The 101778-nt window shown below is 37.7% G+C and overlaps 2 protein-coding genes across 3 annotated transcripts; both read right to left on the bottom strand.

Annotated features, from left to right (window-relative positions):
• Positions 1-211: 211 nt before the first annotated feature.
• On the bottom strand, positions 212-45516 carry LOC105057593 (protein transport protein SEC31 homolog B). 2 transcript variants are annotated; one of them, XM_010940242.4, is made up of 23 exons: positions 45027-45516; positions 44663-44717; positions 44454-44576; positions 41826-41922; positions 41698-41734; positions 41475-41580; positions 41075-41132; positions 39203-39300; positions 38977-39096; positions 37072-37117; positions 32975-33096; positions 32774-32901; positions 32164-32686; positions 31906-31998; positions 28391-28576; positions 28095-28305; positions 20576-20691; positions 20262-20462; positions 3186-3311; positions 2806-3091; positions 1277-1515; positions 526-660; positions 212-424 (listed from the first exon to the last, which is right to left on the bottom strand). In XM_010940242.4, the coding sequence occupies exons 1-22, from the start codon at positions 45341-45343 to the stop codon at positions 568-570; spliced, it is 3381 nt and encodes a 1126-aa protein (XP_010938544.1). In that variant the 5' UTR covers positions 45344-45516; the 3' UTR covers positions 212-424; positions 526-567. The 2 variants fall into 2 exon arrangements, with proteins under 2 accessions (XP_010938544.1, XP_073104917.1); XM_073248816.1 differs by having other exon boundaries at positions 20262-20444.
• A 13273-nt stretch (positions 45517-58789) lies between these two features.
• On the bottom strand, positions 58790-75624 carry LOC105057728 (kinesin-like protein KIN-14A). Its single transcript, XM_019854691.3, has 20 exons — positions 75464-75624; positions 74830-74987; positions 74584-74724; positions 74248-74500; positions 73226-73326; positions 73081-73134; positions 71037-71114; positions 68568-68642; positions 64234-64315; positions 63611-63706; positions 63368-63538; positions 63185-63291; positions 62902-63077; positions 62652-62816; positions 62313-62563; positions 62042-62205; positions 60911-61237; positions 60436-60830; positions 60114-60292; positions 58790-59285 (listed from the first exon to the last, which is right to left on the bottom strand). Exons 1-20 carry the CDS (start codon positions 75525-75527, stop codon positions 59212-59214), a joined length of 3111 nt encoding a protein of 1036 aa, XP_019710250.1. The 5' UTR covers positions 75528-75624; the 3' UTR covers positions 58790-59211.
• Positions 75625-101778: the final 26154 nt, after the last annotated feature.

Raw genomic sequence — 101778 nt, 5'->3', positions numbered from 1 at the left:
CCACAGAGCTGCAATGCAAATGAAACCAACTAAACATCATATACTACAGTAAAATTTTGAAGGAATTTTGCAGGAATAATTTCACCAAGGTACACTGCCATGTGAGACTTGATCATATACTTCCAAGACAAAGTTTAAATGACCTTGCTGCATTATCTTTCTAAATATACATATATCTGGGGGTAGAAAATAGATGAGATCTAAAATTCCCTTCTTTTTTTTTTTTTTTTTTTTTTTTGTCTTTGTCAGCTAAAAAAACAGCAGCTTAGGTGTCAATACTTTGGACCACAAAGCAAAAACCAAAATCAGAAACAAAATGAACAAACTATCATCTTACAACAAAAATTGCAAACAATCTCAGCAGCCCAAGAGGTTGATTCACCGAAAATTGCTAGTCTTTTATGGCAAGGGACCTTCAATGCTCCTGGTAAGGTGCATAGATGAGGACATGTTATTAAAGATCGATACATGCCACCAAAACTAAAAAAATATTGACTGAAAAAAAAAGGGGCACGTAATGTGTACATGGACTGGCTCGGGCCAAAGAATGCCACCCCAAGGTACACCTTACACTCTCACGGTCTGCCTTGTTTTTATCATTCGCTTCAGTGCTGCAAGCCAGAAGTTGCACTCATCCCAGTCACTTGTTGTTAGGAGAACCTGCCACATTTAATATTAGTTGAATGAAGCATCCAGGAAAGATAATGAACTAAAGGACTAGCAAGCCTAACGGCATAAACAGTAAAAACAGGTTATCCAAAGGTAATCTAACTTCAAAGAGCACGGTGATTTTTAGAAACTTCTTTTAAAAAAATTCCAAAGACAAATAAAAATCAAACATGCGACAAGATCTGGACCGAACTTCCAGACATAAGAAAACAAAAAAGGGAGAGGGTTTAGGTAGCTCGTCTTGTTATAAGATGGGATTTCTATATTCTTGACCAGGGAAGCCAGATACACGGTCCACAAAATAGTTCTGAAAAGTCATAAAGACTATAAACGCCATTTGCAGGTGACCATATAATTAGGAGTCAAATAAATATCACTATTATTTTTCAGCAGAAACTATTATATAATCATCTGAGGCAGTCACACAGTGACAAAAGCTCTCATAGCTGCAGAACAGCGCATGCAACAAATGTCAAATAATGACATAAAGGTGTATAACTACTATAACTATTCTTAAGATTTTTTTTGGTAATTTTATGTTCTAAAAAAAAAAATCTGATTTTGTGATTAATGTCACAGTAATAACTCCGGTAACTAATCAGTGTACCTGGATGTGCAATGCACCAGCATAGTCCCCACCATCCAAAGCTTGGCAGAGTTGACCAAGTTTAGATGCAGCATTTGGAGATATGTCCCCACTATTAAGCTTGGAAAACAAAGCTCCAATTTTCCTCGAGTTGTCCTCAATTTCTCGCTTTTTAGATGGATTTGCACGAGATCCTCCAAGAGCTTCTGATGTCTCATGGTAGAGTTTGGTCAATGTTGTGATAACAGGCCTCAGCTCAGCTGTAAGTGGAAGCAAATGCACGTTAGCACAGCATATACAAGTCTATACGTACTGAGATGCATCATAGAGTTAGAACTGATGGCAGATACCTACGAACGTATACTGATACAATTCCCCACAATTAATTACCTTACCCTGGAGAAACAGAAATGTCCAAAAGCATGGGTAAAACAAAGAGCAACAATGAAGAGGATAAAAAAGGTGGACCAATATTATCGCGTACAACAATTTGATACAGGTTTCAATAAATGTTCATTTGTTTCTATTCAGAATTATTACATGCTTCTATGCTGCTCAATGATAATCGGCTCGGAATGTGAACAATATAAAATCAATTACTAAAGCATTGGAAAAAAAAAATCTAAGGCTGGTTTCTTCTCACATTCAAATTTGTAGTATACAAAGATCAAAACTGAGGGTCACAAACCCTAATAGTCAGCAGAAACTATCCATACCTATAGACAAATTGAAATATTCAGAAGAAAATCCAAATGTTGTTGAATCACTTTAAGAGAGATGGACAAGTACTACTTCTTGTGGTTAATGAAATAATTTGAATTTAAAGAAATCATTTATTAGAATGCATATATATACATATGTATGGACAGAAATATGCATGTTTGTTTATGCATGATGAATTGCGAATTATTAGTTCCATGAATTTGAGACATTGTGAGCAGACTAGAAACACAGTTTCTTTATCCTTGGTATGATACTTAAACATTGAATGTAAACATATCAAAATAAACGCATTTCCGATTGCAAAGAATCATTGATCATGATCTATATATAACTCATAAAAAGCATTTCAAAAGAATTAAATGTTTCAGATTTTCAAGTGGCTGAAATGATCAGATTGCTGAAACTGGGGTGCACCATCTCGGGTGGTTCAGGCACCCAGGGCAAAAACATGTTTCCCAAGACTGCTGTTTCACCCAAAACGCCAATGTTTCAGGTAAAACAGCTTAAATGCTTTCTTCTTTACCAGTTTCAGCTAAAGTGCTCTGATTTGCAGCTGGCCAAAATATAGATTCAAATGAACTTCAAACTTAGGTTCAAATTTTTGGCACATGAAGGTGCTCCATATTTTCTCACACTGTTTCTTTGATAAGCATGCCAAACTCAATTTCTGGTCAGGATATAGCTTGATGAGTCACAAATGGCTCCAAGGGTAACTTGACTATAAAATAAAATAATATCAACATCATTTTTTTAAGCCATGTTTTAACAGGTCTGGCAACATAGGTACAAGAAGGTGAAGTTAGGTAAGCCAGATATGTTGAAATTACCAGGCACATTTGAAGTATCCACTGTTTGCACTGTAGGAGGAGGAGCTGGAGGGGCAGCAATTGGCTGCACTTGTGATGAGTGGGCTGGACTAGAAGGTTGTGCAGGGCTGACACTAGAACTCCGAACAAAACTAGGATTGGTAACTGGAATAAAACCCCTAGGTGCAGGGGTAGGTGCCACAGCTGCCGGAAATTTGTGACCAGTGACAGATAAAGGTTGAGATGCATCAACACCATGAGAAGTGGGTAAAGGTGATCCATATTGATATGGAGGATTAGCAACTCCCTGTCGCAAACATGAAAAGAAACAAAAGCATTAATTAGTTAGAAAAAGTAAATATCTTTCGTGGTAAAGTTCCAATAATATACAGTGTACAGACCGGGTACAACTGAGAACCCAAGCTGGGCTGCTGGTATTGATCCACGTTTCTAAGGGCGGGCGGGGTTGCAGGAACAAAGGACCTCACTGCAGGCTGTGATGCAGCGGGAGGTGGGGCAAAATTTGGCTGTTATCGCACAAAATTGTTAGGGGCAAATAGACTGGTATAATAGATAGATTATTATGACTACAATAGCAGAGTACTTAAATAACGGTAAACAAAACATTTAACAATTCTTACGCAAAACTAAAACATTTTAAAATTATCCAAGTGAAAATCAACATTTCATTAGCAAGAATTATTATAGTTGCAAGTTTGGAAAGCTCCTAAATGGTACATACTGAATTAGGATTCATTTCATTTGTTGAGAACTTTTCTACTGCTGCTCTTAATTCAACGAGGTCCATCATCATATTTAATTAGGGACAGATCCTTGTTTCCAAAAGGTACATAATGAATTAGGATTCATTTTGTTTGTTGAGAACCTTTCTACTGCTGCTCTTAATTCAATGAGGTCCTATCATCATATTTAATTAGGGACCAAACCTTGGAAGGTATAGACATTTGGATTTTAAGAATCATCAAATCTTTAAAAGGAAAGGACCATTCACATATCATCAAATCGACCTCTTTCTCATTCTGTAAAGATTCTAGCAAGATTCTAACAGAGACAGATACGTACGTACTACGTACATACATACAGACAAAAAGAAATAGCTACTTTGAGAAGACTTGAAGAGTGTGGTCAAATTAAGTGACGGTTCAGGATGTCAGATCAGGGCCCAGGTTTACCATTGGCATGTAATTAATACAACAAACAACACTAGCTCCATAAGAGACTCACAAGACGTATCAGGTCTGAACAAGACCTATCATCAGTCGATTAAATCTAGCGGCATAAAGCTGTTTTAATGCAACTTTAGAATAAGATGGAGGAAATTGTACTAACTGGTATTAGGGCTGGAAATGGGCTCGAGCCGGCCCGAAGCCCATTGGGCCGGCCCGACTTCAGGCCGGGCTTCGGACTAGGCCCGAAATAGTTCAGGCCAGGTTTGGGTTGAATTATAGAGCCCATTTATCATTCGGGCCAAGCTCGGGTATGTCCTTGGCCCGGCCCGGGCCCGGCCCGAGACCGGCCCGAAATTCAGCCCATCAATTTGGCCCGAACCAGCCCGAATTTCAGCCCGCCGCCCAGCCCGAATAGGATTATAGTCTGATTTATAGCCCTAAGCCTGCAGCCCTGGCCTTTCGTCTTTCCCATGCCGTGCGATGCCCTAGCCCCTGGCTGTGGAGTGGATCATGGTTGTTGTCTGTCCGCCGGCCGTCGCCCTCTTCGTCTTCTCCCATCGCCGACGAGGGTATCTTCTCTTCACCCATCGACCATCGGTGCTCTTCTTTCCACAGGTCCGCCTCCGTCGTGCCCGTTCTCCCCCGGATCGCCGCTCTCTCGGGCCTCGACTGTCGCTCCCAAGTCCCCCGTCTCCCTCCGACCGCTGCCCCCAAGCCCTCGTCTCCCTCCGACCGCTGCTTTCTCGAGCCCCGACTGTCGCTCCCAAGCCCGTCTCCCTCCGACCGCCGCTCCCAAGCCGCACTGCCCAGTGTCCCTCGACCGCCTCGACCTCTCTCAGAGAGTCCGACAAGCTCTTCGACGGTGTCGGCGAGGCCTGCGGCCAGTCTCGCCGCCCACGCCAGTCTCGACCGCAGTCGCTGCCGTCTGGCTCCTCACTGCCCATGCCCACGCCCTTGAGACGGGCGTCATCTTCACCGAAATCGATGGCACCACCCAGGCCAAGCTCGAGCTCCAAGAGCCAGGAGGTCGTCGTCATCGTCGGAGACCTAACGGGCATCGTCGTCGTCGTGGCTAGCCACCAAAATGGATGAGGGCTTATAGGGCTTTAGATTTTTTTTTTGAATTTTTTAACAGAAAATCGAGATGTATGTGATGTTGGCGGTGGGCTGGCCCGATCTGTTCGGGCCGAGCTCGGGCTCAGGCTCGGGCCTGGGTCTTTTAAAAATTTTCGAACCTAAGCCCGCCCCGAAACCCGATAAAAAATTTTGGGCTGGGGTCTAGCCCGATCCGACCCGGCCCACTTCCAGCCCCAACTGGTATGGAAATAGCAAATTTAAACTAGAAACTCAAAGTAGCAAGAAGGATATGTATATCAGGAATAGAGGGAAAAATAGTTTCAGCATCATATTTAAGGATTTTTTAGCACTCTGCAGGTCCAGCTGCAGGGTGGGCAAGCCCCATTCCATGGCCAATGTGGCTACAAGGCAAACCCACAGCCCCAACTACTCCATGCCCTCCAACTTCTCCACATCCCTCATGCCACCTAACCAACTGCTCTCCACCCCTCTCCTCAAATGTCCTTCGCCTCTACCCCCTCCAGCATCTTGCCCCGCCCCTGCTAGCACTAAGCTACCGCTCCTCTTCTTTTGCCCCTCCACTTGCTGATGTCGGACCACCACTCCCCCTCCTTTTCCCCTATCCTCCACCTCTACCCCCTTGCACACCCTACCTCACCTCACAAGATTATCGATTCCCCTCCCCTATACACCCTCAACCACCACACCCCACCCCCAATGTTGGTTCCACCCATAGCTCTCCGCCAACCTTGGCTAGTATTGGACCCCTATCTTCTCTTTGTAGGTACCCCCTCCACCTCTCCTTACCCCTCTCCTCTTCCGCCTTCCCCCTTTGTGAGACCTTGGTCTAGGCCCAGCCAGCCCACCTTGCTGGCCTGCCTGTTAAGATAGTAGTTTCATCAGACAGAAACAAGAGAAATAAATCCCCTATTTCATGCAATCAAAACCCCCAGCCACCCCATCGCCCACATCTCTCTCTCTCTCTCTCCCTCCCACGCTGTCTCTTACCCCACGTTTTCTCTCTTCCTCTCATCCTCTTTTTTCCCTTCTTCCTTTCTTCTCCTCTCCCTGTGCTCGTCATCATCACCATCACCTCTTCCTCCTCAACTTAGGTAAGCCCTAAATCTAATTTCTTTTCCTAATCTTTGCTGTAAATTTCTGTTTAAAAGAGGGATTCAACCCTCCTCGATATTGTGCTGCCTATTAAGCCCTAAATCTAATTTCTTTTCCTAATCCTTGCTATAAATTTCTGTTTAAAAGAGAGATTCAACCCTCCTTGATATTGTGCTGCCCAACAAAGAATGGTATGGCCATCTCTTCTTCTCTCTCTCTCTTTTGTCTCTCTTGACAGCAGCCTAGCCCTCTACTTCTTCCCCTCATGGGCAAAACATGACTCTCCCTATCTCTCTTGAATTAAGCCCAACTGTGCATCTTGTGCTATGATTGATCTTAATCAAAGATTAATCTTGACTTTATTCACTTCCCTAGTTTTCTAACTTAAGTTAGATTTATCTATGGGTGGGCAACATCTTGAGGTCGAAGAAGATTGGCGTGGAGTCTCTTTCGGGCTTACTAATCAAGGTAAAGTCTAATCCATTAATTTCTTAAGCTAATTGTGGATTATTATGATAGAGATAGAATAATAGATTTGATCTTAGAAATCAAAAAAATTAGGTCATAATTATATAAGTTAGAAAAGAGAGCGAATTCCGAATTTTTTAGCACCAAATTTTTTGGATATGTGGCGGTTCAAGTTGGCACATTGGGTGAATTTTGCTAGCTGTTAGAGGTAAGGATCTCTAATCACAACCACTTGCATGAATTATGAATGTTTGATATCATATGCTAGAAATTATGGCCTTGCATACTTTTTAATACTCAATTGTTAATTGTTGAGATTTGAACCATTATTTTCTCAACAGATATATTTATTAAAGAATTGTTATCTTTTCATATTTGTGTGCTTAGAAAATCCTTACTGAACTGTTAGCTCATATTATTTCTATTTATTTTCGGAGCCACAGAACACAAAGCTAGATCGGATTGAGTTGGACCTTTTTGATGAGAGATAGTAGCAGTTAAGTTTTGTAACTGATATTGGATGTATCTAAACTGTGTATTTTTGGATAACTTTAATTTTCAATAAAGAATATAATATATGGTTTGCCTTAGCTATTTATCTCTCAGAATTAACTGTTTTGATTCAAATTTACCAAGCCTTGCATGTATTCTATAATTACACTCTAGGCAAGGTTTTAAATCCCATGGGATAAGCCTGTCTCGATTTTTTCATAAAACGAGACGCATCACTGTCCCATCCTGTCCTGATATTTGGTACAGAGGATGTCCCAAGATGTCCCAATGAAAATGCTGGGACGCTAGCGGGACAACCATGTCCCGACACGAGATGGGACCCCATCTTGATGTCCTGCGGGACGTCCCGCTGGAACTTAAATCCTTGACTCTAGGCGATATGCGGCTATGTCACATGGCCAACCCAAGTGTAGGGTTTGGGTCGTGCATTCTTTTTGATTACTAATAACTAGGATTGGTTATGACTCTGAATGCAAATATTGGTTAGTGTAGGATAAGATAGTTCGTGGCAATGGATGAGGATGTGTGAGGAGGCCGACACAATTTGCTGATGGCTCCGATGCTTGGAAGTTTGCTGAATAGCAAACTAGCATTCCTTCTACATTGGTAAGTGATGCTCACCAACATGGGGATATCAACAACCCTGCTAGTAGCTCCAGGGGGCAAGGACACAAGGAGGATATGGGATTGCCCTCGGAGAGGAAGTTCACTCCTAATTAATCCAAACACTTTTAGGAGTGGTGCAAGAGCAAACTGATGCACAAACTTATATTAAAAAGATGATGGAATAGCAAAATTAGCTGATGCAACAATTCATGCAACAGGAGCACCGCCGTAGCTACAGCATCAACAACAGTCTTCTCCCCAGCAACAAAGAATTGTTAGAGTTCAGCAAGAGCATCCTATTGGCTCGGAGGAATTTAAGAAATTTGCCCCCGCCATCCTTTCAGGGTATCTCTGATCCTTTAGGGGTTGAAAGTTGGTTGGATAAGATATAGCAAATTTTTGATGTGTTAAAGTGTTCTGATGAGAAACTCTATTACACTTCTTTCATATTACATGGAGAAGCTTGTAGTTGGTAGAAGATAAGAAGGAAACGATTGGATACATATGTTGCACATATCACTTGAGAAGTTTTTAAAGGGATCTTCTATGAAACGTACCTTCCCCATAGCATTTTGTATCAAAAGTATGAGTTTTGCCAACTGACAGTTGCTTAGTATACAACCATATTTGAGAAGCTAGCCAATTATGCTTCGGAATTAGTAGAAAAGAAAAAAGATCGGACTCGAAAGTTTGAGATTGACTTAGAACCCAAGTCAAATAGCAAAGTATCTAACTGTGAGCTCTCTACATATGAGAAGTGCTCAACAAAGCACTAGTAGTAGATAAAGGACTTAATAATACCCAAGCAGAAAGAAAGAATACTGAGAAAGAGGACTAGACCGATGGTCCTCAAGGTCAAAGTAGCAGAATTGTGGAGTCACAAGGGACAAGAGGCCAGTCACTATAGTTTAAAGAGATAGAAGGCAGCCCTCAGATGTTCTCCGAAGCCATAGGTGTGAAGGACCTCACTTTATAAGGGATTGTATAGGGTTTGCAGGGGTATATTACAATTATGGCCAATTAGGCCATAAAGCAAATGTATGTCCTAAGAGGAAAGAGCTAATCAAGCTTCTCAATCAAGACTACAGCAAAGAGGACGGCAACAAAGGCTGAGAATCCAAGAAAGAGTTTATGCATCCACTCAACAGGATGCCGATGCTTCTAATTCTGTGGTGACAAGTATTTACTAATATTATCTTCTCTTTTACCATATTTGATAAGTAGATCTCATAAAGCAACTCATTTAGCGCTATAGCTAAAAGCGAGAATGTGCGATAGTATGATCAGGATATCATCTAATTATGCCATGTTCTGTTTGACCCTGGTGCTACATATTCTTTTATATCTGCTAATTTCATTAGGTCGGATAGTGAAAATCTACCTGTGCCACTTGAGCCTGATCTAGGAGTCTCTACTCCGAGTGATGACATTATTGTGGTGGATTCTGTTTGCAAATCTTGCACCCTTAGAATTGTAGACAAAGAAATGGTGGTTAACTTGCTAGTGTTGGAGATGAGGGATTTTGATATAATCCTTAGCATAGATTGGTTAGCAACATATCATGCTACTATAGACCGCTTTGAAAAAATAGTGAACTTTCATATTCCAAACTAGTAGGAATTTAGCTTTGCAGGTAATGGATCATAACCTCCATTAAAGTTAGTCCCCACTCTACAAGCTAGGAAGCTTTTAAGGGATGTCGCCCCAAGCCTCACACCTGGGTTGGCCACATGACACGGCCACATATCCCCTAAAGTGTAATTCTAGAGTATATGCAAGGTCTGATAAATCTGAACCAAAGCATTTAATTTTGAGAGATAAAACAGCTAAAACAAATCACATATTACATTCTTTACTGGATATTTAAGTTATCCAAAAACGGTTTAGATACATCCAATATCAGTTACAAAACTTAACTACTACTATCTCACACTAAAGAGTTCCAACTCAGTCCGATCTAGCTAGGTTCTGCGGCTTTGAAAAAAAATGAAAACACAATATGAGCTAACAGTTTAATAAGAATTTTCGAAACACAAACATAAGTATGAAAAGATAACAATTCTTTAATAAATATATCCATTAAGAAAATAATGGTTCAAATCTCAACAATTAACAATTGAGTATTCATATGCCCATCTCAATAATGAAACCAGGATATTCATCAAATTTCAAAACATAGCAATTCAAATGTATACAATACTCCATCAACAACAACTCTAAAAATACTCAATTATATATAACCAAATCAGAAATTCCATTCAACTAGGATTTCATTTTTAATTGCTATTATATTTGTTAACACCAGTACCAAGCTATTATTCTCATTTATTATTTCATTATAATATGTCTAATATGAATCGGATCCAAATTTTTAGCATTTAGATGATTCATAGTTATGCTTCTGTCCGTGATTGGCCGTACTCAAATGCCATATTTTTGCCCATGACGAAGCCATATTGATAAAAGTATCACATTCCTACTTGTGGCGAAGCCATACTAATAAAAGTACTATGTTTCTGCCTGTAACGAGGCCATACTGATGTCGTGACTAGTCCAAATGCCCCGATTTAAATCATTATAAATCATTGCTTTCATTTAATTATTATTATTATTTTATAAATGATTTATATATGCTATATTTATGCAATTGGCATAATTTAGGATCATAAAGAATCAAAGCTTGCAATACATGCAAGTATGCAATGCCATAATTTCTAGTATGTGATACCAAATATTTATGATCAATGCAGATGGTTGTGATTTGAGATCCTAACCTCTAACAGCTAGCAAAATTCACCCAATATACCAACTTGAACCGTCACACATCTAAAACATCCGATTAATCCTAAATCAACATTCGATGCTAAGAAGTTCAGAAATCACACTCTTTTCTAACTTGTATAACTATGACCTGATTTCTTTGATTTCTAAGATCCAATCTATCTTTCTACCCCTATCATAATAATCCACAATTAGCTTAAAAAATTAATGGACTAGACTTTACCTCAATTAGTATGCCCGAAAGAGACTCCATGCCGATCTTCTTCGACCTCAAGATGCTACCCACCAATAAATAAATCTAACTTAAAGTTAGAATACTAGAAAAGTGAATAAAGTCAAGATTAATCTTTGATTAAGATTAATCATCAGCACAAGACCATTATTTGGCTTAATTCAAGAGATATAGAGATAGAGAGAGTCATATTTTGCCCATGTGGGGAAGTAGAGGGTTAGATTGCTGTCAAGAGAGACAAAGGAGAGAAAAGAGTTGTTCTTCTAGAGAAACAAGAGTTGACCATGCCATCCTTTGTTGGGCAGCACAACATCAAGAAAGGTTGAATCCCTCTTTTAAATAGAAATTTACAAGAAGGATTTGGAAAAAAAATTAGATTTAGGCCTTAATGGGCAGCACAAGGAGGCTTGAATCCCTATTTTAAATAGACATTTACAGCAAGGATTAGGAAAAGAAATTAGATTTAGGGCTTAATGGATAGCACAACATCAAGGAGGATTGAATCCCTCTTTTCAATAGAAATTTACAGCAAAGATTAGGAAAAGAAATTAGATTTAGGGCTTATCCAAGTTGAGGAAGAGAAGATGGTGATCACGACGAGCACAAGAAGAAAAATCAGAAGAAAAGAAGAGAAAGAAGTAGAAGAAGAGAGGAAAAGAAAAAATGTCAGGCAAGAGAGCGTGGGAGGGAGACACACACACACATACGCGCGCACACAGAGAGAGAGAGATGTGGGTGACGGGGGAAGGAAACAATGCAATGTGGTGGTTGGGGGTTTTGATTGCATGAAACACGGGAATTTATTTTCCCTGTTTTGGTCCTTATTTGATGAAACCACCACCTTAACAAGAGGCCAGCAAGGTAGGTCAAGGTTTCACAAGGGATGTGAAGAATTTCTAGCTGCAATAAGAGATACTCGGCAAAAAAAATAGAAGTTAGGACATTGTAGTTGAAAGGGAATTTCTTGATATCTTTCCTGAGGAACTTCTAGAGTTACCTCTAGAGCGGGAAATTGAGTTGTCCATTGATTTGGTTCCGAAAACTGGTCAGACTCCTTATAGAATGGCTCCCACTGAATTGAAAGGGTTGAAGGAACAATTGCAAGAGTTATTGAATAAGAGCTTCATCCGGCCCAGTGTATCTTCTTGGGGTGCTCCCATACTATTCGTTAAGAAAAAGGATGGAAGCTTCCAGCTTTGCATTGATTACTGAGAGCTGAATAAGATAACAATAAGAAACAAATATCCCTTGCCAAGAATCGATAATTTGTTTGATGAGTTACAAGGAGCACAAGTCTTTTCAAAAATTGACCTTTGTTCTGGCTATCACCAACTAAAGATTAAGACTGGTGATGTGTCTAAGATAGTCTTCAGAACAAGATATGGACATTATGAATTTTTAGTCATGTCCTTTGGATTGACTAATGCACTTGCAGCCTTCATGGATCTCATGAATAGAATGTTCAAACCCTATTTAGATCAATTTGTGGTGGTATTCATTGATGATATGTTGATCTATTCAAAGAGACCACGAGAGCATGAGGAACATTTACGGACAGTGTTGCAAACTCTTAGAGAAAAGAAGCTTTATGCAAAGCTCCAAAAGTGTAGATTTTGGCTCGATAGTGTCGCCTTCCTTGAAAATGTGATATCCAAAAATAGTATTTCGTTTGACCCAAAGAAAATAGAAGCAGTGGTTGAGTAGACTCGCCCCACTAATGTATTTGAAGTACTTAGTTTCTTGGGATTAGCTAGCCATTAATGCACATTTGTCGAAGGATTCTCTCGCATTGCGATGCCTCTGCCTCGTCTGACTCAAAAACGAGTGAAATTTGAATGTACATAGTGTGAGTAGAGCTTTAAGAAATCAAAAAGAAGCGATTGGTAACAACTCCAGAACTGACCACTCCATCTGGAATGTGAGGTTTCACCATTTTTAGTGACACCACTAGAAGCGGCTTAGACTGTGTCTTGATGTAGAATGGGAAGATAATAGCTTATGTCTCCAGAAAGCTGAAATCCTATGAGTAGAATTATCCTATCTATGATCTATGATTTAGAACTAGCAAGTATAGTTTTTGTCCTAAAAATATAGAGATATTATTTATATGGAGAACCTTGTAAAATCTATACAAATCATAAGAATTTAAAGTACATATTCACCTAAAAAGAATCGAATCTAAGGCAAAGAAGATGGTTAGAATTGCTAAAAGATTATGACCTCACTATCAAGTATCATCCAGAAAAAACATATGTGATAGGAAATCATCAGCCAGATTGACAGCCTCAATTGCTTCACAAAAGACTATCTTGGTAGATTTGGAATGATTGAGTATAGAAATAGGCCTGTATGATGCCAACTCTCAAATCATTAATGTCATAGTACAACCTACTTTAATTGAAAGAATTAAAGCATCTCAGGGCGAAAGATCAGAACTCCAGAAGATCAGGATGTTGATAGAATCTAGAGCTCAAGTAGAGTTTCAAGTTCATAAAGATGGCTCCTTGAGGTTTCATAATAGACTCTGTCCTTAAGAGTTCAAAATTGAAGAAAGATTTTAGACGCCCATAGCTCTACATATACCAAGCATCCTGGAGGCACCAAAAGATACCGGGATCTACAAGAAAATTTAGAATGGCATGAAGAAGGACATTGCATAGCATGTAGCTCAGTGTTTAATACGTTAGCAAGGAAAGGCTGAACATCAGACCTGCAGGACCTTTGCAATCTCTTTCTATTCCTCAACGAAAATGTGACAATATAACCATGGATTTTGTGACGGTTCTATTCAAAACCCATAAATGTAACAATGCTATACGGATGATCATTAATCGAATGACGAAGTCAGCTCACTTGTCCTTCAGAGTTGGGATGTTATTGGAGAAGCTAGCAAATTTGTATATTAAGCAAATTATGAGATTGCAGAGAATTCTAGTTTCTATAATATCAGATAAAGATACTATATTTGTGTCTCAGTTTTAGAGAAGTCTACATAAAGCCATGGGCACAAATTGAACTTTCGTACAGTCTTTCATCCGCAAACTCAAAGATTCAGGTCCCTACGGGACGTCCCGTGGGATATGGGGATGGGGTACCATCCCATGTTGGGACAACTATCCTGCCAGCATCCCAGCATTCCGATCGAGACGCCTTGGAATATCCTCTATCCCAAGTATCGGGACAGGGTGGGACGGTGACCGTCCCGTTTCATGAAAAAACTAAGACAGCCCATCCCACGGGATTTAAAATCTTGCACAAACTGATGGCCAACTTGAAAGAACCATTCAAATTCTTGAGGATATGTTAAGAGCTTGTGTCCTGAATCCAGGAGGTGCTTGGGATAGTCACTTGCTTCTAGTAGAATTTGCTTATAATAATAGCTATCAGGCTAGTAACCAAATGTCTCTTCTCAATAGTGGAGTGTAAGAGGGACCAGGGGGCCACTGGCCCCTCAAAAAATTTTAAAATACTCATTATCTATATATTTATATATATGATGGCCCTCCCAATATTTTAGTCTTACACACATTACAAGTCCATCAGTTTGAAAAAAAGCCATATAATTAATTTGTATATTAATTTTTTATTAAAATAATAATTTTTTTAAAAATAAAATAATTGTTTATTTATTCTTTAATCCTTTACTTATTCTTTAACCTTCAATATGGAAGAAATTATTGAGATTTTTATGCAATCAAAATCATTTTGCAGATGGCATAAGGTAATATTTTTTACTTATCTTTGTTTATATATAAAATTAAATATTTATTGATATTTTTGTAATATTTTTGGATATATATATATCTTTATTTTATTATTTATTATAAAATATTTTATTTAAAAATTATTAATAAATTATTACTTTACCCTCCCGACATTTGATGCCAGGCTCTGCCACTACTTCTCAAAGCATTATATGGCTAGAAGTGTAGATCTCCTATTTTGTTGGGATGGTCAAAGATGCTATTGGACTTTGAACTAGTGCAGCGAACTATAAAAAAAGTTCAACTAATCAGAAAAGGCTGCGAACAGCTCAAGATAGACAAAAGAGTTATGTAGATCAAGGATTCATGTCCCAGCAGGACATCTCGTAGGACATAGAGACGGGGTACCATCGCATGTGTTAGGATATGACCGTCCTGCTAGCATCTCACCATTCCAATCGGAACGTCTCGGGATATTGTTTGTCCCAAGTGTCGGGATGGGACGGCGACGTATCCCATTTTCTGAAAAAATCTGGACAGCCCCATCCCACGGGATTTAAAACCTTGATGTAGATAACAAAAGACGAGTTAGAGTTTCAAGTTGACAACCATATCTTCTTAAAAGTATCTCCTACCAAAGATCTGATGCAATTTGATATCTATGGCAAACTCAGTCCGAAATATGTGGGTCCTTTCAAAATTTTGGATAGAGTCGGGGAAGTGGCATAAGAGTAGCATTACCACCTATTCTTTTTGGTGCACATAACATATTTCATGTACCAATGCTGAGAAAGTAAGTACCAGATCCTAGCCATGTGATGGAGTATGAACCATTATGATTACATAAGGATTTGACATATAAAAATTATCCAATTCAAATTGTAGATAGGAGAAAACAAGTTCTGAGACATCGCACTATTTCTTACGTCAAGATCCAATGGAGTAATCACACAGAAAGAAAAATGACACGGAAGCTCAAAAGCGAGATGAAAGAAAGATATCCTCAACTTTTCAAAACTTAGGTATATATATTTCGAGGACGAAATTTATTTAAGGGGAGAGGATGTGAGACCCCGACCCAAGCCCAATCGGCCCACTTTACTGGCCTGTCTGTTAAGGTGGTGGTTTCATCAAATAAGGACCATAACAAGAGAAATAAATCCTTGTTTCATGCAATCAAAACCCCCCACCACCCCATTGCACTCTTTCTTTCCCCCCGCACCCATATCTCTCTCTCTCTTCCTTTCATGCTCTCTCTTGCCCACATTTTCTCTTCCTCTCTTCTTCCTTTCCTTCTTTTCCTTTGATTTTTCTTCTCATCTTCCTCAACTTAGGTAAGCCCGAAATCTAATTTCTTTTTCTAAGCCTTGCTATAAATTTCTGTTTAAAAGAGGGATTCAACCCTCCTTGATGTTGTGCTATCCATTAAGCCCTAAATCTAATTTCTTTTCATAATCGTTGATGTGAATTTCTGTTTAAAAGAGAGATTTAACCCTCCTTAATGTTGTGCTACCCAGCAAAAGATGGCATGGCCATCTCTTGTTTCTCTAAAACAACAAATCTTTTCTCTCTCCTTTGTCTCTCTTGACAACCACCTAACCCTCTACTTCCCCACATGGGCAAAATATAGCTCTCCCTATCTCTATATCCCTTGAATTAAGCCAAATTATGCATCTTGTGCTGATGATTAATCTTAATCAAAGATTAATCTTGACTTTATTCACTTTTCTAGTTTTTTAACTTAAGTTAGATTTATCTATAGGTGGGCAGCATTATGAGGTTGATGAAGATTGGTGTAGAATCTCTTCTGGGCTTACTAATTGAGGTAAAGTCAATCCATCAATTTCTTAAGCTAATTATGGATTATTATGATATGGATAGAATGATAGATTAGATTTTAGAAATTAAGAAAATTAGGTCATAGTTATGTAAGTTAGAAAAGAGAGTGATTTCTGAATTTTTTAGCACCAAATGTTGATTTAGAGTTAATCAGATGTTTTGAGTGCGAGGCAGTTCAAATAGACATATTGGATCAATTTTGCTAGTTGTTAGAGATAAGGATCTCTAATCACAACCAGATGCATTGATTATGAATGTTTGGTATTATATGCTAGAAATTATGGTATTGCACACTTGCATGTATTGCTAGCTTTGATTCTTTATGATCTTAAATTATACCAATTGAATAAATATAGCACATATAAATAATTTATAAAATAATAATAATGAAATGAAATGAATGATTTATAATGATTTAAAATCGGAGCATCTGGACTAGTCACGACATCAGTATGACCTTGCCACGAGCAAGAATACGGTACTTTTATCAGTTGGACCTCGCTACTGATAGAAATATGCTACTTTTGTTAGTATGACCTCGCCATGATAGGAACATGATATTGGAGTATGGCCAGTCATAGACAAGAGCGTCATCATGAACACTCTAAATGCTGAAAATTCGAATCCAATCCATATTAGACATATTATAATAAAATAATAAATAAGAATAATAGCTTGGTACTGGTGTTAACAGACATAATAGCAGTTAAAAATGAAATCCTAGTTGAATGGAATTTCTAATCTGCTTATATATGATGAGCATATCAGAGCTGCTGTTGATAGAGTATTGTACACATTTGAATTGTTATACTTTGAAGTTTGATGAACATCTCGGAATCATTATTGAGATAGGCATACAAATACTCCATTGCTAATTGTTGAGATTTGAGTCATTGTTTTCTCAATAAATATATTTATTAAAGAATTGTTATCTTTTCATACTTGTGTGTATGCTTAGAAAATCTTTATCGAGCTGTTAGCTTATATTGTTATTTCCATTTCTTTTCAGAGCCGCAAAACACCTAGCTAGATCCAACTGAGTTGAAACTTTTTGACGAGAGGAAGTAGCAGTTAAGTTGGTACTTAATATCGGATATATTTGAACTATGTATTTTTGGATAACTTTAATTTCTAGTATAGAATGTAATATGTGGTTTGTCTTAGCTGTTAATCTCTTAGAATTAAATATTTTGATTCAGATTTATCGGACCTTGCATATACTCTAAAATTACACTCTAGGATATATGCGGCTGTGTTATGTGGCCAACCCAGGTGTGGGGTCTGAGGCATGACACCCTATCTCTCCTTCTCTTTGCTGTCTCCCCATCATCATTTCCTATTTCTCCTCCAAAGAGGTGAGATCCAACCTTCTGCGCATCACTTGTGTGCAACTCAAGTTGCACATAGCTTGAGCTGCAGCGGGATCTCACCTACAAGGCTCCGAACTAGTTCGTAATAATATTGCATAACGGTCTCCATTAGGAATACCTTGCGATACTGGTACTGGCCCAATACTCGATACAAAGAGCATATGGAGTATCGGTATGTACAAAATGTATCAACACTATACCAATATGGTATTAGTACATGGTCCGATCCCAAGATTGTGAATCTTGCTCCAAACATCCTCTCAATTGTATTTTAGGATTTATTTTTAAGTAAAATTTGGATAGCGGAACAAGTCTTAGGATTGTTTCTTTTTAGTCAAGGATCCAAAATTCCAAATATTTATATAAGTAAATATTTTTTTTTGGTTGCAATCGAATTTAAGGTTGGTTAAATGTTCATTTTTAGCTCGAACTATGCGATGAAAATCTTAAGATTATAATAACTAAGTTTGATATCTTTAGAACTACAACATATTGTTTTCCACGAGTTTTGGTCCTCATTAAATAGGATTTCACATAGATCTACAAATGTTAGTATTCTAAGTGATTAACAATTCTAATCCCATGGGATGAAGCCTTCCCAGGTTTTCTATAGAATGAGATATGCCACCATCTTGCCTTATCCCGACAATCGGGATGGGGGCCAAACCGAACAAGATGTTGGGACACAATGATGGATGGTGCCACATCATGACACCTCGTTGGACACCCCCCCCCCAAGAACTTGAATCCTTGTGAATAACTGAGACAGAAATCCAGTGGAATAGGATATTTTTCCTCCCTCTCTTTTTTTTTATTTATTCTTATTTCTCCTCCCTGTTCAACTAATCTCATCAGCTATTTTCCTTTTTTATTAACATTACTAGCATGTTAACCCACGCAACACACAAAGGCCCTTTTTTTCTGCTTCGAACCTTCTCGAGCCCACGCCCACCTCCTCCCCACTCTCCTTGTTGCCACCTCCCATTGGTCTCCGCCGTCGCCTTCCTCTCCATCATCACCGGCGCCGGCCTTCCTCCTCCAATCTCCCTTAGGTTGTTTCCTTCCCACAGATCTTTGAAAAAGAAAGACGCTGATCCCCTCCTGCTCTCCTCGCCGGCACCTCCCCCCAGTCTTCGCTGTCGCCTTCCTATCATCACCGACATCGGCCTTCGAAGGCAGCACGTCACCCATCCCTCCTCTTCCTCCTTCCCCTCCCACTTTTCTCAATAAACGTATCTGCGAATGCTGGCATTCGCAAAGTTGACCCATTGCTTCCCATGTCTTCTCAACTTCTCTCCTTCCCCAGCCTCCCCGCCCATCCTCCACCCTACATTTCTCTCTCAAGTTTCTTGAAGCTCTTTGTAAACCCTAGCTCTATCCAAAATCCTCTTCCCATGATCCTCCAATCCATTTCAACCCCTCTCGATTTCCAGTACCCTTCCTCCCCATCAAGAACTCGCCCCTTCTCCACCTGAGCGTTCAGCTTCGCCGACAGCGACCGACACTTCAGATGCATTCTGTGCTCAAGGACCTCTTCCCACAACCTCGTCGCTGCCTTCCTCCCTCCCCCCACTTCCCTCGACCTCCTCGCACCGCCCTTTACCTCGCCTCCCGCAACCGCCGTAGAGGTGGAGGCAGGGTCACCGATGCCGTTGTTGGGGATTGGATGTTATTCACGAGCCTGACACCGTTCAACCAGTGCGTTCTCCTACAGTGCCGCACGCTGGACAAAGTTTTTTTTTTTTGCCACGTGGCTCCCTTCCACTTATTCCAAAGCCCAATGTGTCAAACAGAGGCTTCTCCATTGGGATGCCTCCATTTATATATATACACACACACAAACACACACACACATATATATATATACATGTATATATACACACGTACATATATACAGATACATGTATATATACACACATACATGTATATATACAGATACATGTATATATACACACATACATGTATATATACAGATACATGTATATATACACACATACATGTATATATACAGATACATACATACATACATACATATATATATATATTACATTGTAAATCAGATCTGAGCCAAACTGATATGATCTCTACAAGCAGCCCATATCATCTCTCTAATAATTTAATAAGATGCTCATAAACCCTAGCTTAATTCTCAAACCAACGGATCCTTTAAATCCTTCTATTGTACTCTCTTGTATTTGATTACCTTAGAGACAGTCTTTAATACATTATTCACAATATTTTTATTTAAAATTGGTCAGAGAGCATTTAGTTTCGCTATTGCTTCTCAACTCAAAATCCTAACTCCCAAAAACAAAACCTATAGCAAGTTGTCACTTTCTTTATGATGGAAACTGAAATCTGTCCTTTTTCAGTTCTCAGCAGCAAGCAAAGCAAGTCCTTATAAACTCTACAATTTTCATACATTCTTCACCAAAATACGGGTTATGAAACCCTTCCCTTAGGATCCTGTCTCAATTAGTTAATATGCACAGTAAACCAATTATAAAAGCAACAAAGGAAACTTCCATCTTTACAATTCATCCAAAAAAAAAGGGGGAACTTCAATTAAAATAAATTAAATTACCTGTGGAACCTGGGGTGTCTGCGATGGAATAAACATCTGGGTTGGCTGCGCTGGCTGAAATGATACAGGATTGCTGGACTCCTGGAACTCTGTTTTGTATTGCACAGGTTGATATCCTCCATAAGAGCCAGGTGATGGTTGATAGCCTTCACCATATGGACTGGCAGGAACTCTCTGTGGCGGCTGAGAATGTGATTTATCCTAATTTAGAATACAAGAAAGACACCACAGTGTGTAAAAGATGAAATGAAACTGTACTTTCACTTGATGAAATATTAATTAGAAATAATAAAAAAATCTACGAAAAAGAAAACCTGATAATATTGTTGAGAGTAGTCAGCAACATTAAAGCCAGACTGTTCTGCTCCATACACAGATCCAGCATGTGGTACACTGGCTTCATAAGGTGAACTTTTCGGTGCTTCTCTCTCTGCAAAAAAAAAGCATCAACATCAACATACTTCACCATGTCTACTTATCATAACTCGGAAAAAAACAGTGCAAGCTTCTTTCGATTTTATCATCTTTCATCATGTTTTATTGCATGGGAAAATGAACATGCGCACATTGCATGGAAAATCACCAACTTCCTAATTATTCTCACATGAGAATGATCCATAGTTATACACAGACGGCATGTATCTCAAGCAAATGAAAAGTAGAGCTAAAGGGATGGTAAAAGTGTTCCAAGAATTCATACTGGATACGTGGCAAATGTTTTGAAAAACACCAATGCACACTACTATCAGAGAAATTGGACCCCAACAGAGACAGCTATATTATTTTTGAAATGATGAAAACAGATGAACCATAGAAATTAATCACATTTACAAAATATTAAAAAACAGAAAGAAAATATTTTGATTAGAGAATGAATTGGCGTCACACTAAACACGATGATCCTTTGCACCTAACACAAGATTATAAGATTGTATATAAGAATGCAAGAATGTCAGTTTCCTTAAATTTTTAACAACTATAATTTGGAAGAATTTCTGCAGCCCCACCCAACTTCACAAGTCCCCTTCACTATCCACTCTGCCAACAAAATTTTCCTTTGCAAAGGCCCGTCACAAAGGCATCTGGCCTTTCATTCCCATTGAGATCACATGCCTTCCATTCAAATTGAGATTATTTGCATCAAGATATTAAATCCTGTGGGATGGGACAGTTCCGATTTTTTCATGGAACAGGATGCGCTACCGTCCTACCCCATCTCGATACTTGGGACAAAGAATGTCCCAAGACGTCCCAATCGAGATGCTAGTAGAATGGCCCTATCCCGATACATAGGATGGTACACCATCCCGATGTCTCACGGGATGTCCTGTTGGGACCTAAATCCTCGATTTGCATGATTAAATGATCTATCAATGGGGTTAATGCCAACAAAATTTTCAGTCGCTGCATCACAAAAGCATGTGGATTAAATGATCTATTAATGGGGTTATTTGCATACTTAAGTGATCTAATGTGTCGTTATATCATTAAAAAGCAGCATCCTAGTGCACGAGGCTCCCACCACTGCTGGGGCTAGGGAGGATCAGACACATTTAGCCTTATCCTTGTATGTGTGGAGGCTGTTTTCATGTTTCAAACCCATGACACCCAAGTTACAACGGACCAACATTACCCTTGCCCCAAGGCCTACCCTTTGTATTGTTGTATCATTATATTGTAGTTTTTGATTTTGTCACCCAAAAATATTTTCATTTACTTGGTTTGACATGGTCCACTAACATTAGCTTGTAAATATGGTCAAAACAATAGGTGACAATGCTGCCATGGAATGCCCGACACGCTACACTTGGTTTGTGCCTTGTAAGCTTCAGCAATAAAAATGGAGCACATCCCAAAAACTAAAAATAATCAAGGATTTAAACATCCATATAATATTTAATTATTTTTTATAACTGGAAATAAAATTCTAAATGTGGTAGAATAAGCATCTCCTAACATCTTAGAAAAAAGACAAATATGATGTTTTTTCATTATTTTTTATGCATAATTGCATGAATAAGGCGGCAATATATTAGTTATTCTGAGTATGATATTCAAACCTACAAATTATAATAGACCAATAGTTCGAAGAATATCATCCTAGGTGGAAGTTATGCAAGACAAATTCATAAGTCGATCAGATCAACTAACATATTCTTTAAAACCTAGATCCTTTATAGATATACCAATTGAAGGTAGGGAGTTGAGACTTGAGAGCAACTCATATTTATTTATTTTTCCCTACCAGCTGAAGCTAGATCCCACAATCATTAAATAATGCTGCAACTCTGTAACACCAAGCTAAAATGCAATTGTGTGCAGGGTTTCCGTGTGTATTTCTAGGTTTGTTACAACCTCAGAAAAAAAGACACTAGCTTTTGGTATCAAGAATCCTTGTCCAAATCTAGAACTTAATAAACATGCATGGGCTTTACCTGAATCACAAGAAATCTATGTAGACTTGAAATTAGCTTGCTACAGACACAAACTTAAAAAATAATAGGAGTAAGGTCTTGAATCATATACAATCCAAAAGCAGCTATATTTACCCCATGTGACATATCAATAACTTCCCTAGATATAACCATTAGCATGAACAAATGGCTCTTTTCTTTCTTCTACCAAACACTCAAATCATAAGAACTGCCATATAGATATTAAAAATGACTCTCAGTCCATTAAAAGTTTAAAAATAATCACAAATGCACAAACAAATATGCTGTTAAATGCTAACTTTTAATTGGTTCCAATCATTTCCACTCAATTGCTCAATTGTTGTGTTTTAAATGCGTCTACATTTTCTGGAATATCCAGCAACGGATCAATTAGACATCCTAAACCTATAAAGATGGCTTCTACAAAATTCTTGCGAAGTTATGGTGATTCCTTTTTGCCAACTTTAGAGAGGAAAAAGGTTTATCAAGACCAAGTGGATTTGTAGGCAGTATAGCTTATATCGTTACTGTTTGGGCTAGCCTGCCTAAAGACTGCACTTGATGGACACAAAATTCAGACAGCTTGGAAAAAATTTCTGACTTGTCTTTAGGTTAACTTATTTAAATACTTTTTATCGTGAAAAAGAGTTCCTCAATATTCTTTAAATATCAAACTGCAGAAAGTGACACAAGAGGGAAAACATTAAATAGACTGAATAGTAATAGAATACAATATTTTAGCAAGGACGACAAATAAAATAGACATTAAAAATGCAAAAACAGCAAGTAAATTTTTATGAGAACATGCAGCATGGCGACCGTCACCCTCATAAGTCAAAAATTTATTATTTTACAGAAATAAACATAGGTTCCTTATTTCCACTTGCTGTTTGGTCAGTAGGATACCAACTCAACCAAATGCTGCCAGGTTTAGTTTCCTGTGGAGTTGCACAAAATGAGGAAAATGCTTATCAAAGCTTCCTATAAGAGATATACACTAATTTTTGAACCGGAAAGACATTATGATATTCATATAACAGATTGAAGCCCTAGTTGGCCACCCTACCCAAATCAAGAAACTCATAGGCTTAGATAAAATGTCATAACCTTACTTTAACTCTGAATTGCATTGCCTAGATGAAAACTTCATTTTCCATTGATGTGAAAATGAACAATGCAGGGACTCAAGTAGGAGAAAGGGAGAGAGATTTCCTTTTTTCCTTCTCCTTTTTGTTGTGGTTTGTGTGTCTTGGGAAACGGGGAAAAGGGGAGGAAGTGAATGTACAAAAGGGTAGGAACCTTGTACAAAAGGGTAGGAACCTTGTATATCCACGGATCTAAGCTATTTTCCAACAGTATCATAATGAACCAAAGATACGCACCTAAAATGGCTCTCACCTTATGACTTCATTTTGTTCTGTTCCGTCCAAACTACATAAAACAGCCATGCTATACATGCAAAGTCCATAAGTCCATATACTTTAACAATATTTAGAGGCCTATATTGATAGCCAATTATTTGGGGAAAAAAAACTCTTCCGCCTTCTTTTTGACTGAAAAGGGGGGAAAGGGGGATTTTGTTCCTAATACTAGGCCTCATCCCTACTTATATGTTGGCTTTAAATATGCTTTGTCACCAATCATTTCATCCATGCCACAGCCAATTTCACTGCAAGCTTTTCCAAATCCTCACAACTTCCAACAATTTTGCTTGAGGTCTTCCCTTCGCTTCCCTGAAAAAGTTTGCCACATTCAATCTACATAAAATAGGTGCATAAATGCAAAATCCATACACTCCAAATAATGCATGGGTGTGTTGAAAGCCAATAATTTGAAAAATAAAAATAAAACGAAACTCTTTTGAGCCTTCTGACTGAAAAGGAATGGAACCTAGGGATGATGCTATTAATATAATTACCCAATCTTTATCGTGAGGCCTTATCACAACATTTAGTGCTGGATTTAAAGATGATTTTTACCGATCAATCCAGCATCACAGCCAATTTCATTGCAAACTTTCGCAAATCTTTGAAACTTCCAACAACATCACTTGAGGTCTTCCGTTCCCTTTTCTGACTCAGTGACACAAATCAATGAAAAGACAAAGTGAAGGGCCACTGCTTTGGGGGCCCTCCTCAAATATCAACGGCACATGCTGCTACTATATCAATCAGTTATCCCCCACTATGCCTTAAATTAGTATAACCCTTCTACTTCCTCTGGTTATCCATTTCAATTTTACCACACATTCATCTGATAAATATACAAAACAAAAGACCCATGCTTATTCAATAATTCTTTTCAAAAAGTAGAGGAAAAAAAGAACAAAATCCATTTGTAGTAACATTTAAACTATGAGCCACATGGATGAAAGGTCATTCCCAGGTTACCACAATTCTTGTTGCACTTGTTACATGAGCATGGAGTTTTTCTATTGCCTAACATTATACCATATGCAGGCCTTGTTGTCTTATGAGATCTAATGCTCAATACAAATCTCTCTTTCTCTAATACAGTCACTCTTTGCCTTGTCCTTTCTAGCTAGGCCAAATATTCATATCAGCAAGCTTGAGTTCACATCACACTCATCTTATGTTCTCGGTATTTCTTTCTCAACCAAGATTACAAGGCATTATAAATATTTACGCTTACATTGTTGTATGGGTTAAGTAAGATTTGAAGCAATTACCAATTAGATGTGTCCCGAGACAAGCCACATAGGATGCCAGGACGATGGTGGGACAATCCCTTCCTAACACATAGAATCATGCCCCATCTTGGCATCCTGCGAGACGTCCCACCAAGACATGAGTCCTTGGCAAACACAAAACCTTTGTAGAAGATTGCTACTAAAATAATAATTCAAGTATTCTTATTTTATCTTAATAAATGTATCTTTCTCCACAAATGATAAAGTGATCTTTCTAAGGACAAGTATGTCGGGGCAGTAACCAGCATCATAAGTAGTTGCAGCAAGTGGCAACATTATTGAGCAAAGAAGACGGAACCAGAATCGGGACATGTCTCGGCTGGTCAGTGGTACAAGCCGATACGGGTCCGGACCGGACCTGCGCAAACCAACATAGAGGACAAGGGAAACGAGGAGAGAGAGAGAGAGAGGAGGGGGGAGAAATAAAAGGAGGAAGGGGGAGCTGCCGGAGAGGCCGCCGGAGGGCCGCCGTGGCTGTCGAATGGCACAATGGATGCCTACGGCAGTGCGGGCATAAAATAAGGGCGATCGCCCCTGTTTCACAGGATTTTTTTAAAAATCCCTATGGCTGTGGCTGTGGCTTCGCCCGCGCATTTTCCGCCACCTGGTCGACACGGCGGCCATCCGACGCCCTCAGACAGCCTCTCTGCCAGCTGCACATCCCTTCGGTATCGTTGCTCTCCCTCTCTCTCTTTTTCTCTTGTTTAAACATCCTATCTAGTGACATCGAGCCATGGAGGCCTCCGCAACCCTCCAGTGGCCTCGATAGGCCACCGCCGGCCTCCGACGATGTCCCATCTTCCCCTTCCCTCCTCTCTCTCTCCCCCCTTCCTCTCTTTCCCTCTCCTTCATTTGGTGTTTCGTTTTATCCATCTGAACCATTCCAGTTTGCCACCGGTACAGCTAGAAACATCCTGAACCATTCCGTTCGGGATAGTCCGGCAAACAATATCTAAATATTGAGTTTATAGTCATGATGAGCTTAAACCAATGGTAAGCACATATCCATATTTCTTTGCATAATGAAAAAGAAATAACATGGTGTATGCCATTTTCAAATGACATATGATGATTAATGACTTAAGGACAAAGTTAAATGCCAAACTAGGAACATGGGAGGAAAGCCTTGGTAGATGGGGGCACATACAGTATGATTATTTTCATATTCTTTGATTCATTATACAAAAGAACAAATAGATGCAAAAAGGACAAATATAATATCATAGATTTTAATGAATGGAGTGGTTTTTCCAGATATTATGTGACTAGGTGACACTTTGGCAACTAAAGGAACAGGTCTGCAAACACCATGATAATTTAAGGAACACTTACAAAAAAAAGAATAAGAGCATAGAACAAGATAAAAACCATATGTTTGAAAAAAATCAGACAAAAAAGAATACAAAGAAAACAAGATTAACATGATAAAATGAAAACGCAAAGATGGACAGATGAAAGTGCAAAAGATGAATATGTGGTAAAACTAGGAAGCATAGAGCAGGGAAAGAATATAGGAATCAGATTAAGAACAAAGTAATCAGGAACCAATTAAAATGGTATGACTTATCAGAATGTACAATGAATAAATATGGAGGCCATAGTAAGGACAGGTGTACAGATCTATTTAGACCAAGGGAAGAAGTAAGGCTGGGAGTGGAGTCATGCTAATAATTGGAAATTCTAAAATAATACAACATGTAGCCCCTGATAGGAAGATTAGTGGAGAAGGGCTCATAATATACCCACCAGAAATAGTAGGGACAAAAAATAATGGTCATATTTTTGATTAAATTCATAAATTCATCACACTGACAATAGGAATGCCTCCACAAATTCTAACACAACTTGCTCAAAAGTTTTATATGATTATATTACTTTTAATTTATACAGCAAAAAAAACCAATGGTAAATTATAAGAATATCCTCCTAGGAACATCAAAATAATGCACATCAACCATGCCCAAAGACCCCCAAGTTATGTCTTAATATTCTTTATACATTAAATACTCCCACTAGCTTTGCATTTTATCCAAATTCTGTAGGTTGGAAGCATGTCAAAAGGATAATATTCAGTATAACATATTGGTTGGTCAGAGCATCTTAACTAAAGCAAATATTAGTTAAGATACAATTACTACAATGACTAGATAAATTGTGAGGCAACCAGTCTTATGGAGCACTTAGCTAACAGTTAGAGTAGATGCTGATGTATAAAAGAATTTCCCTATTGCCATTATATCTCAATGGAAAGAAAAAAGCATATGAAAGAACACACATAAAACAAAAAGATAGATGAGTAAATTACTGAACTAGCAAAGTCATTTTTCCAAGGACAAACACCAATGTCGTCCAGTGGCTATTGTATTGCAGCTGCCACAATGGTCACAGCATTTTGCTTGCCAAATCACATACCTAGATGCATGCAAGAGGATGAGACAAATCATGCATTCCACAAACTTTGGGTATCTATATTGCTCCATTGGACCAGTGAAAGGATACCATAGGTCCCATACACCATTATCCACAAAATAGTGCAACCATAATTATCCATAAATTTTCATCAGATGGATATAGGGATTTTGTGGAAAGTTCAGTTTGTTCAATACAGAAAACTCTAGTCAATTAAACCTACAAAATAAGCATATAAATCATACACTAGACAAAAGTATCTAATTTATGTTTTACTACCTTCAGCTGAAAGAGCAATTCGATCCCGCAAGATAGCAAGTTCATGAGAAGATTCCTCTGATCCCAACAATTTCAGATACTCCATTGCGGTTGTAAGAAGCCCTTGACTGGCAAGTAATTCAGCATAGTTCTCCACAAGCTTAGACAAGGATGCACTGAATCGCTTCTGCCCACTTGCAAGTGCAAGGACTATAATCTTTTCCATAAGATCCTATTTAAAGCAAAAAAAATTATTAATTTGCTGGTTATGTCATGATCATTAGATGACACTTCAGCTATGATGATAGAAAAATCACCTGAAGAAGGTCAACATAAGCCCTCCCTTCACATTCAGACTTGAGGCTGCGTGACCAAATTTCCACAGTTTTGTCAATATTTCCAGCACAAATGTAACATAGGGTTGCTGCAAGCGTATTGCCAACAGTCATAAGTCTTGAAGCAAGAGTGTCACACAGGACAGTCCATTCCTCCTTCTGTGCAAACTGTTGCATAATCAAGACATAGAACAATTCATCATCAAAAGTAAATTGAACACACACACACACCCAAAAAAAAAAAAAAATGATTCACGTTTAATGAGCAACAAGTCTAAATTAGCCAGGCATCCAGTCTTGATGTAAATTTCACCACAATTATAAGCATAACCCAATAAGTTGATTTTATGTAAACGTGATCTACCATTCGGTGTTGTCAGAGTCTATGAGGTCCATCTAGATGCATAGGCCAGCCCCTCTAACACCATCCAGGAAGATGAAAAGGAAAACCTCCTAGTAATGAATCTATGGCTTATTTGTCATATAGGTGCATGGCCACTTAAAAACTACCTTGAGCACAGGCGGCCACTTCCCTGTAAGACAAAAATATGCCAAACAATTTTACCTTAGCCCCATAGAATCCACCAAATGGTAGGAAAAAAGGAAGCCACTTGATATCTGCAGCTAATAGTCCCAAAAACCAGGTAAATCATTTATCATTTCATTCTTATTTCTGAATATTCCTCTTCTTCCACTTACGCTTCATCTTTCTGATTTGATTTTGTTCAACTCTTTTAAACTCTTTCTTATTTGTTTCTTTGTCATTTATTTCACATAAAGGCCAGAAAGACCCAAGTATTTCCTTTTCCTTTCTATTTTCCCTTCCCCTCTTTCCTGTCTTTTCATCTCTTACTCACAGCCCCTCCTCCTCTCCTCTTCATTACTTACTTTTATTAATTATTTTATAAGCAATCACACTGCAGTCCCAAAACATTTTTCTTTCTTTTTTGTATATTGCCTTGCTCTGCTTCTGGTACCTAACTGAAGGCTTCTACCCTTATCTGCCACAACTTTCATGGCTCGATTCTTTTTCTTCTTAGATTTCACATTCTTTCACTGCTCCAATTAGAAAAGGTGAATCAAAAACACAATGCAAACTGACATGTTATTAAAATATTCTAGTTATGATTATCTGGTAGAAAGAGAATGGCATCATGTTCTACACACGTCTGAGACACATGAACCGAAATATAAGTAACCTGCAAACACTTCCCAACCATGGATCAAAACAGACAGTACATATACTGTGAAAACTAGATAAATACAATCGCTCATTTTTATTGATTTAGGCATCTGAAGTGGCCTAGATCTTAAAAAAAGTGCAGTACGTATAATATACATATATCTAGAATGCGAAGGCAGTACAGGAGGAGTTCACACATATTACTGAGACAACTAGGACACTTTCTTGCCTTTTCGAAGACTAATATAAGAGAAAGAAACTTGAGCTAGAAACAAGATGAGACAAGCCAATCTAATGGAACTCAGGTTTTGCTTTTTATATGGAACCAGGATTTAAGCTTGGGATGAGATCAAGCCAAGCTTAACTACAAATATTTAAACTTGGTAAAATTCCTAATATTATGATCGTGTGAACCTCAAGCTTTGATGCATTTTTATGAGCCCAAAGTATTCAGGCTGGGCTCAGTTATGAGTTGAGCTTTAAAAGATGCTCAAGCTTGGCTTGTTTCTTACTCGAATGAGCTCAGGCAAGCCCATCATTATCAATCCAAGCTGGTACTCTTCATGAATAGATTGGTTCATCTGCAACCTAAAACAAGCAATGACCAGCTGAACTTAACTTTCTATGCATTAACAAGCCTTGAGCAATATCAACTAAAGATACTGGTAAACAGAGATGCATATCAGAGAGGAAAAATAAGTTGTCTCCATAAGACGGGCCTTTTGAAACTACGAAATTAGTTTGATGCAAGGTTTTAAAATCTAGTAGCTGCCAGCTTGTGCCAGCAAGTGGCATGTGAGAGCCCATCTTGGCACATGTTTGGTTCTATATTGGTTGTGTGCTGGGAAGATCTTGGGCACTAATACAAAGCAACATCACCTTTTTAGATGAGATCCCAAGTTGTTACAAATAGTATCAAAGCAACATTAGCACATGGCCTATGTGGACAAGGGTATACAATAGCATGAGCCTTTTTGTGGTTAACCATGCGTCGATCATGGTGTTTGTGATTGGATTTGGATCCTTAGCCTAGCGAGGATGCCGGAGCTTTTCTCCTTTTCTTTTTTTTTTTTGCCTTTTGGAGGGGTGGGGGGAACCAAGTGAGAGTCCGCACTAGCATGTATTTAGTCCCGCATCAATCATGCTAAGGAGATCTTGAGTACTTGTATAGAACCAAGAAATTTGCGTAATACATTTTAGCTAGCATTTTAGGGTGAGGTCCTGAGTACCCCATGTATCATGGCCTGTGCCTATTTAGTATGGGTCAATGTAGCTGTGTACCAAGCCAAGAATTCCTCGTTCTCCTTTTACTTAGACGCATGCGGCCATGGGCTAGTTAAATCATTGGCATTATCATGATTCATGATTTGCACCGAGCTGATTTTGTTCAATCTATCATAGAATAAGTTATGAATATACAATGAGGGGTCATATTTTCCTAAACTTTAAAGCAAGCATCACAAAATATTCCTAAACTTTAGAAGCCAGATATGTAAAGGATCCACAAAAGGCGAAAGCTAAGCTATACTTCAAAACAAGATTTACTATCTCAGTATCGGATCCTATATTGGTATCATCCTATTACAGTGTTGGTGCACGATATGGACTGGTACGACAATGTCAGTACAATTCCGCATACTGGTATAGTATGGTACGCTCTGTACTAGGCAGTCCGGGATGGTATGGTAAACACTGCTTCGAAAGTCCGACCGTTGGTAAGATAAAAAATCATTATCCTCAAGTAGAGATTGATTTTCTAATTTGTGTAAGAGCGAAAGCCAAGCCACCATGGAAGACTAGAAATATAAAAAGAATGGCAGAAAATCGATAAAATGTTTTTAGATTACCAGATTAACATGCATCATTGGTAGTGAAGAATGCACCTTTAAACTAGTTGGATGACTTAGTTGCCAAGATTGGGAGGGGGTGGGGAAGCAGGTGCAGGTACAAAGAAGTAGATATTTTTAAGAAATACATTTAGTAAAGAAGTGATTAGGAAGCGGGTGTTTGTTCAAGATTCTGGATGATTCCAAAGCAGGTGCCTCATCCTAGTAGAAGATTCCAGCTACTAAGAGTTGGAAAATACATGCAGAACCACTAGATATTACCATCTATAGATTAAACAAGGTTGATGGTCTTAGAGGCCTTAGATCTCTCATCAGTAAAGGCTATACTCTAAATTTCCATTTCGCTGAATGAAGCCGTTCTATACAAATTCTCTATTCCTACTCACATCAAAAGGTATATCACCAAGAATTCCAGAAGGTTGTGTTAGTTTATTTCATAACATCAAATGAAAAATCAGAAAACTTACTGTGCAAAGAAGAGCAAGGGTTTCCTTCCATGAATCAAGTGGTCTGGTATTAACAAGGCCCATGAGATCATTACTCACCATTGCCAAGACAACCTGAGGAGTCAATAAAATCAATATCAGGATGTATGAGACGCTACTGTATCCAAACAAATTAAATCTTTGAAATGCAGCCCATAAGCATCCATTCTAATGCTAGACAGAAACTTTAACTGGATTCAAGACAACATCAGGATGACAAGGAAACACAAACAGGCAAACCTTTAAATAAGGTGAGAGGCTATTCTTAAGATACTGATCACGGGTGCTTTCCCACAATGACGGACCCCCAACATGTGCAATAACCAGTGCATCTGCCATCCTATTTGCTCCAATGCACTGTAAAACTGCTCCCTTATAGTCTCCAACAACCAAGGCACGTTGAATACTATCATCAGTTGATGGATCAGTAGTCTCCACATGTTCTTGCGGTTCTTTCTGCATTTGCTTTCCATTAGGCAAATTGCTGTCTTCAGAGATTGAGCTATCAATGGAAGGTTGAAGATTATTAAAGAAGTCTTCTCCATCATCGGTAGGGAATACACTGCCTTCTCCACCTTCATCCAATGCACCCTTATCAAAACCAAGTGCATTTGTTAATATTTTTCCAAGATCATCAGGTGCATTTTCGCTTCTATCATCTGGTACATTGAAACCAAGATGAGCAAGTAACTTTGTCCTAGCTGTTCCCTCTTCCTCAAACATAACTTTCAAGAAGCCCCAAGTTTCCTTGTCATCTTCAGATCTGTTGAAAAAAAATAAATAAAAATCAAGTGATGAATGAAAGTCTAATATGTCTCCAGAAGTGTATTACTTTACAGATATCACATACACAGAATCCTCTGATTTCTTATCGCATAAAGCTCGCAGTGAAGTTTTTTCCCCATTTTGAATTGCAGCTTCGAATTCAGTTGAGCGGCTCACCAAACTATGCTCAGTAACCAAATTATGCACGTAAACCTGAAAGAAAAGGTAGATTATAACGTACAAGATGGAGGAACAGAGAAATGAAATAGCAAAAGCATTGCACTACCTCAGAACCACTACATGGAGTTCCTGGTGCTGAAGCACTTGGTTGAAATGAAACAAGTTTGCCTCCAAAACCAAAAGATACACCTGTTGGACGTTTCAACCACTTTGGAGCTCTCAAGCGTACTGAAGAAACAAGAGAGAGTTGTGAAACCAAGAAGAGGATTCATCCAATAAAATAGCAAAATCATCGTTGCCACATGAAGATATTGAAACAGCGGAACAAGCAACCCACATATGCACCCATGCTGTTAAGTTGTCATGGAAATGGGAAAAGAACTCAATTTCGTAGGTAAAAAAGAAGATGGAATGATAAGTACTTTGAGATTATTACAGACATGGAGAATAAGCCAGAAAATGAGTTGAGCTTTTTTTTTTTTTCAGTTAAAAAGTTCTTCGGTTGCACCTCAAACTTTCAAGGCTACATATCTAGTGGGTTTTGAGTCCTAATACGCACAGAATTATTGTCTAAAGTTGCACTTAAGAATTGGATTGGTTTGGGGAACGTTACAGTCATTGCAATTGTGGTTTAAAATGTCTTTCTACCTAAAATTTCATGGAAGTAGGAAATTTTAATTTTGGAAATTATTTGAGGTTTTAAGTCATTGCAATTGTGTTTTAAAATGTCTTTCTAATTAAGATTCTGTTGAAGTACAAAATTTTTAATTTTGGAAATTATTCAGTTATCTTGTGCTTGGAAACAAAAAAATTCTACAATGGAGTTCAAGTTATTTAGGAGTTTATGGACTTGAAGATTATCTGTCCTAAATTCACATTCTCTATGAATAATGGAAATGATTGATGTTCCACTGCACCACCAAGTGTGGCACCATCAATATATATTACCTTTGCACATCCCTACTTATCTATGAGTGAAACTCAAGCTCCGTGGGCACCAGCACCAGACGTCCAACTCTTGTTACAGGTAATTTGGGAATCCCTTTTGGTATTAGAAACGTTCTTCTGGAGTCCAGGTGTCTATAGACAGGTGTTGGTGTCCACAAGGACTGATGAAGTATGCATGATTTATGGGCTATTTAGAAAGAATTGGCTCACTTTGCTGAGGTTTTCTTTAATTTTTTCTGCCTTTTCTCTCAACTTATTGCCCTCCATATGCAACCTCTAACATTCTCTTTAAACTGTCCAACTGCCTCTTTTTCTGTTACTGTGCGTTAGTAATAAAGAGATTATGGGATCAATATAGATCTGAAAAATGTCCAGTATGCCTTCTTCTATTTTGGTCCTAAAACTTTATAAAAAACAGAGGATGAAGCAAAGTTGATCGGTTTCTGTGAAGGGGATACCGCCTATGAAGGGAAGAGCACTTTATCAGGCCAGTCGATTACTGACCTGCTCTAGACCCAAATAGTACCAGGAAAGTATTAGGTCAGGATTTTCAAAAAAGAATGCAATCCAGAACAAAGCCTTACATCTAAAATATGTCAGCCTTCATACCCAGGTCAGGAGGTCCAACCCATGGGGCTACTTAATCAAGTTAAGTCAAGCTTATCTATGTCAGGACTGGGTTGAGTCACTGGATGACCTGAACCATTTGCACGCTTCTACAAAGCATAACATAGAGAAAGCCAAATACTTGGACAAGGGCATTTATCAAAATAAATCCAAAAATATGTTAAAGAAAAAAGGCACACATCATAAACCTCAAGCCTCACAAGTGCATTGGAAGCTAGACATTGCTGTTGAAATCTTAGGATTATGATCCAGATCCAAACGGCCCTAAACAATCAAGATCTAATCCTTGGATCGAGATTAATTAGGATCATAAGATCTATAATCCATAATATGAATTATACTGTACCTTGGATCACAAGATCTAACTTGATTATACTATTTACTTATTAAATCATGCTTAAATCCATTCTCTATAATGTATTTACAATATGGAATTTAAATTATTTAATCTAATCTCTCAAGTAGTAAAGTTAGTGAGATTATCATTGGAGTTCACAGAGCTAAGAGTAAGAGGATTTTTACAACCATTCTTTAACAGTCTCATTCTTGCATTTTTTTTTTAACATTCTACCTAAGAGGATAATTGAATTCATACATATTATTAATCATCTTCAATACCCAAATACAATGTTTGCTTCATTAGACATGCTATAAATGGGCTTCCATTGATAGAAACTTGCCTTTTTAAATATGGGCTTTTAATTGTACATTCATCTACTTTATAGTTGACTCACATTTCAATTATTAAATTTCTTTTATATTTGAAAAAAATTTGGAAAAAATGGAAAAAACTTATGATCTGCAACCTAGTCCATGATCCAATCCAATCTAAACCCCCATATGATTTATCACTCTCCTAATCTTAACAACATTGAAGGATTTGGAGCTCAATATGTTTGTGTAAAACCATCTCGTGAAAAATTTAAGAGTTGCAAATTTAAATATTTTTTGAAGTATCAACTGTTTTTAAAATGCATTATCCTTATTAATGGAGTTAAATTGGTGTCAACATAATAGTAGAACCACGGAATAATATTCTTAGAAATGATTCTTATCAAAATTTAAAGCTTCATGACATATTGTTATTATTGCCCGATCAATTATGGGCCATCTCACAAAGTAATTGTCTTGTCGTGTACCTGGGCGTGCCAATCACAAGCACAAGGATGGAGCAGCGTGAGGATTTCCCAAAGTCATGCAAACAAAAGTCTAAGAGCTAATGGTAAGGCAAAGACTTCCCTTGATTTTCTGAAGAAGACAAGAAGGTTACAGAGTTCCTGAGATTTTGTCCAATAGCAGAAGGATTAAAGAAGATCTGGAGCTGTTGCAGGAAGTTCTATAGCCCTCATCAACATTGTGTAAATATAAATAGTGCATAATAGAGTAAATATATCTTAAAGTTTGCATATGGATGACTGATGCTTAACACAATATTAGATCCCTTCAGGAGGTAAGCAAGAGGTAATAAAAGGGGTGAGGCCCTCATTTGTCATTTCCAAGCATCTAAGTCCAAAGAAGCACAATTGCCTTGGAAGCTTTACACTCCCGTACCTAGCAAAAAGAAATTTGCTCTAGGCTTATGAAAGGGAAAAATCCACTTGTGCGTAAGGGAGCCAATATATGTGTAACATATGTGTCAACATAGGGAAATAAACAAATTAGTGACATAGGGCTGTCATTTACAAACAAGGATGTTACTACAGCTTCAATACATAGCAATACACAGAGAACAAAATAACGATCCACCTTGACCGGGTCTGTTTAGATTCACAACATAGAGAAGTTTCATATCAACCGAAGAAAAAGACAGCAAAGTTTAGAATGCATGCCAAAACAATTGAATTAAGTGTTTCTAAATTCTAATTGACTATGAGAACTAGGCCAAACATAATTCTTAGTAAATAATAAAATTGAGCAAAATAAACAACAGAATCAAGAACTTTAGCACTTCGAAAGGTTTATGATGCTAACTTGAGAAAAATTGATTCATCAAGTTTATAAACAGGGGAAGCAAAACTTCACTGAAATGTTGCTATGTTTTAATCGCAATACTTTAATAATTAATAAAATACCATAGATAATAAGTGCACTCACGCTAAAAATACTAGAAGTCTATAGGTTTGGTTCTCCTTCAATGAATTGTGCATTAAAATACACAAGACACAGTTGTTGCTATAGCAAATAGAGTTGGGCAGAAAAATACATTAACAGAAAGTAAAAAATGTGAGTCTACAAAAAATTTCTAAGGCAGAAAAGTTGAAAACAGGTGACTTTCATCAAAAAATAAACAACCCAGAAACTGCTGAGAAACAGAGAGAACAGCTGACAAGCTAAATTATAATGGTATCACACTAATTTTTCCCATTTACTTATGTTGACATGAGTTTCCCTTTTGCTCCCTTTCATGTCATCCATTTAATTTTCTGTTCCAGGAAACCACATCGAGTCTTTTTCTGGATATCATTTCCTAGGAAACTCTACATTGTGTGGGAAACATGTTCCAGTTAACTATGGGCAACATGCACGTGTAGAGCAATCATCTGAAATCTATTATCTATAGAAAGCTATCCAGAATGTTGGAAGATGCATTAGCAATGAATTACAATACGAATGGAGAAAATTATCTACCTGGAGCACCAAATTCACCCTCACCGGCACCATACCTACCACAAGCCTGCATTAAGCACAAAAAATTTAGAACTCCAATAATAACCTAAATTGAAAGAGAATCCAATACAAGCAAGGAGTATAACTCATAATTCAATTTATTAAAAAAAAAAACACTTTATAGTGCACAAATCAGTATCTCCTCGTGATCAAACACATGACATCACATTTCCATTTTCATATATGAACTAGATTCTAGGTGAAAAATAAATGTAGGCTTTAAAGTGAAATCTGATTGCACAACCTTACCAAGCTGCCCTTTGGAAAACAAGGAATCTATGTCAGTAGATTTTCCTACAAAGACAACTTAAAAGCATAATGGGATATGTAGACAGAGAACTAAAGATGATATCTGGGCTAAACAGGATCACTACTCTAATCATGTGTTTGGTTGGTGTCATGAGAGGATGGATAGATGGGATAGGATGGATGGATGGCCTCCATCCACCATTTAGTTCAAAAAGTTACAATGAAGATGGATAAAAAAGAGAGGATTGTCCATCCACCCTAGCCCACCAATTTGCATACTCCCAAATTGGAAGGATGAAGGAAGGATGGATGGATGGAGAATTGAAGGATAGACTTTTACATGGACAAAATTATCCCTCATTAATTTTTTTTAATAAAACTATAATACTTCTTCACTTTTTTATTCATATTATTTATATATATATTTATATACACTATTAATGACATACTATTAAATTTTATTAGTCATTATTTTAATTTTAGTATATAATTTCTATAATTATAATTAAATAATTAGATTATCTTTTATTTCTCTATTTATATTTACTATTTATAATTAACTATTTGTATAATATTAAATAACTATTTAAACTAAATTATAAATTAATTAGTTATTTATATAATTAATTCATTAATAATTAATTTATAAAATCAAGTATTAAATTAAATATTTATATAACTTTTTATATAATTATAGATTATAAAGATTATAAGTTTATACATTGTCTACTTCTTTAGTATAAATAAGTATTATAAATTGATAATCATAATATTTTTGTCAAAAGATAGTTTAGTGAAAATGTTATATAAATATCATCCATCCTTCCTCTCATTCCTCCTATACTAGATAGAGGAGGGAATCATTTCCACCCATTTTTCCATATTTCACCAAACATGTGAGAGGATAGATAGATTGTTTGGTGAGAGGAAGGATAGAAAATCTATCCATCATTTTCTTCTCCATCCATCCTTCCTTTAATCCATCCTTCGTACCAAACAGAGGATAAATTTTGATTTTCTATCCATCATTTCCTTCTCCATCCATCCTTCCTTTAATCCATCCTTCATACCAAACAGAGGATAAATTCTGAAAAGGTTGAGCCAATGGAACAACTGAATATGATAAAGTTATTTAAGTATCTAAGGATCCCATGCAGCATGCTTACTGAAAACATGACAGATTACCTGCAAGTTTAATTTACCATTATTCAGTTATCTGTTAGAAACTTAGAATTGTTCCATAACAAGCATCCTTTGGCATTCCACAAAACAAAAGGACTCTCTCTTGCATCACTCAGATTACATTTTATTCTGAGGAAGCAGAATAATCTCTTTCAAAATCCTGATAAATTGTTCGGAAAACATATTCATGAAAAATGGCATCAGCTATAATGCTAACAACAAAAAGCCCTATATGCAGGGCTCCCAATTCATTCGTCATATATCACTCTGTCATCTAAGTTATTCTCTACTCTTGTACATAAAGCTATCCCCAAAGATGACTGCACCAAATGCTAGAAAAATAAAATAATTCTAATTAGTGTTAGGACTATACATGCTTGAGAATTGTAACTTTGAGCAGATTAAAAATTATTATGAGGTATAATATGTTTTTACCTCAATATTATATATTCCAATTTTTACATCAAATGAAGATGCTGATATGACCCCTGGAATTTTTGGGTACCAGTGAATATCAAAATTCCAATTCGTGCTAGCTGGTAATTCACATACTATCTGCAAGACATAAAAATGTAAGTCATAGGTGACTCATGCAGTAACTTAAGTGTTCCCAATAGTGTCTATTTATAGAAGCACTTGAGACATTAAATTGCTTCCATACCTCCCCAGTAACCGTATCCCAGCAAATAGTTCTATTATCTTTGGCACAAGTAAGCAAAAATGAGCTGTCATATGGACACCATGACATGGCGATCACACCTGGTTTATGCAGGAAACTCAAAATGAAAAAGATAAGCAAGTTTGTTTTTCCTTCTACAGATGTCTGGATTTATTTTGCAATAGATAAGATTAAAAGAATAAACTAAAGGAAACACACCAAGATAACCAGCAGGAAACATCTAAAACACAAAGGCAAAGCAACACAGGCCCATCAGCAACAATGCAAGTTGGCACAAATGGTACAAAGACATACACCCTTTGACCTTGCTGATAACTTATAAGCATTATACATACCATAAACATGCTAAGATACAAATGGGCACTATAACTCATGCAGAATATGGCTCGTAAGTTTAATACCGCTACAGCAATGCACTTGGATACATATCCTTTATTCCCAAGTGTATAGGGCCATACCCAGTTATATACGAGGCACTTTGGGGTCCTAGGAGGCGCAGACAGGGAATAGACCTAATCACCTAACCTCTAGCATCTTTTGCATGAAGTGGCTGCCTCAGGACTTTAACCTGCACCATGCGCAAGTCAGCCTGAGCCTTTTACCATTGCATTGGGCACTAGGCACTAGCCCCTTCTTTGTTCCCAAGCCTGAGTGGAAAAGGTGGAAGGTTCATACCATGCTGATAGCCAGCTGCAAAAAGCATTTCAAACCATGAAATAAACAAAAATTCTATAATCATAAATGTTTGAGTGTCCCCTCAACAAACAAGGATCCACAAAGACAATCATAAATAGTGGGGCAAGGCTGGATTATTAAATAGGCATTATTTACTTCTTCGATTAACTGGTGTTGTTCTCATTATCAAGACTTACTAAATAAGCTATCTGACCGAACTTAATACAATTTCTCTTGAGATTTTCTAAACATCAACAAAAATTTATCTTGCTCATAGCCCCTAAGATTTTGCATCCTTTTCGATGTGTCTCTTGATATTGGTTTTTTATGGCGAATTCCAGACGTGACCATTTCTATACAGGTTACTTTGGTTAAGTTCCCATTCAACAATTTCATGTATTAACACTCATCTTTGAATAATCTTCCATCGATCACCAAAATCATATTATCCATACTCTTATCATGCAAAATTTGATCTATATAACTAATTTGCACTCCCTTGTCTTAGCTATTTCACGGACATCTTTGTCACTTATTGTTGAATCCTAAACATTCATTCTAACATTCCAAGTAGCTAAAGGAATCTTCTTTTGTAGGACTATATTTTCACTTGTCGTTGCTTTGTTTAATGCAAAGCCAACTTTGTATTGCCATGATTGGGAGACAATGCACCATCTTGGTGCTTCTGATGCAAGTATCCTAACCAATCCTCCCATGTTCCTCAACATAGAGGCAAATAGCACATCGCTCATATGGGACACCTAATCTTGCAGATTTTTCAGCAGAAAAATTGATTCCTGGTGCATTGACACTTCAAAAATCTCAAAACAAAATATATAAATAAATAGAAAGTTATTTGGCTATTTCAGTTCAAAGACCACCAAAATACTGTTAATTATACTCCTTAACCAAAGTTTAAAAATCTGTAAGTTATTCATATGTAGTGATTGTTATTCTCACAGTCAAGTACATAGAAAAGACAACAAACAGTACACTCAAATTTCAAGAACAATGACGACAAATTGCAGGATTCAAAAATGTGATGAGAAAAGGTATACACAATAATGCAATAAATCACTAAAAACATAAATGCATACTGAATAAACAAAAACAAAAAAAAAATATTTACAGACGTAAACAGGCGAAATGTCACAACTTGTAAAGATAAGCAAACTGAACCTTTGGTATGCCCTATAAACTCTCTTAATGGAGATATTGTTTTCCTTACATCCCAAACCTGTGAAAGAAATGAAATGAACAATCAAATCAAATGCATGTAGAATTGGTTGGAATGTTTAGAATCTAGAATGCCCACTGAAAAGAAAAAGGATAAAAGAACAGGTTTAATTCTGTTTGAGACTTGTTTCATTTCATTTCTCTATAAAAACCAGAGCTGAATTGGAAAACTATTAAGATAAACCAGCAATGCATACCAAACAAACCAACTGATTTCAGCACATTTAGCAAAAACATTTCAATAATCATGCTATGATAAACAAACCATGAAACCAAAATTGAAAACTTTAACTTAATTGAAATATGGAAATGATTGCAATAATCGGTAATGCAAAAATATTACTCTAAGAGAAGGTGAACTGTCATCATCGGAGGCAATAATTAGTTGGGTAGAAATATCAGGATTCCACTGCAAAACAGAGCACCTCCTTCTATTCGAATCTGAAAAGCTGTTAGAAAGCACAAATGGACACCAGTTAGTTAATAGTGGCCATGGAGCAGTAGAACTTTCCTTTAAAATATTGAAGATGACTGGAATAAATCTAACTTAGACACAAAAAACCTGCCTTGTGACGGGTTTCTGCTGTCTTAAATCCCAAACAACTGAAAATATGTAAAGGAAAGAGAAGAAAGCCATATGAGTTGCTTATGTGCCCAAAAGGATAAAAACAAAGAAAATAGAGATTTTCCACACCTGTCATCCCATTGTATGAAGTGGATGCCAATATATGTTGAAATTTGGGATTCCAAGACACAAAAGAAACTTCAGTTTGAGAACCAGAACCAACACTCTGTAGAAACATGACAGATTAAGTCTTATGCTTTTAAGAATCATGCAGAACCAAATACAAACTTGTAGTTTTGACCATTAAAAATAGAATAAATCAACATTACATTAATATATTGCCACCTTAAGAAAAGGAGTAATTAATAACTACCAGAGTTTATCACAGCATATGATGCAGTAACAAGGTTGTGCCTTGAATGTACTGTAAGCGTGTGCTAAGGCTCCTCACATTCTTCGAGTTGAGATTTCCATTTCTGGCCAAATGTTTAAACTAACTTCTATTTTTCTGTGTAAAAGCAATTTTCCAGAAATGTCAACATTTGATTCTAATGGATGACACACGGCCATGATTTGTTTTACTTAGCTGTACCTTTTATTGTTGATATGGATGCACCATATCTTCCCAATGGCACCTAAATCTCCGGAAAGAATTAAGAATTTCTGGGCCCAGGTTCTATAATTTGTTCAGTTCTGTGAACTTGGTCCTAACCTGAATTTTACACTTCCTAATATTTTGCTGAGGTTCCAAATTTTTACCTTACAAAATTGTACCAAGTCTACTGAGTTAGGCATGTAACATATATCCAAAAGCTAACCAAAAATAGAAATGCATATAAAAAATATGCATATGCATGGCAATAAGACAATGGTGTTAACCTGTTGCCCTAAATGTATACAGAAGTTTAACCAAGTTGAAGCAGTCCAAAAATGACTCCAAGAGCTGGAAAAAGCACACATACAAACATGTGCATTCACATGCATGCATGCATATATTCAACTGGCAATAAGAATGTATCCAATGAGTCACAAACAAAGATCTTATTGGTAAAGAAGCCAACTGAAGGTATCATCCAAAACAGGCAAAATTCGTCTACCTCAATGTGCATGATGGATTACCTGAAATAGCTGCACCAATTTCCTAGGACCACCCTATCCCTAAGAATTACTAATATCTAAACAAACTCCAAAGGATCTAGCTTCAAGGCATCAATATGATGCAGATATTACAAAGCAGAATTATGCTAGGAGTGGCAGCATGGCAAAAGAGTAGGTTGCTAATGCCCAGTGCAGCCTACCCTCAGATATCGACTACTAGAATACCGGCTCACATAGAAAATCATAATTGAATCTAGAAAAGAGCCCTAGACCATTTAATGGTAATCTAATATGCCTTTTTTTTTATATCCAAAAATCATTCAAAGATGGTGTATTTCCGGATATTATAAATTTCAAGCTGAAGTTTGGTAACTTTATGCCATCCATTCCCTGAAATTTAGGACTGCCTTTTAGAGGATCACATACATGATGGGTTGCTGTCTAAAGATCAAGATTTGCAATCTTGATACTAGGTACCATACCAGTATGTTACCGGTTCGATACCATATCGGTTCGGAACCGTACCGGTATATGATTCTGTACAGTATGGATTAGTATAGTATGATACACATCTCATACAAAATAGCTCCCAAAAAAATTTTCTCAAATTTTATCATGGTACATCTCAATACAGGTTCCGTCTCAATACAGATTAGTACACATCTTCATATGCCTTGGTACAGGGCAGTACGGTACCTGTATTGATCCGCATATGGGTTTCATATAGGTTCCAATCCAATACAGTATGGTACGCTCCATACCAAACAATCTGGGACGGTACAATGGCCCATGCTAAAGATAGATCGTTCTCTCAATTTACTTATGCATATTTTTTGGATGGATAGCTAAGATTTTTAAGACACTTTAAGACTCCCCTGCAATTCTATAGAATGAAGATTTAGAGGAACTACTCTCCAATCTGGAACCCTTTCCTTAAACAAAGCTAAAGAAGATGAGGAAAAAGAATTTGATTTCAAGTTTGTTTATAATCCAATCCATTAAAATAAATAAATAAATAAAAGAGGAACATTTCTCAAAACCCTCATCAGTCCATACTACCAAGCATGTAAGTTTACCCCAAGTTTTTTGCTTTTCTTATTACTAGTTTTCTTAGTATGCAAATCCTTTATTTGTATTCCAAAGCAGTCCTATGAAGGAGATAAGGAACAACAAGTGGGTCTTCAAGTAATAAAGAGAGGACTGCTGCTTTCTCCCTTTTGGCCTTACGATGGTGTCCATTGTTTTATGGTTTCTTTCTCAGTATTTGATTATATAATGTTTGATTGTACCAAAAACAAGAGAATAAGAAGCAGTAACAATAAATATTAGGAGATTTCCTGCCTGCCTATGTTTTTTTTTTTTTGTTTTAATAATTTCAAAAGGTGAAACTCATCATCAGGGATAGCACTAGTTCATTTTTTACATGTATTCAAAATAAAATTTTGAAGGAATGTTTCTCTCCAATTTAACTCATCTCTTAGCCAAACACCAATTCCAAGTCACATTACGAACAACAATGATTCTGGTTTCGTAAATCTTAACACTTCCATTTGTATAAGTAGTCTGTTTGAAATGTTTCTCACATACATATAAACTTGCTTGCTAAATGGCACCCATTTGCTTCAAATACTCGATCATGTAAGCTACTCGCAGACCTACCTTGAGAGGTGGGAAGAGATTAGGTTCAGGTGGGTTTGCCAGATCCCAGATGCAGAGCTCCCCTTCATCGGCACCAGAAGCAAGCAGGTTTGGTGAATGCGTATTGAACTCCAAACCACGAACCTGTAGTTAAAAAGACTCGGGAACAATATGGATATAATCCAAAAAACTTATAGCTAAGCATCCACAGAGATAAAAAAAATAATTACCGGCCCGGTGTGCTTCTCAAGCCGTGCAACAAAAGCACCATTTGGATCCTCCGAACTGCAATTCAATTGTATCTTTCTCATTAGAATTGAAACACGTGACAATTAAATCTCAGACTAGGAACGCTAAGTTGGTAAGATCAAGGCATATGCATCAAAGGCAAAACATGAGAGCAATTTGCATGGAGATTTGGTATCGAAACACTACCAAAATTGCCAAACATCAAAAATTTGCTAAAAAAAGGGAACTTTATCGTTTGAAGAAACCAGATACCTACTATTGTAATGTTGTTTGGTGAAATCGGATTAATTCTTGATTAAATATTAAAAGCAGCGAATTGAACAAGAGAATTCTCAACACGAATACCCGATCAGCTTCAGGGGATTCCAGACGCTGATGCTGCCGTCGCCGAGGCCGCCGGCGACGAGGCCCAGGGAGTAGTCCTCGGACACCGATCCCGGCCGCCCCCAGGAGAGGCGGTTGAAGCGATCGGCGCTGGGGCAGGTGCCGACGACGGGGAGCTCGTGGACGTCGGATTGGAAGTCCAGCTTGAAGATCTCGAGGTTGGCGGAGGAGCTGAAGGACAGATCGACGGCGCCGGCCATGGTCCCCGCCGCCAGGTACGGCGCATCGGGGGCGAAGGCCGCGAGGGCCGATCGCGGCGCGCTCTTGATGCAGGCCATGGGAGGGCCGGAGATCTCGCCCGCAAAACCCTAGCTCGCCTCAGATCTAGGGTTTGGGAAACAGAGAGGGGAATTGGCGATCGAGAGGAGGAGGGCAAGGAGAGCGTGTGGAAGGGGAGAAGTGGCTCGCCTTTTATTGATTTTCCGCTACTAAAGCGTCCTGCGTTTCTTTGGGGCTCTGCTCGGGCTCGGATTTTGTAGGAAAATGGTGAGCGATGGTATAAGAGAAGTGATAGAAATGATGGATGGATGTATTACATAAGAAAAATGGGATCGGGCTGTATCTTTCGCTATGATTTGGCGTTCTTTCGCGATCTGAGCCATTGGATCTTAGTTTGCATATCTTTCAAAACTACATGGCATGAGCTTCTTGATCTATACCATGGACGGAAGGAAGAGATTTGTCATGCTTTAAAAAATATACAAAATGCAATCTAAAGACTAAGACCGTAAAAGAAGATCAAACATTATTTTTATACGAAAGATAGAATTTAAGTCCAAAAAAAAATATATTTTTCTATAGTCAAGTTTAACAGTACTATCAATAGAGTGAACCAAATTTTGTTCGTATCACTTCGATCAATAAAATAAAAAAATTAAGCAAAATCAAAAAAAAATTAAGAGATGATAGGGACTGTAACGTGTTGGATATGGATCAGATCCATCGATATCTATACTCACACTACAATTAAAGACCCCATATCTGTCTCATACATGTCTCAAGCCGAGTCGGGCCAAGTCAGGTCAAATAGAACTACAGATTGGGTTAGATCAAATAAATAAGAGGGATGAATCGGATCGGATTGAGTTAGATATATATAAATATTATAAAATAATTATAATTTGGAAAAGAAGTTATAGATTAAGATTATATCAAGTTTGATTCGGAACAAGACATACCATTATCGATATCTGACATGAATTTATTTTGAATATTTTTTCTAGAACTCATACCTACCTCAGGTTCTAGTTGAGTCAAATAAAATCTACCCCATTGGAATCAAATAGGGTTGGATACCAAACGGCTAAAATTGCCATCTTGAATAGATGGAGCTTAATACTATTTGTTTATGGCTATAACATAAGCGAAAGTGATATGTAAGTGATCTAACATGGCAAAATAAAGAGTAAAATATTGCCGATACGGTATCTTATAATGTCAATAAAGAATCAAGATAGGAATATCCATGAGAATCAAAAACCTTTATAGTTGACTCAATTTTATCCATGAAAACCCTATCTAGATTCGGATGCCTAGGAATTTTATAAAGATTGCTGCTTGGGCACACAGTTGTAAGAAGGCCGATGTCAGGAGCCAAAAATCCAAATCTCTGGTGATCCACCTAAAAAAAAAAATGATTCTCTATTTCATGGGAGCTCGTGGCATAAGCGCTGAGGGGAGGGAGAGACAACAGCCATAGGCCGAGGGGCATAGATAAAGGGAGAAGATGAGGGGTTTGGGGAACTGGCACACCGACAACGACAGAAGACAAAGGTGGGAAGGTGGAGGAGGTTGAAAATAGGGGGAAAGAAGGGGCAGCTGGGGTCAAGGGCAACAGTGGCGAGATCATGGTAATGGTAAGGTGGGTAATTTCGAAGAAAGAGGTGAAGGAAAGGCGCAACATTGGATTGGAAGGGGGTTTTAGAGGAGGTGGAGAATGAAAGCATTGTCTAAGGAGGAGGAGAGCTTATGTTAAATATCGGTGATTCTAATAGTGTGGGTTTTGGAGGAAGAGGAGATAGCGATACCGACTTCGATGCCTTTGTCCATCATCTCCTTTACCAATAGAGTGTATGGGCTTCGTAGTAAAATTGAGAAGCCTCGGAGTGTCAATCATGGTGGATACATAGTTTAACCAACAAGAGACCTCAAAAGATGAAGAAATGAGATATCATGGGTTTGTAATTAGCAGCATATTCTTTTGATCAAGTTCTTTTTTTCACAACAATGATCATATTTCAATAGGGAACGAATAGTTACAGATTTTATCAAGCAAATCACTAAATTGGCATATCAAGAGTGGTCGGCATCAGAGAAAAAGACATAAAATTATTAGGTTGGGATGGATAGAGGAATAGAGCAGGATTAGTTGAATCCCTTTGTGATTTAATTTTAACTAACTTTTGCTCATTTTTAATTTCCTACATTAGATTACTTATAGGCTATGTGTGGTAACATGACAGTCATGGACAAATAGTATTGAACTCAGACTATCCATTTTCTTGATTTCACTCGATTTTTTCATTTTTATTGACCAAATCAGCACTACCAAAATTTGGTTCACTCAATTGCTAATATCCTTAAACTTTATTAAACAAAAATATATTTTTTCTAGGACTCCAAATTTCACACTCATATTTAATGGATGGCTATGATACTATCAAATAATTGAAATATTTTTAGTTCATAAAATAGATTATGCATTTAAGAGAAAAATATTTAATGGATGGATATGACATAGAGTCATGTGTGAGATTGATCAAAGAAAAATATATCATATGATGGAAGCACAGACAGTGGTGATCTTATGGAAGAAAATATTAATGGCAGTGATTTCCCATATAATAAGCATAGTCTTATTTATAGTTTAACATATATTTGATATATGTAATGGCTATATTTTTTATTTCTCATAAATTTTTTTTTGAAACATTGAATTGAGCTATTTTTGGCATCATTGTCAATCTCCTTGTCCATTACAGAATAAGGCATTCAAGATCAAAGAGGAGAATATTTTGTTATAAGAAATTCTAATTTTGCCTTTGTGATTGCTAGTGGATCTCATTTATATGATACTGCAATTCCAAAAGTAGAAATAGATGAGATTTGGAAAGTTTATTCATGTTGCTACAGTTTATCAGGTAACTCACATTGTGTTGGAGGATGACTCAAAAATTATGGTTAATTGGATAACTAATTTAGAAGGTCATATGAATGGTGCTCATCTGCTATTTCATTATATTTGGAGGATGGCATGTACTCTAAATTCCTTTAAGGCAACCCACTCATTTAAAGAGTCAGACAATGGATTAGGTTGCTAATCATGGTGCAAACCACTATCGATTACTTTATTTGAGATTTTCTTTTCTCTACTCCTTTTCAATTTTAAGATATCTTACTCTTTCATTCCAATGGATGTATTAACAATAAAGTTATCCGATATATCTGCTTTATCAAAGGATAAGAGTAGGGCAAAAGGAGACAACAACTTTCTTATTGTAGTTTATATTGATTTTTAAAATCACTTTGCTCCCTTAGCTAGGATATCCTGATAGCAGCTTTAAACTAACTAAGATATGTAACAATTCGAGCAAACCTACGATTGCATCTATGTTTACCAACTTTCAATTTTTGAGATATGTCTAAAATTATCCTTTTTTTGTATGCATAGATATCATTCTCATAACCTCAATCTAGATCAAAAGCTGACAAGTGTTTGTTGTTTTAGCTTATTGAACAAATCTTTTATTTAAACACATACATCAAACGAGGTAAGTCGTCAGCACTAAAATTAATTATCATACCTATGAAGCCAATTTTTGGACAAATTTGAAATGATTTTTGATTTTAAATAAGTTTATTGAGCATTTTAAAGCAACACCTAACATGCCTCAAGTTTGCTCCTAGTCATGGAATGGTAGAGAGATAATCAATTAGTGAGGACAATTTAAGAATGAAAATAAAAATGGTCTGATTATGAAATGGCATTTGCATATAATTAGCTAGTGAAGTCAAAGCTTAAGAGTGGAGGTAAAATGGATCTTAATGAACCATAGTTATACTTTGTCAAACATGACTTTAGTTCAAGTTTGGAGTAATTTAAGGGCCATAAGTTGTTTAAAATAGGCTAATCACTAATGTGCTCCCTAGTTCAAAATTAGATAGATACAAGCTTGATTATATACCAAGATTATATACCAAGTAGATAATTTTTTTATCCACCATCTCTGATGGAGAAAAAGTATACCATCCAATCATATTGAATCATGTAGCATAATTAATAATGGGATAGATATTTAATGCTGATCAGCTTTTTTCTTAAATTTTTTCTGATGAAAATATGTTTTCCCTCTATCAAATAAAAAAAATAATATTATTATTTTATGATATTTTATGATTTTTTATGAGTATATATGATATGAACAGTATATATGATTTTACTTTTTGTTGGTTATTATAATTTTTTGATGCCTTATATGATTTTTTGATATCTTATATTACTTTTTATGAATATATATGATATCCTGAATAATATATATGACTTTATATGTCTTCATATGATATCTTGTTGATTATTATTGTTGGTGCAAAAATTCGCCTACATCGGAGAAGCTGGAGTCGAGGGAGTCGCGGTCGCCACCGGAACTTGCAAAAGAAGTCTAAACCGGAGGTGCGGTTGCTCCGGCAAGACCCTCCGATGCTCAAGTTAGTTCTCTGCCTCAACAAGAATGGAGTGCTCGAACGAAAATTTTAGCAGAGTTTTGGGATAGAAAATAGAGCTTAGAGAATAACGTATCTGGGATCCCTCTTTTATAGGCGGAGGGAGCAACAGACTGATAGCGATGTCTGTAACCGTCTGGCAGTGGGCTGCCCAGAGTCAGGAGGAGTTTGTTGCGAAGAGTAGTGGAGTGAAATCGTGGCTATCACCGGGACATGCCATGTGGAGTCTGTCGCGGGGAGTGGAGCGGCGTCCGTTGTCGCGACTTGCCAGAAGATGGAAGAATCACGCGGTATCCATCGCAGGAAGTGAAGCAGGATCGTGGCCATTATTGCGGTCTGCCAGGGAGTGATGGAGCTGCGCGGAATCCGTCATAGGAAGTGGAGCAGAGTTGTGGCCGTTACTGCGGCCCACCAGGGAGTGATGGGGCCGTGCGGAATCCGTCGCAGGAAGTGGAGCAGAGTCGTGGCCGTTGCTGTGGCCCGCCAGGGAGTGATGGGACCGTGCGGAATCCATCGCAGGAAGTGGAGCAGAGTCATGGCCGTTACTGCAGCCCGTCAGGGGGTCCAGGCCTGTCGGCCGAAGTTCGGCTGGAGTGTCTGGCAGAGAGAGGTGGTTAGCTACCCGTCTGAGAGGAGCTCGGAGTCCGACTCCCGTAGGAGTCCGGACGAAGTCTTCCTTCAGTCGAAGTCGGGGATGAGGTCCGGCTCCCGTGGGAGTCCGGATGGAGTCTCCCTGCAGCTGGAGTTGGAGACGAGATCTGGCTCCCGTAGGAGCCCGAGCGAAGTCTACCTGTAATCAAAGTCAGGGGCGAAGTCTGGCTCCCTTAGAAGTTCAGACGAAGTTTATCAGCAGTCGAGGTCGAGTACGGAGCCCGGCTCCCGTAAGAGTTCGGGCGAAGCCTTCCAGCAGTTGAGGTCGGGGACGAAGTCCGAACAGAGTCTTCCTGCAATTGGAGTTGGGGGTGAAGTCCGGCTCCCATAGGAGTCCGGACGAAGTCTACCTGCAATTGGAGTTATGGGTGAAGTCCGGCTCCCGTAGGAGTCCGAATTAAGTTTACCTGTAAGTGAAGTCGTGGGTGGAGCCCGGCTCCTGTAGGAGTCCGGACGAAGTCTGCAGGTGAAGTCATGGGCGGAGTCCGACTCCCGTTGGAGCCCGGGTGGAGTCTGCAGGTGAAGTCGTGGGCGGAGTTCGGCTCCCGTAGGAGTCCGGGCGAAGTCTACCTGCAATTAAAGTCAGGGGCGAAGTCTGGCTCCCGTAGGAGTCTGGATGAAGTTTACCAGCGGTCGAAGTCGGGGACGAAGTCCGGCTCCCGTAGGAGTCCGGGCGGAGTCTTCCCGTGGTCGAAGTCGAAGACGAGATCTGGCTCCCGTAGGAGTCCGGACGGAGTCTGCTTGCAGCAGAAGCCATGGGCGGAGTCCGGCTCCCGTAGGAGTCCGGACGGAGTCTGCAGGTGAAGTCGTGGGTGGAGTCCGGCTCCCGTAGGAGTCCGGATGAAGTCTACCTGCAATTAAAGTCAGGGGCGAAGTCCGGCTCCCGTAGGAGTTCGGACGAAGTTTACCAGCGGTCGAAGTCGGGGACGAAGTCCGGCTCCCGTAGAAATCCGGACAGAGTCTTCCCGTGGCCGGAGTCGGAGACGAGATCTGGCTCCCGTAGGAGTCTGGACGGAGTCTGCTTGCAGTAGAAGCCGGGGATGAAGTCCGGCTCCCGTAGGAGTCCGGACGCAGTTCACTTGCGATTGGCGTCGGGGGCGAAGTCCGGCTCCCGTAGGAGTTCGGACGGAGTCTTCCTGCAGCCGGAGTTGGGGACGAGGTCCGGCTCCCATAGGAGTCCGGGCGAAGTCTTCTTGCAACCGGAGTTAGGGATGAGGTCCGGCTCCCGTAGGAGTCCGGGCAGAGTCTACCTGCAATTGAAGTTGAGGGTGAAGTCCGGCTCCCGTAGGAGTCCGGACGAAGTCTACCTGCAATCGAAGTCGTGGGCGGAGTCTGGCTCCCGTCGGAGTCCGGATGAAATCTGCCTGTAATTGGAGTCGTGGGCGGAGTCCGGCTCCCGTAGGAGTCCGGACGAAGTCTGCCTGCAATTGGAGTCGTGGGCGGAGTCCGGCTCCCATAGGAGTCCGGACGAAGTCCGCCTGCAGCCGGAGTCGGGGACGAGGTCCAGCTCCCGTAGGAGTCCGGGCGAAGTCTTCCTGCAACCAGAGTTGGGGATGAGGTCCGGCTCCCGTGGGAGTCTGGGCAGAGTCTACCTGCAATTGGAGTTGAGGGTGAAGTCCGGCTCCCGTAGGAGTCCGGACGAAGTCTGCCTGCAATTGGAGTCGTGGGTGGAGTCCGGCTCCCGTAGGAGTCCGGATGAAGTCTGCCCGCAATTGGAGTCGTGGGCGGAGTCCGGCTCCTGTAGGAGTCCGAACGAAGTCCGCCTGCAGCCGGAGTCGGGGATGAGGTCCGGCTTCCCTAGGAGTCCGGACGTCGCGAAGAATCCGATCGACGCTGGCGGGGTCCTGTCCGTCGGCAAAACTTGAGAGTGTTGCAGAGGCTCGGCCGCCTGGGAGGTTTGAAGAGACGTTGTCGGAGGTCGAAAGTCGGTTGGATCCCCGGAGGGTCACTCCCATCACGAACTTCGGCTGGGGGGTATTTTATACTCAACAATTATAATTAACAGAAAGTCATATAAATCATCAAAAAGTCATAATAACCATAGAAAGTCATATATATTATTCAAAAAATTATATATATTACTTAGAATATCATATATATTCACAAAAAATTATATAAGATATCAAAAAATAATATATATTATTCAAGATATCATACATATTTATAGAAAATCATATATATTGTTCAAGATATCTCATATATTAATAGAAAGTCATATAAGATATCAGAAAGTTATAATAACTAACAGATATTATATAAAGATACAAAAAATCATATATATTATTTAGGATATCATATATATTCACAGAAAGTTATATAAGATATTATGAGGTAATAATATTATTCTTTCTTTATTCTATAAAGAAAAAAAAAATTATCAAAAAATATTTGAAAAAAAAAGTTGAGTAGCATTAAATATCTGTCCTATTATTAATTGAGCTTATGGCCTGATGTGATTGGGGAGTATACTTTTTCTCCATTAGAAGATGGTGGATAAAGAATTACTCTACTAAGTGATACTGTAATACCCCAATCCAAAAGAGCTTGACATTGAACTAGGTCTCATCCGCTTGACTGCCCAGCACCTTGATTTAGGCCCAAAAAAAAAAAAAAAAGACTAATGATGGAAGTTGTCTTCTACCTTGCATTCGATTGAAATCCATCACCGAGAAGAATGAAAAAGCTAAGTTTCAGACCTATTTAAACTACCATAGCCTCCTTTCAACCCCCATCAACAAAGCTTGGTTTCGAATTGGGTACTTATCAGTGAATTGTACTTTGTTTGAGTCTTTATCGAACATCATCTATCATACAAGCCAAGCAACCTTAAGATCTCATCAGAAACAAAGGTAAATATCTTGTAACCTCTTAATTGACCTTACTTCTCATCTTTTCAAGCTTTAAGACCATGGTTTCTGATCGACAATCATCGGAGTTTTTTTGAAAACCCAAATCCTATTTTGTCCTTTGTTTCTCTTGGATTCTTGATCCTTCCTCTCTTCTCTAGCCACCATGCCATCAGTTGTCGGCTGCCATTTGATAGCCTTTTATCGTCGGTCCTCCAATCATGGCTACCGCTGTCAGTGGATGCTCTTCTATCTCATGAAGAATGGGCAAGTAATCCCCTATTTTGTCCAAAACCCAGGAAAGAAAAAGAAAAGAAAAGGAACAAAAAAAAAGAAAAAAAGAAAAAAGAGAGAAGGAGAGGGTCCCATTTCTCTCTCTTCTCATCTTATCTCTTATCTTTCTCTCTCTTCCTTACTTTCTCTATATAAAATTTTTCTTTCTAGATTATTTCTATCTCTTTATGATTGTTTGATCCAGTAAAGATATTCTTTTAATAATTTTGATCAATCCTAGTTAAGGAAGGTCCCAACATATAGCAACCATCCTCAATTTCTATTAGACCATATGCATCCTAGTTTATCCATGAATGAAATCCTTCTAATTGGATCGACCATGATGTCGAATATTAGCTTGACCAGTCCTATGAAGGTATAGATTTAGAATTATTATTCTTAAAATAATAATGATGAAAATCTAACAAAAATTTAATTTTGAATATTAGGCTCCGAGAGGGATCTTCGAAATTAATTAGATCTATCGATTGATTTCGCTTGCGAGTTACATAATGTAATTATTTTTTTATATCTATTAGTAAATTATAAAATATTTTTATATTAAATTATTTATAATTTATAAAATTAATACATTATATTTTAATTATCAAATATTTTTTTTAAATATTAAATGATTTATAATCGAAGATAATGAATTTGATATGTATTATATTCGATTGATTTTGATGTCATATGATTTTATGAATTATTCAACTTGGAATATGAAAGATACATGTGAGAAACTGTTTCCATTGAAATAGATTTTGACTTGCAACTAGATTATATTTTAATATCCTATCGATGGACGGTTATATGCTAATATTTCAATATTCTAATAGTGAAACATTATATAAAGGTATTTTGATATCCTGTTAGTAAAGTATTATATGTAGGTATTTCAATATCCTATCATTGGGATGTTATATACTAGTATTTGGATATCCTACCAATAAGGGTTGCATGTTAGTATTTTGATATCCTATTAGTGAAAATTATGCGCTGGTATTTCTATACTCTATCAATAGGGATAATGTATTAGTACTTTGATATTCTATCATTAGAGATTATATAGTGATATTTTGATTGACCTCATATTCTAGCCTAGCCATAATAAAAATATAATCATAGTTTATAGCTATTGAGATAGACGTGATGTTTTGAAAGAAATTGATTTATGAATAAAAATTGAATTTTAAAAAGATTTGATCCCGATGCTTATCATTTGGATAGTATTGTATATTTCAAATTAGATTTTTATATATTTATTTCGATACACTATTATTGTTTAATTTATCTAGCTAAAGTATTGATTGCTTATTGGATATCTAGCTCATTATTGTACACTTTTATTATTTTTACATATTCAATGAACTAGTTTGACTTAGGAATTTATTATGGAAGAGTGACTATAAACAAAATTTAAAATTTTTATTTTAGATTAGAATTTTTTGATATTTGATGCAAGACTTTAAAATATTATTTTATAAAAAAATTAATTTAGTTATTTAAATAAAGTTTGAATGTTAATTTATTGATTATTTATTCTATTATTTACTTTTTGATATCGTGACAAGATACCATGCATGTTTATGTAAAGAGTTCTTTATGAGTATATGGTAGTTGCTATGATCTTTAGCTCGTGATCTTGGATCAAAGACATAATAGATATATTACAGGTGTAGCCAACAAGTATTATGACCAATTAGATCATGACAAGTATTAAAGGAGCTAGTAAATTTAGAAGCAAAAACTAGGCAAGATTAAGAGGTTTTTAGCAAACTTTCGTATAAGTTTTGCCATACCCTCTGATGATCATGACAACTACTGTATACTCATACAAAACTCTCTCCACAAGCATGCAAAACATCTTATCACTATCATAAAGCAACAATGAAATAACTATTAATAAATTAAGTCTAAATTTAACTAATTAAAATTCAACTTGTCTCATAAAATTCAATGATATTTAAAGATCTTACATCAAATTTAATAAAGTCTCTAATTTAAAATAAAAGTATCAAAATTTTTCTTCTAATCACTCTCTTATACATATTTTTGTGTATTCTTAGTTCTTAAAATCTATAAAAATAGTAAAATATAGGATAATAAGCTAGACAATCCAATAAGTAATGAGCATGTCAACTAGATTAAATCAGACAGTAAAATAAATAATTATTTATAAAAAATATGCATATAGAATTCATCAGTTTGAAATTAATTTTTAATATACAACATTATCAAAACATTATTCATGCCAAATTTAATCTTTTTCAAAATTCAAGTATCTTTCATAAATCTATTTTTTAAAAAAATATCAAGTTCAATCCATCGATCTTAAGCTACGACCATATTTTTCTTATGATAAGGTCATAGTACCATATAGGTGCTTTGCAATGAGCTATATGTCATCTTGTAACATGCTGTATTTCATCTTACAGCAAAGTCCTTAAAAACTATGAGTCTGCTTGCGACATATCATGTATCTGTTTGCCACATATCATGTTCTGCTTGTGACATAAATCTTTAGTACTATTAAAATGCCAACTTATTAGCCTCCATTATCGGGTTACTTAATATAGTCAGATTCAGAGTTCAAGTCATCTCAAATTAAATTTTTTTTACAAATTATATTTCATATTTTGATTTGAAATCAATCAAGCATAATGCACAACAAGATCAATATCTTCAATTATACATCATCATGATATTTCAAAATAAAATATATTCAATAATAAAATATTATTCATCAAGTTCATATATCATAAACATTATGATTCAAAAGTTATCTTATAATTTGTTAATAATATAGAAAAAATGAAGCATTACTTACCTCAACATACTTTGACAAGATCCAAATAATCTTAGAAAGTTCTTTTCAAAATCTTCAAATAACATATCATATGGCATTATCTACTATTGGATATCATCTTTTCGAAATGATCATACCCCTATACAGAATTGAATCCAATAATTAGAAAAAGTACAGATAATTATAGAAATAAATATCAACAGGTAGTTGCATCTAACAGTCTGGTTGGTCTGATCATTATAACTTTATCTAATCAAGATCGGACTGAGAGATAGGTGGTTCAATAGAGATCAAATGTGATCAAATTAGTAGTATCTGATAATAATTAAAGTGGAGGTTGATATTCTGTTATGCCATCAGTCACGTAGCTTCATCTAATCAAGATCATTTAAGATGCAAGAACTCAATAAAGATTAGATCTTGCGATACTCAATAAAGACTCATGGAGATGTTGCTCGACTAATAAAATTGTTCAAAGTTTATCTACTAAGTTAACTCAGATTCAATGTAAAAAAGGGTCGAGGATCCTTCATTAGATTAACAAATCAAGTAGAGAGAGCATGCCAGAGGATTGAGAATTATTAAGGTAAAATAGGATCGATCAGGCAACACTGCCCTAGCATCCCAATCTGTCCGATTAAGATGATTTCATCAAATCATGATTATACCATACAGATGGTTCAAAAAAAATCATAGATGATTAAATCTAGTGGTATTTGATCTAGCCAAAATAAGTGTTGGCATACTGTCTAGAAACCACAGGACAGGACCCCTTCAGCAGGGTCATTCAAACTCATTGAGGTAGTCTTTTTAAAAATCCAAAAAACTCTTGGAGAGAAAAATAATTTAGAAAGAGAAATTATAGAGAGAAACTAGAAAGAAAGTAGAGAGAGAAGGTGGAGAGAGAAACTAAAGAGAAAAAGAGGAAAAAAAGAGGAAAGAGGAGTGAGAATTTTTTTCTCTTTCTTTTCTTTTTTTCTTCTATTTTTCTTTTCTCTTTCTCTTATTCTTATCTTTTTTTTTTATTCTCTCATGTTTGGGCAAAATAGGAGATTCACTTTGAATCACCCCTTTCCCTAAAAGAGAGGAGCCCCTTGCTAAAATGCTGGGGTTGTAGGCCATAATGGTGCAGTCAAGGATCCTTAGTCTGGCAATCAATAATGATGAATGACATCAAAAAAATTCATAAAAATCATAAAAAATAGAAAAAAATCAAAGATTCGATTTTTTCAACAAATTTTCTACAATAATCGGTTAAAATCAGAGCTTCATGAACTAAGAGGGATTGGGAGGAAGATTAATTAAAAGACCTTACCTTGTCTCTGGTGGTTTTGGTCACGATTTTACTGAGCATGGTGCAAATAGTCCTGAAAAAATAAAGATAAATAAACAAAGAATGACAACAAGAAGGAGAACGAGAGATCTCGGCAATGGTGATCATGGAGGAGAAGAGGAACTCCTCTTATAGAGAGGAGCCCCAAGTCTGACTCTAATCCAAATACTTCGGAGAAAAAGACGCTGAATGGAAGTCTTCTTCCACCCTTTCCTTCTTTTTATTTGGTGCTTCACAAGCCTTTTGGACTGTTTCTTATGGTGGCTAGGTTGATCAAGTGGCTCAAGCCTAAGTCAATTTTGAGCCCATATGGATTGGGGTATTACAAATTTTTTGTTAGGGACTTATTAAATTTTATTCATGTTTTCATATTACTGAAGAATGATTCTAATATATTTTTTTAATCATTGAGTCTTACTATGAGTATAATTCTACATCGAGTTTAATGCCTGGATTGGAATTAGAGATCATATCCTATAAATATACATATAATACATTGTAAGAAACAAACTTTGATATATTAATAAAATTCTTTTTGAAAGAATTTTTTTTACGAAGTGAAGAATTCTTCAATCCAGTTTTTTTCTATTGGTATGTTGATCTTTGAAACATAACCTCGCTGATCCAAAATCGCCCCTTCTTCCTTTTCCTGCTATGTCATTAAGTGAACTAGGTCAAATTCTAAATTGAGATCTACGAATTAATTTTGCACCTATCTTCAGGTATAATGGCCAGTCAATCAAGATTAAACAAGCATACTCTAAAGCATTAGAAAGGACATCTATATAGCTTTTGCCTCAGAAAAACTCTTCTCATGGTATCAATTGTAATAGAGATTCTTTGCATAGATATGATTTCATAAAAGATTTTTTCCCTTTGACATGTGAGGCAAATAACCTGCATAACCAAAATAATCTCCTTGAAAGGATTCTAACTCTGAAGAGCAAAAATTTGGTGGCTATATTTTTATTTGGAAGCTCCCATTTAAAAAACTACATTTGCATTCCCCAAGAGCAGGTCAACTTATCATATATTCAAGTCCTAATAGTTTTTTTAGGTTCCACTGCATGAAAAAAATGTCAGGGAACCAATATTCTTGAAAAAAGGGGTGTCCCAAATGTTTCTCAATAAGAATGTCAGAGGCAAAATTGCCTTCTGGTTGGCAACTTAAAAGAATCCATAATAGAGGGAAAGTGACAGTTACAATTGACAGTGGCTTCTCAGTAATAGCTGAGAATTATCTGCGCTTCTTTAATCAACAAAGTTACACTTTCAAAAATCTTCCACCAAAAGCTTCAAGAAGAAGCAATCACTACTGCGACTCATATATAAAAGAGCACCAAGAAAAATAAGCTGTCCTTCTCTGCAGCAATAGCTTCATAACCAAGTTTTTATGGCTTTCGAAGATGACCGGATTGGTGGAGTCCTTGCACTTTGGAAGAAGCAATCACTACTGCGACTCATATATAAAAGAGCACCAAGAAAAATAAGCTGTCCTTCTCTGCAGCAATAGCTTCATAACCAAGTTTTTATGGCTTTCGAAGATGACCGGATTGGTGGAGTCCTTGCACTTTGGATATCATTTGGATCTGCCATGAAACAGAAATATCTTTACATAGAATTCCCACCATTAGAACATCAGACATAACAGTAAAATATATAAATGAACCAAATGCAGAGAGGAAATGTAACAAGCAGTTTGTAAATTTACCATATATCTGCATCCCAAAATAACAATACAGAGTTTTCTGAATATTAATTTGACCACTATATAATCCATCCATCCTAGTTCTCAAAAATCTTTAAAACAAAAACACGGGTTCCTGTTATTTGTGAAAAATGCATGCCCATGGGCATGTTCCTGCACAAGCATACGCTCTACCACCACATATTTATGGTAGACGTGGTATACATGTCAATAAGGAAGATAGACAAGCTAAAGATGAAGATTGAAGACAAAAAGAAGTCCTGCAAAATATCATAGGCTTGCCATTTAACCTGCCAGACATAGCAGTCCTGACTTGTGCCAGAGACAGGATACCAGAAAATATGCAGAGAGGAAGTCAAACTAGCAGTTGGTAAAAAGTGAAGACAAGAAAAGACATAAAAGGGATCATGCGCTTGTAGCCTTACGAGCTAGACAATGTATGCATGACTCTTTGGAACAGAGGACAACTGAGCTGTTAAAATACAATTTCAAAACAAGGAATGTTCTCAAAATGTTAAAAGGCCCCTGGAGGTCTGGATATAATGCTACTACATCAAGAATTAACATGCATCATTCTCTATGTCTTCATATTATTCTATTACTATTTTGTATGTTATTTGATGCACAGGTGAAATTTGTCAGATTGGAGGATAAATCAGCGATCAACAAACTTTGTAGAGAGCATTTAATTATCTAGATTTCTACTCACATGAATCAATTGATTTCCCACCAAGAGAAGATCTCAATGATACATCTGAACCTAGTGTCTGAACATTGGTTAATGATTGCCTCCGTCCTAACCTGGCATCAGCTGTCATTGGCGACTTCACATCAAAATTGTTGCTTTTAGCAAATTCTGAAGGTGTTTTTGATTGACACTGGATGTTCCTGTAATTAGAAAATGAAAAACTTCTGAGTACTGACATGACTTTTTTTATTAAAATTAAGTGATATGATTTACAAATGAATTCCTTCATTTTGCTCAGCCAAACAGGATCATCTAAAAATATTCAAACGCTTCAGCAAATTACCTTCTTTCAGACCCATGAATATATTTTCCAATGCTCTGTAGAGATTTCCTTAGATGAGATCCTTTGCTGCTAGCATTAATAGTGGAGCTCCTTGACTGAGATTTAGTAACAAAACTGGTCTCATCTGGAGTTGTCACTATCTCATCCAATTTTGCTGCTAGATCAGAAGATTGCTGATGGAGATGTATTCGAGATCTGTTCTCCACCTCTGGCAGCTGACAGCAAGCTGAATTGCAAGTACTAGGAGAGCATTGATGGACAGCCTCTGAAGCAATTATATTGCAGCAGGTCTCATTGTACAAGGTTCCTTTTGCAACTGCACAGTCTTGAAATGCCACTTGAGCACGGAGAATGTTCTCTTTAAGTGGCTTTCCTGCAGATAATTTTGAATAAATCTGCCATCCAAAAATGCAACAAATCAAATACTGAAACCAGAAAATCAATAATTAAATTCTATAAATCATGATGGCTTTACATGTGAAGCTGCAGTTTTAAGTTCTAGCTGTTTCTTTTCAACCTTGGAACCTTCTGAGCTCATTCTACGGTTATAAATTGGTGCATAATCTGTTGGAAGCTTAAGTCTTGATATAGGGGACTTCAGCACCTTTCTTTCATCTTGGCTGTTCACTGTTCCATTCTTCAGTACAGTAGGATTCCCAGTGCTCAACCTTCGCGGACGTGGGGGTGTGCGCTCTGTAAATTGTTTCAATCTCTCCAAGTTTGGATTATTTTCTTTCATTTTTTGTGAAGAAATAGCCTTCTCCCCTTCCTTGATTGCCAATGCCTTCTTGAGACCATCTATCTGGAAAAATATAGATATTATAGTGATTATCCACATCAGGTAGGATTCTCGTGCATGCATATCACAAAAGCCAGTGTCTGCAAGTGGTAGACTTTTAAGAAGCAAAATTTCCAAAGAACATGACTTTCAAATCAAACAGAGGACATATGAAAATATCACCATTTAAGTTTTTTGGATAATGCAAGTATGCATGTCTTTCATGGCAAAATCAGTCAGTAGTACTGTGTGTGAACATATTAAAATCCTCCATATTTTTATATCCGCATCACATTGAATATTGAACAACTGACTGCATTGTCTTACATCCTATTTCCTCTTTCATATGAATAGCTAAAAGCCTGTTTATATGTCTGCACATGGTGTCCATGTGATATATCCCACGGGCTGAAGACAAGGAGTGTAGAGCTGAAAAGAGTAAGTAACAATGCAAGTGGGGTTTGTCTGGAATGCAGAATGCTTGTAAAATGGAGATGGCAGTTTCCTTTTAGAAGGTGATTTCCTGTGTCCCTGTCTTCTAAGTCTCATGACATCTTGACCCTTACTGCAGTACTCTCTTCTCACCTCTACCTTTCCTGTTGTGTTCAGCTCATGTGGGAGATGTCAAAGTTGCCTATTACCACAACCAGACATCTGAAAGGGCCCTAGCTTAACTGAACTGCAAATTCTTCTTTGCTACAAGGTAGACACAGTAGTCCTGCTGTGTCATTTGCACATGGAAGACCATATATACTTGCAATCATGAGAAATCACAAGGTCCAAATTAGCAAGATATCACATAGAACCACAAACTTTATTCAACTGTACCTGTTCTTTTAGTTCCCTGATCTCACTGCTTTCTTTGTTCAGATGAGCAGCACCCAGTTCAACAGTGGATGCCCTCTGAGCAAATTTCAGGGTACTGATTGTTTCCCCATAAGAATCAGCTTCTGGGCTCACATGAGCAAACATTAACATCTTCGCATTTCCACCTACAACGAACATTTCAACAAAATAAATAAGAAGCACTTCTCATCCATTTTAAAGCTCTGCACAGGTTAATAGAAAAAAACAAAAAGAAAAAGAGGTGAACTAGAACCTAGTGAGTTTTGTAGCAACTGTGTGAGCTTGCTATTTCTATATGGAATGTGAGAATTCTTCTGAGATAAAGCTGTAATGACATCTCCCAAACAGGAAAGAGATTTGTTGATATGTTGTGCCTCCTTCAGTCTGTCTCCTGTGGCTTCAGATTTATCCACCCTCTCACTACCAGCAAGGTCCACCAAATGTAGGCAACTATGAATAGCACTGCCTGAAATGTCTTTACCATGCACATGTACTGTCAACACACTGCACACAAAATTTGCTATCGTCACTAGAAGGAGAAATCCCAAAGACCATAAGGCTAGCAGCTGCCAGGAGAGATAAATTTAGCAACCTGTGAGAGCGGCTGCTTCTGTGGTTCATTGCTGTCGAGCTGAATGCACGATTCTTCTCACCCAATTTCATCAGATTAAGAACATCAGCAGTAGACTGTGCAAGGTGCACGTTGGCATCTGGAAGGCTCAGCCAAACATTGCTTGAACAATTCCTAATTTCTAATGTACTGTTCTGGTTAAGAATCAACAAGTAGTAAGAGAACTACTTTCACAATTCTTAAACAAGAAAAAATAAGCATGAAAGGATATTTCGTGTTTGATGCATCTTCTGCCAGAAGGTCACGAACTTGCTCATTATAAATTTCAACCATCTGAACTCGTATCTCATATTTTACATCCTCCCTGATACTTGATATTTGAAATAGATCATTCAGAGCCATGTAATTGATTCCCATGTCTTTACTTGATCCATTTGATGGGCCACACTGAAATGCAAAAAATATTTGCAATAATAGTAAGTCCAATGAAATCAGAATTTTCAAGAATCATGTAATATAAGCGCTAAGAAAAAGAATCTATTAAAAAAACGTACCATGGTATGCGTTTTACCAGATCCTGTTTGACCATAGGCAAATATGCAAACATTATAGCCATCCATGACAGATCTTATTAAAGCTTGGGTGTCCTTATATACTTCATCTGCATAATTTTAAGATCAGAAATGATGTTCATGCACAGAACCTTTCTAGATAACGATAAATGGTGAAGGGATTACCCTGTGTAGCAGTTGGGCCAAAAACTCTGTTAAACTGAAATATTTTGCGTGTATTTTGTGGTTTAAGTGGATCAATAACCATCAATGAGCCATCATTTCCAATGTAATCTATTGTACATTTTGCTTCCTCATTGAACATTGGCCTGATCCTGCAAAATACTTGGATATTTCCTGAAAAAATATATAGTGAGAAATCTTCCATAACTGTCGTAGCATAAAATGTCAGTCTATGATCAGACTTACCTCTTAATTCTTGAAGTGTGTTATACAGCTGCCGGTTTTCTTTGACAGCTTGATGATACCCATGAGCAGCCACAGATAGCCCTTGAATCTGGATTCCTAAACCAAAGTAAGAAAACCTTTTGAAAATTTATATTATATAAAAACAGAAACAGATTTAGATTATATGGACAAACATTTCCATATTCATTCAAATTTGCTTCTCCAAAATTTCATTTGATTCAAGCTTCAAGGGGTTCTAAAGAGGAATAAAACCCCCATAACCCATTTATTCAATTTTAATGCACCAAATGCTAGAAAAATAGCCATTTTATTCCTAGGGCAAAGTGGATATTTTAAAAAGTTGATAAAGCTTTTTTTTCCCATTTAAGCCAAAGTAAACTATTCCCCCCCTGTAGCATGGAAATTTACTATAGGATTAGAGTTAAGAGGGTAACTAGCAAAAACAAGAATGAAAAAATAAATACAACCTAATGGTTATGCATGGTTTGTGGAGGGCAAGCTTGAGGAAACTTGCCAAAACGGTGAACATTGATGTCCCCTAGATACATTGAAATTCAGGATTCCATGCTTTCATAAGTTCTAAAAACTGGAACCAGTTCAACATCAAAATGTTTGTTATTTACCTAGTTGTGCAAAATCATTTTGTAATCGGGTCTGCAGAGTTATGAATTCAACCCTGGTCTTTAGTAGCAAAGTCCTGAGTTCCTGCAAAGTCGGTGAAGGTTTCAGTAACATTCCATCAAATATTCAGTAAAGCAAATGAAAGAATGATGCCGACGGATGAAAGTAAGCTCTTTGTGCTGAAAGAAAAAAAATCAGGAAACTGGTGTTAGAACTTAGAACCTCGAAGAACAATATCAGCGGCGAATATGTTTGTTCATCAATGCATTCTGTTCTCATGCTGTGATGAACAAACATATTCAGATGTATATCTTAAGCTAGCTGCATAGCGTAACTGGGAAAGTAACGAAGGAATTAAGAGGAGGAACAAGTTGTCAAGTGGAGAGCTTTGTACCTTAGCCTTTGTCAACCTAAAAAAAGAAGTCCTCTTAGTACATCCTAATGAAATATCATTTTTGCTAGATAACCTATTTATTTTGTATTCTGTACAATAGGTATATGATTTTATGATAATTGAGGACAATCCTATACATATAAACTATATGGATCATGTTCCCATACATGTTTGGACATATATAAATGATGTTGAGTTGGAGATCACATACACATGAATACTACACGCAAGAAGACCTCCTAGCTTTTAGGGGAAAAAGAAGAAATTGTAAATAATAACCTTATCTACAGGCTCGCTGACCAAGAACTTGCTGTTTGCTATCAACTCTTCTGGAAATGCAGCATTTTATCATCAAAAAAATCTTTCAACAAGTGCTCAGCGAACATACCTCATAAATGGTCACCTTTTACCCGAATGATTTGTTTTTCTTCTTTCATGCTACAAAAACCTGAAAAATAAACCAGCACTGTGCAGTAGGAGACCACAGAGCAAACTTCTTTAGCATCATCTAAAGGCAAGGTTTTAAGTTCTGATGGGATGGGGGGAATCCCAACCATTCTGCCCCATTCCTATGAGAAAATGGGACAGGTTGGATCTCTGAAACCCATCCATTTGCGGAAAAAAGGAAGGAAAGATGAAGAAAAGGAAAAAGTGAAAGAAAAGAAGAAAAAGAAAAAGAAAAAAAATGAAGGAAAGAAAAAAGAAATGAAGGAAATAAGAAAGGAAAGAGAAAGAAAAAGAAAAAGGAAAAAAGAAATAAAGGAAACAAGAAAAGAAAGAGAAAGAAAAAGAAAAAGGAAAAAGGAAAAAAGAAATAAAGGAGAGAATAAGAAGAAAGAAAAAGGAAACGAAAGGAAGGTAGAAGAAAAAGAAAGTAAGGGAGGAAGGAAAAAAAGAAGAAAAAGAAAGAGAGATGCATGACCTGGACTGCGGTCAGGATGGTACGGGACAATGGGATATTCCCTTCTATGGAAAAACCAAGATAACCCCATCCCATAGGATTTAAAACCTTGCCTAAAGGTACTCCAACTGGTCAAAAACCTAAGGCATTGGTGGTCATGCCTAATTTGGGTTGGGTCAAGGTTAAAATATTTTGTCCAACTTAAGCTAAGCATAATATCAAGACATTCTTGGCTAGATAAAGACCACTAGCCAAATTTAAGACCAGTGGAAAAGTAAACATTTATATATGCTTAATTTACGTATACATATATCAATTGATTAATTATTCAGGTCCAAAAGATTTTTTTCCCTCTCATCTCTTATATATTGTCAAGAGACACAAGAAATATACATATGAGGATCACATAATTTATTCGCCTTTAGACCACATATAATTCATTTCCCTCTTTCCCTATATTTTTCCCTTTCTTTACTTTTTGATTGGGAATGGAGATAGCATGATTGATACAATTTTCAATTGTGATTTTTGACCTATCTTTGGTCTATTTTGGAAGATAGAAAATTGGCTTAAAAGCTTCCAAACTAGAGAACACCTTCAAAATGCTACATCTACTTGTATAATTCATTTCAGTTATTGTGATATACATCACACCTACCTAAAAGTGGGATTTACTGCATTGAGAACAATCCATTCTTCTTTTTCCAATGGATCCTAGGTGGAAAAGGTACACCTAATTATTGGAATTCAATTTCCATTTTGCCAAAGGGCTTAGGCATATAAAACGTACCTTAAATTTAATAAGAATCTACCGCATCCTCCCCCCTCCCCCCCCCACCAAAAAAAAAACACAAGCAAAGATAAACTCACCTTGGATCAAGGTTTGTAATACTGGAACCTATACTTATGCCAGCAAGTCGATGGTATGGTACGGTACTATGTCGTCCCATCCCCATGCGAACCAAAAAAGGAAAAAGAGAGAGAGAAAGGATGGGACAGAGGGGAGAAAGAGAGATGCTTGGAGAGGGAGGCCCTCCTCTCCTCCTTTGGTCTATTAGGCAGAGCCGAGCCCTATTTCAAGCAAAACAGGGGCTTATCCCTTTATCTAATCTTTTTGGCTTCTTTAAGTGAAGTCGGCACATGGTGTGCCGACTTCACTTAAAGAAGCTAAAAAAATTTTTTGAAAAAGGGACCATGTGCCAACTTCACTTAAAGAAGCAAAAAAAAAATAGAAAAAGGGGCTGAGCCCTTGTTTCATTCAAAATAAGGCTCCGCTCAACCCAGCAGATGATCGGAGGAGAGGAGGGCTTATGAGCCTCCTCTCTCTCCCTCTCTTTCCTTCTCCCTCTCCCCCTTCGTCATTGATTTCTCGTTATTCATGCCGCACTGTCCTAGTTTGCCACTACTATAGCTTACCATGCCCTGAACTGGGCGGTTCCGGACCATTCCATCATCTATGGCTTGGATATTGATAAATTTTGTTGCTAAGTGATCTTTAATACATACCCAAAATATTTTGGAATTAAGGCATTAGTTGAAAGTCGAAGAAGTCACTTTCCTATAATAAGCACATCTATTAGACTATGCATGCAAAGCAATTCTCTAAGTGAATGAGCAAGTATAGGGTGAAGTGATAGGCATTTCTATAACAATCCTCATGGCAACTGGCCATCTTAGTTCAAATAATGGGCAACTAAAAACAATATCTCACTCATCACGATCTTCAACTTTCACCACCTAAAGGGGGCAGCTGGTATTCCTGTGTCAAGTATGACTACAGCTAATCACTTAATCTAGTCCAATAAGTAGCACATATTCTTACTAGCTAAGCTTGTTACCTGAGATCCTAAGGAACAATAGGTCATAGCAATAGAGTTACAAAGTGCTAGTATAAGATTTTTTAAAGAAATGTGTGTCATGGAAATGGAGTTCCAAAGATTAATTTTAAATGTCCAATGTTGCATGAGCTGAAAAATATTTCTATGGAACAACAAATGGACATGGGATATCAAGTTGCCAACCGTGTAATGAAGGACTAATATACTGGTATAGTTGATTTATTTGGAAAGAGACGAAAATGTCAATTAAATATCCATTTGACAATAATGTGGACAAACTTTGAAATGGGAGTTGAAACATCTAGCTGGAACAAAGGAATACTAACATGGCCTAATGTGATTTGCAATCCATAGGTCATGACAAGAATTACAAAAAAAACTATTTTCCCAATTATCCACACAAAGTGGTATTCAATTGTGGTATCATATTAAATTCCCTTGTTACAAGAAGCTTTCACATAATGATCTTTATCAAAGTCACCCTAACTAAGAGACTAATATGTTAAATACAAAAAAGAAACTAGACCCCAAGACATTCAAAATTGTTTAGACAGCCCATTAAGACATGTAAAGTCTGATAGCTACCTAGCCAGGAATACAAGAAAGAAAGATCAAGAAGTCCACGTTCAAGAATAATATGAATATGTATTGAGTACACAACAATGGTCCTTGAATACCCCATCTTTGGAATGTCTCTAATATTGTCCTTTTAAAGTTGACAATACTATTAATAGGCCAGCTAAAGCCAATCTTGAATCAAATTGTTCCAAACTGACTCAAAGCTGAAGGTAACTATAAGGCTTCCATAAAAGAAGATGAGCCAAAGGAAAACTTACAACATGTTTCATATAGGATTAACTAATGGCATAATTTAATATGTTCATCACATGGAAAACTGTTATGGGCATTCAAATTACACTACTATTATGGCAAAATGATCTGAGAATATTTCATATGTCCATCACATGGAAAACTGTTACGGGCATTCAAATTACACTACTGTTATGGCAAAATGAGCTTAGAATATTTCTTGTCTCTTTTTCTCATATAGGGAAAAATACAAATTGATATAATAAATGCTCAAATTATGTGGTAGACAAAAAAGTAATTTGGGTCATTTGTCTTTCCAGAACACGTTTGGAAAAGCATCATAAATACTGACAACTTCCACCTAGAATATTCATAGGCACTCAAATAGCTTACCTTTAGTTTGCTTTCTTGTGCTTCCAAGCGATTCCAATGATAGGAATCATCTTTCCCCAACCAGAATTTATGATGCTGCAAAAAGAAAATTAATAACTGTCTACTGAATAAACAAGCAAAATTAGTAAATGCAAAATACAAATCTGTGAGGAGCATAACATCAACTTTGTTAATAGATCAGCTGTTGCTACAATTTTGCTAGGAAGAACAAAAAAAAATCATATAGATCACATTGCCTCCATATGAAAATTCCTCTCATGCTTTTAAACAAGCAAATATCATCCAAATCTAATTTTGACATCTTAAGCAGCTTATTGTTATCATGGTTTACCATTGAAATTAAATCGAGATGTCATATGTGGTATTTAATATATTAATGTAAGAATAGAGAATGTGCATGTGTATGCATGTGCTTGTGTACAAATTGCTCCAACTCAAATGTATCGTATCAAGAGTGCCTCCATTTATGTATTTCCATACATTTTACAGCAAGGGGTTTGGATCTTTTTGTCATTGCATCACTTACAATGAGAAATGGTCTAACTGGTGCACCATGCATGCCAATAAAAAAATGAAAATTCTCCCTTGCATTATTAGTTAGTGCCGTAAACAAACACAGCACCAAATATGGCCAGAAAGTGCTTCTTCTAGAATTGTAATCCTAAACCTTTGCTCCACCTACTCTAAGTTATGAGAACACAACAAGTGATCAATTATTTTGAAAATAGACACTAATGAAGTCAAGTTTTGCACCTTTTAATGGCCAAAATAGATGCAAAAATTCCCCAAGCTATTTAAAACCTGTTTGCCATCGCTTTTACCTCTTATTTTTTATTTAAAAACAAAATTATACAAATTGAGACAAATAACATGTTTGATATTATTATTTTTATTTCTATTTTTAAAGTTTTTTTTATTATTTCTAGAAAAAAGAGGCAGTAAGAAATCTTTACTTTCAATATTTTTGAAAATAAGAAACTCATATTTTACTACCACCACCAACACCCATCCAACCACCATGACTACCTTAGCCACCATAGCTATCACCACCATCTTTATCACCATCACTATCGCCCTCACTGTTATCATACTATTGCTACCATTGTCACTATCTCCACCATATTGATAGTGCCTCCACCTCCACTACCATTGTTGTAACTATCACTACTGTTACTGCTAAGGATGGCAAGGGATCAGATATAGGTTGGGTCAGCCCATACCCATACTTGCCCTGTAAGTAAAAATCCCATATCCATACCCACCCTGTACCCACCTTGGGTCGGGTCGGATCGGGTCAAATGGAGATGCAGGTCGGGTCTGGTCGGATCATGCATATAAGAGGGGTTGGTCAAGTTAGGTACATGTAAACAATATAAATTATAATTTTGAAAAAGAGATATATATTAACATTATGCAGGTCAATTTCAGATCGGGGCATACCATTATCTGTACCCGACCTAAACCTACTTCGGATATTTTTTTTAGAACCTATACTCTCCCGGGGTTCCAATTGGGTCTAATAAAATCTATCCCATTCGGATCAGATCGGGTCGGATACCCGATCGGTTGGGCTAAAATTGCCACCGCTAGTTACTGCCTCCACAACACCACCATCTGCCACATAGTTAATGCCCTTGCCACCACCATGGTCCCTACAATTGCCATTTTGCCACCACCATCACCACTGCCTCACATTCACCACACTACCACCATCATCGCCACCTTCATTGTACCACCATCATACTGCCACCAACATCATCATCGTCTCCCCTATATCTACTACAACTACCACTATGTCAATTGCCATTGATACATTTATCTTTTAAAAAATAATGGACTATACCAAATATGTCCATTATTTTACAAATTAGAAAAACTAGAAATAATTTTTTTTATTTTCAATTTAAAAAATAAAAAAAATGGAAGTGATGCCAAACAATACCTTACTTGCATGCTTTATGCTTTCTCCTATCTTCTTCGGCTTACACAATTCAGAATATTAGCAAATCCCTTTCCATAAAAGAAAGGCTAGGTAAGTCTTAACATTTTTAAGAATTCCAATTCAAGTTAGCTTTGTAAAATAGTTTTAGATCATGAGAGGCATTGATACAAATTAAATATGAAACTAGAATAAGAGTTTACAACTACAAATAATTGAAGATTATTGTTGTCCTAAAGGGAAGAAAAATTGGTACATGGTTCAACCAATTTTAAAGCATACAATCTCAAAGTTCCTCAAACCATATACCAGAATAAGCACACACCAAATATAAAGCGGGTTATCCATTGTAAAGAAATACATTTATTATTGAAGTTCACCTAAAAAGAGCTTCATCCTGTACATGCAATCTCTATAAATGAGAAGCCTATATGACTACCCAAATCCAAAATTATTTCACAATGAATGACATGACCTACATGCAGCTGTGCCAAAATGGAAGGTCCATTGAAGGAAAACAATGAATGTACCTTGTCATTTTGTGTTGTTATTGGACCATTAATTGCCCTAGTCCCTTCCAACAAGAGGTCTTGAAGAATTGATTTCAACTATATTCAAAATTGCATTGAAGAGTCTTTGGATCAGAACTTCCAATTATAGAGCAAGGATAAAACAAGTATAAATAATTACAATAAAATAAATCACACAGATCTACCATATACAATCGCAATAATGTGCATCTAGCATGGCCTCAAAAACAAAAAATGAAAACCAGTTTACATATGTTTGAACCACATAGAAGACATTAACAGAAGTTAAGGTCATGAATAAGAAATAAACATGAATTATTTTGGAAAATTTCAGCAATAGAAATATTTTTATTGAATAATTCTTATTAGTTACCTTCTTCTTCATGTTCAACATCACCTTCAATTACACCTAAATTGAAAATCTAATGTAAGTAGAAAGTTTTTTTTAGATCATTTCTTATTTGGCTATGAAAATGTTAAAAGTCCCAATTATACATATATACATACACACATACACACACGCACGCACGCACGCACGCACTCACGCACATATATATATGCAACTAGATCATTCCAGATATTTCACATCAACATATGTATGTATCTTTCCGCTTCTATAGCACTTTTTAAGAAGGTTTAGATCGTAAATATGCAACTAAAGTCTTCCACATATACATCCATCAAGATAACAAGATTAGCAAGAAGAAAGCATGAATTCAAGATGGATTTGGGGAAAGCAAGTGCATTATGTAAAACATCTCTATGAATAACAAAACTTCATGCCTATCTATGACAAAGTGTTCACATGAAAGTCATGAACAAAGTATGAGTGCGTATTAGACTATTTTAGCCAATGGGTTCTGGTCAAGCTGGGGCCCTTTCAGCATGGTTTTTAAATAGGCCCAGTATATGTATGAGATATAACATTTTCATGGAGGGAGCCAATTGGCTGAGTTGGCAAAGTCTCTTTTTTGAGTGTTGATTCAAGAGATCTAGGCTTCATCCTATCCTCCACCCATTCTACCTCTCCACAACAACGAAAAAGCTTGGTTAGATCAATTCAGCAGTTTACTGTACCTTTGGTCTCATTTTGCTAGTTTATGGCTAGTTCATCTGATGAAATGAGATAGGGTAGACTGGAATACTTCATTGTCACATAAAGCAAGTATTATGCTCCTCATCATGCACATTTATATCCATGACAGGCCTGAATTAAAGTCTAAGCATTGTCATGGAAACCCATGTATTAAACTGCATTTTTCCTTAAGTGTTAGCTATAAACTGCGAAAGGAGATGAGCGTTTTAAATCTTTTGAATATTTTGAATGCTTTCAAGGTACCCATTTTACATACTAAAAAATGAGCCCATTTTACATACTAAAAAAATGAGCTAGCAGTACTTTAAGGTGAACTATGTTAGTTATTCTTTGTAAAGTATAATTTCATTTTCCCATTAATGCAGAAAACCAAGATCCAAAAGAATGTTTAATTGGTTAATTTTTACAACATATCATATCAAACCAATAGCTAATGGCCTCCAACCCACTGAGTTCCATATTTTCCCACAAAAATGATAGCTCAAAATTTTCTATTATCAACATATGCAACATAACATGTACAAAGCAATGAACAAGTGTAACATCATAACCTATAAACCCAAATTGCATTTTTTCATGTTGCTCCTTAAATGATTTGTAATAACTCCATCTTTGCATCTCTCTCATTAAAAATAAAAGTCAGAAAAATAAAGAAATCACACTCTAGATGCTAGGATGATGAAGGATAGCCTTTTCAGGACCTTTCCACAATGTCATAACAAAAGATAATAGACTAAAACATTGCAAACCATGGAATTTCATTGACATTGCTACATGTAAAACTGAAATTAAGATAATGGACTAGGACATTACTCATTTCTATCATATTTATTCAAGCAAAACTAACTCCTTTGATTTGGCAACACTAAATGATCCATTTCATTTGAGTTTAACAAAAAAAAGAACTTATGTATAATGGAATGACATTTTAGCATTATCTATATGTACCTGTTGCTCTTCCAGACAACTTGACATGATTTTACTGAATAGCTTGATTGGATCCTACAAGCATATTCAAATAAAATGTGTTAGTATGTCTAATGAATTTTTTGGTGCATCTAGATTAGATGATATGGTTAGCATGAAGTATTACCTTTCCTTCCTGATTCCATGATTTTAAAAGGTCTTCATTGATGTGTTCCTTTGAATTAAACATATAATCAGATAGCACTCGCACGAGTGAATCCATTGCATCTGAAGAACCACATGGAAGAAATATCAAATCAAGCAAGAAAAAACATAGCACTTCCTAGGATCTTTATGAATACACCTATGTACATCTCAATGTATCAGAAAGCCCGTGATATCAAACATTACATACTATGCAAAGTTCCATTAAATCAGCCATAATAGATGTATGAAGGTTATCGAAATCTTGTAACAACCCAAGATTTCACACAAAATAGCTAGCCATAAAATATTACTTAGATTCTTTGGCCCTTTTTAGGTACCCAAGATCTACCAAATGCACAACTAATTTGGGACTAAACACATTCGCATGGGTCCTCGCATAATCCCCCTGTTTAAGCCTAGTGTCCTTCCTAAGGGTCCAAATCTAGTCAAATCCTATCACAAACACCATGATTCGCCTGTGGTCAACCCTAAAAGGGTAAGTGCTGCAATTTTCCCTAATCACACATGAGCCATAGGTTGTGTCCACTTTGATACCACTTGTAACAACCTAGAACCCCACCTAGAAAGCCTAGCTAGAAGGTATTATTAGGTTCCTTGGCCCTATAGAAGCATCCAAAATCTACCCAATGCATAACCAACATGAGACTAAACAAACACTCACACGTGTCTCCACACATCCTATTAAAAGAGTACAATCTAAAGTGTTAAGCATTACTAGGTTTTGAATCTAGGCCTTCTATTATGATTCACCGCTTGGGCATTAAGCCCACATAGGAGGCATTGTTGGTTTCTTGTATTTGCCTATCTTAAAAGGATCAGTCCTCCTCATATGTCTGAGACAAGAAAGTTTGAAGATTTCATACCCAAATAAAAAAAGAAAGGATCGGAAAGACAAAAAAGCCGCTTAGAGGGATATCTCTAATGTCATATTTATAATAAAATATTCAAATCAATGAATAGCATTCTTCAGGAATAACAAACCTTCACTCTTTTGATTCTTGTTCTGCATGGATTTTTGTTTCTCAGATGTGGTTGACATGTCTAAATGTCTACAAGGGACTGAGCTCAATGAGACGGTGTGTGACTGCATCCTGCCAGCAGATTGTGGAACAACTGGGGATTTAGCAAGCTTCCAAGGCCCATTCCCTCCATTACACTGCTTCCATTCATGATAAGATTTTAATGCAAGAATACAGTCAACAATTTTTGCTGCTGATCCAGCTTCCAGAGTATCCTGTAGCAAGAAAAACATTGTGTGGCAATGGAGGAATATAGTAGAAAGCAACTCAAGGAGTAATCTTGATTTTGGTTTCTAACCCTTTCAAGATCTGATGCCTCGAAGCTTGGCAGCTTCAGCTGCTCAACAGCAACCAGGAAGTTGCGTACGTTTTCAAAGTACTGATAAGCAGGTAGAGGTTGGATATCCCATTCAGTGCCAATCGATGGATTAGCAACAACCTTGATGTAATCCCAAACCACATCCAGTTAGATCTCATGACAAAAGATAACTGGTAAGCACAAGCAAGAGAAGAAAGAAGCCAATGAAGGACTATAACATGATACCTTCGGAACAGCACCGGGCTGGATCTTGTTGATGGTGTTGCATAGTATGAGACCACTCCTCAGGCAACAGACAAATTCTTGCTCCGAGGGTTCTGGAGACAATGTGAGAGGTCCTGCCATGGTACCGAGCCACCTGGCGGCTTGGAATCGTCTGCAGGCTGCCAGAAGAAGAATAAGAATTGGTTAGTCAGATCGAAGGCAACAAAAACCAAGAATTCCTGCCAATATTCTAGAAATGAAAGCATTAAAAGGGGAACACAAAGATTTTGAAGAAAAAAATCTATTCGGAAAGAACTTGGAAAATGCCAAAGAGCAAACATTTGGCACAAGAATCGGGAAGTTCACATAACTGATTCCATTCACAAGCCAAACCCCATGGCAAAGATCCAGACAAACCCAAGAAAAGGGCATTTGAGCCCAAAAATACAGAGAGATAAAAATTTTATCAAAACCCAAGAAAACTGAGTTCAAGATTTCATCAAAAAGATCCCCTTTTTGGCAAAGAAACAAGGAAACGAATGCGAACAACACCAAAAGGCTATCAAAACGAAACCTTTGGACAACAATGGGAAGAACAATACTAAAAGGCAAGAAGAACAAAGAAAGATGCGGAGTTAGAAAACAAGAGGCGAACCAGCTTCTGCCTTTCTTGATGCTAAACGACCATCTCGAAAAGAAACTCGGCACGGCTCCTCCATTCTTCCGCCTTCCTTCACAACTGATTCTTGACCCCAGAGAGAGAGAGAGAGAGAGAGATCTGAAGCTGGGCTTTTTGGAGGGCGAAGATAGGGGGAGCGATCGCAGTCTTTGTCGGCATCCGAGAAAATTAGTAACGGTTACAGTGAGGGAAAGAAGTGGAGGATGCTTTTTGAATTTGAATCGGTAGGCCCCCGTTGAGAGCCGTTGATGTTGGATCCTGGCCCTTCCACACCTTTAAAATCAGCGAAATCTCGGTTTGCTGCATGATTCATTCTAGAATCTTTTAAACATTATGATAATATAATATTTGGCCATCAGTTTTCTTGCATTCAAGTTGTTTTGATACTAGCATTCAACCTTCACAATACATAGGTGTAATATTTTTCTGTTCAACTACTTTTAAATTATAATATAATAATATAATAAATTATAACAGAAAATTACTTCAATAGTCAATATTTTTTATATTAAATAATAAACTTTAATAACTGTGGAGTGGTCCTCCGTTAATACAAATATCTATATTATCAAATTTTGCACAAGCTAGACCTTCATATAGAAATTTTCATTATTAATGTTATTATCATTAGCTTGACCCACAAGATGCATACATACAACCTTTTCTCCTTTTTTTTTTTTTTTTTTTTTCCAACTAATTCTTGAAATGTAATATGATAATACAATAAATTATAATAAATAGAACTTTAATGATAGAATATTTGTTGCATATTATGCAATGAACTTTTGTGATGATATAGTATATTAGTATTTGTATCATTTATAAAACATCCACGTGGCAAAACAAAAGACCAGCATGAGCTAATTAGTTCAATAAAAAAGAACCCACATTCACCCACTTTTTTGTGTAATGAAATATATATCCACAAATAATGTGTAAATAAAGAAAAGAAGACATACTCATAGCAAAATCTATCCAATAATTTAAAATCCATATATTAACCAACCAACTCAATGAACGTACTATGATCCATGCCAATGAGAACAATTTATATTAGTGTAAAAAGTTTAATATCATACCAAGTTAGACTTAGTGACAATCCTTAAATTTCATAACAAGGGCCGTCAATTAACTTGGTTGTATTGGCCTAACCACAGCCACTCTTTAGCCCATGACCGGCATAAATATACTATATTTTTATCTATAACTAGTTACCGATATAGCACATTCCTTAATATGATAGGAGCAATCAGTATACGATATTTCTACTCATAGTAGTATGTTTCTGCCTGTCTCTGACTATCCACGATGAATATGGCAATCTGATACCCTCTTTTCAAATTAATTTTTTTATCGTACTGGATTTTGATCCATTAATTCATGTAATGAATTATACTGTCAAAAACATGACCATGCCATGATGCGTGCAACTCCAAATTTCTCGTAAATATACGCTGAGACAATTCATACAAAACATATGTTTATTCATGGTAATAATAGATGTACATGTCAGGATAAGATCATAGCCATTGACCCTATTGTCTTCCACCCAGATTTGACCATTTCAGAGGTGCCAAGTACAGCCACCTGGATAGTCTCGCCTACTCCAATATTTGTCTCTAGTTTATGGTAATGTTAAATTTTGTAGATGGACAGTCATCACAACAAGAGACGATCCAGCATAATTCTACTAGAACCTTGCATTTAGGTAAATTCCAAATACTCCTCATTTAATTTTGAATAAATCGATGTATATTAACAAGAGTCTGTATACTTAGGATTTAGGTTAATTTCAGACTAGACATCCTAAATTAGGATAATTATAAACATCAAGGCTTTTTGGAAATCTTAGACTATAGTTGCATCGGTAGGCATACTGGCTTGGTCATCAGATTAGGTCAGAAAACCTCTGCTTACCATGCATGAATATGTATTTGTATGAGTTATTTCAGTACATATTTTGAGAGAAAAAAAAGAATTGCATGCATCATGACATAGTCATGTTTGAACCCATAATTCATTAATTGGATTAATGGATCAAAACTTGGCATGATTTAGAGATAAATTTGATGTCAGGGTATAAAACTAGCTACCGTGGATAGCCAACCATGGACAAGAATATGATATGTTGATATCCAGCTATGAGTCAGAACATGATATATTGATAGCAAAAAATTGAAAATGATATTTTCTACAACAAAAGAAGTTTGTAAAATATGTTGAAGAAATTCCTCACTAAACAAATGAAATACTTCAATCGTGATAGAAATTTTGTTACTTTGGAGATGCTTGCCTAATGACCTTTTTTTTTTTTTGTATATATTGTTGCGGTCAATCCCCTCGTCGCCTGGTCGCCGGGAACGAGCGCCTGCAAAAGAAAGTCTGCACTGACCGAAGGTGGCTCCGACAGGGACCCTCCAACGGTCAAGTCAGAGAGGAAACTAGGCAACAGTGAAAAGAAAACAAGGAGCTCAACGAGAGAGAGTGAGAGCTAGAGAGGAGGGATTCAGGGGTTTCGAATGGACCTCCTCCAGCACTGTTGCCTTCCCCGTTTTATAATAGAGCGCGGTATGGCACCGTCATTAATGGCGCAGATAATAGGAGGAGTTGTCAAATCACCGGAGGCTGTCAGAGTCGCCGTGGGCTGTCAAATCACCGCGGGTTGTCAGAATCAACCCATGTCCATGGCAGGACAATATTTCAGGGTGGTCACACAGCACGTCCTTGACAGGACAGCAGCCCATAGCGGTCGTACGGTATTTGGGAGGGCTGGCCGATCATACATCGGTATTCGGCTGTCGGGACGTCGGGTGATGATCCGACGGCACCGTCGACTGGTCTGGTGTCTTGCTTAAGTCGGACGTCGGCTGCCACCCCCGACAGTGAGTCGATAATATGGGTTCGGCCGCTCGATCGGTCGGAAACAGCATGGGTCGGTTCGGCCGACACACCTTCGGTTTATCCGACACACCTTCGGTCGGATATTGTCGGCAGCCGTCTGTCGGGGTCGTCCGTCGGGATCGGTCCGTCGGAGTCGTCCGTCGGTTGTCGGTTGGGGTCGTCCGTCGGAGTCATCCGTTGGTCGTCGGTCGGGGTCGTCCGTCAGTCGTCAGTCGGGGTCGTCCGTCGGGATCGTTGGTCGGTATATCCCAACAGTTGCCCCCCCACTCCCGAGTCTGATGTCGTGTTGGCTCGCGTGAACACGTGGGCGACGGCTTCGGACGAAAGGAGTGGTTTTCCGTCTCATCTTGCCTCGACTCTGACAATCACATCAACGAACGATCCAATATCGGTCGTCCCGACTGTAGGTCGAGCATGCACATCGGGTCGGAGGTCGGCCAACCTCCGAACGTTGCTCGTCGACATGATCATTCCGCAGAATCTGATCGTCGAGTAGCGTCCGACGTATTCAGATAGGATAACGATGGCAAGTCGAATATCCATTGTCCGGCCCTTGGTCGGACGTATGCGTCGAGATGTATGATAAACGGTGGCAAGCCGAATATCCTTCGACCGGTCGTGACCAGATCGGTATGTCACGAATGCGACTGCGGTCGTCTTGGCGTTTTGCCCTTCTTAGTCGAAGCTAAGTCGGCAAGTTAGCCAGCCGCATTAGTCGAAGCCCTTTGCCTTCAGAGGTGGGGGCCGTCATAGATATTCCGCCCCTTCGATCTCCGTCGTAGAATCTGATGTGTTCTCAACGATCGAGACGTAGATTGAGCCGTTGGTTCGGCGATTCGACGATCAGGCCGATGATGGAGTTGTAGATTCGACGATCGACAATCAAGCCATGTTGGTCGGGGCCTTTTGTCTTCAGAGACCGAGGTGATCGAGCCGTTGATTCGACGATCGGTGATCGAGCCATGTTGGTCGGGGCCTTTTGCCTTCAGAGGCCGAGACCGTCGATTTTGACGATCGGTGATCGAGCCATTGATTCGGCAATCGATGATCGAGCCATGTTGGTCGGAGCCTTTTGCCTTCAGAGGCCGAGGCCGTCGGTTCGACGATCGATGATCGAGCCATTGATTCGATGATCGATGATCGAGCCATGTTGGTCGGGGCCTTTTGCCTTCAGAGGCCGAGGCCGTCGGTTCGGCGATCGGTGATCGAGCCGTTGATTCGGCGATCGATGATCTAGCCATGTTGGTCGGGGCCTTTTGCCTTCAGAGACCGAGACCATCGGTTCGGCGATCGATGATCGAGCCGTTGATTCAGCGATCGACGATCGACCGTGTTGGTTGGGGCCTTTTGTCTTCAGAGGCCGAGGTGATCGAGCCATTGATTCGACGATCAGTGATCGAGCCGTTGATTTGGCGATCGACGATCGGCCTGTTGCGAAAATTTAGTGCAGGGGCAAAATGATAATTTTAAAACTTTTTCAAGATTACTATTTTACAGCAGAATTATTAATTAATCTCATTAATTAATACTAATTAACCTTACACTAGGATCTAAATATGATACAACAGCATGCATTTAAATTTGAAATTCAAATTTGAATTAGTAAACCTTTTACAGTATTGTGTTCAGAACACATCACCTTTTGCGGGTAGTCGATCACCGTAATCTGATCACCGTTTGGGGGCTCTGATCATCACGTCATAGCCACACAAATGTCTGACCTCTGTGGATCGTCCACACGAAGCTCCCGTCTGATCAGCTCCTCACAAATGCTAGTTCGTGATTTCACCTTTTTGATGGCAGATGTTGATCGAACTCTTTTGATCAATATGTGTCGACTTCTCGAATGCTCCGAATCGTCTGCACAGTTGCTTGAGAGGCTGATGGATCTTTTTCTAAAATTTGGTGGACTCACGACACTCGTGGCACACCAATCTCACTTCCCGAACCCTAGGTAGAAACCCTAGGGTACACACCAAAAACCCTGCACCCAATTTTCTCTCTTTTCTTTCTTTTTCTCTCGAAAGGTTTTGGACCTTCACCTCATACACAAGCCTTCCTCACACCCCACTATCTTTCTCTTAATTTTTCTGCACACGCCCCACCTTTCTGCCATTTTTAAAACAACGTCGAACGTGTCTTATCCGCGTGAGAGTATAAAGACAAGTGGTTACACATTTGAATTCAAATCAAATTTGAATTCAAACGAAAACCAACTTATCCCTATCCTTTTGGATGTGAGAAGAGAAGGGGCGTGGCTCTTTGTGTGTGGAAAATGTTTCATGAGAAACCTTTTCTCGTGTAAGTAATGTGGCGCACAAAATGGATAAGGATGAAGGGGCAAGTGATAAGTTATCCATTCAAATTCAAACATGCTTTGAATTTGAATGGCTAACTAATTATTTTATCCATCCATATGGTGCACAAATGAGGGCGTGGGGAAGGGTTTTGCGTGAGAAAAATTTCACGAGAAGTTTCTTCTCGTGAATTCAAATGGGTGCAAGGAAGTTGGGTGTCGCAGGGAATTTAAAACAAGATGGTTTGATTCAAATTGAGCCAACCTAGTTTAAAATAGGTTAAGCACAATTAGACCAGATTAAACCCAACATAATTAGACTTAATTAGGCTCAATAAAATCTTAATTAAATAAGAAATTAACTAAGCCTAATCCCTGATCAAATCAGGGACTAAACCACCTTAGCGATTAGGTCAACATTTAACCTAATCGGGTCAATCCAAACTGAATCCAATTCAATTGGACTTGATCCAAAAATAATTACTCAATCAAATTGAGTTAATTAGCGATCAAATCACTAATTAAATCTCTCATAAATATTGAGTCCAAATTCGATGGGCAATCAGGCATCAGAGACCATCAATATGAAACCCTGATCAAAGAATTCAAATTTCAAATTCAAAATTTGAAATTCAAAATTTTGACCCCGGTACCCAAAATGTGTGGAACTCATGATCAGAGAATCCTAATTCTCAATCATAGAGTCCCAGACAGATAAGACTCATAATCAGCCATCAGATCAGAAAGGAACCTCTAATGTGTGTGACCCTGCAGGTTCGAACCTAAGCCGGTAGCACAGGAACCAATTCCTGTACTAATCGAAGTGACCATCTAGCAATGATATCCGACGACCAGATAGGTCGAATAATCGCAATCGCAACATTCAGAACCTACGTGAATATGGTTACCGTATAATTCATCCCTTTTGACCCCTGTGTTTAGGACGACTCAGGGTTAAACTGTCAACCCTGATGATATCATCCGAATCGTGCTCAACTCAATTAGTCCTGTGACTCCTCACTAGGACTACCCTGGCCAAGGTTTTGCTAAATTGAAACACGACTGTACACAGCTCCTAAACTGGAGTGGTCAATCCCATCTTGACACACGCACCGACAAGTCAAGTACTTGACTACACCCAGCAGCCTTCCGTCACTGAATTAGAAATTCAGGTAGTCCAGTGCCTAAGTGCAGTGAGTTGCTTGCAAGTCACCGTGGCGGTCTCAGGTCGGAGGGATATTTATACCCATATCCCATCGGAGCAAATCTTGACAGCAGAAATAGCTCCGGAGTTGGTCACGTTCAGTGCAGATGTACCATTACATCTCACCTGTATGCCATAGGAGTGTCTCCACACTCTTTGGTTATGAGGACAACCAACCCATATGGCACACAACGATCTATGCTCGATAAACGTTATCGTCCTTGGTAACAACGTATCATTTGATCGCGAACATGTTTAAGGACTAAGCGACAAATCCTCCTTTGTCGAGTCTAAATAGTCCTAAGGACTTCACCACAACACAGGAGTTCATTAGAAGATGAAACATTTGTGATGAAAAAATACCAAAATAATTTTTATTTATTTATAATTCATGTACTAATACAAAAGGAGCACAACCGTCAACAGGCTGACGATTGGCTTTGGGACACTATTCCCAACAATCTCTCACTTGGCCTAAAGCCTATCGGTGCAGTATCTAATACCCATCTTCGACTTGTAGTCGTTGAACTCCTTCACCGCAATGGCTTTAGTGAATGGGTCGGTCAGGTTCTCCTTCCCGTCGATCTTCTGAAGGTCAACGTCACCTCGATCCACGATCTCCCGGATAAGATGGTAGCGGCGCAGAATATGCTTTGTCCGCTGGTGTGCCTTTGGTTCCTTCGTCTGAGCAATGGCTCCAGAGCTGTCGCAGTAGAGCAGAACTGGACCAACAAAGGAGGGTGCTACTTCGAGCTCAGTGATGAATTTTCTCAGCCACACTGCTTCTTTGGCAGCATCTGATGCAGTAATATACTCCGCCTCGCATACTGAATCAGCCACAGTGTGCTGCTTGGAACTCTTCCAGCAGACAGCTCCACCATTAAGGGTAAAAATAAATCCTGACACACTCTTGCTATCATCGCGATCAGACTGAAAACTAGAGTCTGTAAACCCTATAAGTCTCAAGTCCGATTCACCATATATAAGCCACTGGTCCTTAGTATTTCTTAAATACTTCAGGATAGTTTTAACAACCTTCCAGTGATTCTCTCCTGGATCAGATTGGTATCTACTCACTACCCCTAGTGAGTATGCCACATCTGGTCGTGTACATGTCATGGCGTATATGATAGATCCCACTGTCGAAGCATATGAAATCCTACCCATACGCTCTCTCTCTTGAGGTGTTGTCGGACAATCCCTCTTCGAGAGAGAATTTTCATGGCCTATCGGTAGATAGCCTTTCTTGAAATTTTTCATGCTGAACATTTTCAGCATAGTATCAATGTACGTGGACTGGGATAAGCCAAGCAACTTTTTGGATCTATCCCTATAGATCCTCATCCCTAGGATGTAGAAAGCTTCTCCCAGATCCTTCATGGAGAACTGTGACGATAGCCAAATCTTTATTCCCTGTAATGCAGGGACATCATTCCCGATTAAGAGAATGTCATCCACATACAATACAAGAAATACTACTACTGGACCATTAGCCCATTTATAAATGCAGGGCTCTTCTCCGTTCTTAACGAAGCCATACGTTTTGATCGTCCTATCAAAACGTATGTTCCAACTCCGAGATGCCTGCTTAAGTCCATAAATGGACCTCTGTAGCTTGCACACCTTAGACTCATCTGTAGATGTGAACCCTTCAGGTTGTATCATATACACCTCTTCGTCCAGCTCTCCGTTTAGGAAAGCTGTCTTCACATCCATCTGCCAGATTTTATAGTCCAGATGGGCAGCTATCGCAAGCATAATTCGAATGGATTTGAGCATTGCCACAGGAGAAAATGTTTCGTCATAGTCATACCATAACGTTGACGATATCCCTTGGCAACCAGACGGGCTTTATAGGTCTCCACCTTTCCGTCTGCGCCTCTCTTCCTTTTGAAGATTCACTTACACCCTAAGGGTTTTACTCCTTCGGATGGGTCAACCAATGTCCACACATCGTTGACCTTCATGGACTCCATTTCAGATTTCATGGCCTCTAGCCATTTCTTAGAGTCAGGTCTCTGCATTGCATCCATATAGATGATCTGATCCTCATCATTTTCATCAAGTTCGACAGGATCACCATCCCGGACCAAGAAACCATAGTATCTGTCCGGTTGATGTGGTACTCTACGAGACCGCCTTAAGGGTGCATAATCAATGGGCTCTGGATCTGATCTAATCAAATCCGGTTCAGGTTCAGTAACATGTGTCGGTTTTTTCACTTGTCGAACTTCGTCAAGTTTGACCTTAGAGGCAACAGTTTTTTCACTAAGGAACTCCTTTTCTAAAAAAATTGCCTTAAGACTGACAAACACCTTTTGCTCATCAGCAAGGTAGAAATAATACCCTTTGGTCTCTTTTGGGTACCCTATAAAATTACACTTGTCAGACCTAGGTCCAAGCTTGTCTGTAATTAAACGTTTAACATAAGCCGGACACCCCCAAACCCTAAGGTGCGAGAGTACTGGCTTACGTCCTATCCATATCTCATATGGCGTTTTGGCTACAGACTTACTTGGAACTCTATTTAGAAGGTAACAAGTCGATTCGAGCGCATATCTCCAGAGGGAGATCGGCAGACCAGCAAACCCCATCATGGATCGAACCATGTCTAACAGGATCCGATTCTTCCTTTTAGACACACCATTATGCTGTGGTGTTCTAGGAGGATTTCACTGAGAGAGAATCCCATTCTCCCCTAGATACGTCAGAAACTCATTGGAAAGGTATTCACCTCCTCGATCAGATCGAAGAGTTTTAATACACTTCCCAGTTTGTTTTTCTACCTCATTTCAGAATAGTTTGAATATTTCAAATGATTCCGACTTATGCTTCATTAAATAGACATACCCATACCTAGATAGGTCATCTGTGAAGGTTATGAAATAGAAAAATCCACCTCTTGCACTTGAGCTCATGGGTCCACATACATCAGAATGTACCAGACCTAAGAGTTCACTGGCTCGCTCACCTTTTTCAGTAAAAGGTGACTTGGTCATCTTTCCAAGAAGACAAGACTCATAGGTTGGAAGTGATTCACAATCACTAACTTCAAGAATTCCTTCTTGAGCCAACCTGTTTATCCTGTTCTTATTGATATGACCTAGCCTACAGTGCCAAAGGTAGACTTCTGATACATTATCTATTCTAGAGCGTTTACCGAAGTTTTGAACCACATTAACAGGCTGTGATAGTAAGTAAATTCCATTATTTAATTGTCCAACAAATATTGTAATACCATTCAAAATGATATTATAAATATTTTTTTTATTAAAAAATCATAACCGTACATGGCCAAAAGGCCTACAGAAATAATATTTAATAAAAAACTTGGACAATAGTGACATTCACTCAGAATTACATTACGAGAATTGATTACAAGACTCATGATTCCTAAAGCTAGAACTGGAACTTTGCTTCCATCTCCAACGTTCAGGAACCTCTCGCCTTCATCAAATCTCCTACTGACCTGCAGTCCCTGCATCGAATTACAAATATGATAAGGGCTTCCGGTATCCAATACCCAGGCAGTAGTATCACAAATCAAAAAGTTGCAAGGAATTATCATATAATTATCTTGCTTCTTTTTTGGCCTGTTCGAGTCCAGGGAGGCAATGTATTGAGGACAGTTCCTCTTTCAATGCCCCTGCTTCTTGCAAAAAAAGCACTCCGCCTGGCTCTGGTCGTGCTTGCGCTTCTTGATCTAACCCTGTGCTACTGTCCCAGCATGAGATTGCACCTTCTTATTTTTCTTCTTCTTGTTCTTCTTCCCCTTCCCAAAGGGTTGACGACGAGAAGAAGACCCTCCCACTACATTCACCAACTCCTTATGGAGTTGGTGATCCTTCTCAAAGTTCTGCAGCAACTCCAACAATCCGTGGTAGTTTACTGCAGGCTTTGTCATTCGAAAATAAGTAAGGAATGGGAGGAAGGACTTGGGCAAGGAATTAAGGATCGCATCCTTACCGAGCTGCTCGTGCAGAGGAAAGCCCAATTTGCTTAGGCGCTCAATCATCTCGATCATGTACAGTACATGATCAGTGACTGAGGCTCCATCCCTCATCCGAGCATTGAAAATGGCACAACTAGTTTTGTGCCTTTCAACGTCGTCAGGCGTGCCAAAAGAGTCGTTCAACATTTGAAGCATCTCCTGTGGCTGGGCATTCTCAAACCTTCGGCTGAACTCGTCATTCATTGCTGCCAGCATAATATATCAAACGATGGTACGGTCATTGAGCCACTTCAAGTAAGTATCTCGGATCGCCTTACTAGCGTTCGGAGCTGGCTCCTCAGGTGCTGGATCGGTTATTACATAAAGGATCCGCTCATGCTCAAGGACGATTTTTAATTTTCGATACCAGCTATCGAAATTGGGTCCCATGAGCTTGTCATTATCTAATAATGACCGGAGCGACAGGGTAGTGGCCATAGCTGCATAAAGGAAAACGAGACCTCTATTAGTACATAAATTAATACTAAAGACTTGGACTTTAGTCTAAAGTTTTTTCCAATATTTTTACGAACTGGTAGCCTCATCCTCCAATTCGAAGAATTACTTTAATTCCTTAATGGGTACTAGAATCCACACAGACTACACACGAGCCCAACTTTGGTTGGTCAACCCATGTGCATCTATGGGTAGGTTCTTAACCAGTTGTTTCTCTAAACAACTTCTAGTAATTGATTTTGCTCCAAAACCTAATCAGTAGGCTTTGGCCTCCACTGAAAAGATCTGGTTAGGTCCAACCATTAACATGACTTAATTTAGTGAATCAGACCAATAAATGATCAGGCCCGACTTTGGCCGGCCAACCTAACCACCATCAGAAAGACTCAATCAAATTATCATATTATGAATAATAATTCCATTAGCCAATGAGCACCAGGCCTTTGGGCCTCCAATGATCATTGAACTAATGGACTCATTATCATTCACTTAATGGGAGGCTATGACTTAGTTATCATTATAACTTAATCATTTTAGGGATCTAATAATTTTGAGGATTTTATTAAAGAATAGTAGAGAAGAAATCATCCAGCCAATTTCAATCCTCCCACTGACTTCACCAAGTCAGATTAAAAAAAAAAAGATTTAATTAAAGCTGGCATTAGGAGCACCTAAATCAGTCACACTGATTTACCTAATGACATAGGTGAGCTCTAATCACCAAGTGATCTAATCAAAATCTAACTTACCAGATTGGCCAGGTAAGTGAGATCAGTGGTGGGGATTTGCTATTAACTCGTCAATGATCGAATCAATGCGAGTAGATCCCGCTTAAGAACCACTGATCAAAACTGCCGAACTTACCTTAGATACCAACCGGTTCATTAGTTTTAATTTTGATCAACTTAGTAAATAGGGCTCCACCGCGTAGCCATGAATTAAGTCCATCTTGGTCTAGTTAAAGACATGGACCATTCAACTGCAACTATTGAAGTTGAGTCTAGAGTATCCTTGACCTAATCTAATTCAACTTTTGATTAGATTTGACCAATTACTTCATTTAGTCCATTTTTAAGCTAACCTTAGGTCTAACCCAATTATGGACCTAATTCATCTAACCCATTGACCCACAAGTTTATGCAATTGTCTTAGATCTTAATTCACAATTCTAGACCTACTAGACAACACTTAATTCTTTTAATTAAGTACTTGGGCTGATGGGTCAGGGTTTGACATTTCGAAAATAATTTTTAAATTTTGAAAGATTTTATTTTCTGTTCACCAAATGTGTTGACTCATTTCACAAACGGATCAGCACATTTCATAAACAACAATCTCATTGCTCACTTCATAACAGAAAATAACTCAAAATAAATTATAATTTTTTTTTTAGATCTAATCTAACACATTCATGATAAATTTCTTAATTAAGTCCTTTCGCTGCTTTATCGGCATGGGATATAATTGCATCGGCACCCCTACCGCCATAGGAGACCCCATCGAATGGAAAGAGAGGGCCTTTAAACCCTACTTTTCTCCTATGACCGGACGGCCATGGCAACCAACCCAATTAGATTACTTGCTACTTGGATCAAGTATATCTAAATATACCAATTTTAAAATTTAAATTTTAAATTTTAAATTTCAAATTTTAAATTTTAAATTTGAGATTTCAACCAAATTTCAAATTTTGAATTTCCAATCTTTGAATTTTAAATTTTAAATTTTGAATTTTAAATTTTAAATTTCGAATTTCAAATTTCAAATTTTAAATTTGAGATTTCAACCAAATTTCAAATTTTAAATTTTGAATTTCAAATTTGAAACTTCTAACAAATTTCAAATTTCAAATTTCAATTTTTTTTTTGAATTTTGAATTTTGAATTTTGAATTTCACATTTAAACTTATAGATTACACCTTAATCTACGCATGCATATGTATATCATATTCTAGAACCATGCTCTGATACCATTTGTTGCGAAAATTTAGTGCAGGGGCAAAATGGTAATTTTAAAACTTTTTCAAAATTATTATTTTACAGTGGAATTATTAATTAATCTCATTAATTAATACTAATTAACCTTATACTAGGATCTAAATATGATACAACAGCATGCATTTAAATTTAAAATTCAAATTTGAATTAGTAAACCTTTTACAGTACTGTGTTCAGAACACATCACCTTTTGCGGGTAATCGATCACCGCAATCTGATCACCGTCGGAGAGCTCTGATTGTCACGTCACAGTCACACAAATATCTGGCCTCTGCGGATCGTCCACACGAAGCTCCCATCTGATCAGCTCCTCACGAATGCTAGTTCGTGATTTCATCCTTTTGATGGCAGATGTTGATCGAACTCCTTCGATCAATGTGTGTCGACTTCTCGGATGCTCCAGATCATTTGCATAATTGCTTGAGAGGCTGATGGATCTCTCTCTGAAATTTGGTGGACTCACGACACTCGTGGCACACCAATCTCACTTCCCGAACCCTAGGTAGAAACCCTAGGGTACACACCAAAAACCCTGCGCCCAATTTTCTCTCTTTTCTTTCTTTTTCTCTCAGAAGGTTTTGGACCTTCACCTCACACACAAGCCTTCCTCACGCCCCACTATCTTTCTCTTAATTTTTCTGCACACACCCCACCTTTCTGCCATTTTTAAAACAACGTCGAACGTGTCTTATCCGCGTGAGAGGATAAAGACAAGTGGTTACACATTTGAATTCAAATCAAATTTGAATTCAAACGAAAATCAACTTATCCCTATCCTTTTGGGCGTGAGAAGAGAAGGGGCGTGGCTCTTTGTGCGTAGAAAATATTTCATGAGAAACCTTTTCTCGTGTAAGTAATGTGGCGCACAAAATGGATAAGGATGAAGGGGCAAGTGATAAGTTATCCATTCAAATTCAAACATGCTTTGAATTTGAATGGCTAACTAATTATTTTATCCATCCATATGGCGCACAAATGAGGGCGTGGGGAAGGGTTTTGCATGAGAAAAATTTCACGAGAAGTTTCTTCTCGTGAATTCAAATGGGTGCAAGGAAGTTGGGTGTCGCAGGGAATTTAAAACAAGATGGTTTGATTCAAATTGAGCCAACCTAGTTTAAAATAGGTTAAGCACAATGTTGCTCCTTAGATTGATTTTGATGATTACAAAATAGTTGAAGGGGTACTAATAATTTTTATTTGAAAAAGACCTATCGCTCTTCAGGGGCAAAATCATAATTTTACCAAAACTTTGATTTGAAAGTATCAAATGATAGAACAAAAGATTTGTAATCTATTGGCGAAAATTTTATTATTTTTGGACTTGTATTTTGAAAGTTATGCATGTTTGAAATTCATGAGTCGACCCATGAGTCAACTCATGGCACATGAGCTGGTTGGCACGCAGATTTTTTGGCTTGGCACAACCTGTGAGTCGACCCATGAGTCGACCCCCAAGGCATGAGTCGACCCATGAGTCGACCCCTGCAGTTTTTAGGCCAAAAATCACAGAACCTTATTTTCTGGTATTTTTCCACAGAGGTCGATCCATGAGTCGACCCCCAGGCATGAGTCGACCCATGAGTCGACCCATGTGACGGGATTTCTCCGCAACGACTAGTTTTTAACCCGTTTTAAGTGCTTTTAATGCTCATTTAATGTGGTCTAACGACTCTTTTTCAGCCTAGAATATTTTTCTCTATTTCTTAAAGCTATAAAAGGATCCAAAAGGTGGGAAACAAAAGAGATTGGAAAGAGATTTGAAGAGCATTCAAGAGAGCATTCAAGAGAGAGAATTTGAAAAAGAGTTTTTCAAGCCAACTTTTCAGCCCTTATCAAGAGTTCATTCAAAGCTTTGAAGAAGCCTTTAAACCAAGCTCACCAACTCCTTAAGTGCACATTCAAGTCTCCAACCACTTTGAAGAAATCCAAAAAGGATCTTCTTCTCCTGAGTAAAGTGTATTTAAAGTTATATTCGCTCATTAAAGAAGCTTTCTTTGTACTTATTTGTGCTATAAATTGTTTTACTCAGTTTGAGTGATTGTTTTTGTTTTGGAGGGGTTCCAAAATAAGAAAAGGTTGATCCGAACCTAGAATCAGAGTGTATTGGGTTGGCTTGTACCCGAAAAATAAGTGGTCTAGCTTGGGATAGCTAGAGTCGGAGCTTCCGACGTTTGTATTCGGATTGAATACAAGATTAGTGGATTGGAATTCCCAAGTAGGAGCTTGGGGAGTGGATATAGGTGCAAGGTTGGCACCGAACCACTATAAATCCTTTTGTTTGTGGTGTGCATAATTGCTTCTCTTTAACTCTTCATTATTTTCTTGCATTCTTGCTTTTGGCAATTAGTCTTGAATTAAGTTTATTCTCCTCATTTATTTAGCTATTGACGAACATTTTTCATAAGTCATTAGTTAAGCTTAAAATTTTTAGAAACCCAATTCACCCCCCCTCTTGGGTTGCATAGCTGGGCAACAAGTGGTATCAGAGTCTGGTGCTCTAGCCCTTCTTTGATCTAAATAATCAAAGAGCCAAAGATCTATGGCAACCCACGTCGGTACTTCTCTAGCCGAGGGGCAATCCACTAACCGACCTCCACTTTTCAATGGGTCTAATTATACCTATTGAAAAGCTCGGATGAAAATATTCATACAAGCACTCGACTATGATATGTGAAGTATCATAGTGAACGGTCCTCACACACCCACTAAAATTATAGATGGTGAGGAATCAACCAAACCCGAGAAAGAATGGGATGAGGTTGATAAGAAGATGACCCAATTAAATGCTAAAGCAATGAATGTTCTTTATTGTGCTCTTGATGCAAACGAATTTAATCGCATTTCTACTTGCTCATTTGCTAAAGAAATATGGGATAGGTTAGAAGTAACCCATGAGGGAACCAATCAAGTAAAAGAGTCTAAAATAAACATGCTTGTGCATAAATATGAATTGTTTAAAATGGAGCATGATGAGTCCATTACTGAAATGTTTACTCGCTTTACTGATATTATTAATGGTTTAAAGAGTCTTGGTAAGTCCTATACTAACAGTGAGCTTGTAAGAAAGATTCTCAGGTCCTTACCAAGAACTTGAGAAGCCAAAGTGACTGCCATCCAAGAAGCCAAGGACTTGAACACTCTACCTCTAGAAGAGCTTCTTGGATCTTTGATGACTCATGAGCTAAGCATGAAGCAACATCAAGAGGAAGAAGTCAAAAAGAAAAGAACCATTGCCCTCAAATCCACTGCTCCACCAGATGAAGAAACTGATGACACTGAAGATGAAGAACAGAATGAAGAGATGGCACTCATCACCCGAAGATTCAAGAAATTTTTGAGAAAAAGAAAATAGGGGATGAGGAAGAGGCCATTCACAAAAGGAGAACAAAGCAAAAAAAAAGAGAAAGACCAATCCCTTATCTGCTACGAGTGCAAGAAGCCGGGATACTTCAAATCCGAATGTCCACAACTGAAGAAAGGTCTCAAGAAGTTCAAGAAGAAGGCCATGATGGCCACATGGAGTGCGAGTGATGACTCAAGCTCCGATGAGAAAACCTCAACCGAACAAGCCAACCTGTGCCTTATGGCACACGAAAATGAGATAATTTCCGAAACCCCTAGTGACTTTACATTTGAAGAATTACATGAAGCATTCTATGATTTAGTTGATGAATTAAAGAAACTAGGGATGAAGAACAAAGAGCTAAAATTGAAAAATCAATCTTTATTGAAACAAGCTGAAAACTTTTCAATTGAAAAATCCACCTTGCTTCAAGAAAAATCAAAGCTTAAAGAATGAAATTGCCAAGCTGAAACCAATAGTAGAAAAGTTCACCTTGAGTTCAAATAAACTCAATATGATTCTTGATAATCAAAAAGCCGTATATGATAAGGCTGGATTTGGCTATAACCCCTTGAAGAAACAAAAATATCTGAAAAATATTTATGTAAACTTTTTAAGTAACAAGTCTACCAATATTACTTGTTTCAAATGTGGTAGAGTAGGACATAAGTCATACACTTGCTTCTTTAACAAATCTGCAAACTCAACTATAAAGAAAATATGGGTTCCAAAAGGAACCATTATGACTAACCAAAAAGGACCCAAGAAAGCTTGGGTACCTAAAACAAAAACTTGACTTTTGCTTGCAGGTGTGTCTAGCATCCCAAGGAGGAAACAGGAAATGGTATCTTGACAGTGGATGCTCGAGACACATGACTGGTGATGAATCACAATTCATCACGCTTGATGCTAAGGATGGAGGGATGGTCACCTTTGGAGATAATGGCAAAGAAAAGATCATCGGTATAGGTAACATTGGTATCACTCCCTCCAAATACATTGAAAATATTTTGTTAGTTAATAGTTTAAAGCATAATTTACTAAGCATTAGTCAATTTTGTGATAAAGGATATAAAGTTATTTTTGAATCATCTGTTTGCATTGTAACTAGTCCTATTAACGATGGCATTAAATTTATTGGACATAGACATGGCAATGTTTATATGGTAGATTTAAATGATTTAGCCAAAATAAACATGCAATGCCTAGTATCCTTGAATGCTAAAGTTAATGAGACTAGTTGGCTTTGGCATCGTAGACTTGTATACATTAGCATGCATTCTCTTTCAAAATTAATTAAGAAAGAATTAGTTCTTGGCTTGCCTAAACTGAATTTTAAAAAAGATAGAATTTGTGATGCATGCCAACTAGGTAAACAAACAAGAGTTTCATTTAAATCCAAAAATATTATTTCAACTTCTAGACCTTTAGAGCTTTTGCATATGGACTTATTTGGACCAACTAGAACCACTAATCTAGGAGGAAAACGATATGGTTTTGTAATTATAGATGATTACTCTCGTTTTACTTGGGTTTTCTTTTTAGCACACAAAGATGAAACTTTTCATATTTTCACTAAATTTTATCGAAAAGTCACTAATGAAAAAGGATTTTCAATTCAAAATATTCGAAGCGATCATGGAACTGAATTTGAAAATCAAGACTTTGAAAACTTTTGTGATAAAAATGAAATTGGCCATAACTTCTCTGCTCCTAGGACACCCCAACAAAATGGGGTAGTTGAAAGGAAAAACAGAACCTTAGAAGAAATGGCCCGTACCATGCTTTGTGAAAGCAACCTTCCAAGATATTTTTGGGCGGAAGCAATTAACACAGCATGTTACATTTTAAATCGTGCTTTGATTAGACAAATTTTAAAGAAAACCTCCTATGAACTTTGGAAAGAAAGAAAACCGAATATTGCATATTTTCATATTTTTGGTTGTCGATGTTTTGTACTAAATAATGGCAAAAAAATACTTGATAAATTTGATGCAAAATCAGATGAAGCGATCTTTCTTGGTTACTCCTCCACTAGTAAAGCTTTTAGAGTTTTTAACAAAAGAACTTTAGTAGTAGAGGAGTCTATACATGTTATTTTTGATGAATCTAACGATCTTCCTTCAAGGAATAATGAGGGTGTTGATGATGCAGATCCTCTAATAGAAGGAATGAAGGAGATCACTCTGAAAGATTCAACAACTCAAGAGGACGAGGAACAAGAAGACAAACAAAATGAGAGAGGTGAAGAAATTCAAGAACAACCTCAAGGTACAAATGACCTACCCAAGGAATAGAGGTATGTTCACAATCACCCTAAGGAGTTAATTATTGGTGATCCTATGCATGGGATAAAAACTCGTTCTTCACTTAGAGATGTATTTAATCATTGTGCTTTTGTATCTCATCTTGAACCAAAAACTATTGAAGAAGCTGAAAATGATCATAATTGGATTAATGCAATGCAAGGAAACTTAATCAATTTGAAAGAAATAATGTTTGGACTTTAGTATCAAGACCTAAAAATTATTCAATAATTGGCACAAAATGGGTCTTTAGGAACAAATTAGATGAACATGGTAATGTAATAAGAAATAAAGCAAGATTGGTTGCTAAAGGTTATAATCAAGAAGAAGAAATTGATTTTGATGAGACCTTTGCACCTGTTGCTAGATTAGAAGCCATTAGACTTGTACTTGCATATGCTTGCTTTATGAAATTCAAATTATTTTAAATGGATGTCAAAAGTATATTTTTAAATGGATATATTGCTGAAAAAGTCTATGTAGAATAATCCTCAGGTTTTGAAAATCATGCTTTTCCTAATCATATTTTTAAATTAAATAAAGCTCTATATGGATTAAAACAAGCACCTAGGGCTTGGTATGATAGGCTAAGCAAATTCTTACTAAACAATTATTTTTCAAGAGGTAATGTAGACACAACCCTCTTTATTAAAAGAAATCAAAATGACATATTAGTTATACAAATTTATGTTGATGACATTATTTTTGGGTCTACTAATGAGTCTCTTTGTCAAGATTTTGCTAAGCTCATGCAGGGGGAGTTCGAGATGAGCATGATGGGTGAACTCACCTTCTTCCTCAGACTCCAAATCAAACAAACAAAAGAAGAAATCTCCATCACCCAAAGCAAGTACACCAAGGAACTACTCAAAAGATTTGGAATGGAGAACTCCAAACCAATTGGCACATCCATGAGCCCCTCATGTAAGCTTGACAAGGATGAAGAAGGTAAATGTGTAGACTTAAAATACTATAGAGGTATGATTGGCTCTTTATTATATTTAACTGCAAGTAGGTCTGATATCATGTTTAGTATTTATTTGTGTACTAGATATCAATCTAATCTTAAAGAGTCTCACTTGAATGCTGTTAAAAGAATCCTTAGATATCTAAATGATACTCAAACTCTAGGATTATGGTACTCTAAAGACTCACTAATTGATTTATTAGGATATTCAGATGCTGATTTTGCTGGATGTAGGTTAGATAGAAAAAGCACAAGTGGAACTTGCCAATTTCTTGGAGTTAACCTAATCTCCTGGTTTAGCAAGAAACAAAATTCGGTAGCACTGTCTACGGCTGAGGCCGAATACATTACAGCCGGAAGTTATTGTGCTCAAATCTTGTGGATTAAGCAACAACTCAAAGATTTTGATATCAAACTTAATGAAACACCCATAAGATGCGACAACACAAGTGCCATAAATCTAACTAAAAATCCAATTCAACATTCAAGGTCTAAGTATATTGAAATAAGACATTATTTTATAAGAGAACATGTTCAAAACAAAGATATAACTCTTGAATATGTTTGCACTGAAAATCAATTAGCTGATATCTTTACAAAGGCCCTTAGCGAGGATAGATTCTGTGAAATTAGGAGAAATCTAGAAATTCTTGATCCTTATGCCTAAGTGTTTCTCCATTTCCAAGGAATCGATTTGAGATCAATTTTCATCATCTCTCTTGATCCTAAAAGCTCAAGATTATCATTATCACAACCTGTCATTGAGCAAAATTCCTTCTCCCAAAATTTTAAATTTTTTTGGAATTTATTCATATTTTTTCTGAATTTTTGTGATTCATGAGTCGACCCCCTAGGGTCGACCCATTGGCAAACTTGTAATTTTCGGCCAACATCCCACGGGCTCATTCCATTTTATCTTAAAACATGTTCATGAGCCGACCCTCTATTCTCTTCGTCTTCCTCCCTCCAAGACCCGTCATCCTTATCTTCTTTCTCTCCAAAACCAAGGATTTAACCCAAGAACATTCTCCCTTCTCCTCTCCACCTCAAATCACCGCCTGTGAAAGGAGCTTTTCGCATCTCTCTCCCTTGATTGAAGCGGTTGGAGCGTGCCCTAGCCTCCACCATTCTTCTCAAAATCGTCTCTTCTCTCCGCCAAAATCCCTTTCCATCCTCTTGTAACCCTCCTTCTACTCACCTTTTTGGTCTTCCGAGTCTCCCTGCCTGCTCTTGTGGTGAGAATGGCTCCAAAGATGAAGCTTCCTCAAAGAAGAAAATCAGTCCGTGAGCTGGAAGAAAGCGTCCGCAGGAAAAGGCAAGCTGCTCAGTCCTCCACTGCTCCCATTCCGACTTCAGTGTCTGCTCAAGGTCCCTCTCAGTCTCCCCTTAGCCCTAGCAAAATCCCTCTATCTGATAGGAAGGTAGAAACCGGCAAGAATATAGATTTTAGATTCTTTGAAAAAGAAGGTTTCTCCTTTGGGACAAAGATAAAAAACCAGGGTTGGGGTTTTTACTGCTCTCTCAAGGAAGTTACATTTGTAGACTTGGTTAGAGAATTTTATCAAAATCTACACTATGGCAATGGAACAGTAACTTCTACTGTTAAGGGAGTTGATATTTGCTTAGATCCTATTACTTTGGGAGAGATACTACATTTGCCCTGTGAGGGATATTCTTACATGGAACTCCCAGTGAAGGAAGAGGGGATCAGTGTAATTCTAGGAGGAACCTACTCGAAAAGTTTGAATAAATTGGAAGCCAAAATTTTGTCAATTGAAATGAGAATTCCTACATCAATTAGTGACAAAGCTCTTCTTCCCTAGGAGTGGTAGGCATGACCTCTTTTCTGGCAGAGATATTTGTATAATGTTTCATGTGATCACCCAAACCCCATTAAACTCCATGCTTTAATGATTGAGGCCATGAGAGAGACACTGAACAGATCCAAGGCACATTTGCCTTTTGGTATGGCCCTTACACTAGTTTTCAGGAGGTTTGGAGTCAGTTTTGAGGGGGAGGCATCTGCTAAGCTTTCTCACGCAGACACCATCAACCAACACACTCTGCACCGTATGGGATTCACTAAATCTGATGGTGGTTGGATCAAGGGTTCTGAGGAGAGAGCTGAGGACAGAGTAGAGGACAGAGCTGAAGAAGAAGGTCCCTCATCTCCTCTCCATGACTTCAGCGGGCAGCATCTCCAGACATCCAGTTGTTTCAGATCCAGAGACTGGCCCTTCAGGAGTTCACCCAGGAGGTTCACACCAGTACAGCAGCCAGAGAGTAGAGCACCTCCTTCAGAGTTCAGATTAGCTGATGATCAGATCGAGCAGATTTCTCAGCATGTGGCTTCCTTGCTTTCTCGTCAGCGAGGGAGCACTTCTACATTTGCATCGGGATCCACATCATTAGATTCATCTGATCAGACCTTGATCCCCCATATCTTCACTATATTTCAGTTGATCTCAGATCAGTCTATTCGGATTCAGCAGCTCGAGGACAGCATTTTGAGACTGACTGGGAGAGTTCTTGACTTGCAGGGGCAAGTCTTAGCTTTGGCCCATCCTCAGCCACAGGAGAGCTATTGAGGTCACAGACCTTACTGCAGAGGCTGGCAGGCTCAGAGGTGCATTGGAGGGTGGTTATGAGTTATTGAGGAGAGAGATCAGAGGCTCGAGTGAGCATGCATCTACTCAGTTCACTGCTCTGCTTCAGTCTGTTTCGAGAGCACTGAACGTTCTTGATTCCATTAGACTCACTCTTTCAGTCCAGTCTTTGGCCTCTCAACGTTCTCAGCCTCCTAGTTCATCTCGCTCACCTGCTCGTGCCAGAGGCAGACGGGGTAGAGGACGTGCTCTTGGTCGAGATCCATCATCTCCTCACCCTATCTCTGATGACTCCGATCCATCTAGTCATGAGCTTTACTAGATCCTAGGTGTTAGTCTCTTGTTCTTTCTAGGATCTGTATTTTGGGCCATGTAATGACATTAGCTAGCTGACTTTTATGTTATGAAATATGTATTGAAACAACTATGGTTTTAATCATCTTTTAATTATATATCTACTCTTTGTAATGATGTCAATCATCTCTTGATTATATATCTTCTCTTTGTTGAATTCATATCTATGGTAATCTATGGCATATTTTGGTTAATGATTGCTGTATTCAGGGGGAGCAAACATTAATGATTAGCACTAGAAGTTTGAAGAAACACTAAAGAGAAAACGTATTCAGAAAAAGAGGGGGAGTTACAATGTTTGATGATGTCAAAAAGGGGAGAAATTAAAGAAAAAGAAACATATCAAAAGCAAAATTATAAAAAAAGACTTAAAAAAATTAAAAAGAAAAAAGAAACATATCAAAAGCAAAATTATAAATTATTAAAAGACTTGAAAAAAATGAATGAATTGGGAGAAATTAAAGAACAATATCAAAAGTAAAATTATTAAATGACTTAAAAATACAATGAGTAAATTGCTAAGTACAATGCAAATGAGCAACCTTTAAAATTACTTCTTAAACATGCTCTGATATGCTTTAAAATTTAACTTGCTCTGATACATCTTAAATTTGACATGCTCTGATATACTTTACAATTAATTCTTAGACATGCATTGGTACACTTAATTATTTTTGCTCTGATACTAAAACTAAATAATCAAATGAGAATGAGCAAATTTTCAAGATACAACTTGCTCTGATAACAAAAATAAATTTTCTACTCTAACACCAAAATCACATAATCAAATGAGCAAATTTTCAAATCATTAAGCAATGGGCAAACTATTTATGCAAATGAGCACTTGTATCACATTCCAAAAGAATCAATCTTCTTTCAAGCAAATGCACTTATAAGTTGGTAATAAATCTTCTTTTTATCTTCAAACTACTATAATGCATTCTTTTTGAAATTCATGATTCACATAGATGCTTTTGTTCAAGTATTTTGTCATCATCAAAAAGGGAGAGATTGTTGCTCCTAGATTGATTTTGATGATTACAAAGCAGTTAAGGGGTACTAATATTTTCTTTGAAAAAGCCTTTTTTGCTCTTCAGGGGTTAAATTTTACCAAAACCCTGATTTGAATATCAAATGATAGAACAAAAGATTTGTGATCCATGGAAATTTAAATTTTGGACTTGTATTTTGAAAGTATGCATGTTGAAATCATGAGTCGACCCATGAGTCACTCATGGCACATGAGCTGTTTGGCACGCAGATTTTTGGCTTGGCACAACCTGTGAGTCGACCATGAGTCCCCCATGAGTCGACCCATGAGTCGACCCTGCAGTTTTTAGGCCAAAAATCAGAACCTGTTCTGGTATTTTTCCACAGAGGTCGACCCATGAGTCGACCCCAGGCATGAGTCGACCATGAGTCGACCCCTGTGACGGGATTTCTCCGCAACGGCTAGTTTTTAACCCATTTTAAGTGCTTTTAATGCTCATTTAATGTGGTCTAACGGCTCTTTTTCAGCCTAGAATATTTTTCTCTATTTCTTAAAGCTATAAAAGGATCCAAAAGGTGGGAAACAAGTAGAGATTGAAAGATTGAAGAGCATTCAAGAGAGCATTCAAGAGCATTCAAAAGAGAGATTTGAAAAAGGGTTTTTCAAGCCAACTTTTCAGCCCTAATCAAGAGTTCATTCAAAGCTTTGAAGAAGCCTTAACCAAGCTCACCAACTCCTCAAGTGCACATTCAAGTCTCCAACCACTTTGAGGAAATCCAAAAAGGGTCTTCTTCTCTGAGTAAAGTGTATTTAAAGTTATATTCGCTCATTAAAGGAGCTTTCTTTGTACTTATTTGTGCTATAAATTATTTTACTCAGTTTGAGTGATTGTTTTTGTTTTGGAGGGGTTCCAAAATAAGGGAAGGTTGATCCGAACCTAGAATCGGAGTGTATTGGGTTGGCTTGTACCCAAAAATAAGTGGTCTAGCTTGGATAGCTAGAGTCGGAGTTTCCGACGTTTGTATTCGGGTTGAATACAAGATTAGTGGATTGGAATTCCCAAGTAGGAGCTTGGGAGTGGATGTAGGTGCAAGGTTGGCACCGAACCACTATAAATCCTTTTGTTTGTGGTGTGCATAATTGCTTCTCTTTAACTCTTCATTATTTCTTGCATTCTTGCTTTTGGCATTAGTCTTGAATTAAGTTTTTCTCCTCTATTCATTTAGCTATCAAATATTTTTCATAAGTCATTAGTTAAGCTTAAAATTTTAAAACCCCAATTCACCCCCCCCTCTTGGGTTGCATAGCTGGGCAACAGGTTTGATCAAACTAATTGAAATTGGATTCAATTTGGTTTGATCCGATTAGGTTATGAGATGACCTAATTGCTAAGGGTGTTTGATTCCTGATTTGATCTGAACTTGAGATTGATTAATTTTTGATTTAATTAAGATCAAGACTATTTTCTACTTAACGAGATTAGATTTAGTGGTTTAATTGGGTCAACCTAATTCGGTTGGCTTAAGAATCTAATTGGATGAGAAATCAATTTGATTCAAATCCCTTGCGCCTCCTTTCTCTGTGCCTCTATTTCTTTACACGAGAAATTTTTTATGTGAATTTCTTTCTCACACCCAGAAGTAGTTCTATGTCCTCATCTAATCTTTTTTGAATTAAGAATTGGTTGGTTTAAATTTAAGTTCAAATGGGTTTGAATTTGAATGAAATCTAGAGTCCAAATTGAGTTGGACTCTTCTCTTCACACTACACCTTTCTCCATGCACAAAGTATTTTACATGAGATTTTTTGCACATTCTAATACTGGTCAACCACTATCTAAGTTCCTAAGAGGAGAATAAAATTTGATTCAAAGTTTAATTCAAATTTGATTTGGATTGGTAATAAGAATCAACCAATGTTTGAACTTGAACCAAAACTACCTTACTCTTATCCTTATCTTCCATGGGATGCCACCCTTAAGAAGGGTCAATTTTGTGCAACAAAATGGAGTGATTTTTTACATGAGAAACCTTTGAGTTAGGGCATGAAAACCTGAGAGTGAGTCAGGCTTCCGTGCGTGAGAAATAGAGGAAGTGATTCTTTTTGTAAGAAGAAAATACAAGAGTGAGTCTTATCCAATATCCCACACCACCACCTTCTTATAAAGCTTCATCTTCTGATCTGAAGGAGTCTGAGAGATCTGAAAAAAAGAGCTTGGATCAGTCATCAAGAATCTTCTATGCGAGCTAGCACTCCAAGAAAGAAGATCTGATCAGGACTTTGAGTGGATGATCTGTAGAGGTTGGATGATCTATGCGGTGCTCGACATCAGTGAGAGCTTCATAACCATACCTACCAATAGTGGAGATCATCGATCCATGATATGGTGATGAGTTTTGAACTCAATCGATGTGATCTAAAGGTTAGATCTGATTCAGGACATCGACATGATCGATGCAGTTTTTTGTTTTATATCAGATTTTATATATAAAATTTTTATATCATAGATCCTTAAATGGTAGTTTAGATCTGATCTAAAGTATGTATAGAAAGTTAAAGTGTTTAATCTTTTATTTTTCTGCTATAAAATTTTAAAAATACAAGCTTTGGACTATCCATTTTCTCTTCACCGTTTGGGCTGTGAGTTAGCTTGGATCAGGTCTTCTAACTGGTTAGACCTACGGTTAAAAAGAAATATGGACTAATTAGAGAAATTAATTAAATTTAATCAAGAGTTGAGTTTGATTAGGTCAGAATTTTCTCTAGATCAATCTCAATAGTTGTAGCTTGATCAAGTCCATATTTTTGACTATACCAAATTGATCGGATCATGGCTTAATGATTTAGCCCAAGTCTTTTGGTTGACCAAATTGAAACTA

This window comes from Elaeis guineensis, chromosome 14 (genome assembly GCF_000442705.2).
Source record: "Elaeis guineensis isolate ETL-2024a chromosome 14, EG11, whole genome shotgun sequence".
Taxonomy (NCBI): Eukaryota; Viridiplantae; Streptophyta; class Magnoliopsida; order Arecales; family Arecaceae; genus Elaeis; species Elaeis guineensis.
The sequence above is the reverse complement of the archived record's forward strand: the minus strand, read 5'-3'. Positions and strand labels throughout refer to the sequence as shown.

What these genes read in the sequence shown, in the direction of transcription:
- LOC105057593 (XM_010940242.4), bottom strand. Translation starts at nt 45,343, where the DNA reads ATGGCCTGCATCAAGAGCGCGCCGCGATCGGCCCTCGCGGCCTTCGCC. An exon ending in CTCCATGTAGTGGTTCTGAG is followed by an intron (nt 32,902 to 32,974) that starts GTAGTGCAATGC and finishes CTTTTCTTTCAG; the next exon opens with GTTTACGTGCATAATTTGGT. An exon ending in CCCTTGCTCTTCTTTGCACA is followed by an intron (nt 28,577 to 31,905) that starts GTAAGTTTTCTG and finishes ATTATGCAACAG; the next exon opens with TTTGCACAGAAGGAGGAATG.
- LOC105057728 (XM_019854691.3), bottom strand. Translation starts at nt 75,527, where the DNA reads ATGGAGGAGCCGTGCCGAGTTTCTTTTCGAGATGGTCGTTTAGCATCA. An exon ending in GTTGCTACAAAACTCACTAG is followed by an intron (nt 62,206 to 62,312) that starts GTTCTAGTTCAC and finishes TGTTCGTTGTAG; the next exon opens with GTGGAAATGCGAAGATGTTA. An exon ending in ATTCATGGGTCTGAAAGAAG is followed by an intron (nt 60,293 to 60,435) that starts GTAATTTGCTGA and finishes TTCTAATTACAG; the next exon opens with GAACATCCAGTGTCAATCAA.